General features: G+C 56.3%; 33 protein-coding genes and 7 non-coding genes across 40 annotated transcripts; 23 read left to right on the plus strand and 17 right to left on the minus strand.

Annotated features, from left to right (window-relative positions):
* Positions 1–1,950: 1,950 nt before the first annotated feature.
* On the minus strand, positions 1,951–2,023 carry BJ171DRAFT_t350. The gene has a single exon. It is a non-coding gene; the product is annotated as a tRNA-Arg (tRNA).
* Positions 2,024–2,754: 731 nt separating this feature from the next.
* Positions 2,755–2,825, minus strand: BJ171DRAFT_t349. Its single transcript has one exon. It is a non-coding gene; the product is annotated as a tRNA-Gly (tRNA).
* Positions 2,826–4,142: 1,317 nt separating this feature from the next.
* On the plus strand, positions 4,143–4,589 carry BJ171DRAFT_481462 (uncharacterized protein; the record flags this gene model as incomplete). Its single annotated transcript, XM_053108941.1, has 2 exons — positions 4,143–4,227; positions 4,363–4,589. 2 exons carry the CDS (start codon positions 4,143–4,145, stop codon positions 4,587–4,589), a joined length of 312 nt encoding a protein of 103 aa, XP_052961846.1.
* Positions 4,590–10,091: 5,502 nt separating this feature from the next.
* On the plus strand, positions 10,092–10,162 carry BJ171DRAFT_t344. The gene has a single exon. It is a non-coding gene; the product is annotated as a tRNA-Gly (tRNA).
* A 917-nt stretch (positions 10,163–11,079) lies between these two features.
* Positions 11,080–11,152, plus strand: BJ171DRAFT_t345. Its single transcript has one exon. It is a non-coding gene; the product is annotated as a tRNA-Met (tRNA).
* A 392-nt stretch (positions 11,153–11,544) lies between these two features.
* BJ171DRAFT_538002 (regulator of Vps4 activity in the MVB pathway-domain-containing protein) lies at positions 11,545–14,145 on the plus strand. The gene is made up of 8 exons (XM_053112875.1): positions 11,545–11,680; positions 12,059–12,187; positions 12,303–12,406; positions 12,517–12,682; positions 12,840–12,952; positions 13,108–13,420; positions 13,697–13,805; positions 13,912–14,145. The coding sequence occupies exons 1-8, from the start codon at positions 11,645–11,647 to the stop codon at positions 13,932–13,934; spliced, it is 993 nt and encodes a 330-aa protein (XP_052961847.1). The 5' UTR covers positions 11,545–11,644; the 3' UTR covers positions 13,935–14,145.
* Positions 14,146–14,386: 241 nt separating this feature from the next.
* BJ171DRAFT_538007 (Fms-interacting protein-domain-containing protein) lies at positions 14,387–17,882 on the plus strand. Its single transcript, XM_053112876.1, has 8 exons — positions 14,387–15,042; positions 15,417–15,548; positions 15,643–15,757; positions 15,879–16,011; positions 16,145–16,399; positions 16,667–17,218; positions 17,320–17,435; positions 17,584–17,882. Exons 1-8 carry the CDS (start codon positions 14,666–14,668, stop codon positions 17,713–17,715), a joined length of 1,812 nt encoding a protein of 603 aa, XP_052961848.1. The 5' UTR covers positions 14,387–14,665; the 3' UTR covers positions 17,716–17,882.
* A 332-nt stretch (positions 17,883–18,214) lies between these two features.
* On the plus strand, positions 18,215–19,243 carry BJ171DRAFT_605840 (uncharacterized protein; the record flags this gene model as incomplete). Its single annotated transcript, XM_053115205.1, has 3 exons — positions 18,215–18,332; positions 18,605–18,705; positions 19,013–19,243. The coding sequence occupies 3 exons, from the start codon at positions 18,215–18,217 to the stop codon at positions 19,241–19,243; spliced, it is 450 nt and encodes a 149-aa protein (XP_052961849.1).
* Positions 19,244–19,881: 638 nt separating this feature from the next.
* On the minus strand, positions 19,882–21,885 carry BJ171DRAFT_590272 (uncharacterized protein; the record flags this gene model as incomplete). The annotated part of the gene is made up of 5 exons (XM_053114474.1): positions 19,882–20,361; positions 20,500–21,101; positions 21,334–21,410; positions 21,523–21,674; positions 21,787–21,885. 5 exons carry the CDS (start codon positions 21,883–21,885, stop codon positions 19,882–19,884), a joined length of 1,410 nt encoding a protein of 469 aa, XP_052961850.1.
* A 696-nt stretch (positions 21,886–22,581) lies between these two features.
* Positions 22,582–24,208, minus strand: BJ171DRAFT_538013 (uncharacterized protein). The gene has a single exon (XM_053112877.1). The coding sequence runs from the start codon at positions 24,138–24,140 to the stop codon at positions 22,629–22,631; it is 1,512 nt and encodes a 503-aa protein (XP_052961851.1). The 5' UTR covers positions 24,141–24,208; the 3' UTR covers positions 22,582–22,628.
* A 160-nt stretch (positions 24,209–24,368) lies between these two features.
* On the plus strand, positions 24,369–26,330 carry BJ171DRAFT_538014 (uncharacterized protein). Its single transcript, XM_053112878.1, has 5 exons — positions 24,369–24,775; positions 25,214–25,419; positions 25,605–25,917; positions 26,005–26,125; positions 26,257–26,330. The coding sequence occupies exons 1-5, from the start codon at positions 24,487–24,489 to the stop codon at positions 26,318–26,320; spliced, it is 993 nt and encodes a 330-aa protein (XP_052961852.1). The 5' UTR covers positions 24,369–24,486; the 3' UTR covers positions 26,321–26,330.
* A 1,237-nt stretch (positions 26,331–27,567) lies between these two features.
* Positions 27,568–29,156, plus strand: BJ171DRAFT_34992 (uncharacterized protein). The gene is made up of 4 exons (XM_053107145.1): positions 27,568–27,652; positions 27,789–28,362; positions 28,454–28,739; positions 28,954–29,156. Exons 2-4 carry the CDS (start codon positions 27,859–27,861, stop codon positions 29,034–29,036), a joined length of 873 nt encoding a protein of 290 aa, XP_052961853.1. The 5' UTR covers positions 27,568–27,652; positions 27,789–27,858; the 3' UTR covers positions 29,037–29,156.
* Positions 29,157–31,221: 2,065 nt separating this feature from the next.
* On the minus strand, positions 31,222–32,046 carry BJ171DRAFT_433084 (flag-tagged protein kinase; the record flags this gene model as incomplete). Its single annotated transcript, XM_053107924.1, has 1 exon — positions 31,222–32,046. A coding segment is annotated over one exon (825 nt), but the record flags the coding sequence as incomplete, so codon positions are not given.
* Positions 32,047–37,903: 5,857 nt separating this feature from the next.
* Positions 37,904–40,307, plus strand: BJ171DRAFT_481470 (uncharacterized protein; the record flags this gene model as incomplete). Its single annotated transcript, XM_053108942.1, has 2 exons — positions 37,904–38,828; positions 39,091–40,307. 2 exons carry the CDS (start codon positions 37,904–37,906, stop codon positions 40,305–40,307), a joined length of 2,142 nt encoding a protein of 713 aa, XP_052961855.1.
* Positions 40,308–40,990: 683 nt separating this feature from the next.
* On the minus strand, positions 40,991–47,418 carry BJ171DRAFT_611867 (periplasmic binding protein-like I; the record flags this gene model as incomplete). The annotated part of the gene is made up of 23 exons (XM_053115285.1): positions 40,991–41,575; positions 41,711–42,036; positions 42,165–42,213; positions 42,311–42,473; positions 42,604–42,823; positions 42,919–42,967; positions 43,284–43,388; positions 43,547–43,644; positions 43,796–43,864; positions 44,035–44,305; positions 44,513–44,543; positions 44,707–44,766; positions 45,044–45,235; positions 45,411–45,516; positions 45,786–45,828; positions 45,972–46,031; positions 46,210–46,297; positions 46,428–46,472; positions 46,620–46,645; positions 46,719–46,774; positions 46,887–46,947; positions 47,055–47,164; positions 47,304–47,418. The coding sequence occupies 23 exons, from the start codon at positions 47,416–47,418 to the stop codon at positions 41,369–41,371; spliced, it is 2,550 nt and encodes an 849-aa protein (XP_052961856.1). The 3' UTR covers positions 40,991–41,368.
* Positions 47,419–47,809: 391 nt separating this feature from the next.
* Positions 47,810–49,601, plus strand: BJ171DRAFT_538048 (uncharacterized protein). The gene is made up of 4 exons (XM_053112879.1): positions 47,810–48,113; positions 48,262–48,469; positions 48,562–48,766; positions 48,914–49,601. The coding sequence occupies exons 1-4, from the start codon at positions 48,026–48,028 to the stop codon at positions 49,538–49,540; spliced, it is 1,128 nt and encodes a 375-aa protein (XP_052961857.1). The 5' UTR covers positions 47,810–48,025; the 3' UTR covers positions 49,541–49,601.
* Positions 49,602–52,126, plus strand: BJ171DRAFT_538055 (uncharacterized protein). The gene is made up of 8 exons (XM_053112880.1): positions 49,602–49,803; positions 49,902–49,953; positions 50,223–50,257; positions 50,482–50,489; positions 50,690–51,133; positions 51,314–51,374; positions 51,549–51,617; positions 51,873–52,126. The coding sequence occupies exons 1-8, from the start codon at positions 49,801–49,803 to the stop codon at positions 51,903–51,905; spliced, it is 705 nt and encodes a 234-aa protein (XP_052961858.1). The 5' UTR covers positions 49,602–49,800; the 3' UTR covers positions 51,906–52,126.
* Positions 52,127–52,506: 380 nt separating this feature from the next.
* BJ171DRAFT_538058 (uncharacterized protein) lies at positions 52,507–53,856 on the minus strand. The gene is made up of 3 exons (XM_053112881.1): positions 53,424–53,856; positions 53,098–53,279; positions 52,507–52,867 (listed from the first exon to the last, which is right to left on the minus strand). The coding sequence occupies exons 1-3, from the start codon at positions 53,640–53,642 to the stop codon at positions 52,789–52,791; spliced, it is 480 nt and encodes a 159-aa protein (XP_052961859.1). The 5' UTR covers positions 53,643–53,856; the 3' UTR covers positions 52,507–52,788.
* Positions 53,857–54,140: 284 nt separating this feature from the next.
* Positions 54,141–59,020, minus strand: BJ171DRAFT_611883 (7 transmembrane sweet-taste receptor of 3 GCPR-domain-containing protein; the record flags this gene model as incomplete). The annotated part of the gene is made up of 18 exons (XM_053115286.1): positions 54,141–54,344; positions 54,432–54,478; positions 54,521–54,727; positions 54,799–54,847; positions 54,928–55,090; positions 55,159–55,378; positions 55,474–55,522; positions 55,792–55,896; positions 56,070–56,101; positions 56,316–56,384; positions 56,555–56,825; positions 57,033–57,063; positions 57,227–57,286; positions 57,572–57,763; positions 57,939–58,014; positions 58,313–58,484; positions 58,737–58,824; positions 58,929–59,020. 18 exons carry the CDS (start codon positions 59,018–59,020, stop codon positions 54,141–54,143), a joined length of 2,127 nt encoding a protein of 708 aa, XP_052961860.1.
* A 1,316-nt stretch (positions 59,021–60,336) lies between these two features.
* BJ171DRAFT_t348 lies at positions 60,337–60,410 on the minus strand. The gene has a single exon. It is a non-coding gene; the product is annotated as a tRNA-Arg (tRNA).
* A 384-nt stretch (positions 60,411–60,794) lies between these two features.
* On the minus strand, positions 60,795–66,453 carry BJ171DRAFT_538061 (uncharacterized protein). Its single transcript, XM_053112882.1, has 17 exons — positions 65,923–66,453; positions 65,434–65,811; positions 65,154–65,315; positions 65,007–65,077; positions 64,804–64,875; positions 64,557–64,721; positions 64,248–64,460; positions 64,071–64,163; positions 63,825–63,986; positions 63,640–63,735; positions 63,347–63,526; positions 63,173–63,269; positions 62,949–63,109; positions 62,547–62,819; positions 62,240–62,387; positions 62,116–62,173; positions 60,795–62,040 (listed from the first exon to the last, which is right to left on the minus strand). Exons 1-17 carry the CDS (start codon positions 66,398–66,400, stop codon positions 60,909–60,911), a joined length of 3,939 nt encoding a protein of 1,312 aa, XP_052961861.1. The 5' UTR covers positions 66,401–66,453; the 3' UTR covers positions 60,795–60,908.
* Positions 66,454–67,082: 629 nt separating this feature from the next.
* On the minus strand, positions 67,083–69,126 carry BJ171DRAFT_433068 (cytochrome P450; the record flags this gene model as incomplete). Its single annotated transcript, XM_053107923.1, has 5 exons — positions 67,083–67,243; positions 67,398–67,848; positions 67,950–68,153; positions 68,340–68,463; positions 68,555–69,126. The coding sequence occupies 5 exons, from the start codon at positions 69,124–69,126 to the stop codon at positions 67,083–67,085; spliced, it is 1,512 nt and encodes a 503-aa protein (XP_052961862.1).
* Positions 69,127–69,705: 579 nt separating this feature from the next.
* Positions 69,706–70,533, plus strand: BJ171DRAFT_538068 (uncharacterized protein). The gene has a single exon (XM_053112883.1). It carries the CDS (start codon positions 69,836–69,838, stop codon positions 70,340–70,342), a length of 507 nt encoding a protein of 168 aa, XP_052961863.1. The 5' UTR covers positions 69,706–69,835; the 3' UTR covers positions 70,343–70,533.
* A 202-nt stretch (positions 70,534–70,735) lies between these two features.
* On the plus strand, positions 70,736–70,808 carry BJ171DRAFT_t346. The gene has a single exon. It is a non-coding gene; the product is annotated as a tRNA-Arg (tRNA).
* A 166-nt stretch (positions 70,809–70,974) lies between these two features.
* BJ171DRAFT_t347 lies at positions 70,975–71,048 on the plus strand. The gene has a single exon. It is a non-coding gene; the product is annotated as a tRNA-Arg (tRNA).
* Positions 71,049–73,026: 1,978 nt separating this feature from the next.
* Positions 73,027–74,585, minus strand: BJ171DRAFT_450496 (cleavage and polyadenylation specific factor 4). The gene is made up of 5 exons (XM_053108207.1): positions 74,189–74,585; positions 73,839–73,987; positions 73,560–73,653; positions 73,329–73,443; positions 73,027–73,222 (listed from the first exon to the last, which is right to left on the minus strand). The coding sequence occupies exons 1-5, from the start codon at positions 74,452–74,454 to the stop codon at positions 73,124–73,126; spliced, it is 723 nt and encodes a 240-aa protein (XP_052961864.1). The 5' UTR covers positions 74,455–74,585; the 3' UTR covers positions 73,027–73,123.
* Positions 74,586–75,122: 537 nt separating this feature from the next.
* Positions 75,123–76,504, minus strand: BJ171DRAFT_538072 (uncharacterized protein). The gene has a single exon (XM_053112884.1). The coding sequence runs from the start codon at positions 76,373–76,375 to the stop codon at positions 75,152–75,154; it is 1,224 nt and encodes a 407-aa protein (XP_052961865.1). The 5' UTR covers positions 76,376–76,504; the 3' UTR covers positions 75,123–75,151.
* A 1,621-nt stretch (positions 76,505–78,125) lies between these two features.
* Positions 78,126–79,408, plus strand: BJ171DRAFT_590287 (uncharacterized protein; the record flags this gene model as incomplete). The annotated part of the gene is made up of 3 exons (XM_053114475.1): positions 78,126–78,440; positions 78,616–79,078; positions 79,170–79,408. 3 exons carry the CDS (start codon positions 78,126–78,128, stop codon positions 79,406–79,408), a joined length of 1,017 nt encoding a protein of 338 aa, XP_052961866.1.
* A 674-nt stretch (positions 79,409–80,082) lies between these two features.
* Positions 80,083–83,717, minus strand: BJ171DRAFT_538075 (nucleolar protein,Nop52-domain-containing protein). The gene is made up of 10 exons (XM_053112885.1): positions 83,508–83,717; positions 83,182–83,289; positions 82,523–82,676; positions 82,205–82,330; positions 81,991–82,078; positions 81,732–81,855; positions 81,051–81,632; positions 80,640–80,756; positions 80,419–80,478; positions 80,083–80,273 (listed from the first exon to the last, which is right to left on the minus strand). Exons 1-10 carry the CDS (start codon positions 83,575–83,577, stop codon positions 80,125–80,127), a joined length of 1,578 nt encoding a protein of 525 aa, XP_052961867.1. The 5' UTR covers positions 83,578–83,717; the 3' UTR covers positions 80,083–80,124.
* A 148-nt stretch (positions 83,718–83,865) lies between these two features.
* Positions 83,866–85,387, plus strand: BJ171DRAFT_467351 (U4/U6.U5 tri-snRNP component). Its single transcript, XM_053108561.1, has 4 exons — positions 83,866–84,349; positions 84,456–84,560; positions 84,682–84,829; positions 84,974–85,387. The coding sequence occupies exons 1-4, from the start codon at positions 83,965–83,967 to the stop codon at positions 84,996–84,998; spliced, it is 663 nt and encodes a 220-aa protein (XP_052961868.1). The 5' UTR covers positions 83,866–83,964; the 3' UTR covers positions 84,999–85,387.
* A 302-nt stretch (positions 85,388–85,689) lies between these two features.
* BJ171DRAFT_538078 (autophagy-related protein 22-like protein) lies at positions 85,690–88,553 on the plus strand. Its single transcript, XM_053112886.1, has 6 exons — positions 85,690–85,894; positions 86,135–86,148; positions 86,294–86,532; positions 86,794–86,874; positions 87,053–87,910; positions 88,094–88,553. The coding sequence occupies exons 1-6, from the start codon at positions 85,808–85,810 to the stop codon at positions 88,279–88,281; spliced, it is 1,467 nt and encodes a 488-aa protein (XP_052961869.1). The 5' UTR covers positions 85,690–85,807; the 3' UTR covers positions 88,282–88,553.
* An 80-nt stretch (positions 88,554–88,633) lies between these two features.
* Positions 88,634–90,065, plus strand: BJ171DRAFT_538082 (uncharacterized protein). Its single transcript, XM_053112887.1, has 4 exons — positions 88,634–88,897; positions 89,258–89,322; positions 89,640–89,722; positions 89,878–90,065. Exons 1-4 carry the CDS (start codon positions 88,866–88,868, stop codon positions 89,929–89,931), a joined length of 234 nt encoding a protein of 77 aa, XP_052961870.1. The 5' UTR covers positions 88,634–88,865; the 3' UTR covers positions 89,932–90,065.
* Positions 90,066–90,286: 221 nt separating this feature from the next.
* Positions 90,287–92,152, plus strand: BJ171DRAFT_538087 (translation protein SH3-like domain-containing protein; the record flags this gene model as incomplete). Its single annotated transcript, XM_053112888.1, has 4 exons — positions 90,287–90,355; positions 91,222–91,331; positions 91,480–91,621; positions 91,740–92,152. Coding segments are annotated over exons 1-4 (379 nt in total), but the record flags the coding sequence as incomplete, so codon positions are not given.
* Positions 92,153–92,336: 184 nt separating this feature from the next.
* On the minus strand, positions 92,337–95,101 carry BJ171DRAFT_538091 (uncharacterized protein). Its single transcript, XM_053112889.1, has 4 exons — positions 94,637–95,101; positions 94,287–94,460; positions 93,223–93,837; positions 92,337–92,969 (listed from the first exon to the last, which is right to left on the minus strand). Exons 1-4 carry the CDS (start codon positions 94,671–94,673, stop codon positions 92,725–92,727), a joined length of 1,071 nt encoding a protein of 356 aa, XP_052961872.1. The 5' UTR covers positions 94,674–95,101; the 3' UTR covers positions 92,337–92,724.
* Positions 95,102–95,254: 153 nt separating this feature from the next.
* On the minus strand, positions 95,255–96,311 carry BJ171DRAFT_538096 (uncharacterized protein). Its single transcript, XM_053112890.1, has 2 exons — positions 96,234–96,311; positions 95,255–96,096 (listed from the first exon to the last, which is right to left on the minus strand). The coding sequence occupies exons 1-2, from the start codon at positions 96,236–96,238 to the stop codon at positions 95,568–95,570; spliced, it is 534 nt and encodes a 177-aa protein (XP_052961873.1). The 5' UTR covers positions 96,239–96,311; the 3' UTR covers positions 95,255–95,567.
* Positions 96,312–96,500: 189 nt separating this feature from the next.
* Positions 96,501–99,383, plus strand: BJ171DRAFT_450507 (ras-induced vulval development antagonist-domain-containing protein). The gene is made up of 6 exons (XM_053108208.1): positions 96,501–97,244; positions 97,409–97,560; positions 97,909–98,187; positions 98,333–98,623; positions 98,788–98,858; positions 98,981–99,383. The coding sequence occupies exons 1-6, from the start codon at positions 96,646–96,648 to the stop codon at positions 99,020–99,022; spliced, it is 1,434 nt and encodes a 477-aa protein (XP_052961874.1). The 5' UTR covers positions 96,501–96,645; the 3' UTR covers positions 99,023–99,383.
* A 448-nt stretch (positions 99,384–99,831) lies between these two features.
* BJ171DRAFT_35436 (uncharacterized protein) lies at positions 99,832–101,978 on the plus strand. Its single transcript, XM_053107146.1, has 4 exons — positions 99,832–99,866; positions 100,079–100,129; positions 100,235–101,566; positions 101,887–101,978. The coding sequence occupies exon 3, from the start codon at positions 100,254–100,256 to the stop codon at positions 101,556–101,558; it is 1,305 nt and encodes a 434-aa protein (XP_052961875.1). The 5' UTR covers positions 99,832–99,866; positions 100,079–100,129; positions 100,235–100,253; the 3' UTR covers positions 101,559–101,566; positions 101,887–101,978.
* A 1,253-nt stretch (positions 101,979–103,231) lies between these two features.
* Positions 103,232–106,817, plus strand: BJ171DRAFT_538106 (putative amidase). The gene is made up of 14 exons (XM_053112891.1): positions 103,232–103,544; positions 103,631–103,726; positions 103,798–103,872; positions 103,944–104,015; positions 104,103–104,228; positions 104,327–104,407; positions 104,533–104,746; positions 104,850–105,136; positions 105,239–105,335; positions 105,404–105,459; positions 105,558–105,656; positions 105,867–105,946; positions 106,161–106,302; positions 106,393–106,817. The coding sequence occupies exons 1-14, from the start codon at positions 103,461–103,463 to the stop codon at positions 106,471–106,473; spliced, it is 1,590 nt and encodes a 529-aa protein (XP_052961876.1). The 5' UTR covers positions 103,232–103,460; the 3' UTR covers positions 106,474–106,817.
* A 6-nt stretch (positions 106,818–106,823) lies between these two features.
* On the minus strand, positions 106,824–111,863 carry BJ171DRAFT_538108 (uncharacterized protein). Its single transcript, XM_053112892.1, has 3 exons — positions 110,846–111,863; positions 110,454–110,616; positions 106,824–110,273 (listed from the first exon to the last, which is right to left on the minus strand). The coding sequence occupies exons 1-3, from the start codon at positions 111,776–111,778 to the stop codon at positions 107,041–107,043; spliced, it is 4,329 nt and encodes a 1,442-aa protein (XP_052961877.1). The 5' UTR covers positions 111,779–111,863; the 3' UTR covers positions 106,824–107,040.
* A 2,336-nt stretch (positions 111,864–114,199) lies between these two features.
* On the plus strand, positions 114,200–114,961 carry BJ171DRAFT_404767 (kinase-like domain-containing protein; the record flags this gene model as incomplete). Its single annotated transcript, XM_053107228.1, has 1 exon — positions 114,200–114,961. A coding segment is annotated over one exon (762 nt), but the record flags the coding sequence as incomplete, so codon positions are not given.
* Between the last annotated feature and the right edge of the window lie 12,357 nt (positions 114,962–127,318).

The following is a 127,318-nucleotide window of genomic DNA, read 5'->3' on the forward strand; positions in this document are numbered from 1 at the left end:
TGCGTTTCCTTGGTCTGCTTGAGCAACGAGCCAGGATCGGTCGGCTGCAGCCTGATCCTCGAAGTGTAGCGAGAGGGCGATCTGGTCGCTCGGTGTGAGACCGATTCGCAGGTGTCCTTCCAGATTGAGTAGCTCCATGCTCTGACACCAGCGGTGGAAGCGAGGCATCTTGGAGCTCAGGAGGGGTCGGGCTCGTTTGCATACTCTGAGCAGGATCTTGATGGTGTTGTGGTCGAGGGCAAGCTGGAAACCGTCGTTGCAGCATATGATGGTGAATCTATCTGGGTAGTGTTCATCGATGGCCGGGTGAGCCATGTTGGCTGAATGATGCAACAGACTAGGATGTGAGGAGAGTGCAGTGATGATGTCCAGGCGAGATGGGTGGAATGGAATGAGAGTGGCACAGTCACGAAACCAGGATCGCATTGGATCCATGGATCGAGTGCCAGTCAACCAATGCTTGTCACCCGCATTCCCACACATCCAGCATCTGTCATTACCACCAGCGTTAGATATCGATTGGTTTGGCGGCAACTCACACTCAGACATGCAACGCCGTCCTCCATCGACAACTGTCATGATGATCACCATCAGGGCCCACAGATCCAATGCCGAGACAGAGATGGGGTTGGGAATCGAGACAGCGACACAGAGGAGATACACAGATCTTCCGATGTGCCCAACTGGACTCAGCTGGTCTGGACGTGGTGAGTAGTGAGCGAGTGGTGAGTGAGTGGTTGTCGATGGACGACATCATTGCCTTGATGTGCGAACCAAGCACAAATACAATGCACACAGCCGCATGTCAGCTTTGGGGAAGCTACTGCCCGAATGATCCACAAAGTACTCTGCCCATATCATATGCATGATCACACCGAGTCCGTATGCTCACCCACAATCAAGACTGCATCAAAACCCGTCGCGCAACCTCCAGAGAAGAACATCAAGGTGTGCTTGTGTTGGCAGGGAAATACGGATGGCAGGGAAATACTGATGGTAGAGAAACACTGATGGCAGGGAAACCTGATGGCATGGAAATGTGAATGGCCAAAGAGTTCCGGTGCCTCGAGGCCATCAGACAAGACTCTAACGAGGACCATCAAGACGCTCATCCGACCTACGATGGAGAATGGGACTGATCCTCGAGATCCTCAGCAAGCGGCAGGCGGTAAGCACTGTGGGTCGAGCGAGGATCAAAAGTGGAGAGGTGCTACTGCAGCATGATAGCGAGTTGAGTACAGGCACCGCTCTGACCATCCATAGGGAATGTACAGACCCTGCAAGCAGTGCACCAAGGTCGAGGAGAATCTTTGCAATCGCTGAGCCTCGACCACTCCCCGAGCTGTGTTGATGGGGATGATTGAATGCAACAGGTGAATGTTTTCCGTCGAAGATCCGAAACTCGGATATCCCGGCTGGAACAAGAGCAATCACGAAAGCGTTCGGGACAGTCGACAAGCTGCTCGAACCTGACGACTGCGACTGGCTGCGCGATCGGTACAACGAACGACGTGAGATGCAGATATCCGATCGACAACACCGAATGTCAAAACATTGTTGAGGACACTTGGAAGAGTGTTCGGGTTACTCGTCATCATCAATGGTGGACGGAAACGTCCGAGACGACAGGAGCAGAGTCAAGCCGAGCACGATGGAAAGCGACAGCTTGTACTTGTGTGGCTGATTGACATTTATCATACCTTCACGACTGTGATTTGCAAGCACAGACGAGGTATAGATGTCCCTCAGCCTTTGAATAGAGAAAATTACAAGCAAGCTAAAATAAAACTATCCCCCCCCCAGTTCGAGGTTCGGTTGCCACGCCCCATTCCCCATGCCAGTCATAATCATAGCCGAAAAATCACACGTCCCGGGCGGGCTCCTCAAAAGTCAACAGGAGCCATGACCTGAGCCACGGAACAGCAGATGTCCAAAAACAAGAGCAAATAACGACCACACCAGGGGTCGAACCTGGAATCTCTTGATTCGTAGTCAAGCGCCTTATCCATTTGGCCATGCGGCCGATTTCTTGGAAAGGTTCGAAAAAAATTGAGATCATAATGGCAAAATTTATCAACCTCAACCGCCATGCCGCTCCATCACCGCCGCATCATACTGCCCCAGCGCTAATCTCCACCCTCGACATTTTGAATTGCTGTTTATATATATATTGTAATTCTATTCGTGCCACGCTGCGAAACACAATGGCGGCACCTGGTCGTCAAAATGGAGTATTTACTTGGCCTAGCGCCGAGTCATCCAGGGATAGCGGTTCCAAGGAGCCTCATATGGTCCGGCTGTTCCATGCTCCAATATTTGCGCCGCAAGTTGTGAGCGAGTCAGATCATGCCGATAAATTTCCCAGCAACCACAGCCGGATTTATCCGTAGCTCTGCCGAGCAAATCATGCGCGCTGAAAGTGTGAGACAAGCTTTACCGTCATCGCTTGTTCCAAAAGAATCTATTTGAACGCCGTATTCGTGTTGGAGGAGTGGTCATTCTCGTTCATAGGACTATTGAAACACGCTGACAAGCCCAATCAGGTGACGATATCAACAGGCCCTCCGTATTGCCTCGGGCAGTATCGATGGGTACGACGGCCGAGCGACATCACAGCCTTCCAAATAAAAGAAATAATGCGCACGGACGAGTGAGGAACAGGTGTGATGGAGGACACACACTTAAATGTTGGTATGACATGACAAGACCGACAATCGGAATCAGAGTCAGAATCACAATACGGCGAGACAAAAGTGCATGGTCCGGGAATCGAACCCGGGTCTGCCGCGTGGCAGGCGGCAATTCTACCACTGGACCAACCATGCTTGAATGATAAGGTTATTCCAATATGCTATATGAATACAGTAATGCTTGACGCCGCAAACGCAGCCACCAGCTATTCTTTCGACACCACAACCACTGCCATCAGCATTTCATTCGACACCGCAACCACTGAAACCACGGCAACCACTGCTACCACTGCTACCACTGCTACCACTGCTACCACTGCTACCACGGCAATCATTGCAACCACTGCAACCACTGCAACCACTGCTACCATTGCTACCATTGCAACCACTGCAACCACTGCTATCCACCAAAGGCCGAAATTTGCGGCATGTTGCCCAATTCAACATGGTCACAGTGCCAGATGGGTAGCGATCGTTTCAACTTATGGCTCTGGATCCATTTATTCTTCGCATGATAATAATGCATCCCTGTCAACGCTGGCCTCCAAAAACCGAACTTTGGATAATATAAGGGATTTGCTCTCGACATTCGCGTCTGTATATCAACGACTCACTTGCCTCTGAGTCACTGGTGTTGGCTTTTGGAGGCTCCAAATGTGATATCTTATTGTCTTCACCACGGTTGCCATTTCGAAAGATCCGTTTGCAAAGGAGCGACCATGTCAAGTATCTCATGTCCAGTCAAGTACTACAAGACCTGAGAAATCATATCTTTAGATGTGATTTCGGAATTGAATATCCACCGCAGCTCATTCGAGGCGTGGCCGCTATTCGTTTGAGGTGTCTCTGTTCAAAGTTATCCCTCAAACAAAGCACCATACGGTCAACAAGATATCGGGACATTGCGGGAGATCTGTTAGGGAAGATTAGGGAGAAACAGCAAGCCTGTATACGTGAAGAGATATATTATGATGAAGGAACAAGAATATCCTCGAACAAGGAGTAATACTGGTTTGGGGTGAGCATGGGCTTTATAGGAAGATATCCTGTCGTGGCGCGCGCGGTTCAGGGCGCGCCGGATATGTTCCCGCCAACGTTGGTTCATAACAAGATCGCCCTTGTACGATTGTATGATTGATATGGAGTGCTGACCTGGGTGATCATACGTGCATGGTTGATATCGATCGGCTCCATCACATCTCGCGTCTGGGGACAGGTAACGGATGATCAAGCGGATGGCCAAGCGGATGGTCAAGCGGATGGCCAAACGGATGGACAAACGAAGTACATGCGATTTTACACTCTGGATGTCCTTTCCCAGATATTGACCATGTATAATCTTCAATCGAAGTTGTACAATTTACTACGTGGCTGAAGCGGGCGCGGAAATATGTGTCTGTGTAATGCGCAGTATTCTCGTCGGATTTACGGATCAATGTTCAGCTTCGAAAAATGGCAGCTTGTGCCTGCGGCCGAAGAGTGGTCGCAAAGCTGTGTCGGCTCGGCCGCTCCCTGTGGGCAAGTGGAGAAGGCATCCGTGAGCAGAAATGGGGTGTTTATTTATTCGGTATATACTGATGTCGCATTGTAGACAGAGTTGATCACTTGCGCGGGAGAATGGGTTAAAGTACACAGCGCATTTTGGCTTTGAGCGGACAGCAATGAATTGCAGTGGTTGCCGTAGTTGCCGTAGTTGCCGTAGTTGCCGTAGTTGCCGTAGTTGCCGTAGTTGCCGTAGTTGCCGTGGTTGCCGTGGTTGCCGTGGTTGCCGTGGTAACAGTGGTAGCAATGATTGCCGTGGTTGCGGTGTCGAATGAAATGCTGATGGCAGTGGTTGTGGTGTCGAATGAGTGGCTCATGGCTGCGTTTGCGGCGTCAAGCATTGCTGTATTCATATAGCATATTGGAATAACCTTATCATCCAAGCATGGTTGGTCCAGTCAATAGGTGGGTCTTTATTAAAGACTTTGCCTTAGCGTCCCTTTTGGGCTCTGGCACTGGGTGTTGGCTTTGCCAACCGGGACATTTGGGTCGTCGGTGTACAGCTCTCTATCCCATGGGGCCTGTTTGCGGAGGGACGGCGATGTCAAGTTTTGCCGAACTCATCCATTCAGTGACAGTTTGGGACTCTAGCTCCGGCTTCCCTGTCCAAGTGTCTGCTCATGCGTCTGGGAGGGTTTCTTTCTCAGGTACTTGTTTGCTGCGATTGGTCAGCCCGAGGGGCCGCTGTCCACGACAGACATTTGGTTGCGATGTCATCCAGCACCGCCACGACATCCAGCCAGATCGCTGGTCTGTTGTTCAGTACTCGGCTGCGCTTGGCACGCCATCTTCTCTGTTTTTCAGGATCGGTGGTGAGTGGTCTTGTTGGCACTCGAGCCAACTTGGGGAGTGCGTCGATTGCAAGGTCGATGTAGGTGATGCCTTCGGGGATCGATGTGGGGTGAACATATTTCTCGAGTCGGTCCTTGGCTCGGACACATTCTGCTGCATGTTTTCTGTTGACATACACCTTGGGGCCGTTGGGTCCGGTCTTTTTGCACTCCTTGTCGGGTTTAGGTGGGAAACACCCGACTCGCCACAGGAGCATTCTCCTTGCTTGGGCAACTGTTGCTACTGGCATCCGCGCTGTCAGGATGGGGTCGCCTTCCCACTTGTAGGTGCCTGCGATCGACATTACTTTCTCGGGCTTCCGCTCTTTTTCAAAACTGTGAACGATCACCGCCTTCTTGATGGGTGTGCCGGTGCCAGTTCCAGATTCAAACAGGTCCAGTCTTGTTCTGTCTGGGGAGTCTCGGTGCTGTCTCTCGAGCTCCTTCCATGCGGCGCTTCCGGTCAGCTTGGAGAGTATCTTCTTGTTTGGGTTTCTTGGGGGCAACTCGGTGATGTACTTGAGCACGTGGGATCCAAGATATCCTGGGTCGTCTTTCCTGTCGAACCACCGTCCGAAGCACTTGATCATCAGTATCTGTTTTCTGGTCGCCATGGTGTAGATTCCTGTGGCTGTCATGACAGCCGGACCAGACGCGTTCTGGCGGATGTTGAGTGCCGATCGCAGTGTGTCCAGCATGCACCCCTGTAGAGTGTTCATTATCGGGCCCTTCATGTTGACGATGGCAAGGCCGTACTCCAGACGGGGCCGGATGAAAGCCTTGTAGATTTTGACGATCAGTCCAGGGTAGACTGACTTGCTGAAGATGCCGTGTTCCTTGAGCTCTTTGGTTCGGAACTGGGCTTTGTGCTTTAGTTGAGTGACGTGGGCCTCTGCGTCGATGCCATCAGGGCCGAACTGCACCCCGAGGTACTTGTAGGTGCTGGTGACGAAGCTAAGAGGTGTTCCCTTGAGTGTGATTGGGGTCGGGTTTGCTTCCGCGGTAAGCACTTCGCATTTGGTCGGAGAGAAAGCGTAATTGTTTTCGTCTGCGTGTGCTTCGGAGATGTCAACAAGTCTTTGGAGGTCTTCTTGGTTTTTTGCTACCAACGCCATGTCGTCCGCGTACATGACATTGTTGATGATGAGGTTCCCTATTCTGGGTGATGTGACTGCTCGTAGGTTCTGTGCGAGGTCATCCATGAAGAGGCTGTAGAGGGTGGGTGAAAGAACCGACCCTTGCAGCAGCCCGATCTCCAGCCAGTACGGCCGGGATTTGGTGCCGCTCACGAGAACAGCGGTGGTCACGTTGTCGAAGAGCGCGCGTAGGATGCGGATGGTATGCGGGGGGATGTCTCGTTGCTCGAGTTTGTGCCAGAGCCGATCCCGGTCAACTGAGTCGTACGCGGCTTTGATGTCCATGAACGCGATCCACGGGGTGTGGCCGTCGTTCTGTAGGAACTTGACGATTGAATCGAGTGCGAATACCTGGTCCAGGGTTCCCCTGTTGCTGCGGAAGCCTCCTTGGGAGATGTCGATGGGGCCCATCTCCTGGAGGAGTCGGCTATGTAAGATCCTTTCGAATACCTTTCGGACAACTTGTAGCAGAGAGATCGGGCGATAGTTCTTGATGTCCTCTTCTTCGCCCTTCTTCTTCCAGATGGGGTGGCTGATGGCGACATTCCATTCTTGAGGGACGATGCCGGTCCACATGCACCAGTTGAAGAGCTGACGCAGCCAATCCGAGACTTGGTCGGTTACTGGGTGTAGGAGCTCGGCACTGATCCCGTCGGACCCAGGGGCCTTGTGTTTCCCCATGCGTCGGATGGCTGTTTTTACTTCTTCTGCTGTGATTTCGCGGCCCAAGAGGCGACTGAATAGTATTTCCTGAGGACGCGGTGTATCGTTGGCTTCTTGAACACCGAGACGACTTGAGATGTTCCCAAAGTGGGCCCGGTACTGGTCCATGCTGTCTTGGTCGTTCGGAAGAATCGACCGGTTGAAGAAGCCGCTTTTGACCTTGTCTCGCTTGCTGATTTCCTTGAGGAGCTCAGAGTCCGATTTGGTGGAGAGAGACTGGGCCCAGGTGTTGTAGAAGGCGCGTTTCTGTCGTCGTATGAGGTCCTTGAGTTTGTTGTTCATGTTTTCGTAGTCGGCCATGGCCTGCAGTTGGATTCTCGAGCCTTGTGGCGACCGGTTCACGATTCGATAAGCCGTGTTTCGTCGTTTCTTGATGTCAGCCATTTCCGGTGTCCAAAAGCCGTTGCGGGGAGCCGGGCCATCCTTCTTTCGCTTCCCAATGACGATTTGTGCCACCGCTGTGACGTGGTTCTTGATGATATTCCACCCAGATTCAACGAGGGCTTCGGCGTCTTCGCGTGCCATAGGTCCATCCTCTTGTGGTAGCCGGGTTCCCAGCTGTGTGATCTGCTCTACGACTACTGGGTGGTGGACTCTAAAGGCTTCCGTGTATTGCTGGAGGGTTTCGGGATCTTCGAGCTTGTTGGTTCGCCACACGAGGATTGGTGGGCGGGCAGGCTCTCTGGCGGCGTTCCATTCAAGTTCCATCGACACCATGCGGTGGTCTGAGTTACAGGTATCGTTGGAGTGGACCGTCACCGTCTTGGCGTTGTGTCTCAGTGCCGTCGAGACAAAGAAGAGGTCCAGTACTGAGTGTTGTGGTTTCTTCCCGTTGACGACGTGGGTCCAGTGTTGCCCCGTGGGGTTGGTCGAATCCACGAATTCCAGGAAGCCGCCCGCTACAGCTGTCCGCAGTGGTTGTAAACGGTTGGCGGTTTCATGGGTGTCTCTGCTTGTCTGGCCCATGCGGGTGTTGAAGTCGCCCATGATCACAGATGGGATAGGTTTGTTCATTTCTGTGGTGTTGGTCTTGATGGCCGACAGGGCTTCTCGGAACTTTTGCAGGGCTGCCGCATTGGCTGATAGAGCAGGCTTGAGGTAGAAAGATCCAAAGACGATGCCTCGGAACTTGAACCAGATGCTCGTGTGATGAGGTCCAACGCGGAAGTTGCTAAAGTCTTCGAGGTTGGTGGTTTTCGGGTTCCGAATGAGGGCGATTCCTCCGGTGCCTCTTGCGAGGCCGTCGACAGAGACATATGGCTCTCGGGTTTCGAAAACTATGAGGTTCTTGTAAGGTCCGATGGATTGCTGTGGTTTGAGCCACGTTTCTTGGACTGTTATAAAGTCGAGGTCTTTTGCTTTTACCATTTCGATAACCTCGTGTATATAGGTTTCAAGTCCGCAGACATTCAGGGTCGCGAACCTAATAGTGGGCGTAGGTTGGGGCTGCATCATTTGCGGGGAGGAGTGGTTCCTTCGCGTCCGCCTTTTTCTTGGCGGCCTGGTTTGTTGCGAGCCAGTTCCTTCGCCTTAGCAGTGATCTGCTCGGCGACGGCTGGGTCGTTCATCTTCCGTTGGTACAAGGTCGCCGTGAGGAGGTCATTGGATTCCGCACATATCCTGGCAGCGCGTTCAATGAAGCTCTTGATTTGGAGCTTCTTGGACTCCTTCTCGGCCTCGGTGATCTTCGACACGTCCATGTGTGCGACTTCAGTGAATTTCATGTCCGTAATGTGCTTCAAGAATTCTTCTCTCGAGCTCTTGTCTCTGAGAACAAACTCACAGACGCTGTTGTTGACAAAGCTGATATTGAGAATCTGGTTGGTGGCAAAGCCCTTCTCCTTGAAAGCTTGTCTGATCGTGCGGTAGCTACCCCGAGGGATACCCTTGACGTAAACCCAAGCGGCGTTGTCCATCCTATCCTTTAAGGGTCCTTCCTCGACAGGGACCGAGGATCTGATCATCCTGAATGGCGTGGCAGTCTTGGGCACCAGCCACTTGCCGTCGGTGGGGTCACGGCCGCGGAGGATGGCGCCGATGGCCTCGTTCTTCTTGCCGGCATCGGCCTCCTGGTGGACTTTTTCGAGGGCCGCCAGCTTGCGCGCGTCGATTGTCTTGTTGTCGGGCTGCTTCTTGGCACCCCGCTGGGCGGCTGCTGCGTAGGATGTCGGAGCTGGGCGTTCCGAGATGGCCCGGGACGCATGCTCCAGCTCGGAGGCGAGCGTCTGCATGCACTCGGTGGCGCTCTGGGTCAGGGCCTTGATTCTAGCAGCTTCCTCGGGCTTGCTGAGGTCCAGCTTGGCGAGTTCTTCGTTAATCTTCTGAGCTTTCTTGAGAAGCTCACTCTGGATGTGCTGAAGCTGCTGTTGGGGACTCTGCTTCTTGCGCATGTCGGTGGCGCAGACGCGCTTCCCGACAGCCCTGGCATCGGCGAGGGAGGCCCGTTGTTCGAAAAGCTTCCATCCGGCTTCGTCATGGCGGGTCATCAGGCCCCAGAATACGAGGATGGAAAAATGCTTCCCGCATTCTTCCACCTTGGTGGCGGCGTCCGGGCTCATCAGCATGTTCTTGCAGACGACCGAGTGCTGGGCGTCGTCGATACGCCAGGCGGGGGGCTTGCTCCCTCTGCAACGGGAGCATTGAACTTGGTCTGCCTTCAGAGCGAAGACAAACCTAAAGCGGCGGTAGGTGATGTCTTTGAAATCGACCGGGATGAAGTCCTGGTCGGTGAGAGTGTTGTTCTTGGCCTTCTCGAGGATCGAGAGGGCCCACTTCTTTTCTTCAACCACGTCGGGCGGGTTGGGAAAGATTGCCGAATCTGCATAGAGCTCTTCGATAATTTCTTCGACGGTCTTCTTGCGACCGACGTGCAGCTGGATGGGCTCACCATCCCTGCGGTGCTTTTTGGTGGGTGCTGATTCGGTGGCCTCGGTGATATTGGCGCTACTGACCTGATGGCCGTTGCTTCCTAGGCTGCGATTTTCGTCCGGTTGGCCTGGTTCTTGGGCAGCAGGGCTGCCCGAGGTGTCTATGGCCATCTCGTTGATGGCCGTTTGGGTCGGGGGCATGTGGAGGGGGTCGTTGGTTGAGAGTGTTGAGCGGTTTGTTAATAAAAGAGCGACGGAGAGCCTGTGCCTGTGGATCCAAAAGTTGAGATCAAGGTCAAGCTCGCATGGTTGGTCCAGTGGTAGAATTGCCGCCTGCCACGCGGCAGACCCGGGTTCGATTCCCGGACCATGCACTTTTGCTTGGCGTTTTTTTGGGCCATTCTTTTTTTCCATACCACCCTCCTCTTCCGCGGCTGGGTTGGCTGGCTTCGGATGGTATCGTGCATTCCCATGGCCCTTTTCATTCTATCCATTCATTCGGTTGATTGCCGACGGAACCAGTGGCGATTTTGCTGTTCTGTATCTTGTTGCCCGGTTGGACGCCGCAATACCGTGACGCCATCGGCGGCAGTGCCCGCAATCAACCGAGACCCTCTGGTATCTGTATCAGCAAATTCGCTCCAACAATGGGGTGGGTGCTTGGTGTTTTGCAAGTACCACTTCACTCTTGAAACAATCAAGACACGGCCGAGGAAAAATGCACTTACCAGGAAAGGTATCGATGGCAACAGCCCCAGAATAGGGCATAATTGGCGTCGTGTATTGGTCTGGCAGAAGACACGAAGGGCATCGAGAATCGAGACGAGGCACGCAGGGGCCGGAAGCGCGATAGGAGGCGGTATGAGCTGAGCAACGAGACAAGTTGGGTGGGCAGAGCTCGGTCGCTCACAGGCGGCGCAATCGGAGCCCAAGATTCATGATTCAAGATTCAAGACTCAAGGAACAAGATTCAAGGGACAAAACCCCAGTCGCCGAACAACCAGCTATGGCAAAATCCTGTTCATGGTGTGCGGTGTGCGGTGTGTGGTGTGTATGGTGTGCGATGTGCGATGTGCGATGTGCGATGTGCGATGTGCGATGTGCGATGTGCGATGTGCGATGTGTTGTATAGATAGGTGACGGTATGACGATGCATGTTTGATCAGCATACGGAGATAAGATTTTGGTATCGCGGGACTGCGATGGTGGTGTGGTGGGTGGCTCTGGGAGAATAGTTCGTCGATATTGATACAGTAACATAGGATATGAAATTAATGACGGCACAACCAACGGATGGGTAGCGCAGTCGGCAGCGCGTGGGTCTCATAATCCCAAGGCCGCGAGTTCGATTCTCGCCTCGTCCATTCTCTTTTGGTCTGCAACCAACCTGTGTTGGCTCTGCCGTGTGTTTTTCACTCTTGCCGTCTGGCCTGTTTCCCATCGCCATCTCTCAGCCACATGCAGAAGCGCCTTGGTGTCTCTGCCTTTGCGCTTTCAATTTTCAATTTTCACAGACCCCTGCAGCAGCCACGGCTCGGACTGGTCGTGGCCATCGATGTGTGCTGCTGGCTGTTGCTGGCTGTTGCTGCTGGCTGTTGCTGGCTGTTGCTGCTGGCTGTTGCTGGCTGTTGCTGCTGGCTGTTGCTGGCTGTTGCTGGCTGTTGCTGGCTGTTGCTGCTGGCTGTTGCTGGCTGTTGCTGCTGGCTGTTGCTGCTGGCTGTTGCTGCTGGCTGTTGCTGCTGGCTGTTGCTGCTGGCTGTTGCTGCTGGCTGTTGCTGCGCACAGGCCTTCTTGGCCTGCCGCTGTTCCTTTGCCTCGGACATTCCCGCTCCTCCCCGTCGCCAACTCCATCCGCCATGAGCACCGGAAGCTTCAATGCAAACAAAACCAAGGTGTGTCGCGGCGTCCCTCCCCCGGCTCAGTCGCCATGGCTCTCGCCTGTTTTCTGCATGACTTGTGCTTGACTGTTGCAGGGCATCCGCAAGGCATCTGCGTGGGTTTTACAGCGTTTCTGTGTGGGCTTCTGCATGAGCTTTGCTGGGCCTCTGTGTGGGTTCTGCACCATCCCGCCACCGTTCCCGCTGGCCGCCATTCTTCTCGACCCACATATCACATATCACATATCACATATCCACATATCCGCATATCCGCATACCCACACGACCAGCACCATCGCCGCTCGTGTGTGCGTCTCGATCATGTTCAACCCCTTGCTCAACCTCCATTTGATTCCCTTGGCCCATTTCGGCATCTCCCGTTTCCTCGCCCAGGTGCTCCTCAAGCTGTCACTCAATCGCTTGAAGCTCCTCCAACAAAAGAAGGCCCAGATGGCCCAGCAGGCCCGGCGCGAAATCGCAGTCCTTTTAGAAAAGGGCAAGATTGAGTCGGCCCGAGTCCGGGTAGGCACACCATGCAAATCTCAGATCGGTGCACTCCTCGACAACCACCTGCAGGCGTTCGTCTCTTCAACTCCAGACTTCCTCACACTCTTTATTGCTCATATCTCTTCGCCAGGTGGAATACATTATTCGCGAAGACTATAATGTCGAGGCCATGGAGATTCTCGAGCTGTATTGCGATTTAGTTTTGGCTCGCTTCGGCCTCGTCGAGCAGATGAGGTCAGCACCCTCCACGACGGCTTCTTCCCCATCTGGCATTTGCTCTCGTCCTGCTGCGTGAGCTCCAGAATCCGGTGTGTCCTTCTGGTAACCAGACTTTCCCGAGGCAGACACTGCGATCCCGGCATTGCTGAGGCAGTCAACACCATCATCTATGCCGCACCGAGAATGGAGGTCAAGGAGCTCTCCCAGGTCCGGGATCAGTTCATGCTCAAATACGGACGCGACTTTGCGTCTGCAGCCATCGAGAACATTGGCGATATCGTCAATCCCAGGGTATGATCCATGCTCTGGCACGCAACGTGTTGTTGGATTTGAGACTCGTCGATTTCTTCAGTATCTGTCAAGGATGCCAATACTTCGATGCTATGATCCTCTGGTGTGCGTGTGTTTCCTGCTCGTTTCCTGACCCTCACATCGTTGTCGCTCTTAGGTTGTGAACAAGCTTAGGGTATGCACACCGGAGAAATTGCTGGTCAATCAATATCTCAATGCCATCGCCGCGGCCTACAAAGTCGACTTTGTGTGTCCCGAGGAGGACCTCGAGTAAGTTCGGCGTTGTTACTGCCCTCGCCTTGCTGGTGATCCCTGTCGCCTTGGCTCGTCCGTGCTCGGTGGCCCGAGCCGATGCAGTTTTGAGCCGTGTCGTAACGCCAGGGACTTTCTCTGATGCTTGCTACAACATTCCAACATGTCCATAGACCCATCCCGGATCTTCCAACTGGACCTGACGCTGGACTTGTGCAATATGCGTCCACACCGATGTCACAACCGTTTGAGCTCTACCATCCGCCGAGTGCAGCGACAACTGTGGCTGCAACGCCTGGAGTCCCAAGGCTCAACTTTCCCTCCCCCGAGGACGCCCTTGCCAGTGCACCGATTTCACCGTACGCCCCTGGATATGCACCACCCACCGTCTCTCTCCTCCCAAGCCAGCTGAACTTTCCGGGGCCATCGGATGTCCGATCAGTTCGATCTGCTGTTATTCCTGGGCCTGATTCGTTGCCGCAAACGGTAAGTGATGGCCTGACACCCACAGTGTCCAGGTTGGCCGTCCTGGCACTTGCATCTCGGCGGCCCCCACTTGCTCATGGCTTGTAAAGGGGGGTACGAGTTCTAGGATGAATGTCCCGATTTCTGGCATATGTATTCCTACGCTCACGATCACGGGCGAGGCTCTCCTGTCAAAGAGCAGATCGATGGAGTGTCATGACATATCGTTTGACCGTCATCAAATATCGCTCCTTCCGTCTCACCTTTCATGTCGCTTTGTGTTCGATCGCTCATCAGGGTCCAACCTTTTCGATCCATTCGGCGCCATTGCCTGGAAGAGATGCCTTCCCTGGACCATCAGTGTCTCCTGATCCACTTGACTCCGTTCAGGATGACTTGGAGAAGCGTAAGTTGATGGACGACTCCTGATGATCGCACTCCTGCAGCCATTGTGAGGCGATTGTGGCCACTTCAAGTTCATGGCTGAACCATCTTTCGCTGGCCTCATCCAGGACTTGCAGCCCTCAAAAAGTAGACGATTGATTTCCACCTCTGAACCACTCGGCCTGATTCACTCGTTTGCTGCTGGATGTGGAGCTGTCGAGTCGGTCGCTCCCAACGTGTGTCATTACGTGCATACATACGTGCTGCCGATGCTGCGATCTCGCCCAGTGCACCACGCAGGCTGATGAATGCCAAATAGATCATTCGGCGGAAACAATTCATTTCCGTCGAGGCAGCGACGAGATGGCTTGTTCAAATCACATGTGCGGTTGACGGAGTGCGTGCTGGCCTTGACTTTTCGGCTTCATCCATTAATGGCCGTTTGTGCTGATACCTCGGGCAGGCCGGCGAGATAAAAGGCCACCGATGTACTCACTGTGTAAATCATGCACGCCGAGCGCTCTTTCGAGTGATGTATGCGTGAGTGCACGGCATATGCCTGAGCCTCTGTTGTTCCGTCGGATGACCAGGCAGATGAAGGCCACCCAGACCCGCCCATCAAATGTCATTCGTCACGGACGCGGACGCAAATGCAAATCACATCCCTCACTCCATCTGATCGCCTGGGATTCTCGCTGGCCGTCCCATACACATTTCCTGCCGCAGACACCTGCATCCAGCGCTGCTCCGAGCTGGATCTCCAGTGGCCACTGCCGCTGCGCCTTGCCAAAAACACACAGCCTCTAGATCCATCTTGCTTCAGCAGTCACAGCCTTCACCTGCTCGACCTATCCCGCCAGCATACAACCTCGTCGATTGACAATGGACGGCCACTCGAAACGCAAGGCCGAAGATGATGGGCGAGAGCTCTTGCCTCACCTGGAGGACTTCCAAGCGATTGTCGAAACGCTCAAGGCCGAAATGTCGTCGCTGAGCCATTGCTATGAGCAGCACCCGATCGGACTGCCCGTTCCCCCGGCCGGTCTCCACAACAACACCGTCAACCTGCTCAATAAGATCAGCCTGAGCTTTGCCGATCTCTTGCAGATCTCCCGAGCAACAGTGGTGCACACCAAGTCCACCAAGGACCAAACCAGCAAAATCAAGCAGAACCTCGACCGCTCCCAGATCTCGCTCCAGAACCTGAATTATGAGCGGCTCCATCTGAAGCGACAGATCGAGCTCTGCCAGGATGGGAGGTGAGCCTCTCTGCGCCCGATTTGACTCGACGAGCGGGGGGTGCTGATCGACCGCCGGGCCATTTTCAATCGGCTGCTCCTTTTGTCTCGGTATTTTTGTGCGGCTGTTGAAGACCTGGCAGCAGATACCCGTCATTCATCGCTGCTCGACCAGCGTGGCGGATCGACGGACACTCGACTTGCATTTATCGGAGCGAAACAGACGCCCCATGGTTCGGATGGGCATGTCCACTCAGTATCTTATGGTGCTGGTTCTGCATAACCCCCTGCCCCTCGTCATCGAAGACAGCTGCTCGGTGCTGAGCCGCGTCATTTGATTGAGTCTTATGGTTGGACCACAATGATCTCTGACGGTTCGCTCTTCGTTTCACCAGCAACATCTATCAGGACATCGACTTGATTTCGGAGAGCGAGTTCCAGTCGCTCTCAAAGGACAGCGACGCTGGCCTCGATCCTCACGCGAGGATGCTGGCGCGGCTACAGATGGAGCTCGCTGAGCGGATCAGGTAAGGCGAAAGGGGGATGTGTTGTCTTGCTTGGTTGCTGGATCGGTGCCTGGAGTAGGGACTGGCGGTACTAAGCGAGTCGATCATTCATCAGACTGTCGGAGGAAGAGAAGCGACTGATCGAGGTCCGCGATGCCCTTGCCAAAGAGAGTGCCGCCAAGGCTACCGAACTGGACCAGATCGACCGGGATCTCGAAAGCGTGGTCAAGGTACTTCCTCCTCGGTCCAGCAAGCGAGGGATTGTGCTTGACTGCGCTAGTTTCTCGTGCGATATCATCGACTGCCTCTCGGAGGATAGCCTCCTGACTTACCGACACCTGCGCCGTACAGTCGACTCTGCCCCTCCAGGAGAAGCTGGGCGTGGAAGTGTCCACGGCCCGCAAGAACAACCAAACGGCACGCTGTCTGCCGAGCCCGCTCTTGTCGCTCTACAAGCATTTGATTGGATACAGCGAGTCATATCGTATGTCTGCGTGCACATCTCTCTTGGATCGACGGGTTCATACGTGCTTGTTCGCCAAACGCTTACTGAGTCTTATCTCCTCGCTGGCTTTACCACCGTCTCTGTATTCTCGTGCATTTGTCGGATGCCCTAGCCAACACAGTCGAGATCCTGGTTGTCGGGGACGAGGCCAGTGCATTGGAATTGATCAACGGTCACTCGACGAGCGAATCCCCCGCGCTGCCCACACCCTCGAAATCTTCGAATGACATGGACACGGACGGGCCCGGGGCGGGTGACGACGTTGGTGGCGACGAGGTTGTGGGCGTCAAGCGTGTAGCTGCCGAACAGGAGCGATTCTACGAGGCGCATCCGATGTCGGTTCAGGTGGCGGTACTATCGGCGCATGGTAAGTTGAAGGGAGGGGGGCGCTTGGCCGGAGGGTATCTGCGGCAGCATAAAAGTGCCCGTTGTTGTCGTTGATATGGGAGGCACTCGGCAATGCATGGCACACAGTCGCTGGTAGATGGCTGGTAGATGGCTAGGTCTCATTCCAGGGCCGATCTGAGTGTGCTTGAGGTTTTGGAGTTTCCTGACACATTCTGTGCCGGACGGTATCGTCTCTGTGGTTGTGTGCTGCGTGTCTGCACCCCCACATTCATGTGCTCCCCTCTAGAGCCCAAATCGATCCTCACGACCTTGGAGTTTGTCTACCTGATGCATTTGGATCTTGTCGTTGTTCGATCCGGCTGCCCCGAAACGCACGGATCTGCCTCGCACTTGCTTCCGATCGACCAATGTCTTCTCAGCGGACTCCTCGACCAGGACGATGGTGAATTCGTCATCAAGACTTCACACCGGCTGATCGAAGCTGGGGTCCGATTTGACTCCGTGAAGGCGCGTGGACATGCCTACGAATGGTGCCAGAGCCTGTGCGGTTACTCACATCACGCCAGGCGACCAATATACTTCCGAAGGATCCTCGAGCTCATCCTGGCTCGATGGACCGATCTCCGGCAGCTGGAGGAGCAGCTCGCCGAGTTTGTCGGGCACGACGGATACGAAACGAGCGGCAATCAAGGCTCTGCAGGCCCCATTCATCGGTTTGAACTTGGGGATCTCGACATGCGGAAGTGGCAGGAGGCCGAGCCCAACAGCCGCCGATGCGCCAAGAGCTTCACGTTCCTGATCGCACGCCGATCCAAGGGAAGCAACGGCTCCCAAGGAGGTATGGGATTGCGATTAGCGATGGCGCATGATTTGGGCGTTCTTTGGAACTCAGAGATTCGCTCCTTTAGCTGACGGACGGCGCGCATATCCCTCAATCAGGGCGCACTGTGCAGTGCCGAATCGATATCCCCCGGAGTTATCCGGTCAGTTCGCCGGTATTCCAGCTGAGCGACGATGACCAAGATGCAAGCCCAGATAGAACCGAGCGGCTCAAGGTGAGCACTCGCTGACCATTGAGGGGACCAGCGACAGGGGGGGGGCACCATGGCCTATTGACGCAAGCGATACTCTTAGTGCCATTCTCCCCGGCCTGAAATGTCGCAAATACCACCGAACTGTGCTAATAGGTCAATGTTCTTGTAGGATATCGAGGCTCAAGTCAACCAAGAGACAAAGGAGACTCATGGCGAGTCGCTGACGAACGCGAGCACCTTGTGGGCACAGCTGAGCCGGCTGGAGCGCTGCCTGGAGGAGCACTATTTTGGCACGGCATGATCAGCCTTCCGCAACCATCACCGACACCTGCGATCGCGCTGCATGGCGACACGGGTTCTGGACGGATAGGACGTTTCAGCGCATCCAAATCGAAACAGGACGCCCTGTTTTGAACCGAGTGCGACCCCCCCTCTCTGGGTCCTGAATACATCTCAACTGCGATGCCACAATGCGGGGCGATGTTGGGGACTCGGGTGCTCTCACTCGAAGGTTGCCGAGGCGGTCGCTTGTTATTGCAAATGGCTGGCTATCGCAGACGCCCATCCAGCCCCGGAGGGAAGTACTGCCCTCGCTTGGACTTGGCGTCTGTTCCCACGACCGAGGACAGAGCGAGACCGCACGGTCCTCTCGCCGGGACCGCCTGTGCCGGCCGCGCGCAGCCTGTGTGTCCTCGCTGGTGTCTCGCTGGGCAGTGCAAACAGATTCAAAGCCATCGGCTCCAGGCAACGTTCGCCAACCTTCACCATCTCTCGCCATCTGCATCGGTCTCCTGCCTGCCATGCGTCCCGGCAGCATCTCCACCGCTCTCATTGTCTCGCTCTCGGCCGTCTCGGTCTCGGCCTCGGCTCCCGTCTTCATGGAGGGATCTCTGCTGCAGCGATGGCGGGATCTGAGATGTGAGTCTCGCTTTCTCCAGCGTCGCAACTGCTTCGGCTTCACCTGGGCCGCAACAGGTCCCTCTCCCCCTTCCGACGGCCCGGGTTGTTATCGGTCTGACAGCATGGGCACGGCTTGCTTGTCGTGCTTTGGTCGTGCCTAGACTCATGCAGCCAGACTCTGGCAGCTGGGGCCGGGCCTCAAACACAGCTGCTGTCTCTGTTCCGACTTGCGTCTGTGTGCATGGCTTCCGTTTGTCTGATCCGTTGTTGCATCGATTTTGCTGCATCAGCCCTGGCGTCCGAGGTCGACCTCAACCACTGCATGCTCGAGCTGGTGACCACCTACGATGAAGCAGATTCCATCTACAACAAGACCGGCATCACCAGCGACGTGAGTGTTTGCCTGTGTCTTGCTTGGTTTGTTGGTCGTCCTGGGGATGAGAGCAGCGGCCCGGCCAAGGAGGAAGGATGGGGCTCTTTCGTGTGCCGTCGTTCTGTTGCTTTATCAAGTACCATGGCCCAGACATGCAAGACAGCCTCTCAATCGGCCACGCCTCTTGGCATCAGCCGTTCATGCGTCTTCTTATTGGCACGGATCGATGCCTGAGCCGAATCGCCTGTCAGCCGCTCCGTCTATCTTGGCCCACTTCGTGCTCTAACCGGCAACAATGTCCCGGCTTCCCCCCGTCTGCTCCCAGTTTGTCAACTATCTCAGCGCTTTGGTCACTGTTTCTGGCGATGTGCCCGACACGGCCGACTTCCGGGGCGAGCTGAACGATATTTCGGGCGAGATTCAGATGCTCAACAGCCTCTCTGCACAGGACCCATCCGGCCGCAGCATGTTCGGCGTCCGCTCCTGGGGCTGGGCTGCTGGATCGGCAGTCGGTGGTCTCGTTGTCATGGGTGCCGTGCTTGCGGCTTTTTACTGAGCCATCGAACTCGTTACTCCTCTGGATCTCCCACACATGGAGAGCGCAGAGGCTCGCTTTGGCCGATTCCTCTCTACACTCCATGTGCTCAACTCGTTAGCCCTCCTTTCTTTGTTGCTTTCTTCTATCCGTCCAGCTCGTTTTCCTCGGCTGTCTCCCCGATCGTCCTTCTTTTTCTGGCAGCGCTCGTAAAGAACCAACGTGGTAGTCGACTGTCTTCTCTAATTTGAACACGACTTTGAATTTGTTTTGTCGATTTTACAAAGCGCAACTCTGGTGTGAGGTATAGCGGGTTTGGATGTGGGGGGTGCTTGCTTGGCCGTGTCCTGAGCCATTTTCGATGGCTGTTTGGATATGTGTCTCTGGCAGCGCTGTCATCCGAGTTCCATTCGTACATGGTCCAAGACCCGTTGGCTCCTGGTTCAAGCTCTACATGCACGCAGCATCGCATTTCATCCACACATGGCAGTCGCACTGGCGAAGGGGGCTGTGCTTGTATTTTGACGCTGAAGAAATGACATTGACATTGGCATTGCGCCGTCTCACACCAATACCGATCCATCCCACACCGAGATGGGACCAACCGTCAGCAGCTTGGACGTTCCCCACCCCTCGAACACTCGCTGGCTTTGGGCCGCTCAGATAGCGCGGGCGAGCTGCTTCTCGCTCAGGTACAGGACCCGCGAGGGAGATCGGCCGGGCTCTTTGTACATGACGAGTTTCTGGGCCAACTCCTTCCGCGCAAGGCAGTAGCCATACTTGAGGGCCTTGGCCTCGCCACCGGCCCAGTGGCGGCCGGAGCTCGTTCGGATGCCGCAGTGCTTGATGATGCCCTCATCCGACCATGTCACCCCCGGGATGCGGCAAGGGATCTTGTGGGTCGTGAGGTTGAAGAGACCCGACTTGAACTGCACAAAGTGGACACCCTCGAGGATGTCGGTGATGAAATCACCCGAGCTGCTGGGCGACGGGTGGTGGTCGTTGCCGGAGGCGCCCCAGAGATAGCGCAGAGTGTACTGCACGATGCACTCGCCAAAGAGCCTGCAGCTGGGCAGAGGGAGGGCGCGGATCTGCTCCTCGTACTTGAAGGTGAAGCCACGGGCTATGCCTTCGGAGAGCTGTCGTTGGTCGTGCGGCGGCGGGTGAAAGTGGTAATGGGTTAGGTAGGCCAGGATCCATCACAGTCTGCGCCCGCTGTCGCCTCGCAGGTTCTCCACCGTACACAAGCAGTCGAGCGTCTCGCCTCCAGCATCTACCTGGTCGATCTCGCCCGTGGTAGTGGTCAAGGACGAAACGGTTGCGATGCGATCGCCCTCGACCTTGTCGGCATAGAACTGGGCACCCTTGGCAATCCATCCCACGACGGCGCTAGCGCCAGGCAGGGGAATGTGGTCGCCGGCGAGAGCAATGTACTTGGCGACCTTGTCGGCCTGGCTGTAGTTGTCACGGACGACCATGCCCGAGTTGAGCGACTTGCAGGCCACAAAGACCTCGACGAGCTTGGAGATCACCGTCCGGTAAAACTCGCACAGGCCCTCGTCCACCTCGATGTACTTTTTCTCGTTCAGGTCGCGCTGCTTGCGGTGGTACTCCTCCATGAGGAGCTGCTGGTCGCTCTTGAGGGAATAGAACTGGCCGTAGAGGTCCTCGGTCCACTGCTGCTGTTGGGCGACGGTGTGCTCGATCGCTTGCAGCTTGGCATTGATCTCGGCTCGGTGCTCGGCCAGGGCATTGTCCAGCTGGCTCTGTTGCTTCTGGAACTGGGCCGCCACCGCATCAAAGTTGGCTGCGGTCTCGAGACGAAAGTGGCTGAGGTCCTTGGAAACGGTCTCGACGGTGGCCTCGATGGCACGCTGGTCTGTACCCGAGGAGACAACGAAAGATGAACAGGAATCAGAGTCAGATTCAGAGTCAGATTCAGAGTCAGAGTCAGAGTCAGAGTCAGAGTGGGGTGAGGATCGGCGAATGGTTGTTTGAGAGCGGGGCTTGGACCAGGCGCACGTTTGTGTGTTATACGACCCAAGCGCAACACCAGGTCGGCTGGCTGGCTGGCTGGGGGAAGGGAAATGAGGGGAGAAACTGCGCCGTACCAGCAACTTTCTTTTCTTCCAGCAGCTGGTTGATGAATCGGATCTTTTCGTCGAATTCGGCGGTGCTGCGACGGAACCTAGCCGCGGGAGTGTCAGGATGGGACGCTCGTCAACATGGCAAGCCAGTAGAAAGGCAGACACTGCTGCAGGAGGGAGACGAAGGAGGAGGGAGGGAACAAACAATCTTACTGGTCTCTGGCGGTGTTGACCCTGAACTGGTGGAGATTGATCTGGCTCCTCCAGTTCTGTTCTCCCGGCTTGCCCTTGTCACGCTGGAGATACTTTTCAAAGTTGGAGAGCTGGAAGGCGTTGAACTTTTCGGACTGGTGGTACTTGTCGGCCTGCAGGAGGGACACCAGAGTGGAAGGAATGAGCCGGCATGTGCAATATGCGATATCGGCCGAGGCCGCTCGATGCAGCCAAGGGGACACTCTGTCGTCACCAGCACCGTACCAGCTCAATCTTGCTCTGCTCGAGCTGGGAGAGGACTTCCCAGAGCTCTTCGGAAGTCGATTCGATCGAGTACTTGGACTGCAGGTCTTCTCCGAGCATGGCGAATTTTGTTGTCAGCGGGATGGGAGGAGGGGGAGGGCCAGATGGAGGGAGAGATGGGATGGCAAGTGCAGTCGAGGCGGCAGCAGCCCAGAGCAGCGCCCAAAGCAGCGCCATGTCCCAGAAGAGGGATACATCCGGGTCCGTTGTCCCCTCTGTGCTCACCTTGTCGCCAGGGGCACGAGGACAGGCTCGCGTTCTGTTGTTGCCATGTGGGCGAATTCGGTGTTTGTGGGTGGGTTGAGGTCGAGACCTGTGGCAACGCATGGCGATATCATTTGCGAATGGCGAGACGCACTGAGATGTGCATGTCGAGACAACAGCTTGGTCGGCTGTGTTCCTCGCATCCCTCTGTCCTGGTTGCAGCCCACGCACGCCCCTCATCGACTCCAACCCGAGAACATCCTCTGCTCTGCACTGCATTGCCCTGCCCTGCATTGCACTGCGCTGCTGGATTGGCTTCTGACTTGTTCGGAGTGGACACGCCCAAGAGACAGGCTCCTGCCCGTTCTGACCCGGCGAGTCAATCAGTGAATGCCGCGAAACCGCATCGCTGTGGATACTGAGATGTATTGAGGAACAGGCACAGCCTCGATCGACCTTGCCACTCGATCGGAAAGGAGATGAAACGGAATAGAGTCGATGCTGCTCGCTTGGATGGCTTGCCTGGATGCTCTGCCTCTCTGTCGATCGCCCGCTGCGACACAGATGCTGCGAGTTGGCTTTTGGGAGAAACTCGTGCATCAGGGCCACTTGCCGAGCTCCTTGAGACTCTCGATGGCCCTTTCGAAGCCTTGGTCCGCGGCCTTGCGGAGCCAGAAGACAGCAGCATCGATGTCCTTGGCCACACCATCGCCTTTCTGGTAGCAACTGCCGAGCAAGAACTGTCCGTACCGATTGTCCTGTTCGACCGACAACCGACACCACTCGACAGTCTTGGTCAAGTCCTCGGCGACATCATTTTGCCAGTAGTAACACCGAGCAACTCCCCATTTCCCATACGAATTGCCTTGCTCGGCAGACTTGCTGCACCACTCGATTGCCTTTGGGAGTTCTCGTGACACTCCCCAGCCGTAGAACCAGCACCGCCCGAGCCAATGCTGGCTGTCGCTGTGACCTTCGTTGACGAGTTGCTCAAAGATACTTGTGGCTCTCTGCATTCCCCTTACGGTTCCGAATCCAATAGCCAGAAACACGGCCATAAGATGCTTGCAGAGCCAGTCTCGCTCGGATCCCAGTTGACAGAGTTGATAGATCTTGGTGGCTGCGGGAAACATTGACTTGACACATCTGTACCCAGCCAGACATTCGCCCTCGCCGAACCGGAAGTCGTCCGATCTGTTCTCGCGAATAATCTTGATACCTCTTTGTTGGTCTTGTTGGATGCCCCGGCCAAGGTAGTACATCCATCCCACCATGTGGGTGGCAATGGGCTTGAGGACTGAGTCAGAGGATTTTGCGCTGACTTCCTGCCAGTCGTTCAAAGCGCCAACGTCGCTCTGTTCGAGGCCATAGCCAATGAGCGAGAACCAGCCGCGGAGGAACACGACATGGAGACGGCCATCTTCGCTTCCTTGGTCTGCAGCGTTGATGTACCACTCAATGGCTTTGGTAAAGTCTTGCACGACACCCTCGCCATTCTCATAGCATCGACCGAGACCGACTTGGGCTGCTGCACATCCGCGCTTGGCGAGATTGAGATACAACTCGGCGGCCTTGGTGTGGTCTTGACTGAGTCCGATTCCGTCGCGATAAAACTTGGCCAAGCGAAGCTGGGCGATTGCGCTGTTTCCGTTCGTGGCCTTAGTCAGATACTTGGTAATTCTCCGACGGACACCCCTTCGTTTCACTCGGTCTGTCACCAAACGCTTGTCGATATCGGATTGGAGTGTCTGAGCCAGGAGAAACGTGGCTGCGGCGCTGCCTCGGTTGACCTGGGCAACTACCCAGGATTGGTAGGCTGCGGTTTGATCATTCCAGCGAAGCGAGAGGGCAATCTTTTCACTGGCTGTGAGGCCGATTTGCAGCTGTCCGTCGGGATCACGGAACCCTTCCCTCAGGAACCAGGCGCAGAAGCGAGCCACCTTGGAGCCCAGGAGAAGCCGGGTACGTTTGCACACGAGGAGCAGGGCCCTGATGGTGGGAAGATCGAGTGCCAGCCGAAAGTCGTCGTTGAAGCAGACGATACTGAAGGCGTCTGGATACAAGAGGGCCGGCTCAGTTGTGTTGAAGGAGAAGCGCAAACGACCAGCCATGTCGATAGATACGGAAATCAGAGGTGTGCGAGGTTGATCCGGGCAGACGATGGTGTGAAGGACAGGGGTGCGGACGGAGGTCAAGCCAAGACCCAACATCCGCAACCCATGCCCCGCAACATCGCATTCGATCCGGATGCATTTCCGCCCAGGGTGTGTGCGCAGCAGTCCGCCTGTGTTGTCTTGTCCTGTCCTGTTCTGCGATATCGAACGGCTCGTTGCTCTGCCCGTCATCTGGAGACCTGCACCCGCCCGATTGACTGCACCCGCCCGATCGACTGCATCTGCTGGATCGACTACTGCAGTACTGGCGCACCCGGTCGTCCTCTATCTCTGCGGATTCCCCATGAGCCATACCCGACACAACACCCATCTCGGCACTGGAGCGGCCTCATCGCATCCACATCGCACACCAGCGGATCCTCCGCCGAGCTCCTCTGCTGCAAGGGCAGGTCCTCACGAGCCCCGCTTTGTGGCCCATCCTCCATCCAACCACTCAGGACAAGTCTCCTATCGCTATATTCCCTACAGCAACCCTCGCTCGCCCGTGACGGTCGCTGCGCAAGATCCAGATCCAAAGCTCCATTCGGGCCAGAGTACACGGTCGACGGATGACTATTCAGATCTGCACTACTGTGCGTAATCCCTGACCCCTCTCCAGCCTCGAGCTTCAAGGACTCCAGCGAGGGCAACCGAGGGAGTGTGGAGTTGGCGTATCGTGGTTTATTAACGATCTCGCTTTATTTTCTTCTTTTTATCTCGGAACCATATTCGAATCGATGCGTCATCTGAATTGCTCGCTTCGCTCGTCGACTCCGGACTCGTTCCTCGGCTGTGATACGATACGATACGATACGATACGATACGATACGATACGATACGATACGATACGATACGATACGATACGATACGATACGATACGATACGATACGATACGATACGATACGATACGATACGATACGATACGATACGATACGATACGATACGATACGATACGATACGATACGATACGATACGGTTCGATACGGTTCGATACGGTTCGACTTGCTTCCCCTCATTCTCTGGGCTCGCAGCATCCGTCGTCTCAAGTTCGACGCCTTTGATGGACGCTTACTCGATAGCTAGTGACTACCGTTCTGGCTCACGCCAACCAACACGAACGACAGCGGCGGCAGGAATGTCAACATCAACATCGACGACAACCCTCACCAAAGCAGAATCTGCTTCAGAAGGCGATTCAGCAACAACGCCAACTATGAGGCCAACCCCTGTAGGCAATGTAAGATTCCCCGTCGTTGGTGCGCAGTGGATTGCTGGCCACGGGCCAGATCGACTTCCACACTCATATCTGATTCAGCTGGATCGCACATGCCCGCGGTTTGCTCGATCGCGATATTTTACTCGACTCTGATGCTTGTTCGATTTCGGCCTTTGCCCTCGCCGATATCAACGGTATTCGCTCAGGCAAGACCCTCTCCTTTGGCTCCAAGTCACGATCGCCCAGTCCAGCGATACGAGTCCGTTGAGCTTACCCAGTGGCTCAAGAACCCCGCCACCCTGGCCGAAAAGATTCACTATTTCGAGGAGCTCAGGTCCCTGGCCGACAGGTCGGGTGACCGGCTCAGTACCGGGCCTGAACCAGCGTCGAGGCCAAGCCGTGCGGAGACATCCGGATCCACAGTGTGCTATCCAATCACCCCCCAGCTGCAGTCGTTGCTCCAAAATCCAGACAAGGTAGAGGAGATGCGCTATCGAGTGAATCGGCCCCGTAATGATGGTAAGTATTGATTGCGACCTGTTTCTGCGCCGTTTTCCTGGTCTATCCCGCCTGATCCTATTGTCGAACCGATGCCATGGCCATCAGCTTCCCTTCAGGATATCTTTGATGGAAACTACTACAAAGTACTTCAGAAGAAGCGCTATTTTTATCAAGATACAGATATTGAGCTCGCTCTCAACGTCAGCTTGACTCAATCCAACGGACTGTGAGTTTCGGCAATCGCCTACCAATGGCCTGTCAATGACCTGTCAATGACCTGCCAATGACCCTCGACCCCCGCTCGTTTCCACCCTCCTGTTGTCGACTCGTATTCGGACAAAATCCGCATCCGCCTAGCAATGGTTTCCAGCATTATGCGGCACGCCTAGTCCTTTGGAATGCTCAATGCTGTGGCTTTTGATTCCTGATGCAGGCTCCCCCAAGACTCCTGGCTCGTGACCCTGATCAACCTTAACCTGAGCCCTGCGCTCCGAACACTGGACGAAAATGTGATTCCTGCCGCCCTGATCCCTGGAGGAGTGCTTCCCAGCAATGTCAACGAGCTTCTGACGCCGCTGTTGGAGGAACTGGCCGAACTTGAGCAAGGTGAGGTAACTCTGCTGCCTCTGATCCACCCATCTGAGCCCACATTCCCGAGCCAAGCCAGCATAATTCTGTGATCGGATGCGGGGGGGGGTGCTTGTGGCATCAATATGCGGAAACGGTAGTGGGTGTGAATATTCAATCGCCTGCTTTACGTCACTGTGACGCTTCCGTCAATGTTGTCCTCTCCTTCCAGGCATCTCGACTCAGATCGAGCACCAAGATGGGTCCGCGATGCGACTCACCGTGTGCGCTTACCTGGTTGTTTGCACCGGAAGCGCACCTTTCCTCTCTGGTCTCTCCAGTATCCAAGGATGCCACCCGGGCCACGGCTGCTTCTTTTGCCTCGCAAAGGCCCCTCTTCCAAGAGAACATAGTGTTTCTGATTCAGAGACTGGAGGTATTGTGAGGGCAGCGGCGGGGATAAGCAGCTGATGCTCCTAAATCTCTCGGCTGCGAGTAGCCATGTCGATGGCTGTTGTCGTTGGGGTCAGCATCGTAGTGCATCGGCATCTGATGCGAGGTATGTCTCTTCCTCAACCCTGCAGCCGACAACGGGGCAGCTTTGACTACTTTTGCAATCCCAGCACTCGAGTTCGGAGTTCCTCGCCTCATCAACATCTTGAAGCTAGCCTCCGACATCGGCTCGCTCATGTTTTCCATTTGGATCGGAGAAACGTCTGTCCCCCAAGGCTCGATGCTTGCCGAGCCTCTGGGTGCAGGTACCCTGGCAGAAATTGGGGATATAATGGAAGCAAGTCGGGATTTTGTGCCATCGTCGTTTGAGGTGCGGCCTCGCAACATCTCAAGACACTGGAAGTCCTTTTCACCAATCGAATGGATCTACTGGATCACCATGTACTCACTGCCGCTGCTCCGAAAGGCAGGGCTGCCCCAGAAGCACCTGTGAGTCTTGTGGTTGCATTCAAGAGCATGACGCTGGAACCCAAATCGCCACGATTTGCCCCCATGCTGGCCAACTGATACGCCGGTGCTCGTGTTTGCTATTGCAATCCAACGTCTCGGCTTGTAGGAGCGGATGGAGTCAGTTTGTGCAAGTCTTGAGGATAGCGCTCCTCAAGGAGATCACAGTGCCACAGCTGTCCCAGCTCGTGGAGCACACCAACAACTTTATCGAATATTACAGCCGGTACGAGCGGTGGGGGTAGAGCAACATGTCTTGTGCAGTCGTGGCCTGTCCTGGCTGCAACTCTCATAGCCAATACGGGGGGAGGGGCGGTTCTCGCTTCTCACCCATCCATAACCCCTTCCTCGACTTGCTCCAGCTCTGTTACTGCCCTCCCGTGGCCCCAGAGTGTCATCGACGTTGGTTCGTCGCAGCCAAGCGACCTCCATATGGACTGTATGCATCTTCTGAGCCACGTTCCCGAATGCGTCAGCAACTTTGGACCCATGTATATCTATCAGGAACTCAGCGCCCCCAGCACCAGCGCAGCAACGGATCCTTCAGAATCGCACTCTGGGTCGTCATTCTCGGTTGCCTCCGAAAGATCAAACCGAGTCTACAGCCTCACCCAGCCCATCCTGAAGCTGCTTGGACCTCGCATCCACGACGACGCTGGGAAGCAAACGCTCATGGGGCACGGTCGGTCCATCACTCTCGATGCATCCAGCGTCCAGCTGCTCCAAGAGGCCTATGCGCAGCTCTATCTTGCACACAACCCGGTCCACAGCGACAACCACGCAATCGTGATGGAGAGCATCCGCGCTTTCTGGAACGAGGATGCACTCTGCGCCGTTTGCTATGCAGGATTGGCCACTGACGACGGGGAGCTATTTGTTCAGGGCCAGCTGTTCAGCCACGAATTTGCCAACACCCGCATGGACGCCTTTGTAAAGGTATGGTTCTCTGTTGCTCCATCGGTCCGGCTCAGATGCTTCCTGACCGACTCAGCCTCCACTCTTGTCTTTGCTTCTTCAACACCACCAGGCTGTCTCAGGAAGGCATGATCGAAATACCCCCCTGAACTTTCATCCGCCCCTGCGACACTATCGGGTGGAGTACCTTCTGAGCCACACTCTGCGCGAGACGACAACCTACTGGGCCTATTGCAGCATCCCTGAGATTGATGCCATCTATGGCAACTTTGAAATCGGATACCAGCCCTGTCCCTTTACTCGCACGGTTTGCTTCAAAACTGTCGAGACCGAGCGCAAGATCTTCATCCCTGCCGCGACAATTCTGTCGACAGTGGGTGTGCTCCGGGTCGGCGAGGGTGAGTTGCTCTGAATATCAGAGCTTTTGGATCTAGCAGTTGTGGTCGCAGTTGAGGCCGGCAGAATTGGGAAGAGGGCAGACGTGGTTTGCTCCTCGTCTCAAGACGACAGAACAGCTCGGCCAAGTCAACGTCGCCCGCACCCATATCGATCCTTATGGCTGCTCATTTCTCCTCCATCTGACTTCTCGAATACGCTGTGTCTGACAGACAGTTGCTATGTGCTCGACAAATACGACCCAACATACTGAGGAAACTCGGCTGTGCCGGGACCTCTTGGGTGGTGAAGCCGAGTAACCAAGACCTTGGAAGGCCGGTGACCCCGCCCCCGAGGAAGCCGGTCCACGGAATCAATCCCGGCAGTGACACTATCGGATTTGAATCGTCGGCGCTGCTCGTGGATACCCTGGCCTGACACCGACCTGATACCATCGACCGCGACCGCCGCAGGCATCACCCTCCCCGGTCCACAATTAGACATGGCCGCTTTGGTCACCTGGAGATCAGCCACCGCTTTGTGCTCTGAAACAATGCTGTCACCAAGGCATCCCCACCCAATAATCCATCTCTAGTCTTGAACGGCAGATCCTCACCAAGGCCTTGTCTGTGGAGTGTTGCGAATCTGTAGCATCTATCAGCGTACCGAATGGGGCGAGGAGGGCGAGGTGCATTTCAGGTGCGAACAGCACCGTTGATGCCCCAAAGATCGGGGGAAGGCGACCTCCGATGATAAGCCCTGACGCCGGCAGTGCGATTGATGTCAGAGATACCAGAGATACCAGAGATATCATCGATTCCCTCGATCTCGTTGTCGTGGTGGCAACGCTGTGAGATGGCAATGTGGCGATGAGAGCAGAGTGGCTGGGATGGGATAGCCGTGCGTCCCATCCCTCGCCGCATTTGGCTTTGGCTTTGGCTTTGGTCGTCGCCATGAAAGTATCATTCAGCAAAGTGCGCTCCGCTGCCTCCCTCCCCGGCCCGTCGCAATTCGGCTCTATGTATGGTGCATATTGTTTCATTGATGCGACAGAGGCTGTTAAATCGGCGTATGTTGCAGGTTCCCAGTTCCACCATTCTCAATGCGCTGCAGCTGCTGCATGGCCAAATCGACGACACCGCCCTTGATTTGCCGATACCAAAAGATGGCCTGTCTCACGTTCCGGGGGGTGCCCTTGGCGTAGTCGTAGCAGAGTGCAAGGTTCCACTGCGACCGCCAGTAGCCCTGTTCCGCAGCCCGGGTGTAAAGCTGCAAGGCAAGCGTGCCGTCTTGCTTGACGGCCCTCCCAGTTTCGTAGCAGATTCCCAAGAAGTTGAGGCTGCGGATGTTGCCTTGCTGGGCCGACTTTTGGTACCACTCGATTGCTTCGGCGCTGCTCTGGGCGGTGCCCTGGCCACTCCAGTAGCAATCTCCGAGGCTGTTTTGGCCATACGAATTGCCTTGCTCGGCCGATTTGCGGTACCATTCGACGGCGATGGCATGGTCCTGGGAAACGCCACAGCCTTCTTGATAGCAACGGCCGACCATGTTTTGTCCGTACGAGTCGCCACGGCGGGCCACGGCGAGATACCACCGGTAAGCGGTGCTGCGGCTCTGCGGCAGTCCCCAGCCCCAGTCGTAGCAGCGGCCGAGCCAGTACTCGCCGATTCCGTGTCCCTGCGCGGCCACTTGGTCGAAGATCTGTGCGGCGCGCTGGCGATCCATGGGTGTTCCAAAGCCGTTCAGGGCACAGACCGCCACCATGGTCTTGCAGAGCCAGTCGTGCTCCGATCCGGCCTGACACAGCTCGAAAAACTTGCGGGCTATGGCCGTGTCCAACGGGATCACACATTCGGTGTGGATGCTGCCTTCTCCAAGGGTAAACTCGCTCGTCTTGCTCTGCTTGATCAGCTCGAGGCCCAGCCTTGGGTCGGCGGAAGTACCTCGACCGAGATAGTGGCACCAGCCCAGCATAAACGTGGCAATCGGCTTCGTGATGACATCGCGGGATCGGTCGTGGACCTGCTTCCAGTACCACAGCGCGCTTCGATCATTCTTGCTGATGCCCATGCCAGTGAAACAGAGCCAGCCCATCTGGAAGCTCGCCTCGAGATTGCCCTGGTCGGCGCTGATCTTGAAGAGCTGGGCGGCAGAGCTCCAATTGGCTCGCCCGGAAGTGACCTCCTCGGCGACGATTCGCGCAACTTCGAGGCAGGCCGCAGGATCGCCTTGGCGGGTCTGGGCGAGGATCGGGCCAGGAACGGAATCCAAGGACTCGAGATCGGAGAGCAGGCGCTCCAATGATTGCGATCGACTGGCGTCGCTGGTGGACAGCCGCGAGCTTCGAGTATCTGCCGGACTGTAAGCATATCCAGAGCCAACGCCGGCGACGTTGCTGGTGCTGCTTGGTCTTGACGACAGCACCGACTCAAGGCGGATGCCGATTCCGCTTTGAGGGGCCGCACTCAGATCGCTTGACGCGGACTTGTAGGGTTGGAGGTGGTCGAGGATACGTGTGAAAGCAGGCCGCTGGACGGCATTTTGGTGCCAACACAGCTCGATAAGGGCCCAGATGTCGTCCGGTATGTTGGCGAGCCGCTTGGGCCGATTTCCGCGACAGACCTGCCGCTCGATGACGCTGTCTCGCATGGGGCTGCCATCGATGGCGGTCCAGATGTGATTGCAGCTGTTGAATACCTCAAAGAGCATGATGCCAAAGGCATACACGTCCGTTGCCTTGGTCGAGCCTGTGGGGCTTTCGTCATCCAGCATCTCGGGCGCCATGTAATCGAGCGTGCCTCCAGCGGTCTCTCGCGACGCCATGCGCCTGGAGACAGAGGCGCTGGCTTTGGTGCGGGACATGCCAAAGTCCGATATGACGGCGTTGAAGCTCTTATCGAGGAGGACGTTCATTGACTTGAGATCGCCGTGAATGACGTTTTTGCCATGGAGATAGGCCATTCCGGACGCGGCCTGGTACATGAGCTGCAGCCTGTCGCGAATGCTGCAGTTGGTTTGGGGATTGGAGAGGTACCGATAGAGCGAGCCATTTTGCATCAAGGGCGAAACCATGTAGTGTTTGTCATCGGCGTCGCAGGCCCCTAGAAGGGGAAGGATATTCGGGTGGTTTAATCGAAACCAAATGCTGATTTCGCGGTTAAAGTTGGCCAGCTCTTGTTCGTTGTGTGAGCGGAAGAGCACCTTGACGGCGACGTCCGATCCATAATACGAGGCTGTGTAGACTTCGCCGAATCCTCCGCGAGCAATGGGAAGAGACGACAAGTTGGTGATGGCCTCAGGGCAGATATGCCAGTGATTGTCGCTGTTCATTTTTGGGGTGGTCAAGATGGGGACAGGCGAAAGGCGAGTGCAGGATGGTTCTGGGAGGGGGGGGGCGCACGAGTGTCTATTCGTTTACGCACTCTTTTTTTGTTCCGCTCGTGAGAAACAATGTGCGAAGAAAATAGCAGTATGTGAACAGCAGCGTATGGGCAGCAAATGCAGCGCCGGGGGTACGCACGGCGAGAGCTTTATAGCCGGCTTTCTTGGATACCGAGCTGGTGGCGGGATGATCTCCACCGCACGACAGCGAGGGCGGGGCGGAGTGGGGCAGTTTTGGACAGGGGCAAGTGGATACCCATGAGATGGCTGACGCATCATCACGTTTGTTTGTTTGTTTCCAGACCGAGTGTTTGGGAGGTCCACACACCTCGCAGCAACGACACCGACACCAAAGCAGCCCGGCTGGCACTGTCCGAGAGAGCTCTGATATTTCAGCGATCGCCCCTCCTGAAAACGAACGAATGCGGACTACACTCGGGCTGTATCGACGGCGCTGAGTTCAGGATAGATTGCGAGTCCCAGTGCAGTCGCCGCATCTCTCGTGCCGGTGTGTGGTGGGTGAATGGAAGCAATCAATGACATGGAGGCGGTGGGTGGTATGGATGGTATGGGTGATATGGATGGTATGGGTGATATGAATGGAAGGGATGGAGTGAAGGGAAGGGATGGATACCTGAGGCTTGGTGCACTCGGAGGCGCTGCTGGTGAGTGAACGGAGCAGCAGCGGCACTGCATCTCCATACCATTTGGACGCTGCAACACAGCGCATCGCTCTCTGCCCCTCTTGTTTCGTTGCCTCGTTGATCAAAGGGTTGTATTGAAACAGCCGCAGCCGACAGGAAATCAAGGCATCATAGACGTTGTCAACCACTGTCGAGTGCACCGTACTCACGAGCGATTCGTGTGGATAACGACCGGTCGTCGATGTGCCATCACAAGAGCCCCCGATGCCGTTGTCTGGCGATTCGACCAGTCAAAGAGAGAGAGTGGAATCTGCACAATGCATCGCCCATGCCGGATCCACTGCGAATGCCGATCCTGCACGATCCATTCGGCCTGCTCCTGCTCCACACGGCTCCAGCCCGAAGCAGTGCGATGATTCCCAGGTGGCTCTGATGGGACAAACAGATCATCGGCGAGATGCCAGAATAGCTGCTGGCCGCACCTCTGGGTGACCGCGATAAACTGTCGGCCGGCAGCAAACTCGACAGACTCCAACGAGTCGGCACAGCTCTCGATCACCTGCACTTGCTGCCACCGGGCTGTGTCCCAGATGGTGACGGTGCCGTCGTGAGACGCCGTCGCGAGCATGCTGCTGTCAGGCGAGAAAGCAACGGACGCCAGATTCGCTCCGTGGGCCTCAAGGATGTGGGTTTGTTGGCCAGCTTCGGCGTCCCATATTCGGACGGTCATGTCGTTGGACGCAGAAGCAATCAGAGAGCCGCTGGGTGAGGCAGCGATGGTCACGATGCGATCAGCGTGCCCTTGGAGCTTCCACTTCAGCCGACCCGAGCTGAAATCCCAAATCCATAGGGAACTGCCCTCGGCGTTTGCTGCAATCCACCGGCCATCGGAGGTGACAGAGATGCTGGTGACGCCTTCGGATTGGCCCTCCAGTTTGCGCTTGAGATTGCCGGTAGCCGCATCCCAGAGCTCGATAGGATTGTCGTCAGATCCAGTGACGATGGTGTTGCCATCAGGAGTCAGAGCAACGGCTCGAACGCAGCGGCTCTGTTGGTTGGGCACAAAATTGAACGGAAAGGATGTACCGTACACCTTGATGGTTTGATCAGCCGAGCCCGAGACAATCGACTCGCCATCAGGCGAGATCGCCACGGAGATGACACTTTCTGTATGTCCTTCGAGAGTGCGTCGCAATTGGCCAGTGGCGACATCCCACATCTTGATGGTCTTGTCGTCAGAACCAGAGACAATCCACCAGCCATCGGGTGAGATCGCCACAGAGGTCACACGCTCTGTGTGTCCGGCGAGGATGTGTTGCTCTTGGCCCGTGGACGCATACCATATCTTGATGGTCTTGTCGGTTGAGCCTGAGACAATCAACCTGCCATTAGGAGAGATGGCCACCGAGTTGACATCGCCTGTGTGTCCCTTGAGGGTGCGCTTTACATGGCCATTGATGGCATCCCATACTTTGATGGTCCGATCAGTTGAGCCAGATACAATCCACTTGCCATCGAGTGCGATTGCCACAGAGGTAACGGTGCCTGTGTGTCCCTCGAGACTGTGCTTCAACCCGCCAGTGGAGGCATCCCACAACTTGATGGTCTTATCACCTGAGCCAGAGACAATCCATTTTCCATCGGGTGAGATCACGACAGAATTGACGCCGTCCGTGTGGCCTTCAAGAGTGCGCTTCAGCTGGCCCGTGGTGGCATCCCACACTTTGATGGTGCCATCTTGAGAGCCAGAGACAATCGACTTGCCATCAGGCGAGATTGCGACTGAGTTCACTTCGGCTGTGTGTTCTTCAAGAGCATGTTGATCTTGGCCTGTGGTGGCATCCCACAACTTGATGGTACCGTCATCAGAGCCCGAGACAACAATCTTGCCATCGGGTGAGATCGCAACGGAGTTCACTTGGCTCGAGTGACCAGTGAGTGTCACCTCACACGGATCCCAGGTGGGTGCTGGACCGCAGGTGACCAGGAACGGGATCTTGTCCTCGAGCTGGGTGGCATATGTCTTGTAGATCGCCGTCTCCTTCGGTGTGAATGCATACCCCGAGTTGTACACCTGTGGTGCACTCTTGATGACGGGATCGGCAAACTCGCGGATGAATCGATACGTGTCCTTGACCAGTTCCTTTGTGGTGTCGTCGACGATGGTGCTGGGTGCCTTGGCGATCACTCCTCGCAGCACAGCCAGTTGCTCGATGATCGGCTTGACCACATGTGTGAGCGACCCACACTCGAGCCAGAAGAACACATGCGTCTTGACGAACCGAGTGAGCACCGCTGCCACATCGACCATCTCGGTCGACTGCCACACCAGACTCGACTCGGCCACTCCGTCCACACACCACACAAAGTGTGTGATCCAGTGGGCGATGCTGTATCGCAGCGACGGTGTGATCGTGGCTGAGACCCTGTCCTCGAGGTCTGGGATATCGTCGTGAAAGTCGAAGATATCGCAGATGTTGATCACTGGCTCGTGCGAGAGGATCACACCGAGACATCCCTGGGCAAACACCGTGTGGAACGAGCTCGACACATGCCACAGATGGCCAGTCGATGCGTCGCCGAGGAGATAGTCCGCCACCGACTTGTGGTTGAACTTGACCTCGGTATTGGTGGACGGGCTGCCTCGGGGACCCAGTCCATTGGCGCCAGGATCGAGGACCAGACTGAGGCTCTTGAGACACTCGCGAACGACGCCGATCTCGAGTCCAAACACATCGGCGATGATCTGCGGGGTCAGGATCGACTGGGCCGTGGCGATCGCCGACACCACCGTGACCAGCTCGGCCGGGTGGCTCGACTGCGAGTGGATCTTGGCGAATGTCTTGTGGTACAGCTGGCCGACATCGGCGGCGCTGTCGCTGATGTCCTTGATTCTCTGGAGGATCATGCCCAGCATTGGTTCTCTGTTGCCAGCTGCCATGCTTCGATGTTGCTGATGGGGGAAGATGGAATCGAGATTGGGGCAGGGGGAGGACGCTGCTGGCTGGCCTCTCTTGGTGGCGGTGCGCTGCCGGATCCATCCAATGGCTGCTGCGCACCCGTGCTTGGTGTCCCCATGGCCCTCGGGCCGGGCAAGGCAATTCGTATGGGTCACTTCTGGCAAAACGATGTCGCCGAGGACTTGACCAAGACTGTCGAGTGGTGTCGGTTGTCGGCCGAACAGGGCCGTCGAGAGTCTCAAGGAACTCGGCAAGTGGCCCTGATGCACGAGTTTCTCCCAAAGGCCAACTCGCAGCATCTGTGTCGCAGCATCTGTGTCGCAGCGGGCGATCGACAGAGAGGCAGAGCATCCAGGCAAGCCATCCAAGCGAGCAGCATCGACTCTATTCCGTTTCATCTCCTTTCCGATCAAGTGGCAAGGTCGATCGAGGCTGTGCCTGTTCCTCAATACATCTCAGTATCCACAGCGATGCGGTTTCGCGGCATTCACCGATGTTGCCTTTGTGGCCAAGCAGCCGGTCCAGAGCCAAGGCACGCATGCATTTCAGCGTGCGCGACATGCCCGTCTCCCCGCGCTGTGCGTGCTCGGGCTTGGCCAATGGGAAAATCGGCGGCTCGGCTGGGCTGGTCCTCGGCAAGTCATGTCGGATGAGAACAGGACGAGAGCGGTGTTGGCAAACGGCGAGATATTCGCATCGGACGGGATGCGTACTGCAGGAACGAGAGCGGGTCAGAGGACGAGTCGACGGCGCCGAGTGTAGGATATCAACTGATCGACTGGATAGTCAATTGATCGACTGGATAGTCAATTGATCGACTGGATAGTCAATTGATCGACTAGATAGTTACGAGCAGAGCGTTGGGTCTGTGTTGGACGTCGACAATCCTCCCTAACAATGTCCATTCTATCGCAGTCCATACTCTGTACATTCAAATCCATGTTCTATCCATTAACTTATACTCCACAATCAACTTGTACTTCTCACGATATTCTTTCCATCCATACATCCATCCATCTATCTATCTATCTATTTATCTGTCCATCTTTCCATCCAATCCAATCCGCCGCTCTTGGCCGCCGCTCTCGCCCGCCCCTCGCCGCCGCCCTCGCCGCCCTCTCGCTCTTGGCCGCCCAGCCACGCTTGGATGTGTTGATCACACCGCATTCAGTCCGTCGCATTGAGTCCGTCGCATCATCTGTCGCATCATCCATCGCCCTGCTGCATCGATCGCATCCGATCCCTCCAAGGCTCTGTTGCACAGGGTGACTATTACCCGCACCATACTTTAACACATTAAAAATCTCTTTTAACACATCCTTCGACTCCATCCATCCCATCTCCCCCGATTGTATGTGGAACCCCCTCCGGGTCTTCTCTCCCCGCTTCTGGATCGCCGTCCCCTCGCTCCTGGTCCATCTGCTGGCCTCGTCGTACTCGCTGCTCTGCTCCGTCCGCATCTTGTCGCTGCCAGTCCCTCGCTCGCTCCGGTCCGCCATTTCGTCCTTCGCCCCCATCCCGTCTTCGGCCTCGCCTGCGCTCTCGACCGTGCGGTCTCCCAAAACCCCTGACTCTGGCGACTCTACGACGTCGTCTCTCCCGTCTTCGTTTCTGCCATCTTCGCCTTTGCCTTCTTCGTCTTTGCAGTCGCCGTCCGCCACCTCCCCCGTGACTGCTGACCCGCATCCCGGCGCCGTCGTCGAAGCCTCCTCCTCCTCATCCCCGTCGCCGCCTTCGTCGTCGTCGTCGTCTCGAGCTCCCCGTCCTCCGTTTTCGCTCTTAACTCCAAGGACCTTCACGGCCTTTATTGCCATCGTTCTTGCATCGTCGCTCTCATCGTCTCTTGCTGCCTGGCTACCCTCGCTTCTTTTCCCGACCTATACAAAGTTCCAGGTGAGTCACCGAAATGGCAGGTGGGCTGGTGGGTCAGTGGGCTGGTGAGTCGGCACTGGCGACAGACTGCAGGATAGGGAGGCGGAACAGGGCTTGGCTCTGAGTCGTCTGCCTGCACTGGCTCGTATGGCCATGTCTCGCATTGCCAAGTCGGACTCTTTCGATTGTAGTCCCCTTCAATATGTCTCCAGCACATCTACCAGCACATCTATCAGCACATCTATCAGCACATCTACCAGCACATCCCCATCAACCTAACTCCATTCCCACTTCCTCGCACCGCAGCGCCAGCAGATTGACGAGCGCACCATGAAGCCTCCCAACCCCGACAAAATCAAGCCTGCCATCCCCGACAATGGCCTCTCCATCATCGAGCGCATCTTTTACAACTCGGCCCCCGGCCGACCCCAGGTCATCATGGGCATCATCTTCCGCATGCGCTGTCCCAAGCAGGTCCCCGAGCTCCGTCTCCAGCGCGTCCTCGACATTGTCCGCCTCGCCGCCGCCCAGCACTACCGGCTCTGCGTCTCCATCAACCCAGAGACCATGACCACCTATTCGCTCGCCCAGACCGCCGACCAGCTCCCCATCATCTCCCGCGCCGTCGTCGACGATGGCAACGACAACTGGAAGGAGGTTGTCAAGGAAGAAATCAACACCAACTTTGACATCAACGATCCAAAGCTCCCTCTCTGGAAGTGCTGTATCGTCGGCAGCAAGGAGCTCGTCGAGACGGGCAAACAGCGCCACTCATCGCCCCTGGCCGATGCCAAAGGCAAGGGCGTCGATCGCTCTGGCGCCGGCGTCCCGCCCGCAAAGTCCGCCTCGGCCTTCGACCTCGAGGTCGTCCACGACTCGCTCGACAATCTGGTCGAGGCCGAGTCCCCGCCCTCGCCCACCTTCACCATGTCCCGCTGGTCGCTCGGTCGCTGGCGAAACCACTTCCGCAGCAAGAACGACTCCACCAAGGTTGTCGACGGCATCATCAAGCACGGCTCCTTCCACCATGACGCCATGGACGACGGTGCCCCGTCCTTCTACGTCATGTTTTCGTTCCACCACTGCCTTGGCGACGGCCTGTCCATGCTGGCCTACGCTCGCACCTTTTCCGAGTTTTGTGACGACGCCCACTTCAACCCCGACAACCTGCACCTCGAGAACATCCCCGTTGCCCAGAGCCCCCCGCCCATCCTCGACAACCTCTTTGACCCGAACGTCTTTGAGGTCCTGCCGGGTAAGGCGTGACCTCTGTGCACAGCACTTGCGCTGCATCATATCGCATTGCGCTTTATTGCACGGCGTTGCCTTGCACTGCATCCCATTCCATGACCTTGCATTGCATCCCATTCCATGACCGTGCATTGCCTTGCAGTGCATTGCGTTGTGTACAATCGTTATAATCGCTGCTCGGTTGGCAGTTCTTTGGCCAACCTGTGCACCAGAAGCACAGCAGACCGCGCTAACGCTGTCTCGCACCCTTTGCCTCGCCCCCACAGCGGCCACCGCCATGGCCTTCAACTTCTTGAAGAAGAAGCCAAAGGACAGAATCAAGGGCCGCACGCTCTCCATGCTCGTCAACGAGCAGGGCGATTTCGAGCTCGATCCCGATGACGACGATGACTTCAAACCCACCCCCAAGCAGATCGACTTTGCTCAATACCAACAGCAGCAGCAACAACAGCTTCAGCAACAGCAGCAGTCGCCGACCGAGATGGGCCCCTCCACCGTTGTCGTTGCCCCCACTGCCGTTGGACAGACAGTCACCTTTGCTGCGGCCACTGCCCAGCCCGCTCCGTCCTCGTCCGCATCCTCATCCGCGACCGCGGGCCAAGTCGTCGTTGCAGCGGCCTCTCACAGCCGCAACCGTAGCAACCCGCAAACCTTGATTGTGTCTCCCATGAAGCCCCTGCGCAACTACACCAATGTCCGCCAGATCTGGTTTGACTCGGACTTCACCTCGATCCTGCGCAAGCGCGCAAAGGCCGAGCGCACCACCATCGCCGCCGTCCTGATCGTCACCGCTCTGGGCGCCGTGCGCACGTCCTTCTCGAAGCTGCCCAAATATCGACACCGCCCGCTGCCCAACCACCAGGGCTGGGTCATCACCTCGTCGGTGCGTTTCCTGATTCCGGGATCCAACCTCATGAACGGTGGCGACCGTGCCTCCGACCCGGCCCTGCGGGTCTTTGGCGGCTACGGCGGCTCCATCATGAATGCCAACATGGCCTACGACGACTACCACGATTTCTGGGAACGCTGTCGGGCAGTCAGTCGCTCCATCCGCACCAGCTTCCGCGCCTCGATCTCGCGCATGAAGCTCGTCAACTACGCCTACCGCCACCCCAAGCTCTGGAAGTGGATCGAGTCCAAGGCCGACCTGGCCAAGCTCTCGCGTTCCTACAGTGTCGAGCTGGCCAACATTGGCGCCTGGGACTACCCCATGGCCCCGCCCAATGCCGACGATAGCGACAGCCGCCTGCGCTGCGATTACTTTGGTGGCGTCGTCAACTCCAGCTTCGATGGCGTCCGCGGCCTCTACACCCTTGGTGTCGTCACCCTTGGCGGCAACATGTCGGTCTCGTGCGCCTACGACGTCTCGGCTGTCCACGAAGTCGATGCCGACAACTTCCAGAAGAACTTTAGTGAGATTATGCGGGCTATTGCCGCCTGCGAGGGCAAGATCTCTGTCGGAAAGGCTCGCGAGCAGGCTTGACGCGCCAGACCTGCCCGCATTCGCATGTCCTCCTGCTCCTCCACCTCGTCAGCTCCATCGCCCACCCCCTCCCTCCTGTCCTCGCTGACATTGTCCTTGCCCTCGCCCTCCGTTCCTTCATACGTCGATCCCTTCGCGACCTGCCCTTAGAACCCGCCCATTTACGCGCTTTGCCTTCCCGCTTTCTCCGGCTGTATACATCCGCCTGTCTGTCTGTCCGTCCTGTCCGTCCGTTGCTTGCACTCTCGTTTCTTTGATCATCGCCTACCCGCTTCCGTCATCGTAAAGTCACAGACGAGAGTGCAAGCGAGGAGGAAGGGCCTTTTTGTTGCATGTGCTTGTGTGTGTCTGCCTGAAGAAGGAAGCAAGAAAGAAAGAGAAAAAACGATAGATTTACTCTGTGCCCTCATGAAGAATAGGTTTCGATTGTGTGTAGGCGCAGAGACGGGGAAAGGTGTGTACTTCGTGATGAGTCGCCCTGCAGTCTATCCCGGTGCACACCGCTTCATCGGGCTACCTCTGCTCGAGGAAGGGGAGAGTGATTTGGTTTATCAGGCTACCCGCCGCCTGAAGCAGAATGAAACAGAATGAGACATAAAATGAAACAAAAATGAAACACATGAATCTAATGATATGATATCAACTCGGCCTCATGGTTTTACTGTTATTTCGGGCAGCTGGACGTGACATCGGCAGCGTTGACGGATGGATTCAATGGGGCCATTGAAGATTGCCATCCCAACATCAAGCGACATTGTGTTTCGACCAACAGTTATCACGGGCACATGATCGCGGCATTCCCCTCCCTCCTCCCCATGTGACAAACGAAACCAAATAAACTTGTTGAAGAAATGAATGAAGCGATTGACAGTCTATGCTCAAAGATGCGTTGGAATGCCACACTAAACGAATTCAAAGGCGGGTGGGGGCTGGGCAGCAGCAAAACGCATTCCAGACAGCCAGTAAACAATACTGGTGGGAAATCGTGAGAGTGGGCAATGCGGGCAATGTGAGCAATGTGAGCAATGTGAGCAATGTGAGATGCACTGATGCTTGCGCTCTCAGGCTTCGGAGGTTCTGTGGATTTTGCTGGGGCCCTTGCTTCTCGTGGCGCACTGCTCGCAGATATCCTTGACCCTCTGCTTGTCTTCCTCATTCTTGGTCTGCATCAGGTACGTCTTGCCACCCTTGCCGGCCGAAAACACGATTGTGTCGGAGCCACCGCCATCGGCAAACGTGCAGTTGGGCAAATAGACGCAAATCCCGGGCTGGAGCGGCAACAACGATGAAAGTCATCCATCGTCAGCTTCAATACCACAGTGTCCATTCCAAGGACTTTGCCATCTTGGCGGCGGACACATATAAAAATTAGGAAATGAACCGTTGGCTCCGACAACGTTTACCTTGGTGATGACGGTGCGCATCTTCTTTTTGGAAAACTCCTCGAGGTTGCCGCCACCACCGCCGCCACCACCGCCAATTTTCTCCTCTGCGACGGCCACCGGAAACATGCAGAGGGCCATGTGCTCGGCAACAAAGATGAGGCGACGAGCCTCCCAGGTCGAGAACAAGTTGCCTTCCTCCTTCACCACGACATCAACGATGAAGGCGTAGTTGGTCTCGGACTGCTTCGTGGGCGACGCTGCCGTCGACGTCTGGCTGTCTCGAGGTCTACTGACGTGATTTGCGGAGGACTGAACTGCCAAGATCAGTCGGCCAAGGTGGCAGTCTGGGCGAGGTTGGTTCGGGGCGTGAGTGTCCGAGGATGAGAGCGGATAAGCAAAAAAAAAAGCAACAGATGCGCATAACACTGCTGGCCCGATAGATTTCACATCCAGAAGGGGCAATTCAACTTACAGAGCGTGACGAGGATGGCAATCAAGAGAACAATGACTCGGATGTAGTACTGCAGAGGGGAGGTGTACATGGGTGAGAATGGGTTCGGTGGGGACGGCCACGGGAGCCGCGAGTGGCAACTCCATCATCGATTTGTCGATGCGTACATTGCCAGAAGGCGTTCCGTTGCCGGTGGAAAGGATGATGATGACGATGGCTCCACAGAGGATGTTGAAGAGCGAGGTGTAGGTCATCCACTTGCTCTCACGGTAGACGCTGTCGACGTTTTGGGTCTTGTATGCAAAGAGCAGAACAGCGAGCTGAAGGACGCTATCGAAAGCAGAGATTGGATAAAATTAGAAACAGAGGCCAAGGCCAAGCACTTGAGGTCAACCAAGGAGAACCACGAGGCACAAGCGATTACAGCGATACAAAAACTGGACATGATGTTGCCGCTTACCCGTTGTACGCTATGAGGGTGTCCATGATGGCATGGCTCGCAGACGTAGAGCTGACGCAATCGTAATAAACGTACGAGCCATTGACGGTGATCAATGTCGGAACAGGCGGATCAATCGCCATCCACACCGCAAGGAGAATCACATTGACGGACACAACCAGAGCCGTGTATCCAAATAGAACGATGTTGGTCAGAGCAGATTTCTTGAGCTTCTGATTGTCTGGATGACAAGGATGTGTCAGTTCAACGCTTGGATGTGCTGCTCTTGCGCTGTTGATGCGATGCGCTCGCAGTATCCGTGTGGTGCTCGCATACCAAAGATCACCCAGATTCGATATGCCTTGACCAGCTGGCTGCCCGTGATCTGGCCGCATGGGCAGCAACGGGATTGAGGGATTGTGGGAGTGTGGGATTGTGGGATTGTGGGAGTGTGGGATTGTGGGATTGTGGGATTGTGGGAGTGTGGGATTGTGTGAGTGTGGGATTGATGGTGAGAGTACATCATTGGGAGAGTTGGTATTGTGAGAGTTGGTATTGTGAGAGTTGGTATTGTGAGAGTTGGTATTGTGAGGAACATCCGATGCTCGCCCAGGTCCAAGCACACGCTGTCGATCAGACTGGCTCGGTGTCCCGCCAATGCCTTGACTCTCATCCGACATTCCCTCATCGTCGACACTCACAATCGAGAAGCCGAGCCATCCGAACCAGTTCTGGAGCTGACAGCTGACAGCCGACATTTTTCCTGTGAAGCCAAAGACCGTCAGCCACAGCAGGACGAGTCCGAGCTGGAGGCAGCGAGATTGGGTGAAGTGAGATTGGGGGAAGTGAGATTGGGTCAGACGACGTTGGATCGGGAAGCAAGAACACAGATGTGGAGAGGTCAGAGACATGGCGAGAGTCGTGGCTGGCAAAGCAAGACACAGCGGGCCAGCGAGCCACTCACGCTGATGATCTGGAGGAACGGAGGTGACATGGCTTTGATGGCGGGTGTGTTTGACTTGATCAAGACGTATATCCAGCAGAAGAGGGTCGACAGCAGTCCTGAGTGGGTGCGAGTGTGGGTGTGGGTGTGAGTGTGAGTGTGGGTGTGAGTGTGGGTGTGAGTGTGGGTGATGGATTGTCGGCAGCGATGACGCTTTGCGATTCCCGCACCACCTCACACATTGCACATTGCACATTGCACATTGCTTACCAATCATGTAGATGATTATCAGGACGATCGGAGCCGGGTCGGTGTACGCAATATACACCTCAGGGAGGACTGTCGGGTGGCGACCCAATCGCGAGTCAGTCCAATGTCGCTCACCAAGATCACAACCAGTGAGTTCCCTGGCCTGGCCGATCCGGTCCCTGCAACATCACCTCGCCGCATCGGTTCCATCGCTCGGCTGTGGCTGCTCGTCGCCCAGGTGTTTCAAACCAGCACCTTACCGATGTGGTCGGTCGACGGCACGGTCAGTCCTGACGGATAGATCACCGGCTGGATGTCGGTCACACTGAGGTTCTGGCTGACCACAGACACAAGGCTCATCGCCGAAGCGTTGAAGATGTAGTTGCCGACAATGTAGTTTCCGATGCGCTCGCCTGCCGAGAATGTCACCTGGCCGGTTGAGCCAACGAACGGAGTCAGCACCGACGTGACGGCCATCGGGAAGCTTCGGCTTGCAATTGCTGCGACGGTGGTGTTTCCGTTTGCGAGGAGCTGGGGTGTTGTTGGGAGCCGGGGACAGCACCGAGGCAGCGACAACGGCGGCAGCACCGAGGCATCGATGGCATCGGTGACATGGACGACATGATATCGAACGAGAAGGCGATGGTGTCAGTGGAGCAAGATCGAAACCGAGAGCCTGATGCATCACCAAGCAGAGCCATTCTGACGGCAATATCATCGCCACAGAACAAGACACACCTGTTTGATGGCGTATGCCATCCCAAGGACACTGGTGAACGCAACACAAGTCAGCGACAAAGCAGCAGGACAGCAGGACAACAGGACAGCAGGACAGCAGCACGAGCAAAGGAACCCCGGCCCAGTGATCCACGGCCTGTGGAATGTCGCTGGCAACCAGCAAGAACTGGATTCCTCCACGCAGCCGCACATACCAGTCGTATGTGAAGAACATTCCCGGTCGAGGTGCAATGTTGCCGTGGGCCGCCACAAAACTGAGGGTCGAGGGATGTGTTGGAGTCGAGTTGACATGGCCGAGTCGGTGGACAGAGTCGAGTTGGTGGGGAGTCAAATGTGTTGTGGGAGGTCAGGAATGCAGCTGAGATGATCAAGTCACAGAGAGTTGCCAGTTCCTGGTCCAAGTGTCAACCAGACCACACCAGCACACCAGCACACCAGCACACCAGCACACCACCACACCACCACACCACCACACCAGCACACCAGCACACCAGCACACCAGCACGCCAGCGTCCATGCCATCGCACTCACCGGTTGTAGATTGACTGAGCGCGAGTGTTGAGAGTTGTTCCAACCTCTTGAGGCATGATCGAAACCAACCCCGAAGCCAGCTGCATGTTTGCGGTTGTGTTGTATGGGGTCACGCTGGTCAAGGTGTTGGAAATCGAGTAGGTCGCATCGGATCCAATATAGGTGTATCTCGGACCAACAAAGTCATAGATTCTGGTGGTGTGGTTGTGTTGTGGATGGCAGAAGGACGAGATGGCAGAAGGACAGAGTGGCAGAAGGACAGAGTGGCAGAAGGACAGAGTGGGTGAGACGAGAGAACAGCCGTTCAGGTTGCCGTGACCTGGTCCCATTGCCGTCGCATGGTTGGTGCGCCATCAGCATCACTCACGCTGCTCGCTCGAGATACAGAATCAGGTCAGTGTCGACCCCGACAAAGACAATGATCTGGTATCCCGTTGCCTTGAGCTTGATGATTTGGTCGTCGATGTCGGTTCCTGGCGGGACATGATTCAAGGCGGGTGGAGGAATGAAGCAGTGCAGCAGTGCAGCAGTGGGGCAGCGGGATAGAGTCAAGGTGAGAGACAAGCACGAAGGATGTGAGAAACAAGAGATATGTATCGACAAGAACAACAAGAGATGAGACCAGCACAAACAGGAACAGCATCGAGGTCATGGCGAATGTCCCGTGGCTCGTGATCGACCAAAGACTCGCTCGATGGCAAGTCGCTGGGATGGAACGACCCATCAAGCCACTGCAGCTGACCTGTGATCGGGGCGTTGTATGTTCCGATGGCCTGGACGGTGATCTGCATGTCGATGTATGTGAGTGTGCATCTGGCCATCACCACGAATGCAATGTGTCTGGCGGCTGCCATGTATCGCTGCCACTGGTCGCAGGCCCGTCGCAGGCTCGTCACAGGCTCGTCGCCGCAACCCTCGACAGACTCACCCCCATCCCAGGTGCGAGTTGCTGGATTGCCGCCTGGATACCAAAGCCATATTGGTTTGCCTGGGTTGGGCGAGGTGTGTTGAGCGATTTGGATGGTGAGTGTGAGTTGTGTGCAAAGCGAGGTGAACAGCGTCAGTTGGTGAGGTGAACAGTGTCAGTCGATCCAAGTGGTCCGCCACCATCAAGCAACAGCGGTATCAAGTAGATAGTGTCGCAACGGTGCCAGCCGGCCACTCACGGCAATCATCAACAGGATGTTGGACCATCCGCGGGACCGCACAAAGGCCAAGATGGCCGGTGCCTGGAGATTGTCGTTCGGGATGGTTCTGAGTGGCGACGGAGAGGCAAGTTGGTCAGTAACCAGCACCCACCAACCAGCACCCACCAACCCAGCACCCACCCATTCACTCACCCATTCACTCACCCATTCACTCACTCACTCACTCACTCACTCACCTGAAAAATGTCGAGTACGAGGACTTGTCCGTCAAGGTGGTTGTGCTGAAGGGGCCGATCGATTCAGGACCGCAGAGTGAGTATATCGTCATTGGCAATCTCGGGGAACCAGAGGGCAGAGCGCACACCAATGCTGTGCTGATTCGCGGTGTTCGGCCCGGCTGTCCCTGTTCGTCACTCGTGTGTCCTTACGTGCTGGATCCGCTGCATTGAAGAATCTGTGGCGATGGAATATTGTCATTCCTTTGCCATAGTGTTGTCCTGACCCATGTATACACTGAGCATACTTACATTGAACACTTTGCTCACGGGCGCCATTGGCACGGTTATAGTAGAGTAGCTTTGCCCTGTCGCAGCACGCGTTAGCAAATCCTGTGCTCGTTCCTCCATACCCTCCATACCTCCAAATCCTCAAATCCTCCAGGCCACGTCGCCGTTCCGGCGTCGATTGATCATCACCTATGATTCCAACAAGCCCTGAGACGCCTGAGAAGCTGACCACGTTTTGAACCGCCGTCCCCTGGATTTCCAAAATTGAGACGCGTGAATTTTCCATCTGGACTGGTTCATCAACCCATCCTGCACCTATACTGCCAATATACTCCCGCTACCTTGACCAGTACTTACCACCGACCAAGAGTAGCCCATCCTCGTGAGAAGCGTGATATTGGGCAGAAGTGTCGGATCGCTGTTGACGTCGTTCACTGCCATGAGGGCAGCCTCGGTCATGGCCGAAACTGTTCAAGCATTCTGCATCAGAACAGTGTCTGTCCACCCTCTCCTCCCATCATCGCTGCTTGGACACGTCTCTGGCTTCGGACTGCTGATACGGGGGCATTCTTATCGCCTTCGCATTCGAGCCCCGACATTACTTACTCGAGCCGACTTCGGCCAAGGCAATGCCAATGGTGAGGTTGGTGCGCTGGGCATCTCCATGACCAACACAGCAGAGGAGCCAAAGGAGGAGTAGTCGCAAGCTGAGCAGCTTCATTTCAAGCCAAGCCCGCGGGAAATTCGAGGTTGGAAAAAGATACAGGGCGAGACGAGGAGTGTTCGGGGAAGGCAGGCGATCCTGCTTGATATAGGTTGCCGGAACTTATCTCAACTACGGGCGCCTTGATTGACACCCCGGGTCGACCGCGGGCAGTGTTGGCTCGATTGGCATCGTCCATGCATGACGGCACCAGAGGGACATTGCATCCATCGACCCCTGTCCCGCTGGGCTGAATCATCCCGTCCGGAGCAGCCGCACGATAGGAATCATCCGCTGGCGCTGCGGCTCTGATTCTGCTGATATGGCAATTGCTGACTGCGGCATCAATGCGCGGATCGTCGATCGGTATCGTCGCCCAAGAACGATATTGCGAATACTTCCCGACCCTCACCACCCTCACCACCCTCTTGCTGCCTCCCACTCCCATCGTCCCACGGGTGCATTTCGCCGGCACATCCGATTGGGTTGCCTCTGATCGCTGCGGCGTCTGCGCAGCATTGTCATTTGCCGGCCAATCACCAGATATCAACTCGCTGCTCACGACATCAGGGCTGCTGTCGAGGCTGCTGCTCTCGCCCTCATCCTCCAGCAACATCCCGCCACCATGAGTGGCATTACCGTCGTTTCGCTGTTTATCTACCCCGTCAAGTCCTGCAAGGCCGTCCCGCTCCAGGAGGCCACGCTGAATGAGTGTTAGTGACGACGTCGATGGCCGCAGTCTTGAACGATCTGAGCCTGCAAACGGCGCTGCTGCACCAACTTGAAGAGGCGCTGCCGCCCCGACTGACTCTCCTGTCTGGCTCTCTATCTGCCTCGATGGCCACGATTGCCTCTATCCAGTTGGGTTTGAGTTTGACCGTTTCTGGATGATCGTCAAGGCTGACAACAGTCGAGAAATGGTCACCCAGCGGACCGAGCCAACCCTGGCCCTGGTTGCTCCTCGGCTCGAGGTCAACCCCGGACCTGCAGAAGTGGGTGCATATCAGCGAGGTGGCCAGCTCATCCTCTCAGCCCCCGGCAAGCCCGAAATCTCGGTCCCGTTCCGAAAGTAACGTACTGCATCCGCCGCATCCAGTCTCGCGCTGCCCCGACGCTGACCTTTTCCCATCGACTGCCGCTCGTCGTCACAACGGCCACCAGGTCCTTTGACGGCGTTGCCACTTTCAAGACCTCTGTCTGGAAGCCCGACAACGTGGAGTGTGTCGACGAAGGAGATGACGTCGCCCAGTGGCTCTCGGATTATCTTGGAAAGCCCGTTCGCTTGGTCGTCAAGTACCCGCATTCGGTCCGGCCCACATCCCTGCGACACACTCCCGAGCCTTCTCACTTTGAGCACACCGTTCAGGTATCCTGTCGTTCGACCAAGGGGAATAGCACACACCCCGCGTCTTGGCTGCGGATCAACCGTCACGGCGGCGCAGACCCAGAACATGCCTGGTGACAGCTGTCGTGCCATACCCCGCCAAGACTAAAAGCGCATTGCCCTTCCCAGACGGCCTTCGCAGACGGATACCCGCTACTGCTTTGCACGACGTCCTCGTTGGAGGCCCTGAACGTCCGGCTCAAGGAAAAGGAGCTCGATCCCGTAACGATCGTACGGTTCCGGCCCAACGTGGTGGTGCAGGGCCCTCCCGCCCACGACGAAGACGAGTGGAAACGCATCGAAATTGCATCGCATCCGTTCTTCGTATCGAGCCGATGCACACGCTGCATTATGCCCTCGAACGACCCCGAGACGGGCCGTCTGGGCAGCGAGCCCACCAAGACGTTGATGGGTTATCGACGAGTGGACCCAGGGGCCAAGTACGAAGCCTGTTTCGGAATGAACTTGATTCACGGCAAAACAGGCGTGGCTGTCCGGGTCGGTGACTCCCTCTTGGTCACCGAGCGAACGACACAGCACAACCGGGCAACGGGGTTGTGGCAGAAGGACCCAGTGGCCGAGAAGAAGGCGGCCGACAAGGCGAGAGGGCCGGCCAAGAAAAGGGACCACTCGGAGAACCCCCGGAAGCCCCGGAAGCGCTCGGCCATGGACCTGATTGCCATCGGTGTCAGCGGCGCCGCTCTGGTGGCCGCCGTGGGTGTTGTTCTTGCCGTTGCTTTCGCCCGGGCCAAGTAGTATGACGGGCTGTCCCGATGGCCGATGGAGCGCCTGAATATACTCATTTTGTTTCGGCAATCGACATCGTGCCCATGCCACTGCAGCGACGATGGCCCCGATCAATGCATTGCCCAGAGCAGCCATCAGGGCCACGGACCCTGGTGTTTCGTTCGCCAAGGGCAGCCGCTTCGGCCGCTTCGCCACTCTGCCCCCAATCTCGCTCGCTCTGTCCCTGAAACCACCACCGACCGTCTCCAGCCTGCCAAGGATCGGAAGCCATGGTGTGTGAACAAATAATCCACAGCACCCTCTCGCACCGTTCACCGAGCTTCCCGTCCTGACCCAATTCCGGTCTGCCACAACACTGCTGCATCTGTAGGAGCTGCCCCATCTGGGAGAGCACTGCGATGAAGCCTCCTGCCATCGACTGGGTGAGTCGTGTGGATGGCGCTGTCTCAAATTTGACAGACATACATTGCTCCGATGCGGAGATCGGGCCTCTATCGAGACTCTAGCAGACATCGACGCTGCTTGGAGCAATCGCCAACCCGGCCTGGTTGCGATGAGCATCATGGCCAGAGGCTTGAGCTTCCGGCTGGCTGTGCGGCTGACTGTCTGGACTCTGTTAATTCTCTTGACACTGCTACTCTCGCCCGTCTCCACTCGGCATTCACTCGCCGAATCGATCGCATCGTTCCAGACTTTCTTCCGTACCGCTGCCAATTCTGCACAAAGGTATGGGGCCGATTCTTCTAACGACAGTGACTTGAGCAAAGCAATGATCGACTGCTGTGTCGTTTCCCTGCGATTGAGTTGGCGTTTGGTATCGTGCCTGCGACTCGGAGCCGATGAGGAATCTCCGAGCGATGAGGAGAGTGTGTTAACCATGGCTCTGCTCCTCGTCTCCTCCGGTGAATGCTTGCGCTCTCACTTGCGCTCGCACCGGCCTCGTCATGCAGACTTTCTGGTGAGGCACTGTTGATAGTATCTGGAGCCGTGCTCACTCGATGCTCCAGCCCTGCTGCGATATCGCCGACGCACTCGCATCTTTGATGAAATGAATCGGATAGCGCATATGAAGGACCCATCGGCGATCCAACTGACTCGATGACGGCCAGGAGCATCCACTCACCGGATTGATCCCTTTCGCTGCCTTTGCTTCCGCAGCCAGGACCACTATCGGCCCAAAGAGCATTCGTGTCCCAATGTCCCCGAGACCCTGGATCGGCAGGCAACCGTCTGTCCGGTCTGCTCGAGGGTTGTGCCCGTGAACCGAGACGAAGACCCCAACATCCGGGTCGAGCGACACATTGCCGAGGGCTGTCCCGACCCAGGAACATCAACGCTCTCGGCGCCATCAACGAGAACCAGCTCGCCGGCTGCAAAGCGACCCGGAACCTGCAGCATGAAAAGGTGCACCAAGAAAGAGCTCGTTCCGATTCAGTGCCCAAGCTGTGGCCGGACGTTTTGCATCCGACATCGCCTGGACGTAGACCACCACTGCGAAGGGATTGGATCCGGTGCGAATGGATCCGGGAGGTCGCCGCTGCCTCGAAACACACCACCTTCGAATCGCAAAGGGCCAGCCAGCAGTGGGGCCCAGTCGAATCGGTAGGCTCATTGTTCCTCGTCTCATGGAGTCGAATAGAGCGATGTCGGCGGGACCAAATCGAGAGTTCGAATCAGGGGCGTTCTTGCTGGCACTATTAGCCGACATTCGTCGGCGATGATGTGGCTCGACCATCGGAACGAAAGCTAAGACAGATTCAAACATCCCCTCGCGGCCATCAGTGGATCCCAGCCATCGCAGCAGCGACAGCCTACTTCAGGCAGCAACCGGAGCGCCGGAACGGTATGGACCCATGCTTTGTCATTTCGATCCATCGCCGTGTGAATGTGATGGCAAGGCAGGATGCGAAGCTACCAAATAGCCATTGCGTATCCAAGCAGATTGCATCGTCGCCTTCGTGAGTACCATCCACATGACCCCTGATTACTTTGACAATCGATCCGTGCTCGCACCCAGAATCTCACCGAGGAAGAGCAAATCGCCCTTGCGATACAAATGTCATTGGAAGAGTCTAAGCAAAAAAATGTGAGATGATCGTCCAAGTGGCATCCTGGAGGGGGGGGGAATCAAAGGAAACCGCCGATACCAACCGAGCCAAAGTATGAAGCAGGCGCTGCATAGGGCCAGTGACTTGGCTATTCGACAGCCAACGGATGTGATCAGATTGAGCTGCTTGTTGTTTGGCCATGTATCGAGAGTCCACCACACTAACAAAGCGCTATACCGCATTCCTCGGTGTTCTCTGTGGCCATCCTCATACTGTCCTCTCTCCGCCATAAGCCGCCGTCGGATGCTGGATGCTCGATTTGCTGACGGCATCCCAAAGCTGGTACTCCAGGGTCAGGATGCCGTGGATGGCCGCTGACTTGAATGGCCAAGAGATCGTGCCTTTCAAAGGAGCTGCTACTCATGCGGCAGCAATATGGGACACTCTATATATTGGGGAGAGCCACAGCGGGCGCCTCCACTCCATGGATCCGTAGTGGCTATCGCTATGATGCCGAATTGCAAATAACAAGTTGGATTCAACCAACAGACAACCTGCTGTGCGAGGCGAAATAATGAGCTGCCGCAAGTTGATCGTATACCCTGCCGTGGAAGGGAGGAGGGCACAAACCGGCATCGATTTCTCAGACACCGTCGCTCGAGCTCGTCGCACTCGGCTCAGGAGTGAATGAGGCAGTGTCCTCGCTCGTGCACAATCGGCCTGTACACCGATATCATGCCCAGGACCGGACCGGACGGGACCGGCGTGCCGTCAATCGATGACTGGTGTTCGTCCTGGCCGAATCGATGGGTGTCTTGTGGCAGCTGTTGCCTGGGAATGGATATAGGAGGCATGGCAGCCACGGATATCAAAGTAGCCCGCCACATTTCTTGTTGCCTCGGCTGTTGTTTGCAAATCAACCCTGAGTGTGAATAAAGCATCCAACACATCGTGGATGGTATGTATTCAAACTGGTATGCACATGCTCAAAACAGCCGGAAACCCAAGCAATCCAGCCATATGCCTGCAGGACCACACCGAGCTTGCCCGTTTAGCCTAAAGTCGAAAGCCGAAACAAAAACAACGATATGCTCTGTCGGGGCCGAAAGGTGCGTAATCAACGTCCGAGAGATGTCGGGATGGCGGGTTACAGGCTGCGATACACGGTACGATTGCTGATTCTTTCCATCACAATAGGCGCTGTGTGTTTTAGTCGTCGGTCTTGACAATGATGACGCTGGTGCTGGAGTTGTGAGCGAGGTGGTCGGAGACGCTGCCCTGGAGGGCTCTGTCGGAGATCATGTCCAGAGCATAAGCCGGCCGCCACGGTAATAAAGTGCGAGGGCGTATCAGCAGGAGAAACGACATACGGTGGTTGTGACAGGGCGCAAAGCGATAACGACCCAGTCGGCGATGGGCAGCAAATCGGGCCACCCTCTCGCCCAGAAACTCGATCAACCAAGCAACCAGCCAACCAGCCAGCCAGCCAGCACAATCTCGAGACGAAAGCAGACCCACCTCTGGAACGCGCCGATTCCTCGCGATCCGACAACGATGGCGACGACACTGGCGCTCTCGGAGAGTCGAAGGAGCGCATCCCGGGGATCGCCCTTCTGGATGGTAACACGCAACTGGATGGACTTTGCCACTTCGGCGGAAAGGTACAGCGGGAGTGCCTGGTGGACAACGTCCTCGACGGTCTTGAGACGGGAGGTGAGAGATTGAGAGACCATTGCAGTTCGCATATTAGCCCGGAGCACGCCAACAGAGTGCATCGAGTTGGGCATCCTTCAGGATAGATCCGTGCCGCCCTCGAAGCGATGGCGCTGGGCAAGGCAACTTACGCGCTCCATATCTCGGAGAACATCGCTGCTCATGTTGTCGGTGACGTGCCCGCCGGCGAGTGCCGGAGTGGCCAGTGACTTGGATGCGTGGACCAGGTGAATGGTGTCTCCGGGACGGACAAACTGGCGGAGCGTCCAGAGCAGAACAGGCGAGTTTTTGATGCCGTCCTTGGAGATAGTGTCGATGCCAAGAAGGATTTCGCGTTGAGGGGCGCTCATGGTGCAGGCTGGGTGGTGTTGGAAGCGGGGGGGGGAGACTCGAGAGCTCTGCAAGAAGAAACGACGGTGTGCCGGTCGATCGATTTGGAATGGTCTGACTTGGGCGGATGGCGGTCTCTGGGGAGCGGCGGGGAGGGCCGGCTTTTGAGAACGGCTGGCGGCCTGGATGACAGCGAGTCACGGTGACGTCGGTGGCGGTCAGGCGGCCCGGCGAATGAATGCGATCCGATGAACCTCGGGGCCATGCGGGAGGCGGTATCCAGCCAACCCATTCCCACCCGCAAGATCGGTCTGCTCTGCGGCGATTGATCCGAGCAAGCGCAGGGATGCGTGCCCATCGCGGCCGCTGTCAAGGACGTATATTCCGCACGCAGCACGGATACTTGTTCTGCGGATTCCACATGGGACTGGGGCGGGCAGCACCGCGACGCATCTGCGATACCCCGTTGGTCATCCACATCGGGCGAGAGCCTGTTTGGATCGCATGGTCGGTGTCCCTCATGCTTCCACTGTTCTCTTGATGCTCTTGGAGTTCTTGAGTCGATACGTCGCAAGTTCCTGCAAACACAGAAGCTTCTCCTTATCCTCGCTTGTTTGGAACTCAATGACATAGGTCCGTCCTCCGTGGCCGGTAGAGAATATCAGCTGGTCGCCCGGAGCATCCTCAATGCTGCAGTTCCTGATTCTGGCGCAAATGCCCGGCTGGATGAAGGAGGCAAGCAGGTAAGCTGTGCTGCGATCACATTGAGGCAAGAAGCGACTTTGATGCGGCCGATACCGGTCGCATACCCTTTCAATGGCCACCTTCTTTTTGGGAGATTCCGGATGGTCGATGGCTACGGTGTTGGTAGCTCTCACCAAGTGCGTTGGATACAAACAAACGTTGGTCTGGTCATTGGAAATGATCAAACGTCGCGCCTCCCAGGTGGAAAATAGGTTGCCTTCTTCCTTGACGACAACATCCACGAATGTGTCCGTGCGGGAGTGGGTGGTCTTGCCGGTCACTGCCGATCCTTCATGGTCGTTTTCCATGTGCTTTCCCCACACCGTGCTCGACGTGAGGATAAGCCGCCCAACATGGCAATCTGGAAGCGAGAGGACATGGTGAGACCGAGGAGGGCAGTCAGACCAGGCCGGGCCACCTCCTGTGACTTACAAAGATTCAAGAAAATAGCCAACAGCATGAGGATGGACTTGAGGAAGAACTGCGAACCAGATCAAGAGTCAATGAGGGGCCAATCGAGATGCACCCCAAGGCAAGGCGTGAGCGCCAGCTGATGCGTACATTGCTACTGAGCGTCCCGTTCCCAGTCCAGATCACTATAAAGGCGATGGCTCCACAGAGGATGTTGAAGAGCGAGGTGTAGGTCATCCACTTGCTCTCACGGTAGACGCTGTCGACGTTTTGGGTCTTGTATGCAAAGAGTAGGACAGCGAACTGGAGTGTACTGCAGAGGAACAGAGCGTCAGTCGAATGATTGCGATGCAAGAAAATACGAGCCAGGAGCGGACATACATGTTATAGGCAACGATTGCTCTTGAGAGTATGAATCCCGAGAATCTGGAGGATGAACAATCGTAATACTGATAGGCTTCATTGACGGTGATAAGGACGGGAACCGGGGGATCAAGGATGGCCCATACAATCAATAGAATCAGGTTAACAGCCACGATAACGGCTGTGTAGGTGAAGAGAGTGACGTTGCTGAGCAGAATCATCTTGAGCTTCTGATTGTCTGGATGACAAGGATGTGTCAGTTCAACGCTTGCATGTGCTGCTCTTGCGCTGTTGATGCGATGCGCTCGCAGTATCCGTGTGGTGCTCGCATACCAAAGATCACCCAGATTCGATATGCCTTGACCAGCTGGCTGCCCGTGATCTGGCCGCATGGGCAGCAACGGGATTGAGGGATTGTGGGAGTGTGGGATTGTGGGATTGTGGGAGTGTGGGATTGTGTGAGTGTGGGATTGATGGTGAGAATACATCATTGGGAGAGTTGGTATTGTGAGAGTTGGTATTGTGAGAGTTGGTATTGTGAGGAACATCCGATGCTCGCCCAGGTCCAAGCACACGCTGTCGATCAGACTGGCTCGGTGTCCCGCCAATGCCTTGACTCTCATCCGACATTCCCTCATCGTCGACACTCACAATCGAGAAGCCGAGCCATCCGAACCAGTTCTGGAGCTGACAGCTGACAGCCGACATTTTTCCTGTGAAGCCAAAGACCGTCAGCCACAGCAGGACGAGTCCGAGCTGGAGGCAGTGAGATTGGGTGAAGTGAGATTGGGGGAAGTGAGATTGGGTGAAGCGAGATTGGGTCAGACGACGTTGGATCGGGAAGCAGGAACACAGATGTGGAGAGATCAGAGACATGGCGAGAGTCGTGGCTGGCAAAGCAAGACACAGCGGGCCAGCGAGCCACTCACGCTGATGATCTGGAGGAACGGAGGCGACATGGCTTTGATGGCGGGTGTGTTTGACTTGATCAAGACGTATATCCAGCAGAAGAGGGTCGACAGCAGTCCTGAGTGAGTGTGAGTGAGTGTGAGTGTGAGTGTGAGTGTGAGTGTGGGTGTGAGTGTGGGTGTGAGTGTGGGTGATGGATTGTCGGCAGCGGTGACGCTTTGCGATTCCCGCACCACCTCACACATTGCACATTGCACATTGCTTACCAATCATGTAGATGATTATCAGGACGATCGGAGCCGGGTCGGTGTACGCAATATACACCTCAGGGAGGACTGTCGGGTGGCGACCCAATCGCGAGTCAGTCCAATGTCGCTCACCAAGATCACAACCAGTGAGTTCCCTGGCCTGGCCGATCCGGTCCCTGCAACATCACCTCGCCGCATCGGTTCCATCGCTCGGCTGTGGCTGCTCGTCGCCCAGGTGTTTCAAACCAGCACCTTACCGATGTGGTCGGTCGACGGCACGGTCAGTCCTGACGGATAGATCACCGGCTGGATGTCGGTCACACTGAGGTTCTGGCTGACCACAGACACAAGGCTCATCGCCGAAGCGTTGAAGATGTAGTTGCCGACAATGTAGTTTCCGATGCGCTCGCCTGCCGAGAATGTCACCTGGCCGGTTGAGCCAACGAACGGAGTCAGCACCGACGTGACGGCCATCGGGAAGCTTCGGCTTGCAATTGCTGCGACGGTGGTGTTTCCGTTTGCGAGGAGCTGGGGTGTTGTTGGGAGCCGGGGACAGCACCGAGGCAGCGACAACGGCGGCAGCACCGAGGCATCGATGGCATCGGTGACATGGACGACATGATATCGAACGAGAAGGCGATGGTGTCAGTGGAGCAAGATCGAAACCGAGAGCCTGATGCATCACCAAGCAGAGCCATTCTGACGGCAATATCATCGCCACAGAACAAGACACACCTGTTTGATGGCGTATGCCATCCCAAGGACACTGGTGAACGCAACACAAGTCAGCGACAAAGCAGCAGGACAGCAGGACAACAGGACAGCAGGACAGCAGCACGAGCAAAGGAACCCCGGCCCAGTGATCCACGGCCTGTGGAATGTCGCTGGCAACCAGCAAGAACTGGATTCCTCCACGCAGCCGCACATACCAGTCGTATGTGAAGAACATTCCCGGTCGAGGTGCAATGTTGCCGTGGGCCGCCACAAAACTGAGGGTCGAGGGATGTGTTGGAGTCGAGTTGACATGGCCGAGTCGGTGGACAGAGTCGAGTTGGTGGGGAGTCAAATGTGTTGTGGGAGGTCAGGAATGCAGCTGAGATGATCAAGTCACAGAGAGTTGCCAGTTCCTGGTCCAAGTGTCAACCAGACCACACCAGCACACCAGCACACCAGCACACCAGCACACCAGCACACCAGCACACCACCACACCAGCACACCAGCACACCAGCACACCAGCACACCAGCACGCCAGCGTCCATGCCATCGCACTCACCGGTTGTAGATTGACTGAGCGCGAGTGTTGAGAGTTGTTCCAACCTCTTGAGGCATGATCGAAACCAACCCCGAAGCCAGCTGCATGTTTGCGGTTGTGTTGTATGGGGTCACGCTGGTCAAGGTGTTGGAAATCGAGTAGGTCGCATCGGATCCAATATAGGTGTATCTCGGACCAACAAAGTCATAGATTCTGGTGGTGTGGTTGTGTTGTGGATGGCAGAAGGACGAGATGGCAGAAGGACAGAGTGGCAGAAGGACAGAGTGGCAGAAGGACAGAGTGAGTGAGACGAGAGAACAGCCGTTCAGGTTGCCGTGACCTGGTCCCATTGCCGTCGCATGGTTGGTGCGCCATCAGCATCACTCACGCTGCTCGCTCGAGATACAGAATCAGGTCAGTGTCGACCCGACAAAGACAATGATTTGATATCCCGTCGCCTTGAGCTTGATGATTTGGTCGTCGATGTCGGTTCCTGGCGGGACACGATTCAAGGCGGGTGGAGGAATGAAGCAGTGCAGCAGTGCAGCAGTGGGGCAGTGGGATAGAGTCAAGGTGAGAGACAAGCACGAAGGATGTGAGAAACAAGAGATATGTATCGACAAGAACAACAAGAGATGAGACCAGCACAAACAGGAACAGCATCGAGGTCCTGGCGAATGTCCCGTGGCTCGTGATCGACCAAAGACTCGCTCGATGGCAAGTCGCTGGGATGGAACGACCCATCAAGCCACTGCAGCTGACCTGTGATCGGGGCGTTGTATGTTCCGATGGCCTGGACGGTGATCTGCATGTCGATGTATGTGAGTGTGCATCTGGCCATCACCACGAATGCAATGTGTCTGGCGGCTGCCATGTATCGCTGCCACTGGTCGCAGGCCCGTCGCAGGCTCGTCACAGGCTCGTCGCCGCAACCCTCGACAGACTCACCCCCATCCCAGGTGCGAGTTGCTGGATTGCCGCCTGGATACCAAAGCCATATTGGTTTGCCTGGGTTGGGCGAGGTGTGTTGAGCGATTTGGATGGTGAGTGTGAGTTGTGTGCAAAGCGAGGTGAACAGCGTCAGTTGGTGAGGTGAACAGTGTCAGTCGATCCAAGTGGTCCGCCACCATCAAGCAACAGCGGTATCAAGTAGATAGTGTCGCAACGGTGCCAGCCGGCCACTCACGGCAATCATCAACAGGATGTTGGACCATCCGCGGGACCGCACAAAGGCCAAGATGGCCGGTGCCTGGAGATTGTCGTTCGGGATGGTTCTGAGTGGCGACGGAGAGGCAAGTTGGTCAGTAACCAGCACCCACCAACCCAGCACCCACCCATTCACTCACTCACTCACTCACTCACTCACTCACTCACTCACCTGAAAAATGTCGAGTACGAGGACTTGTCCGTCAAGGTGGTTGTGCTGAAGGGGCCGATCGATTCAGGACCGCAGAGTGAGTATATCGTCATTGGCAATCTCGGGGAACCCGAGGGCAGAGCGGACACCAATTCTGTGCTGATTCGCGGTGTTCGGCCCAGCTGTCCCTGTTCGTCGCCCGTGTGTCCTTACGTGCTGGATCCGCTGCATTGAAGAATCTGACGATTGTCATAATGGCATTAGACCCAAGTCGCTCACACGCCCACACCGTCACGTAGTCTTACATTAAACACGCTCGAAATCGGAGCCATCGGCACCGTGATAGCAGAATAACTTTGCCCTATCAACATAGATTATCATCAGCGTCAGTTTTGCGTTCGATCGTTCGCTTCAGAAAATCGTGGATGCTCCTTACCTATGATTCCAAACAGGCCTGGTATTTGTGCGAACGAAATCACGTTCCGCACCGCCGTTATCTGCCGATTATCAATCTCCGTGAGAACCACCGTGCGCCTCGACCCCTCTGACGGCCACAACCATGCGCGTCACATACAATCGACCAGGAATGAAGCGTCGTCGCGACAAGTGTGATGTTGGGCAGAAATGTCGGATCGCTGTTGATGTCGCTTATAGCCATCTGAGCAGCTTCATTCATCGCCAGAACTTGTCGTCCGCACGATTGGGATCCGGTGGCCAGTGTCGTTAACATTTGGTTGCTGCACATCACCACGAAATTCCCAGGACCAGCAATCACAAGAGCATCGATACTCACTCGAGCCGATCTCAGCCAGCGCTATTCCGATGGTCAGGTTCACATTCTGTGCCATTCCTGGCTGAGCGATCCTGGCTATTACCAGGAAAGCGAATAACTTGCCCCATAAACGCATCAGAACTCGAATAGCTGTAGGTGGTGATATGGATGAACTCGAATAGCTACTGTACCGCCTCGGCAAAAGCCAGACCCTCCCGTCGAAAGCAGCCAAGTTGCCAGCTCATCGCGATGGATGTGATTGGTATTGCCGGCGAATCCTCCGGGCCTCCCAACAATCGGGATTGATCATCCTTGCGCCGCACCACCCCCTTGACGCTTGCTGAATTGCGTGTCTGACAGCCGCCGATCGCCTCGAAAATGATCAACTCTACATCATTCTGGTGAGCACACCCCCGGGCTTGGTATAGCCGATCACCATTCCAAGCAGCTTCAGGTTCCCCACTTGTAGCATCGCGGCGAAGCAGGCGGCAGACTCAAACGATAGCCGATGCACACGGCAGCGTCCGCTGCATCCACTCTGCAAGAAATGAGCTATGACCAAATCGGCATGCATCGTGCAGCCCCTCGGAGCGAGGGATTTGGTCGTGCATGTCCTTTCGAGAGCGAAAGGATGGATGGAACCCAAAAAAAAACCAGTACCCACGGCGGGGGTCGAACCCGCAACCTTTGGATTAGAAGTCCAATGCGCTATCCAATTGCGCCACGCGGGCCTCGCCAATGTCGTACAAAGTCTATCCAGTTGAGCCAATCAAAGTCCCGATAATGTACATACAATGGCAATGTCGTGGATATTCCCAATCCAATAACCAACGGGACACCCCGGATTTTGGGCATTGGTGAATATTTTGATTCAAAACATCGCGCGCTGGGTATGACCATTCAGTGATGTGCTTCTGGATCTGAACCAAGGACGCTTTCTCGCACAGATGGCTCCCTGCAAGCGAAAGACACCACCCAGGCGACGGCGATTCAAGCGACTCGATCTCCAGGTGTGCTCACAGTGCCGGAAAGCCAAGCGACTCGAGAAAGCCGAGTATCTCGATATCGATACACCATGGAGCTGTCCAGAGAGTCGAGTGGATGCACCACACAAAGAGATTGCCAGCCAGGACGGGAAACAATCGCCGACTGGAGCCTATGGACCAGCAGACTTGTGTCGCTGATGCCAGAAAGTGAATATCCCGTTTCTCTTTGGATTGCCTGTCTATTCAGCGATTCAAACTCACGCGAGTCACTCCCAACTGCCGCAGGCGGCCAAGGCATTTGGAAAGTTCTCGGTCGAGGTCTTCTTCCGCCCGCTCGTGGTTGGACATGTTTTGTTGCGTCTTGCGCTGTAGATCCAGGAGCCCACCCAGCTCTTGGATCCGCATCCTTCCGTCGGCCCCAGGGCCATTGGGGTTCATGCCTGACATGTCCGTCAAGATGGTCGAGTTGATATGCTGAAGCAACTTTCGCAAGGTTTCTTGGTCGTCCTGGAGCTGAAGCTTGGCTTTCTGTATCTGCGTAACTCGCGTCTCCAGGAGGCGAGTCTCGCCGTCCGCAACCGAGGCAGCCTCGCCGAGTGTATTACTCGGATGGGTATCTGCCATTTCCCTTCTGGGGCTCACCCAACCCCAGCGGGGCTCGAGCTGCTCGCTAGAGGCACCTGCTTGGTTGTGCGATGCGGCAAGTTCCTCTTCCCCATGGGTTCTTGGCCCTTGGTTCTCCAAAGGAGCGGCGGTGGTGCATCTTGATGGATTGCCAAAGTGGAGCGACTTTGTCTGGGCTCCGATTTGAGTCGAACGTGAATTCGCTTGTGACCGAGACAAAGAAGTGCGAGCAAGCCTTTCTTCCGTCCCAATCGCGCGGCTATTTCCAAGCTCAACAGCGACGAGCGGCTCCGTAGCTTTCTCGGCGGTTCCTGGCGCCCCCGAAACCCGGTGGGTCGAGTGCAGAGCACCGCGAGCTGGCGATTCCCAGGATTCTCTTGTCTTCCCTTGATGCATTCCTGGCTGCTCTTGCGTGGTGCTGGGTTCGACGAGGGTCTGGCATGTATCACCCGAGCCATGATCAATGCGAACCGAGTCCTTGGTACCTGCGTCCACGGGCTTGCCAAACATACATCCGGGCTCCAGAAGAAATTTGGGCTTTCGGGGCTGTGGTCTCGTTGAGGCTGTTCGGGCCACAGCAGGCACGCCAACAAGCACAGACCCCACGCCTAGCTCTGAATGGTCTTGTGGATCCAGATGGGCCGAGCGTGGCGAATCGGTGTCAGGAGGATATATAGTCGTAAAGCGCGAACGATCCCCTCCGGTTTCGGGTTTGCTCTCTTGTGCCAAGCCCAGGTGTGTGCCCACGACCCTGTCGGCATCACGAAGCAGTTTAGCAAACAGTACACTGGCTTCATCAACCGTTGCGGTTGAACAAGGAACCAACCTGTTCAGGCCCGTGTCTTGTAGAGCAAGGCTGATTTTCTGGAAGAGCAGCTTGGTCCCTGCCAGGTGGAGTACAGTTTAGAACATGTACCCCTGCATTCTATGCATGTACCATCGACGCCTACCATCTGGAGCACGGCCGGATGCACGTAGACCAGTCTTGGCCTTCCAGAGCAGCGCATATTTCCGGGCAAGTTGCCACTCGGTCGGCCCGAGATCGTGCTGCTGCGAAATGAGCATCTTTTCGTACTGACAATCCCATCCCTCCACAGCCTGAAACATATCGTATCATGAGAAGCACGACCATACCCACGTGTGAGTGTGGCTGCATTGTGCCGCAGTACGCCCATCTATAAAATACCCATTCGATGGTCGACATCGCTTCTCCCGACCGCCGTAATCAGCTCGTCGATGTCACCCACGAGATCCTACCTCGATCCACAATGCACATCCATTCCTGAGCACGCGTTCGCTCCTCCACATCTCAACGTCAGCCTTTTGAGCTCGATATCGCTTCTTCTGCTGGATATATGCGGCCCATGAGCTGAAGCACTTGGACATCAGATGGAGGCTCCAGTGCTCGATTGGCATTGAATAGAGACGATCAACGACGCTGTGCCAGTCTGGCCTGGACTTTTTCCAGACGCCGTAGGCCCGCCGGGAGAGTGACTTCCGTCGGAACTCGTCCGCGCGTCCATTTGACATCTGGATACGATCGAACGCAGAGCTGGGCGGTCAGCACTCTATGGAATCGATCAAGCCCAATATACGAGCAAGGTCCATGGGCGTGATCTTGTGGCCGAGCACTCGGCATTCCGCCACCAAGCAACTTACCCGGACCCAGGCCGAGTGCAAATAGATCAACTTCCATCGGCCCCAATATGTGACCGCCAACTTGGATGAATAAAGGGAATCGGCCTCGAGTTTCATCATGTGAACTGTCTTTTGCGATTCGACGTATGCTCGCCAGGCTTCAAAGTGTCTCTGGAGTTTGGCTGGGCAGACAATCAGCTGGGGGCACATGATTCCAGGTGATAAAACAGCCGCATCATACTTACAGTATCCCAAGAGAATGCCGGCCTCACGCAGATTTTCGTTGACACGCCGCTTGTTCTCGGCCCTGTGCAGAGTATAGATTCTCCATCTGCGGAGAGTCTGCAGCGGCCTCAGTTTCAACGCTACAGCGAGCGCGTCGAGTTGCGGGAGAAAACGGGCAAGGTCCCAGCACCTACTTGTCGCAATAGCTCTGATTCGACCGAGGACTGAGCCGTGTCTATGATCGCTTGCATCTCGCGGTTTTGGCGGGCCCTGTGCATCCAAAGGCCAAAGGCCTGGCACTGAATGTGGCGATTGCGGTGCTCTGTCCAAGCCAAAACGATCCTCCGAAATGAGTTCTGGTCGCGCGTATAGTCCTGGCGTCGCATGGTTACCATAGATTGACCTCGCATGAGTAGGCATAAGCACAAGAGCCCTCCTCTGCCCTCCATCCATCACAAGTTCAACCGTGCATGTCGTCATAACGCACCACCCAGGCGTATAGGTTCTTTCGGAGCCGAATCTTGCTGTCTCGGGAAACGGCAACGTCCCATTTGAGACTGCTCTTCTGATGATCCAGTAGTCGCTGAGACCGAGATTGTCCGATTTCGGTCAAACAGGGGCTTGGTGCAGACAGAGAGCCGCAAGTCTTTGCGTACACTGATCCGAACAAACCTTGATCCATCCGCGAAACCAATATCGCAGAACAGTGGTTCGGCGATACACTGCAGCAGCGTGCTCCATAAGCTGCCACGTTCTCATATGTTGCGCACGCTGAGCCCATCGCCGTAGGACGTGCCTTGCGATGTTTTGGCTATGCTGGACTGCGACAAGATCCTATAGGCATCATATTGCGGAGCTGCAGTTACTTGAGGAAACGTCACGATCTACCCAGGCAGCAAAATGCGGGCCCCGTCCTACCTCAGCCTGTTGCAACTCGTGAATGAGCGCAAGGTTTCTCTGGAACACGAGAAGGCCACGATAGAGTAGCCGCTTTCTATCGTGACGCTGCGCCTGGATAAATCCATGAAGGCTATGAGCAAGCAGCCAGGATCCGGTGCTGTCTCCTCAGGCACTGTGAAGCGCATCAATGCTTACCGTCTCCATCTGCTGGCGCTCATAGGACTTCTCGATCCAGCATTCAATCCACCGCATCCAGCACTTGGAAATCAGATTTTGGCGAAGCCAGGTCTGAGCGATCAGGGCAGTTTTGTACTCTTGTCTTTGAAACTGAAGCTTGGCGTTCCACTGTCTCAGCGACCGTTGCAGCAGCCGATTTCGGTACAGGCCGACTGCCATTCCAAGCCGTTGCTAGAGACCCGTGATCGTGAGGACAGCTGCCGATCAGCATAGGCAACACAGATATGGTACTGATGCTTCCGTGTGAGGGAGAGGGAAGGGTCAAACCTTTTGCTGCCGCTGTGTGGCGAACTCTAGCTTCCATCGCTGAAGTGTACGAATGGCGAGCCGCGATTCATAGAAATGGATTGCCGGCAAGAGCCGTGCCTGTTCTCTACTTGCTGCTGCCTCCAGCACCTTATCCTGCCATCGCTTCCAAAACTTCGATACAAGCTATTTTGGACGATACGGAGGCTCTGTCAAGGGCATGTGCTGCGGTAAATCCAGGGCCATAGACGAGTCGATTCCACGCTACCTGCTGGGCATTCCACCTCTCGGCACCTTCTTGTCGGACCAGTGCTGCTCTCATTCGAAAAAGCACACATTTCTGTCCAAGGATCAGCACCAGTACCATGGAGCAGTCACGATCAGCACCAGTGCCATGAAGCGATCAGGATCACCATTAGTACCATGAAGCGATCAGCATCAGCACGGCTCAACTGATGGTAAGTCACATGCCTGGATATGTTGGTTGTAAAACTGGTCCGCCTGCGCCAGTTGTCGGTGCATATGTTGACGCTTAGATGTAGCTGGTAACAGGACCAGGTTACATGTCGGTTAGCGGCACAGAAATCCCGCGGGAATAGGGGCCGATGGCGGACTTACATTCCCTCCAAAGCTGAAATCCGTGACGCAGCGAGCTTTGGTGTCGACGCCGATCCGAGACAGCCATCTGATCCTGGATCGTCTGGCCCCTTTGTGCCTTGGAGTGCATCGAGTGGAATGTGGAGGCAAGGAGCCTACTTTCGTGGTGATGCACAGCGACGGCTTGTTTGGAGCATCATGCACCGGCGATGACAGGGAAAGGCTTCAGCGAACGAAACGGTGATCGGAATGCTCTGTCGTCAGCTTGCCGTGCTTGAGCCACAGGGAGGGGGGGACTTACAGACTCGAGCGTGCTTCTCTCTTTGATACTCCACATAGCTGACCCAGGCTGCCCACACCCGCCGCTTTGCGTTTGTGCTGATAAGGGCACGAAGCAGCTCGGCCTTGTGTGTGGTCTTCAGCTGAATCGTCCAACGAAGCTTCCAAGCTCGCAAATGCCGAGCGATGATGGCTTTTTGGTACGCCTGGTCGCCCATCCGAAGATCTCGCTGAAGCTTGATGTGCAGATGGTGCTCGGCCGCCCAGGTCTTGAACATGCGGCGACAAACTGCGGCTCTGTGGAAGTCACTCGCATTGCGATAGAGTTGCTGTTTGCGTTGTCGTTTGAGATGATATATGAGCCAGCCGGCATAGGCCGTGCGGATCAGCCGCTGCTCAGCTAGTGCAGCACGATGGCCGCATTGATGTGATGGGATGCATCAGAATCAGCCCGATCGCCGAAAGGCAGTCCTGGCAGAGCGATCGAACAGAGAGCATCGAGGCCACCCACCGAAACGGAGAGCCTTGCCGAGCTCCAGCTTCTCGGAGCGCTGCAAGAGCACATACGCTCTCCAAGCAGCCCAGGCTCGATCGCAAAGCACAAATCTGTGCCTGACATCTGCCCGCACCGCCAGCTTCCAAGATTCTCGGCTGCTTGAGGCGAATCGGGCTTTCCAGCAAGCAAAGCCATCGCGCTGGAGCGACCTTTGGCGGAATTCCTGGGCTCGGCGGGTCAGAACGAGCTGTCGCCACGACCTGTATGCTCGAGAGGCAAGCCAAAGCTCTCTCTTGGAGAGGGTGGAGACACTGTGGTCATCTTGCGATCCGTTTGTTGGCGGTTGGATTGGTATGGTTGAAGGAGCGGATGCTGCATGGGCCGCGAGCTCAGACGGTCGAGCAGGGCGAAAGACAGGGATGCGAGACTCTCGGGATGGCGCAGCCTTTGGTATGGATTGCAGATCCAGATCAGAGACCTCCGGTGGCAGCATGGAAGCGTCGTCAATCGCAGGCCGAGCAGAGGCCAAGCGGGCGGGGTGGATCATGAGGAGTGAGCGAGAAGACAGCACGCGGCAACGGCAAATCGACCAGGTTTGGCCGGCGAGCCCGCTCGAGCCACCAAACCAGCCATATCGATCGCCGAGCACCCCTGCTGCACGATGCCATGCTGCAAGGCTTGACATGCGAGAGATCATCTATCCTAAGAATCGGCAGCGAGCACCGACCCTTGGAATGAAAAGACTGCAGTCCGACCCATGGGTGGAGCGCTTCTCTCTGTCGCTGGCGCATTCGACTGGCTGCAATCCAATTCACACATCCTCCGGTTTCTCCTCTTGCCCCTCGCAACCTCTCGCAACCCCATCACCCGGCCTGTGCAGCACATGCAGAATCGGGTATTCAACACAGCACGGCTTTCATTCCATCAAACAAGGGTCGACACAAAGTGTTTCAAGGTGTAGTTCCCATGCCCGCTCATGACTACGAGGCTCTATCGTCCCCACAGTAGTCGGATTGATCAAGACCAGGACACTCTTGCAGGTCGCAACGGCATCATCGACTTGTGGGCCATCGTTCATGCGACTCTCTGCGCCGGATCAAACGCACAACATCCAAACGATGGCACTACTTGGCCATGGCCATTGCTCAGAGATGCTCAGAGATGCTCAGAGATGCTCAGAGATGCTCAAAGTCAATGAGCAGCCCGTTCTTCAGGCCATGAGTGACTGTCTGGATTGGCTCGATAACCTGGTTCGGTGTCATTGTGAAGTTGAAGTGTCGGAGAATGTTTGCCATGACGACCTTGATCTCGATCATTGCCATCTTTTGGCCGATACCTGCGTGAGGACAGCACAGGCGTTAATCGACCGTCGGCGACCAGTCGCTCGATCGGGCTGGGTGGCTCGATCGGGCTCTTATCCTCTGAGCAAAGGATGCAACGTCGACCGTCCGGCCCACCCGACAACACAGCCCTCGAGCAATGGTACTCACAATTGTGCTGGCCGTCACCAAAGGGCAAGAAGCTGCCAGGAACAATTTCGTCCTCAAGGAACCTCTCGGGGCGATACTCCTCAGGACTCTTCCAGTACAGTTCGCTGCGATGAAGAGCCTCGATCTCGACCACCAATCGGGCACCCGGAGGAAACGTGCGGCCCAGGACGGTCACCGGCTCCGTGGCGATCCGGCCAAGCATACAGACGATTGGGTGAAGGCGGAAGGTTTCCTTGACGCAGGCGTCCAGGTATATGAGGGACGAAATGTCCTCCCACGAAAGCGGCCGGTCATTGCCAAGGACCTCGCGGAGCTCCTGACGGATCCGGTCGCAGATGTGTGGCCTCTGGCAAAGATCGTATAGCATCCAGGTCAAAGTGTTGGTCGTGGTTTCGTGACCAGCAAAGTAGAAGCCAAAGACTTCGTCCATGATCTCGTCATCGCTGAATTTCTGCGTGGCAGAGTACGGATAAGCGCAAACGAACAGAGTGTGAGTATCATTGGCGCACCGCCGCCCCCTCCCCTCATAGCAGAGCCGGTTCATTAACCAACCTCCGACTTGGTGCCTTGGCCGACGAGAAGACGATCGAGGAGATCCATGTCCTTCTCGTCCTTGGTCTCGGAAGAGTCGATGGCCCGCTTCTTGGACTCGATGATCTCCCTCAGGAACTCCCGGATCGGGGAGGCGATTCTTTCGACGTCGGCATGGCCGTATCCTCTGAGGCTCCAGAGGGGTTTGATGGGGTCCTCGATCCTCTGATCAGGGCGCGGATGGAGGACAACGCAGTCATTGATTATTAGTAAAATGGGTCCAAAGAGCAAGGGAGAACACACCCACAAAGCAATCAGATGCTCGAGACTTGCTGGTCAAGCGGCGTGAGAAGAGACGTGAGAACGCGTATGCAGTCCGGTAATGAACAGGCTGCAACTACCGATGCTAACCTTGACGATGACAGTCTCCATTTCGTTGATCAATTGCCCGACACGGACAAGCTTTGGGTTCTTGGCCTTCTCGTCCACCATGGACAGCACCGAGTTGAAGTTCTCGGAGAAGGCCACCTTGCCGCTGCGTCGTCATGGAGCGAGTTTCACACAGATCAGGAAATGGATGCAGCAGCAGGATCTGTGTCGGCGGTCACTGATCAAGCGGGACTCACATCACATCGATGGTCAACATTTGGAAGATATCAAAGACGTTCAGCGACCGCTTGTCTTGGATACTGGATCGAACAGCGGCCTCTAGATGGACAACAATCTCGGCAGTGGCCTCAAAGACTCGCTTGAGATGCGTGGGACTGAAGGCCGGCTGCAAGCTTTTGCGATGTCGTTTCCACGCCGCGTCGCCTTGGGCAGTGGAAAGAAGAAAGAGGCTTTTGGCAGAGAAGCCCTCGAATATAGAGAGGACTCGCTCGTCTCGAACCAAAGCCGCAGGCGTATTGAGGATGCGCTTGGCCGACGGCGCATCGACAACGATCACCAAGGTCATGCCCATTATGGTGACCTCAAAGATCGAACCATATATCTGGCTCTGCTCGTAAAAGTAGGTGTGTGTCTGGAGCTTTTGGCGGTAGGGCCGAATGTCCAGCAACGAGCCGATAACGGGATATCCCTTGGGGCCGGGCAGGCCATATCGGGCGCCAGCGAACGAGCTGAGAACCAAAGCGGCCGAGGCAAGGGCCGCTCCGGTGAGCAGATACGAGGGCGGGATGCGAGGTAGCTCGAGCAACATCAAGCCGGTGATTCTTTTACTAGGTAGTAGTAGTAGCGAGGAAGGGAGAGTAGATGCTCGTAGATGAGGGAGAGGAAGGCGGGCGGACGGAAGGCCTGAAGGGACGGAAGTGCGGAGGGAGCAGTGGTGCTGCGGGCATGGGATTCTGGCGGCGAAAGGGATCATGCCCGGCCGGGATCTCGACCACCCGAACGAGCTCCGCGCCGATCGTCTCCCGGTCAACAGAACCGTTTAGGGGTTGTGGATCAACCTGGTCGAACTCCGAGACATGAAATCCACAGGAGTGCGGCTGGGATAGCAAGGTCGAGAGACAGGGAGGAGCTCTGGCGAACCGTGGGAGGAGTGCTGGGGAGGGATGGGGGTGGTGCGGATCGCAATTCTGGTGCATCGGATCCGTCAGGAAGAGGCCCGCAATAACGAAAAAGTGCGGTAGACACAGCCGATGTGATCGATACGACCGATGCGGCAAATGGAATCGAAATGCAGGTGCATGATTTGTGGGAACAACCCGATGAGGGCGATTCAAGGTATCGCTGCGGGGGACTTGGAACTCAGAGAACCACACGATGCAGTCGACTCCATTCGATCTACAAACAGTTTGGATACTACTTTCCGGTGACCATCGCGGGCAGTTCGCAGGGTGTCGGATCGATCCGGACGGACATATCCATCGTCATGTGCGTCTGCTGGAGCACGGAGTGTCCACGAGATGAATTGCATTCGACAAGGGGCTTGGATTGCTCGCGGGTGTGTGCCAGAGCCATTCGTGGGCGACATCAACGTCGAGCAGCCTGATTTCGGCGCTGGTATGATGCTGCGGATGAGCGAGTGTGAGCGATGCGGATGGGTAATGCGGTGGCCATACGATTCATGGTTGCGAACATTTCGCATATGCGGCCCAAAAGCCTCGTTTGGGCATGTCGCACTGGTGCAACAGCGGTGGGGTGTGGTCTTGCCAGGGTTGGATTGGCTTGGCTTGGCTTGGGTCGGTCTGGTCTGGTTGCTCTGCTCTGCTCTGGTCTGGTCTGGTCTGCTCTGGTCCGATGTCCTTCGGGGATCTGCCCTTCTGCCCATCAAGCAAGGGGCGTCGCTGTCTCAATCGCTCGCCGGTATGTTCGCCACACTGCTCGTTTGCTGGCAGAAGCATAGACGATATGGTGCAGGACAAGCGGGCCGCCTCGGGCGGAATCTGTCTCCTGTGCCAATGCCGGTTTGAAGTCTCACTCTGCATCTGCCGCTCGGCTTGGTCTCATGCAAGTCCAAGACTCTTGGGATCGAAGACTCTTGGGATCGAAGACTTGCAGTCGACTCGGTGCCCTCCTGGTACGCCTGCAAGCCAGTGGGTCCAGAACGGCCAACTGCAGGTGAGCGAAGGCAACGCCCATCGCCGAGCTGCGGCAGTGGATCATGCCTGACAGTGTCTAGTCCCCCGCCGGACTCCTGCTCGACTCCTGTTTGACTCCTGCTCGACTCCTGCTCGACTCCTGCTCGACTCCTGCTCGACTCCTGCTCGACTCTCGCTCGACTCGCAGTTCCGGGTGGCTTGGTGTCGAATGAGCAGCATATTAGGGGATATACTCCTGAGACGTGGCCTCCCACTCGACAAATCGGCCGCATGGCCAAATGGATAAGGCGCTTGACTACGAATCAAGAGATTCCAGGTTCGACCCCTGGTGTGGTCGCTTCTTTTTTCGACATGCGCTCTGTTTCCCGAAGCCAACGCATTCCGGCCTGGCATCTCGCAATTTTGTACGGGACAGATTCAGAGACTCGCGCATATTGTCGAGTGCTCGCCAGACTTTGCCACTCCATGATGCTGTGGTGCAATGGAAACGCCACTGCCATGCCGCCCGCGTGGCGCAATTGGATAGCGCATTGGACTTCTAATCCAAAGGCTGCGGGTTCGACCCCCGCCGTGGGTGTTTTTGCTTTTTTGCTCTCACTCTCTGCGTTTGTTCTCCCATGAATGTTCTCACGCCCCGGGCGGCAAACTGATCCGCACGCTGCTCTCAGAGCACCGGCGTGCATCTTCTGCGTTTACACCCCTGATTTGCGCCTCCGATTCAACGTAAGGTTTGTCTGCTCAGATCCGCCGCAACCCCCATTCGTATGTGAATCGGCTCCGCCAATCAGTCTCAGTCCCCGGAGCCTCATGCGCTCTGGTCCGCTCGTCTTCCTCCTTCCCTGCCACGTTTCTCCCGTATTCACGTCCAAACGAATTCTCTCGCCGCCAGAAATCGTTGCCGCTTGTCCACGTTGAGTTTGCAGCAAAGTCAATCCTCCCGACCACACATCCAATACGCTGTCGGCAGCTGCTTGCACATTCACACTCGCCTTTCAGGAAATTTCCCCACCTACTCCATCTCGTTAGAATCTTCTCGAACGATCCATCAAAAAAAAAGTGAGGGATGTAGGTTCAAGTGTGCTGCAGGGCCACAGAGAATGTACCTCCCGCCTATTCCCGCCCCATGCCTCAGATGCCGATATAAAAGAGCTCCTTGTCGCTGCACTTGAGCCCCGTGTGCTCCGAGTCTTACATCCGCTGTTCTGCACATTCACAAGCCACCTCAAAACACACGCCTATATCGCCAATATGACCAAAGTATGTTTCTTGTGAAGTGGTAGCACCTTCGCACGCCCCCCTTCCAACCCCGTTGCTGTCGTGCCGATGAACATTGAACCTCACCACCACGCGCATTTGACTATCGCAGGTTAAGGAGGCCGAGAACCAGCTCACCGCCATCATCGATCAGCTCAAGCAGCTCCAAGCCAAGGGCAACTTTTCTGGTGATGATGGTCCGTGAGCTCCGTCCCATCTTGCCGGACTATTGTTGCGAGAGAATGGAATGGAATGGAATGGATGGGAATGGGAGGGAAGGGACTGGTGAGAGGAGGCAGAGTGTCCATATGGACCGCTGTCATTCTCCAACCCGCCGTTCCCAGCAGCAAGTTTGCACCGCGCATTCACAGACACTCCCTGCATATTGCGCTTATCAAAGCGGACAAGGCCGAGCATTTGATGCTCAGTCACTTGCTACTCACATCATGCTCACGGTGCAATTCTGCCTCTCCGCCTCCGCCGAAACCACACAACCAGTCGCCAGGATCCAGGACCGTCTCCATGTCATCGACGAACAGGTGAGGGCACTTGGTGCAGGTTGGGTCGCCCGGATTCATGGCCTCGATTCTGGGCATGTGCATTTCATAGAGTATCTCGTATCTCGTATCGAATGGGTTACTGAGCTCACGGAGGACGCAGAGACTAATACGAATCTCGGTGCACTCGCATATCGGTTACAGTGGGACGATGGTGCCGTTCGCGGTAAGTCCGGGATGATGCACCCACTGAGGCTCTCATGAAACTACCCCAAGGCCATGCGCTGCAAGGAGGATCTTGATCGCGTCTGATGCCCCCGATTTTCTATCACAATCACTCTAGAAGACGACGGCGTTATTTCTGAAGGCCAAGCCCTTGTGTAAGTCTCTGCTAGAGCGTCCCCCCCACAGCCCCTGCTCCTGCACGCCCCTGCTCCTCCATGGCCGCAGACACTAACGACCGATTCATGTGTGCGTTCCTCTACCATCACACTTCCGCAGGAGCGATTTGATCTCCAACGCCCACGACCTCATTGCCGACCTCTTGGACTCTATTGAGGTCGAATAAGCCCCCCCCCGTCCCACAAGCCGGCATCGCGCCGATAAATCGTGCTTGAGGTCGGGGACGATCATGTGTGTGCACTTCTGACTCTGTTGTGTTTTATGCGAAAACCCCCCACCCGATTCAACCAAACCACACATGATGATTCTGTCTCGACCCAGCCATGCATGCATATCCTGGCGCGGTGCCTGCTGCCACGAGCGACGGACTGGCCAGGTCGTTTGGACGGAAATGGAAGAGGAATTTGGATATATTTCAAACAAAGGATACATGGATATGACATTTGTGCCCTCCGTGTCGGCTGCCTTCGCACAACGAAGAGGGCGTGGCCACTTTGAACTATGAGACAGTCGGAATGGGTCGACCGACGTTCGACTCGGTCCGTCGGTTGGCTTGCGGCTTCCGGCAGCTGTTGGCATAGTGGCCCTTTTCGCCACACTGCCGACGAGATGAAAATATGGCTGTTAGTCCACACGAATTGCGAACGAAGGAGGAGGATAGTGCGTGGTCGCGGTGCATGGCGTCCGCGCTGCCAGAAACATACCCGGAAGCAAACCAGATCCTCCCTCGATCGTCCTGGGGGGCGTCCAGGTCCTCCCTTGCCGTCGTGCCCGTCTTGATCCGGGCGATCGTTCATATTCGGCAGCTCGTACTTGGGACTGGGAATCAACATGAGGGTTCGTGAGCAAGAAATGCCATCAGCAGCAGGCCCGCGTACGGATGAAGGGCTGCGATCAGATTGATACACTATCGGAATTGATTGCTGGGCACTTACTGGCCGAGCGCGCAGTCGGGTCCCTTGGGGCAGAATCCAGTCAGATAGAGTGGGCAGATCGCCTTTCGGACGTGCTTGTGTCGACACTTGGCACCTGGCAGCGGCGAGAACGGGGCAGGATGAGGTGAGCACGACGGCCATCGTAGCTGCCCGCCTCGACCAGATCAACCGCATATATCACAAAGCACACGCACGGAGCCGGGCCGGAGGGAGAATGCGGCAATCCGGAACGAGCCCTGCGCGGGTTTCAAAGGGGACGGCGAGCGCACCACCACCTACCATGCTTGCAAAAGCCTCGATCGTACCACGGACAGTCCTTCATCTTGGAAGCGGGATCGACGTGGAGATACATGCACTCGGGATTCGAGCACTCGCCATACTTGGTGAAGAACCAGCACTCGGGCATCTTCTTGAGGTTGTACTCGTGCCTGGAGAAGCGCGATGACGGGATGGGATGGGATGGGATGGGATGAGAGCAGGCGAGGGTCAGTCCACATCGATCGACAAGCAATTCGCCGCCCTTATCGATATCGGCAGCGATTAAATACAAACACTATGGGATTTGATTTCAAGCGCTCGTGCAAGGCAGCTTGCCTTTGGACGGCCGCGGGCAAACACCAGCTACTTACAGGAACTCGCACATATCGCCCTTCTTGCACAGGCCACGCAGCCAGTGCTTGCAGACAACGGATCGGTCCGGCCTTGCATGCTTGAGCGGACAGGCGAGGCCTCTCGGGCAGTTGCCCCGCTGGAACGCTTTGCAGATCTCGGTTGGAACGGGGCGATCGATGAACGGCAGGATGTCGGGCGATCGGATGAACTCCTCAAACTCAAAGTGGCAGATGGCCGGGTCGACGGTTGTCAGGTATTCGTACGAGGTCTCGAGCAAGGTCATTGTGGATGCGGGCTCTGGCGTATCAACCACGGAGTGCGGTTGATGCGGTTGATGCGGTTGATACGATGGATGTGATGTCGATGATGCAAAGATGCGATGGATGCGATGGTGATCCAAAGCCGATGGAGTTGTGATGGATGTGGTTGACATTGAGCCGCGGCGATCTGATTTGTCAGTGCCCCGGATCGAGGGTGGATCGACCCGAGAACTTCTTGGCTCGAGCCGAGCCGCCCTGGTTTTTGGTCATGGACTTGATATGTTGTTACCCAATATCATCGCACTGGCCATGACTATTCTGTGATGGGGTGCTTCGCCCTCTTCCATAGCCTGAGAAGATTTGCCTCCATATTCAGTGTGCCCAAGAGCACCATTCGCCGCTGGCACTCCGAGACCAGTGCAGCCAGGAGACTCTCGGACCACTTGGATCGGGATCGACCCTGGTGTGGGATCGATCTTCACCGCTGTCGTTCGAGTACCCATCCGACCAAGTGCCGGTGATGAACTCCTTCGCGGGCGATCAGATCCGCTCTCTCAGGTACAACGCAGTCATAGCGGCGGTGGGCAAGCCATAATACTGACTCCCGCTCCCACCGTTGCCCATCGCATTGATGCCAGACTTGTACCAATACCAGGATCAGCCCCACCACCTGGACAGAATCGCGCCTGTATCCATAGAACCCGGTGTATTGCTTCTCGCTCAGGCCTCCTGGATGATGGCCTTGATCGACTCGACCAAGCGAGGATCGGTGTCGGGGCACTTTTGGTAAATCTCCAGGGCCTCGCGGTAGAGCGATGTGGCCTCGGCCTCGCCCTCGGAGCCGTGCTGATCCACGGCGGCGGCCATAAAGTAGAGGTCGTTCCCGACATCGAGGTGGTAGCGGGTGCCGTGGACGGCAATGTGGATGTCCCGGGCCTCCTTGTAGCAGCGGATGGCTTCATCAAACTCAAACAGGGCGTGATGGCATTGGCCGATGCGGTAGAGGTTCAGAGCAACATCCAGATTCTCGCGCGAGGCCAGCACCTCGGTATAGGTGTCCATCGACTCCTTGAAGTACTTCATGGCCTCCTGCGTCTCAAAGGCATACAGGCATGCGAGGCCCATGCTCCGAAGGGTCTCGGCAACGTCGGCGTGCGGTGCGGACTGGTGCGCCGCCTGGTAGTAGCCAAGAGCCTCCTTGTACTGCTTCAGTGCCTCGACGTGCTTCTGCTGCTGCAGATACAGATGGCCGATGCTTCGGGTGACTTGCGCAACATTGGTGTGGTTGCGAGTTCCATGGATCCGGACAAAGGTGTCCAGGGCCTCGCGGTGCAGAGCCAGGGCCTGCTCGAACTGGGTGTGGAGACGTTCGGCATGGATGGTCGCAGTGTTGGTCTGGGCCGTGGCGACGAAGAGCTCCAGGTCGTCCTTCTTGTCTTCCTCGATGGCCGCGAGAGAGCGGTTGATCTGAATTGATTCGTGATAGAACTGGATGGCCTGCTCGTAGCGTCCATCGGCGTCGGCAACGTTGCCGAGATTGATCAGGGTGGCCGAGACATCGGTGTGGCTCCGGGTGCCGTGTCGCTCGACATAGGCCGCCAGAGCCTCGTTGTAGCGAGCCGCCGCTTCGTCGTAGTTGCCCGAGTCCAGCGCCTGCTTTCCGAGTCGCTTCAGTTTGACGATCGGGTCTGCAGAGCCCTCTTCGGGCTGTCCAGCCCTGACGTGGGCGTCGTCGCCTGCTGGGACCGAGGCAAAGAGTCGATGGGACACCATCGGCAGCATTGGCAGCATTGGCAGCATCCGAGCCGGCTGAACGGCACTGGTCACTGCGAGACGACCGAGCTGATGCTGCCGATAAAACCAGCAGACACGGCCGGCAGCGCTGGTCGTGGTGCGCCCAAGTGGCTGGCGCAGGAGACTCGAGACGACGATCCGTGATGCCATTGGGATGCGGGGTTTGCGGGTAGGTGGGAGCTCGCTGGGATGGAAAGCGATACGACCGGAAGATCGGCAGACGCTTGGGGGAGATCGTAGAACGGGCACCCGAGATGATGGGCAGAGCAGATCTCCGCACGAGCGCAAATCGGATCTTGGTTTTGGGGACAGCGGACCTTGATGCCAGGCCACCGAGAGGCGCTCCGCGAGGGAATCGACCTCTGGCTGCCGCGAATACGGATTGCAAAGACAACACAAGTCAACCCGGCGGACTCATCAGATGCACAGACGAACAGGTATCGAGGAAGGCAGCAGCACCACGAAGGATGGTGGATATGTTCACATTGGCAAACCCGCGATGATGGATGCCGGGTCCGAGTGAGCGCTTGGTGTTGTAACTTCCCGCATTACATCCAAGTATTACATCCAAGTATTACATCCAAGTATTGCGTTCAGAGTATCAAGTCTAATGATATCAAGTTTAGCGTTATCAAGTTTAGCGATTTCACCCAATAACAGCACTCGAACATGTCGACTGGGGAGTCCCATCGCTGCGCTGACAGAGCAGCTTTCTCAGCCCGCCCCTTTCGCCCGCACAGCATCTCCGGCCCAGTCTACCAAAGCCAGCGCTGCTGTGGACGGCGCGGATATCGCATTACGATACGGATATCACCCTATAGTGCGGATATTACATTACGATACGGATATCACACTATGGTGCGGATATCGCATTACGGCAGCGGTGTGGCCCTTTCCGTTTCATCACCGACGCCACTTGTTTGCGGCCGCAGCGGGCTCGTTGCCGACGCCGGCCATTTCGTCGCCGTTGCTGGTTCGTCTTGCCCCCCGATGGTCATGCGCTGGTGCTCGCTCCACCGCAGCCATGGGCCGGGACCATCATGAGACCTGCCCCGGTCAGAGGGCTGGTGCCGTCTTTTCTCTGTTGCCCATGTGCTTGAGCCCTCCTTGCGCCGCTGTGCGGCACTCAGAATCGAAGGCGGTGGCATCTCGGCTGGCTCTGCGGGTGCTCGCAGTCCAACTGCAAGACGGCGCACCTCTGGGCTTCTCGGGTCACAGCCCGCGGCTTCTGAGCGCATGACCCTTGGCCCCGAATCCTTCCCTCTTCTCCCCTCGTGCGGGTCGGCACATTCCCCGGAAAGCATCGCATGTTCGTCGAGTATTGCTGCACTTTCGCTGCTGCAGACACGCCTGGCTGGGCAAAAGAAAGGCTTGGATCACCAGGCTCAGCCGCCCCGGGGAAAACATCCAGCGGCCGAGAGCACCTGGTCTGGAGGCGCTCTGGCCCACCCTTTCTCCCAGGATCGGGGCTGGCAGACAAGCATACAGGCACTCGCTTGCCATGCAGGTGGCAGTCGTCCGGCGTGAGCGCATGTCCATGCATTCCTGCTTACCGCTGCAAAACGGAAGCAAACAGGCAGATGTATTCGCTCAACCCCACACCCACTTCCATATCCACCATGTCCCACTCCCACGGCCCCATTCTCCTCATCGCCGTCGGTGCAGTTCCCACGCACGGCATCCCCACACTTGCTCTGGCTGTCTCTCACTTCCGGCTCGGAAGCACCGCCAACCTGCTGATGCCATCCGACCGATCTCTGGAATATAAAAGGGCCTCGTATCTCGCTACTTCTGGGCCTCACCACCGGCACACCCGACTCCCGCTCAGAACCAGCCTTCTAGCCTCCGACCTCTTCTCCCTCCCCTCCTTCTCTCGCTCATCTTGTTCTGCTCTACCACCATGCTCGTCAACCTCGGCTTTGCTCTGACCGCCCTCCTCGCCCTCTCCGGAGCCATCGAGGCTGCTTCCGTCTCCAAGGGCGGCAAGTGGGACAAGTACCGCAAGTCGCTCGACAAGGTCCTCGGCTCTGCCGAGAACACGGCCAGCATGTCCAAGGACGCCAAGACCATGTTCCAGGCCCATGTCACCCAGCGCAAGGACCCCGCCTTCAAGAAGCTCGTCAAGAAGGTCAAGAAGCACCCCAAGGCCAAGAAGAACAAGGCCGGCTTCACCATGACCGATGACAACATCGAGTCCCTGGCCACCGATGTCTTTGTAAGTGTCAAACAGTGTGCTGATCCGATCTGTCTGCATCCGGCAGCCGATGGCAGCTTGTAGTCGTTGCGGCTGGATTGCAGATCGTGCATCAAGGTACTCTGCACAAACGCCATCCATGTTCATCACACTCTGGTCATTGCCAGCACTGACTCTGATGCTTCTTGGCATACAGGGCAGCAACGCCTCTGATGTCCACACCGCTGCCGTCCGAGCTGCCATGCTCCCCGACTCGTGGGATTCCCGCGACAAGAACTGGGTCTCCTCAGTCAAGGACCAGGGCCAGTGCGGCAGCTGCGTTGCCTTCTCCTCGGCTGCCACCGTCGAGAGCACCTTCCTCAGCCAGACCGGCAACAGCATCGAGGTCTCGACCGCCGACATCTTTTTCTGCCTTGCTGCTGGCCAGGCTCAGTGCAGCACCGGCTGGCAGCCCAAATCGGCTGCCGATGCCATCTCCCAGAACGGCGTCGTTGGAGCCGACTGCTTCCCTTACACCGCGGGTAACGGCCAGGACCAACAGTGCAACGACAGCAGCTGCCAGCGCACTGGTGGTCTGTCTGAAGCCTCGTTCGGCAGCGTCGACGAGATCAAGCAGCACATCATGACCTACGGCGCCGTCTTTACTGGCTTCACTGTCTGTGAGTACTCGACCGACCGACCGAGCAGGATTCTGCATTCAACTGGATGGACATGGCACTAACTCACCACACTCTCCCTTGCCCCCAACAGACCAAGACTTTATGAACTGCTGCACCAACAACCAGATCTACATGCAGCAGTCCGACCAGCAGGAGGGCGGCCACGCCGTCTCGATTGTTGGCTGGGATGAGAGCAAGCAGGCCTGGCTCTGCAAGAACTCCTGGACCACCACCTGGGGCACTGACGGCTTCTTCTGGATCGGCTACGGCCAGGCCGGCATTGGCTCGACCGACCAGACCTATGGCTTCACCACCTCTGGCGGCAACTAAGCATCAGCTTCGTCTCTGGAAGACGTGCCCACTGCTTGTGTCTGTATGCTTCATTCCATCTTCCCTCGCTAACGGTCGGTCTGTCGCCGGTCACTCGACAACCTGACTCGTACCGCCCTCGATCCCATTCCCTCGATCCCACTTCCTCGATCCCATTCCCTCGATCCCATTCCCTCGATCCCCTTTCCTCGATCCCCTTTCCTCGATCCCGCTTTCTCTGTACTTTGTTCAACTCTTAGTCGTTTCCCCCTTCTCCAGCCCTATTCCCATCTTCCGCAACCCCCTAAACGGCTTTGGTGCCCTTCTAATGTACTATGGAAATAAAGCTATACTACCCCGTCAATAGTTTGGTTTGAGCTGACAGTCTCCGACAGAATGGCTGGCGAATTGGTTGGATCAGATATCCACAGAACGACGCAGGCGCTGGCTTGAATGTGATGTTCAAAGCATTCGGGTACGCGGCTGTAGCCGAGCAGCAGCACACCCGCAGCACCAACCGCGATTGCAGTATCAGTGATCCCTCATCCTCAGCATCCACACGAAGTCTACAATCGAGCGGCCGTGTGGTTCGTTCACAGGGCAGGTTCAGGTTCAGGTTCAGCCCTGCCCTCACCACTACGCTACGTTGATCCCTCCTCTCCCTATCTCTGTCTCTCCATCCACAATCACACAGCTCTAAAAAAAAATATGTAATTGTTCAGCATGCTTCATTCATTCTACATATAGTCTGATGCTACCGCCCTCTTGGCGGAAAGCTTTTTCGGCTGTGGGGAGGGGCTTGATATCTTGAGGGCGGCCTTTGCCGGAGGGGGAAGCAGATTGATGGGACTGGATCCAGAGAGGAGGGCCTTGGTCTTGTCAAAGACTGGCGGGGGTTGTTCCGAGATCGAGTGTCAGAAAGAGGCAAGCGTCTTGCCATTCACCCCGAGACGGGTCGATGCCCTGTGTTCCGGAGGCACAAATCACAGACTCGGGTCACCCCAGACTAAGCGACCGGCGCTGTTACATACACTGAACATGGTGCTTGCCACTCCAACGAACAGACTTTTTCTCCACGGGTGTGCTCGGGGCTGACAATGATGAGTTTCATTCAGGTCGGGTTGCGGCGACAGATCCGTCAGTATGTGCGGATTCTAATGCTCTACTCTCATGAGACTGGTGAGTCATCCATGTTCTCAGCCCCGACTCCACGTGATAGTGCTGCCATCATGAAGCCTTCGATTTGTCTCACCTTCTTCCGAAGAGGCAGACGTCGTTGCTGGGGTTGTGGAAACCTTGCTTCGGTCGCCACTTTGATGCTCATCGGCGCTGTGGCTGGCCTTGGTCTTCTTGGCGGGAACGCTCTTGGCTGGTCGTGTGGACGCATAGCCACACGGGTGGTGAGCGAGATGACATGGCGACATGAAGCCGGGGAGAGAAGCAAGACAGCACGAATCAGAATACGCTCTGCAGAACTCTTTCGGCGATATCGGCGTCAATATCAACGACGACAACAAGAGCAAGCGGGCTCTGGATACACCGCCATGTACACCGCCATGTACACCGCCATGTACACCGCAGCCATCAAGAGCGGATCCCCATGCATACGACCAGTCTGTTGGGTGTTGTGCACTGTGCATGGATGGCAACGACTTCTGCTTACGCGCCACAATGGAGCCAGCCTTTCGCTTGGCTGTTTGTCCGCTAGTGCCTTCATCCTGGACGTCGGAGTCGACTTCGGGCTTGGCTGGCTTCTTGGTTTTGTGAGGCTCGGGCTCGGTGTCGGGCTCGGGAGTGGTCTTGGCGTCGGCAGCTGCTTCCGCGGCGCGGCTTTGGCCATTCTTGTTCTTGTTCTTCTTCTTCTTTTTGCTCTTGGACGCCGATGTCGGCACCGCCGTCTCTGCAGGGGCGTCGTCGACCTGGGCCTCCGATCCGCTGGGCACATGGTCCGACTCGGGCACGGCCGTGCTAGGCGAGTCCGAGGCCGAGTCGTCGGCAGTGGTATCCGGCTCCTTGAGGGCATCCTCCGATTCCTCCGCAGCCGACTCTAGCAACCCGTCCGTGTCGACACCTGTGACTTTGGCGTACTGCTCAAAGAGCGCATACATGATCTGGCGATTGCCCGATGTCGTCGAGGGCTTGGCGGCGGTGAGGAAGAGGCGCTTGGTGATGGCAACCAGGTCGAAGGAGGATGTCTTTGAGGGCATTTCTTCGTCCTCGTAGCCGTTGAACTCAAAGTCGTCGTCTGAGACGGGGCGATAGCGTCAGCCGAGCACTCGAACTCATCGATAGCGCAGCCATCGAGTGGGAGACATGCTGAGTGTGCCGAAAATAAAGTCCTTACCGGCACGAGCCAAGATGGCCTCGAACACCTCCGATTTGACACGAGCCGCGACCGTCGGTTGGATCGTGGTCGCAATCAGGTCGAAGAATGGCGACAGCAGGGCCATTCCGTTTTGCAACGACAGCTGCAGCCAGTGAGCGACCGATCCAAACACCAAAGTGTCAATGCGCGATGATCTAGGGTGCTCCGTCTGGATGTGCCGCTCCGCGAATCATCGGCCACTCAGTCCCGATAGACGCATCGGCAGAGCGCGACATACCTCGCCCTGGAGCGACTTGTCGAGCTCGTTCACATAGACTTCGCAAGTATGGTATCGGATTCCGTCGGGAAACTTGGAGTTTCGTGGGCTGGAGGGGGAGAGGCGGTTATTCCGGTTCGATTCATCGTCCGCTTGCGATGCATCTGCGACACTGCTAGTTTTACTGCTTTTCGACCCGGTGTCGCCGGTTTCGTGGCCGTTGTTATGTTCGTACCTCAAGGGTCCCTCTTTCATGATGGCCACGAATGCGTCCACATAGTCCTTCCGGAAGTCGTTCTTTTCCAGCAATCGGAAGGCATAAAAGTGCATCTTTCTCATCAAGAGATAGAATTTGTCGAGTCTACAGCGCGATCAATAGTCAGTTTGGGAACGGACGCGGCCGCAACATTAGTCGGACGAAAGCAGCCACCCAGCTGAATCTATCTCACGGCTTGCTCGCTTGGTGGTGGAGACCAGCGAGTAGGGATGGGGTATCGGTGTTGCTCGAAGGGATTGCCACCACAGTGGATGTTGCGACGGCTTGGTATCATACCTGATGCGGTCGATGCCATTCCATTCGGCTGCGATGATATTCCAGAAAGCCTCGAGAAATCGAAGTCCCAGATCGCCAGGCAGAGACTCGACCATGCCCGCAAGTCGATCGGCCAGGTGCTGCTGGACAGGCGGCTTGTCCGACATCCAGAAGCCTAGTGAGTGAGTATATGGAGATCAAACGATGGGTTAGGCAGCGAAGGCGGAGGCGGAGGGATGGGGTGCGTGAAAATGCAGCGACAGGCAACTCGGCCGAGTCCTTCGACAGAGAGCACTGCTGTCCTGCGACACGAAGGGTCCCGGAAGCCAAACGGCAGAACGAGAGAGGGGACTCAAGGCAAAGCTGGTCCAAGTCGAATCCGCACGGAGCACAAGACGAATCGATATTTCACGGCCGCGAGACCGATGCCGACGCCTTGTCATGTTCATGGCGATGGAACTGTACAGCTTCTCACAGCCATAGAGCAGTGATTTGCATCCGTTCGTATGCTTGCAGTCCAGCGGCCCATCAAGATCAGCGACGACTGGGAGGCATCGACACAGCCGGGGGCGATGGGCGATCCACGACCGCGACCACCCTCGGCATCATCGACCTGATATCGAGCCCATGGATGCATGCATCTCTCCAACAGGGGAGAGAGATTCTTGGCTGTGGCTTACAATAGAACATGGCCTTCCAGAGCTTCATCATCTGCAGATCGGAGATATCAGGCCGCGACTCCATATACTTGGTCAGCGAGAGGACGGCGTCGTCACGAACTCGCTTCTCTGTTTGGTCAAATGAGAGGAGAGCATTGAGTCGAGTGAATCCTTGCGTCAGTGCCCAGAACGAATTTGCTTTGCTGCTCGATATCGGCGAGCATGGATTCGATGGACCATTGCCTTGCAAATCAAAAGGAGCCACACCAACGGATGTGTCTGTGGCGACCAAGGCGACTGAATCGATATCGCCATTCTGGCCGAGCTTGCAGCCCTTGGATACACACCAACATGGGCCAGCCTCTTGCCGAATCCGGGGCCGGGACTGGCGACAGGGACTTCTTCGGAGGTGCTCATGAGTGGATATGGGGGAGGGACGGGCTTCTCTCGTGCGTGTCGGTCGGGAAGCTCAATGGCGGAAGATGGAGACCAGGCAGTGCGGGTTTGCTGTTTCGCTCCGGCGGCCGTTTCGTCTGGTCGATTCGGTGTCGACAACTGCTGATCGCTGGACATCTGAGGCAGACGCCGATCAGAAAAAAAAAGTTGCTCCGACCGCACGTGATTTAATAGGGAGCCATCCGCCCCGGATGCGGCGATTGCCAGGGAAGCGACCCGATCCATCGGGCGATGCACCCAGCGACCATCCAGCGACCATCCAGCGACCATCCAGCGACCAGCCCAGCGATCAGCCCAGCGATCTCCCTGGGCCACTCACCCAACGATCGCCGCAGCAACGCCCGCGCCATGTCCGCATCCACATCCTCATCCACGAACAAGGGGTTTTACTCGTCCAGCGCCGGAGACACCGATTTCCGTCGGAAATGGGACAAGGATGAGTTTGCCGAAAAGGCTCGGCTTCGAGAACAGGGCGCCCTGGAACGGGACCAAGAGCTGGAGCGCAAGCGCAAGGGCCTGTCGGCAAAGGCGTCGGCCAAGACAGAGCCCGAGGAGGAAAAGGCGCTGCTGAAGGCCCGAGAGGAGCGCATCGACTTCACCGTCAACCTCAACAAGACTCAGGTGGTGCAGGTGGCCGTCGGCTCGTCCAAGCAGCCGGGATTCTACTGCGAGGTCTGCGACTGCACCGTCAAGGACAACGTCAGCTATCTGGACCACATCAATGGAAAGAAGCGTAGGTGGACTTTGGCGACAATCGGATGCTCTGGCAGGCCCGAAAGCGCCCTGGCCGGATGCGCAAACACAGCATGCATCTGATCCCATTGTTTGATGCATCACAGATCAGCAAAATCTCGGTATATCCATGAAGGTCGAGCGGTCGACCTTTGAGCAGGTCAAGGCTCGTCTTGAGGCTCTCAAACGCAAGACAGAGGTTGCATTCGAGGGTGAGTGTGCGCTGGCGGTCGAACCAAACAATGCAGAGCTGGGCGTTGGCGTTGATGTTGGTGTGGGCTGGTGCATGTATGCGGCATGTGTCTGACATTTCTCTGACTCCATTATCTGCAGATCTGGATACCCGCATTGAGAAGGCCAAGAAGATGGACGACGAAGAGAGGCGGTTGAAGAAGGAGCGGAAGCGCGAAAAGAAGCAGGCGGTGCTGAAACAGCAACAGGATCTGCAAGACAACGACGTTGCGGAGATGATGGGCTTTGGGTGAGTGACTGTGTGAGCTGCTTCGGGGCCGCTGTCGAGATTGATGCTTGAACGAGACTGTGAGCGGTGACATGAGTGGTTTGCAGTGGCAGGGCATCGGGGGACTGTGACGATCCCCGTTCTAACAAACCCGCGCCGATCTAGTGGCTTTGGATCGTCAAAAAAGTGAGATGGGTACCCAAGTTCCATCTGTTCTCGAACTGTCGCTCCGGAGTTATCACTTGGAAGTTATCACTTGGAAGTTGTCTCTGGAGTCGTTTGTCCTTGGCCTTTTGTTTCCCATGCTCAGGCACTGCTTTGGTCTGGGCCATCGCTCTGCATCGGCGACCTGCCAGGCGTTCCTCCGATGAACTCACCGCTCGGTACCAGGCACATCGGGCATAGATGCGTCCATGCGCATGTCTGCGGTCTGACCAGCGCCAAGCCCGGCTCCACAGCCAAGATCGAGATCGCCCGTGGTCGCCAAGCAGTCGCCGTTCTTGGCCGGCTTGCGCAGATGAGTCTTGGCCACGACCCGCAATACAGAGCCCAACGATTGTCCGCGGCGATTGACACTGAGGCTTTGTGGTTGTCCTTGGCGTTGGTGTGCCAAGATCTGCCCAGGGACATCATGGCAGCACCGCCAACCCCGGGGTGCACCTGTATCGACATGGTCTCGGGGCACAGCAACATCTACACCCATGACAACCCATGCGATGGCATGAACAACCGGCCGTGTTGTCTAGTCCAGTCCAGTCCAGTCCAGTCCAGTCCAGTCCAGTCCAGCCCAGTCCATCTCCCCACGACCCTTCCCTGCCCTGTGGGTGGTCGCCGCAGTCTGTGCGAGCCCAGTCAGTGGCCCTGACAAAGCGCCAGCCATGGTCTCTGGGCAACCAATTTCCAATCCGGCTGGATATTTTGACCCTCGGCTCGCCCGCACCAACCTGCGCATCCTTCGCTGCTGCCGTCCATCTGCCAACCCGTCGATCTATAGCCCGAATGTCACTCTCGTCGGCAGCCTTTACCCCAGACAACCAGCCTGTGTCGTCGCGGGAGCTCTGGGGCTACTATGCCTTTTCGTTCGCAGTGAGTTCTCCATCCCGATTCGCACCGCCGACATTTTGCCGACAAGCGCAAGTGCCATCAGCACGATTGCCCCAGCAGTGGGCCGGGTGCTTCGTCTTTGCCATAATCATATCTTGACTATCGCCGCCCCTTGACTCCATCGCTGTTTGATTCCATTGTCGGCATTTGGCTTCATGATCCCTTGGCCCTATCGCACTTTCCTAACGTTGTTTGCCTGCGCTTCGGCGATTCGCTTTCCAGAGTCAGGGATTCTCGTAAGTAGAATCCAGACCTGCCACCACGCCGCACCCTCAATGGCCGTTGTCTCGGCTCCATCGTCTGCGTGCCTGCTCCCTTTCCTGTCTCTGGCTCGCCATAACCACAGGCCTGACCCGTTACGATCTCACTTGTCCTCTGCAGAGGCGTCTCGGTCCTGTTGCTGATGCCCGTCATCGTGCGGGGTCTCGCTGCCGAGGCCGGCTGGGATCGACTGGATCTCTCCAAGCCCTGCGACTACACTGCCGCAAACTTTTCGTGCTGTGTCCAATTCGGCTCGAGCTGTGTCGACACAGGCTCCTTCCTGTTGTATCTCAGCTCCTTTGCAACGGTCTGCCAACTGCTGGTCCTGCTGGCCTTTGGGTCACTCTCGGACTATGGAGGTGGGTGTCTGCGCTGCTTGGGATATTCCTGTCTCGGCCTCTGTCCATCCGGCTGATGGACAAGAGTCTGTGGATGTTTATTCAGAGCTTGCCGAGCGCCTGTTCGAGCGCCTGTTCGAGCGCCTGTTCGAGCGCCTGTTCGAGCGCCTGTTCGAGCGCCTGTTCGAGAAGAACCAGGCCTTTGGTTGGCATCGCCTGTGAGCCATAAGGTGTCGAGCCCGGATACTGATACACTCGCTGTTTCGCATCGCCATCGCCCAGCCCACAAAAAGCGCTTCATGATCCTGTTTTCCTTCCTCGCGATTGCCTGCGGACTCGGCTTTCTCCTCGTTCTGAGCAGCTGTAAGTGCAGGCAACATGCCGCCTTGGCCGCCAAGCCCCTCTCGGTGGGCACGTCCTGCTCGTCGATGAACACGATGGCATGGCCTATCTGCGTCGTCATTCGTCACTCGCCATCTCATCGCGGCTCGTTTGCTGTTCGTCATGCTGACACCCTCCGCCTTCCATCGGCTGTGTCCAGCGGGATTCTTCATCGCCGGCATCCTCTATATCCTCTCCTCGGTGATCTTCACCGGCACTTTTCTGTTCTTCAACTCCTTCCTCCCGATCCTGGCACGGAACCACCCCGAATTCACGGCAAGGGCGTCCAAGGAGAGCACCGATACTGTCTTTGACCTCGTCGCCAACCGAATCAGCGCCAACACCATGGCCATCGGCTTTGCGGCCGATGTCATTCTCTTTGTCCTGGGGGTGCTGTGCGTGTATCTCCTGGGCCGGATCCCCCAGCTTCCGACGTCGACGTATCCATCGCAGGTGGCCGTGGCCCTGACCAGCGTTTGGTGGCTGGTGTTCATCTTCTTCACCATCGCCTGGCTGAAGCCGCGGCCGGGACCGCCGCTGCCCGCTGGAATCAATCCCTGGACCCATTGCGTCAAAAAGATTGGCCGCACGCTCAAGACCGTGGTCTTCGAGTCCAAGTCGGTTGCACGGTTCCTGATCTCGTGGATCATCTACTCGGACTGCTTCAACACCTGCGGCTCGCTCTCGATCCTGATTGCACAGGAAGAATTCGGGGCCAGTCAGATCGAGCTGGTTCTCATCGGCATCGTCGTCAACTTTTCAGCCATCGTGGGTCTCAAGCTCTTTCCTGTGATCCAAAACCTGACCGGCGCCAGCTCCAAGACCATCATCGTTGCTCAGGCGATTGCGTTCTGTCTCTTTGCCATCTACTGCATAGTCCTGCTCAAGAACAAGTGGGAACTGTGGCTCTGTGCAGTTTGGTATGGCATCCTCAGCGGGACGGCACAGAGCTTCTGCCGGGTGTTTTACTCGCGCATGATTCCGCCGGGACAAGAAGCCGAGTACTTCTCGCTGATGTGTAAGTGTCTCGATGCATCCCATCGTCGCAGAGTACGAGCGCACCGTATGCTGTGGAGCAGTGCTCCGTCGGCTCCAATCGTTGCCCCCCCCCCTTGCGCCGAGGCATCGACTCGTATGTGCGTGTCAATGTGCAGTATTTGCGCCATGCTGGAATGCTCATTGCATATTCAATCGCTCGCAGCGGTAACGGCCACGGGTTCCTCGGCTCTGGGTCCCCTGATCGTCGGTGCCATCATCGACTCGTCTGGATCACGGCGCCTGCCGCTGTGGTTCATCTTGGCTTCCTTTGCGGTCTCGGCCGTCCTGTTTGCCACCATCCAGCCGCCCCATGTCAAACTCGGCAAGGCAGAAGAGGCAGATGTCAACTAGACGCCTTCTCATCAAGGCGCTCCGTTTTTGTTTTTTCATGTTTTTGTATTATTTTTATTGTTTTGCTTCGATTCCATCACCAAACGTACATCCACTTGATTGTCCTCCCTTTCCCTGAAGGCTTGTTTCAATCATCTACAGTCCTGGGAGCTGCCGTCTCGCTCCATGCATCCAACCAGCAAATTCTCTATTTTTGCTGTTCATGGTCCCTCAAACAACAAAGGTAGTCTAATTTCAAAAGTCAGTGGGAATATTGAATGTTTCAGTGGTGGCCTTCAGCAGCCCGCAATCCATTCACCATCGTCTCCTGACGGCAGAATGCCGAGCACCACGGGCATGTGGACCGCAGGCCAGCCGTGGGAACTTGCCACCGCTACAGAAGCAGCCGGTTTGGTTGGCTGGTTCGAGTGCACCTTGAGCAGATCTCGCTTTTCTTGGCCGCCCTCCACCCGGCACTGTTCGGTCTTGGTCGGTGTTTTGCATCTGCGTCTGCATCTCGGAGCCATCCAAAGCGCTGGTCAGCCATCTCCGTTCGCCTGCCCGCACGTACCAAGTCACTCGCACGCAGTTGATCTTCAAGCACAATGAGCAAGCCCCCGGTTCCAGAGCTGAAAAAGTAAGGCGCCATCGCTGGCTTCCGTGGATCTCCTGGCCATCGTCACCGCCGAGCTCTCGCTGCCATGCTTCATGCTTCCGGGGCTGTGCTGCGGCAGTATGTCCGTGGTATTGCTGCTCGAACTATGGCTGATCTCCCAGCGTATGGTTTGACGGTTGGATGACGGCTGGATAGCGCCTTCGATCCCGATCTCGAGCGTCTCCAACACCTTGGATGATGGATATATACGTTTATAAGGGAGGCCGGCGATCGCTTCCGTTCGAATTCCAGATCAACCGTAATGTGCTACCCGAGTCGCTGGATGTCCTCGGCTAACCGGCCATGGACACCTTTCCTTGCTCCGCCGTTGCATCTGAGCAGATACCTCGATAAGCGCCTCCACATCGGACTGAACGGCAGCCGCAAGATCACTGGCATTTTGAGAGGTAAGACTGAGGCTGGTAGCCCGAGGTTTGGATCTGGCCATGGTGCCATACGGGACGCTGAAATTGCGGGGAGAGGACTTGGAAACATAGAAGCGGCTTGGGTACACTCGAGCAGCTGCACGATTTGGCGGTCGCATACGCAGAGCAAGGCCAGTGGTGCGGCTCTGCCGACGCAGTCGTATGCCTGCTGAGTGACGTGGTCCCAATCCAAATGCGGGCTCCGAACCGAGCCGTATCCCGAAACCGGTCCTGTATAATCCGAACTTTGCCCGTGTGCTGTGACTGATTTGTTGTTGGTGATATGTACGTCTTGCCAGGATTTGACACCTTCATGAACCTGGTCCTCGATGACGTCGTTGAGGAGGTTTCTGCAACCGAACGACACAACATCGGCATGGTGGTAAGTCTTTCGGACAGCAGGAGGGGGGTGCACGATCGAGCCAGGCTCGCGGTGTGCTTGTGTGGGGATGGCATGACCATGGGTTTGCTGCCTGAGCGGGAAACGTGTACACATCGACTCACCGATTCGACCTGCATTTGCGGCTGGTGATCTAGGTGGTCCGCGGAAACTCAGTGACCGTCATGGAGGCATTAGAGAAGATAAATTGAGGAGCCAAACTCATTTCTTTGCCGTGTCAGGGCAACTCCATTTTGGTTCCTGGACCAACACCTCACCCCTCCTTGTGTGTTCTCCATCCCGCCACAATACTCATAAGGGCGAAATACACATGCTGTGGCCAACATCTCATGAGTGCCATCGAGCGAAGGCGGCCGGCTGGATGCTGCGTGGGTGGACCGGGGAGGGGAAGCGACATCAGATTGCACCGCACCGACAACAGCCAGGGCGGATTCACACACACACACACACACACACACACACACTGGTGGCTTTGTCCACGTGACGCGCTGTCTCGCCGCGGCAAACGAAAGTCTTGTCGGTTGGGCAATTCTGTTTGGTCTCCCTCTCCACCGTCCCTCTGACTTTCGATTAGTGTAAGGGTTCAAACAGCCATGGCCTCCTTCTCTACAACTGGTAAAGATATCCGTCCGTCCATCCATCCATCCATCCGCCCATCCATCCATCCGCCCATCCATCCGTCCATCCATCTATCTATCTATCTATCTATTCGTCTGTTGCTCGTGTTGGCTGGCAAAATGGCATGTCTGGTCAGCGGTCAGGTCGGTCGGTCAGTCGGCCGGCGTCACATTACGTCAAGGCGATTCGCCCACTTCGATGTCTCAAGCCTCTCCTCCGCCGTATCTGGATTCGAGCCTCGATACACCGATACTGCGTCCACTGCGAACCATACCGGTGTCCCAATCTCTCAAGCATCAGCTTCGCTGGAGGAGAGGCCGATCCCCTCCCTTTTGCCCAATAGCTCCGCTGCGTGGTGTCAACGACCGCAGTAGACCAACCGGAGGCGCAGTGTTCGGCCGTGCAGTGTGTCTTGAAGTAGAGGATCGGGTCACTCTCGACCGGCAACTGGCAGATCACGGACACAGACTACTCGATCTCGAGCCAGAATCGTCATCAACCGACCAGCCAATCGACAAGCCGACCGACCAGCCGACCGACCAGAGCCTCAGCGGATGGTTTTGCCGCCTTGACCAGGATGAGCGTCGCCCGATTATTGGGCTTTCTCGGTGTGTTCTGAACCATCGCTAACCATGTTCCTGTGATGCTTGTTTTGTCTCTCGTTGGCCGGCCCCCGGATACTGCCCACTCGCAACATAACTGCTGGATCGAATGTGTTTGTGGATCAACGCTTGTTTTGAATCTATTTCGACCCTCGTCAATGCTTGCGGAATGTGGACGAAACCCTTCGACGGTGGCTGGATTGTTTATGGATGGACCATCGCCTCGGACTGTTTGATCTCGACGGATGCACGAACCCGCAGTTTCCTCCAGCAGACGCAAGAGCCGCAAGGCCCACTTCTCTGCCCCCTCCAGCGCCAGACGCGTCATCATGAGCGCTGGTCTGTCCAAGGAGCTCCGTGAGAAGTACCGTGTGCGTATACATGCTCTCGTAGCCCGACCTTCACTCTGCACTCAGCGGCACACAATCACTGGATGGTTTGCCCGACTGGGCTATCCTCCCACACTGGCGAAGGACGGGATGAAGATCGATGCTGACTTGTTTGTTTTCCTTTGATCAGGTCCGCTCCCTCCCCGTCCGCCAGGATGACGAGGTCCAGATTGTCCGCGGTACCCACAAGGGCCGTGAGGGCAAGGTCACTGCCGTCTACCGCAGAAAGTGGGTCATCTACATCGAGAAGATCAACAAGGAGAAGGTCAATGGTAAGACGGCTGGCGTTTTCCTTTCGGGTCCTGCAGGCGCTGGCTCGTAGAATTGGTTGGCTCGTTGGTGCATTGTCCGTCAGCGTACTGACATTGCGACTCTGCCCCGCGGTTGCAGGCCAATCCGTTCCCATCCCCATTAGCCCCTCCAACGTTGTCATCACCAAGCCCAGAATGGACAAGGATCGCAAGAACCTTATCGAGCGCAAGGCTGCCCCCAGAAAGGCTTAAGGTTCGTCCGCCGGATCCATCCCTCGATGGCCTTTGCCTGTCAAGCCGATCTGAGCCGCTTTGCCTGTCCCTCAGAGCATAGCACGAGTCTTTCAACGATGCTGACGCAACGGATACCGCTCTCCTCTTGGTGCTGCTCCGACCTGATCCTCTCCACGAATGACTCGATTGCAAACTTCAGCTGTCTGATGTAACGGCTAATAAAGGAACGGATTACATTGTCTTTGAGAGAAAGCGAGCTCCACACCAGACCAGACCAAACCAGACCCAGACCCCCGGGCGGATGAGGCAAACTGGGGCAGTGATCATCGTCGTCTGGCGATCTGGCAGTTGTGGTCACTGTTGCTCAACCGTGATCGATCCGGCTGCTGGGCGCCAGCCAGGGTTTTGTATCATCGTCAGTTTCCGAGCCAAACTCTCTGGTGCCAAGCTCCTCCGTCTAAATGAACAAAGCCCAGCCACACAGTTGATCTAGAGACCGAGCTAGCTTTGTATAATGATGTATTAGATTGGCAGGGTGGCTTGGATCGCGTCTGTATGATGTTGATCTGTGCGGGGAGCGACCGAGTTGAGGAGGTGGTGTGGCCTTTGGGCCCGGAAATGCTGGACGAGCCTCGACCGAGGGCAACTTTTGGCTTGCGGTCACCGACTTGCCATGGCGCCGTTGGCTGCTGCTGCTGCTGTTATGGCTGTTGTCGCTTGTGGTGGTTTATGGGTTGCTGTTGCGAAGGGGCCACTGTTCCGAATCGCTGACTGAGTTCTCTGCCTTTGGATCAATCGGAAGCCTCAAGAGTCGGCTCGGCAGCAAACGCAGGACACAAGCCCGTCTTCTCCCTGAAAACGAACACATCCTCGGCGCTGGGGCCCAGACTCTAAAAGGCCGACACCATCACGACTCCAACCAAGAGCACCAGCGCCCCAAAGACCCGGACGTACGAGGCGCGCTGGACCTTGAAGCCCATCCAGCCCAGGTGGTCCAGGACCATGGCGGCAATGATTTGGGCGACAATGTTGGTGCCCAGATTGGTGGCTGCCCCAAGAAGCGGAATCAGAAAGGTGATCGATAGCACATAGCCGGAGCCGATGAGACCGCCGATCCAGATCCACCATGGCGAGGCTGAGGATTGCATGGTAAGTCGATGCAAGAGTGCCAGCGTGGAGCATTTGATGCCACAAGTCGTTGATATAGACGGCAACGGCAATGGCAGCGGCAATGGCAAGGGCAATGGCAAGGGCAATGGCAAGGGCGACGACAAGAACAGCGATGCCATAGCCATGGTGAATGTGTTAGTGATGGTGCATATGGCCGGGGTCGCTGCTCATCCGGCCAGCTACCGGCATCAACGCAAGTGCATCAGCGGCCCGCTTACTTGTAATGAGCTCCTTCAGATTCAGTGCCTTGCGACCGTTCGGCTCAAAGAACCAGTATATGGGAATCAGAACGTCCCCAAACACAAAGTTGTATAGGGCCGAGAACCCGGGGGTCGTCATGGTTCCCATGTACCCGCTCACACCGGCCTGAAAAGCCAGGGCGGCCCCGGCCAGGAAGGCCCCGGTCAGCAGGGCGGCGGACCAAACCCAGTCGATCCTTTCGGCAAGCTCGGGAACGGGCGCATTGGTGTCTTGGACTTCAAGGTCGGCCTGGTTGGCCTGGTCGAGCTGACCGACCGGCTTTGCTTGCTCCAAGGCCGCCGATGCTTTGGATCGATGTCGGTGGGTGATGCGGTACACCATCGAGTCGCCATACATGACCAGAGTCACTCCGGCCACCGACAGGACGATGCCTACGATCCGCCCCGGGGCCGCCGTGTGCTGGGGAAGACCAATGAGGCCATAATGGTCCAGGATGACGGCAGTCGCCAGCTGGGCCGCCACGATGACGCCGAGGCAGGCGGCGGCACCGAGACGAGGAGCCAGGACGGTGATGGCGCCGACGTAGTAGAGACCGAGTGGGCCGCCGGCCCATGCCCACCAGGGAATTGCATCTGTGCGGGAACAGAGGCGGGCTTTTGGTGAGGAAGATTGTTGCAGAGGGGCAGCCTGGGTTGACGTGGAGGACCGCTTGCCCGAGGACCCATCGCACATCCAAGGGTCCACCAACGCCTTATCAGAGGCTCATCGATGGTCCGTTGATGGCTCATCGGCGTTCTCGAGGCGGCTGTCGATCGTCGCTGAACTGCGTCCCAGCCATCATCACAAATGTCCGAATGAGGGACACTGGGATCGCGCCGTGAATTGCTCCGCTCGGGCTGAGCAGCACCATCCCTGAAACCCGAGCACCCATCAGCACCGACAGGGACGAGGGATGCCATCGGGCCTTCGAAAATGCCACCAGAGTCTCGGGCATCCCATCGGAGCCCTCAAGGACTCCGCTGGAATCCAATGCGGACGCAGAGCCGAGCAGCACGGCGGCGGGTTTGGCAGCAGCGCTTACTTGCTCCAATCGAGTCCAGGGTATTGATGCGCTGGCCGCCCTGGATCTCCACGAGCCAGTAGATGATGCACGGCACTGTTCCAGAGAGAAAGCTCCACAGCACCGCCGAAGACGACGACTTTGATCGGTTGCCGAGCGAGCTGTTGGCTCCAGCCTGGAAGGCAAGCAAGGCGCCTGGGTCAAGGTTTGTCGGTCCGTTTCCAAAGGCATATGTCCAGTTTAGTGAGGGAGAGAGAGGGAGAACGAAAGGATGAGAATGAGAGCAAAGTCGCGGCCCATGTCGAGGCGGTCGTTACAGGCTAAAGTGCGATTCACCGGCCGGAGGCATCCCGAAGCGCTATGCATCTTACCAACTATGACAGAGATGCAAATCGTCCAGCTCACCATGCTGTCGATGATGCGGAGCTCGAAGCAGGGGGTGGGCGATCAGAGATGCTTGACTGAGAGAGATTCAGGGAAGTAGCCCGTGAAATGGAGGCTTGGGTAGAGCACTTGCGGGCTCGGATTGAACTGGGGTAAGGGCGTGGTTGGTGAATGGGTTGATCTGGCGGATGGGTTGATCGCCTGAGCAACAGAATCGGATGGCTGGATATACAGACGGATGGCGGGTTGCTTCCAGGACAGATGGATGGCGGGCGACGAGATGGATGGCGATGTGGACAAAGCCTGGATGGCAGAGATGGCAAGGATGGCTGAGGCGGTGGAGGGCGTTGGTCTGCTGGTGCCGCACATGAGCACCGACGGATCCTCTGGAACGAGCCGCCGATGGCAGCCGGGCGATGCGGAGGGCTGTCAGAGGGACTACTGGTCGGCCCAGCCAGGAGCGCAGAGCCCGAGCGCAGGGGTCGGGGATTTAATGCAGAGAGCGGAGCGAGATGTCAAACGGCCAGTCGTTAAACTCAGCGATAATCAGAGGTCGGATGGCCAACAACACTCGGCTTTCAGTCTCGACTGGACTGATATGGGTCTCTGACGACGGCTGGTTCTGCTCAAGGCCAGTGGGTGTTGGACGCCGGGCGACGACAGCCCCTCCGGACGACGACAGCCGCTCTCCAATCTCCATCGCTGCGGTGCTCTGCGAACGTCATTCCAAATGTTATTTCGGATGTTGCAGCACTTTCCCGGCTGAGGCGGTGTGTATGTCCATGGTCCATGTCTATCAGCGCTCTCGAAACACACGAGCGATATATTAGCTGCATCTGTCGCTGATCTGGAAAGCACGAACGAAGCCGAGCGGGTTTCCGCGGAGGCCGTCCGTCGTCAAGACAGAGTCGCATTCACTCATATCGATGGCGGGCTCGCACACTGCGCCATCATCATCATCATCATCATCATCATCATCATCATCATCATCGCCGTAGCGCTCAGGGCCGCCACTGCCCATTGATGAATATCCAAATGACGAGATCGTGGCGGACATAATAAGCTATCATCTCTATCAGCGCGATACGATCCCCCGGCAGCGACCATGGTACACCACGGTAGCAGGGGATAGTGGGTCGCTGAGACCAGGCCGAGATATTTGCTCTTCCCAAGTTTGCAAACGAACAGCCGAGATGAGGGCTCAGAGTCCGGATCGACAAGGGGTCGTATAGCGGGTGCGAAGAAAGCGGGAAAGGCAGAAGCAAGATATATCAAAGCAACAGCAGGATATATCAAAGCAAAAGCAGGATATATCAAAGCAAAAGCAGGATATATCAAAGCAGAGACAGAAGCAAGAGCCACAACGACAACGAGGCGGACAGGCTCGCTGAGATCCAGTCCGGGAGTGTTGCTGCTCAGACACCATCTTGTGGCCAGCGGCGCTCTGCTGATAAACCAGACGAGGGTGCGGCTCAGAAGTGGGTCTCGGCGACAGATGGTGTTATGGACAGAGATTTGCGGGTGTGAACGGGGTCGGTATGATGGGGAGGACTGCTACGACAACCGCCAGTCGAGAAGACCAACCCCATATCGATTGCGGATCAATATCAAAGATCAAAGCCAAGATCAAGTATCAAAGACAGATCAAAGATCAAAGCCAAGATCAAGTATCAAAGCTAATTTCCACCACAGACCAAAGCCAAGACGATTGAAAAAAACGGACCCCACGTGATGCCGAGCCAGCCAATCGGGGCCAGCGGCCTCATTCGATCCGGCTGCGTCCTGGATCCAGCCGAGTCGCCTCCTCCTTTCGCCACCCGACTCCATCTCGATCTGTCCCTTCGAACCACATCGATCAGCCAAAGCATCGATCAGCCAAAGCATCGATCGCAGCCGTCGGCATTCCCCTTTTTCCGGCTATCAGCACCGCCATTACCATCAACACCAGCAGAGCCAAACCACATATTCCAAGTTCTCTCAATCTCCTCGTGAAAACATGAGCTCTCCTGCACGCAGCGAGGACAGCTTTGGTCGAGCCCGTCGTCCAGACCGATCCCAGTCTCCCGTCTCCCGGTCGCATCCAAGGAGCCAGAGCCCCGATCGCAACCGTCCAGCATCTTACGAGAACGGAAGCAAGCCAGAGAATCCATCCGATGCATATCGACAGCAGCTCGATCGGTTCACCAACCGCGAACGCCAGCTCAACATTGGCCGAGAGTCTGGTCGTCCAGACCGCCCAGACCGTCCTTCGTATGGTTCGCGGCGACGCGACGACTCATGGGTTCGAGATCGTGATGGAGGCCGAGAGGCTCGCGATGGTGCACGCCAGGCTGATGACCGGCGAGACAGTCAAAGTCAAGACATGGGCCAGGATCGAGATCACAACCGTGACCGCGACCGGGGACGATACTACGATCGGGACTCTCGACAGTATAGGGGCCAAGATCGGGACCGAGACCGAGACCGAGACCGGGACCGAGACTGGGATCGGGACAAGAATCGAGAGAGTTATCAGGCCCGCGACCGAGACCAAAGCAGCCACTGGGACAGGGCCCCCAAGCTCGAGGGCCGGCCCGGCGAAAGCTATGTCGAAACGTAAGCTTTCAAATCGCAGAGTCGCATCTGTCGGCGCAGCTTTGCTAGCCAGAAGCTGATCGTACCTGAGGCTTTGACACTGTCGCCGTGCATGCCATAATACTGATAGACAGTGTACAGGGATTAGCCGCATCCCTTATTGACATCTACCGTGCCTCTGACAGTCGCAACAGATACCGCGAAGAGAGCAAGGTGTCGATATGGCCCACATCGCCTGAGCTTGCCCCCAAGCGCGATCCCTCGCCGGTCTCGCGCAAGTCCAAGTCCCGGACTGATCGCGACTCGGACGCAGGCTCAGACTCGGAGGCTTCTGAAAGTAAGCCCACTCTGGTTCCGTCGTTTGTGTGCGGCCGGGCAGGGGTTCGCAAGAGCCGATGATCGCTTGGATCCAAAACGATAGCAGCTTTTCCTCGGTATCATGCGGCTTGGATCTCACCTCTGGTCTCGATCCACTGCGCCAAAGCCCGGATGGCTGAATGTGTTGCTTTTCTTTGCATACTCTGGCGCTTGGTGTCCGCCATGCGGCTCCATGGCCTCGATGATCTGGTTCCCATTGCAGTAGAGTGAAAGCAATGATTCCCCCTATCCTTCCACACCACACCATATGGACCCACGATTGCTCCTATAGTTCTAACTCTTGTCCGCGCTTGTCCCGTGTCCACAGAGCATCACAAGTCAAAGAAGCGCTCCAAGTCATCGAAATCATCGTCCAAGAAACACAGCAAAAAGTCCGACAAGAAAAAGAAGCACTCCAAGAAGCGCGAGCGCACGCCGTCACCCACACCGTCCGCGTCGTCCGCTTCATCGCCATCGTTTTCGCGCTCGCCTTCGATCGAGCGATCGACACAGGATCAGCAACTGAGGGCCCCCGATTCGCAAAGCAGACCGGAGCTCAACAAGCTCGACGCTGCCGCGGTCGAAGATTACTGGAAGGAGCGCGAAGGTATGTTCTGTGCTCACGAAACCGTTGCCAGAGCCGCTAAGCTCGATTCTAAAGGCACGGAGCAGAGTTAGTCTGATTATCACCACTTACCACTCCACGGTCGTTCTTTCGATGGTCGCTCTCGTCCGGACCTTGGTTCCTCCAGTGCAATCCACCGGTGATGGTATCGTGGGACCCGTCCCGCTTCCTGAAACCGAAATCACTTTGACCGAGCGCGATTATGGTGGCGCTCTGCTTGCCGGCGAAGGTTCGGCCATGGCCGCCTATCTGCAGGCCGGAAAGCGTATCCCTCGTCGTGGTGAAATCGGGCTGACCTCGGATGAGATCCAGCAATACGAAGATGTTGGATTTGTTATGAGCGGTAGCCGCCACAAGCGAATGAACGCAGTTCGTATTCGCAAGGAAAACCAGGTCATCAGCGCCGAAGAAAAGCGAGGTGAGTCGCAGAGTCCTGTGCTCCGTATCCAACGTCACATGCGAGACTTTCGTCAGCAGTGCATACTGATTGTGGGGGGGGGAGGGAGGTTTTGGCCCTTGATGCTGTCGCTGCAAGCCACCATTTCGGAACCTAACGTCTCTGTTCTCGTCCCATCGTATCAGCTCTTTTGATCTTCAGCCAAGAACAGAAGCTCAAGAAAGACGCCGAGATCATAAGTAACTTCAAAGAGATGGTGGGTAGACCGACCATTATGCAGTGCAGCCCCTCCTCTGGCCGGTGACGATCGCCTCTCGCACACACGACCACCTCTCTTTGCTGATCCGTACATTTCTTCTCTGCCGCCACAACCTCCAGCTCGCGCAAAAGCTTCAAGGATCCCGGAAGGAAGAGAGCTAGTTCACCATCGTGTTGTCCAAGATACACGGAGAAGGGATTATCGAGCTTCCTATGGTCGCAACGACACCAAACACCTGTTCCGACGTCGAATTGCCGCACCACCACCAACACAGGCGCTGCGCTCTCTCGCATGCGTGTATGCACACGGCAACCCCATGTCAACGACGGTGGATTCGTATGCTTCGTGGCCATTTGACGGATTCTGCTCAAATCGAGACTGCATGGATATCTGGTGCCTGCTATTTTTGATGGGTCGCATTCACTTCGCGGTTGAACATTGTCAGCCGTAAGATCTCGGTGCAGCCATCTAGTGTCGTCGATGGCGATTGCGATAAACATGTATATTCGGACTCCCGCGAGTGTTCCACGATTGATGCTGGCAGATGTCCCGCGGTGGCTCTGCGGTGGCCATTGATGATCATCGGCCATCGTCAGTCGACACCCTATCTCCATGTGCTCCCCCCCCTTCCATCCACTGCGCTCGTTGCCGATCCGCCGCTGTGCAGTATTACCATCACTCCCACCCATGCCAGCACCCGTTGCCCCCTTGGCGATGGCCGCGCCCCAATTGGACGGCTGGCCACCCCCAAACACATCGCTTTGTCGACCCCACACGGCGCTCTCCAAGCTCGATCCTCATCTCGTTTTCGTCCGTGTGCCCTTCCACCAGTCCTTTGCGCTGCCTTCCCCACCGTCGTCTTGATCTGTATCCACTGCGATCTCTGTTGCAGTGTCTTCTTGCACGCTGCTCCCCCCCCCCAAGTTCCGTCTCAAGCCCAACCTTTGTTGCATCGCCTGTCTGCAGTCTCGTTCAAGAGCCAACTGCCCCAGCCCGGCCAAACCGGTACATTCGCCGTTTCATACTTATGCAGATTCGCTGGCTCTGCGGAATGCTATCGCCGTCAAGAGAGAGGGGGGGGGCATGTTCTTGCCCTCGTCCTTCCCGGCACTGCGGTCTATTCACACCCGTTGGTTGCTTCAAATGGATTCCCTCATCCCCATTTCCATTTGCGCTGCGATGCTCCGATTCACTCTCTTCGCATTCCGCTCGACTAGCTCGTACCGATTGTGCGCATGGCCTCTCCCTTGACCCCCATGTCTCTTCCTGTGCGTGCTCGTTTATTCCTGTATCGCCAACCCGTTAACCTCGCTTCCGTATCGCTGACAATATCGCCGCTTTCGCATTGACCGTCGGTCAATCCTCTCGCTTAGCGCATTTCCATCGGCATCCATGACTGAGCTCATATCCTCTGTCGTCATCAACGCTACCGAGGTGCGAGAGTCGCCCTCTCGCCATGTCGTCTATCAACTTTCCATCCGCACGCCCAGTCGGTCCTGGACGGTCTGGCGCCGCTACTCCGAGTTCGAAACCCTGCATTCGCTACTGCGAGAGCTCTCGCCGACACCCTTCGGCTTGCCCCCAAAGTCCTTTTCCATCTGGGGCAACACCCTCTCAGATCCATCCAAGGTCGAAGCCCGCCGCCTCGGCCTCGAGACTTACGTGCAGACCATCCTCAACCACGAGAACGATTTGTGGAAGACGTCCAAGGCGTGGTTTGACTTTATAGCCCTGCCCGAGTCCTCTCGCCGCCTCAGCATCCTCGGCAGGACCCCGTCCAACGGTGGTGGCAATCCCACCGACCCGGCCGGTGTCGTCGCCAGCGCCCCGGTCGACCGCCCGCTGTACACCACCGAGTCCTGGATGGACGAGCTCCGGGATATGCAGCAGTTCTGCAAAGAAATCCGCACCAAGATTGCTGCCCGCGACCGGTTTGCTCAGGCAGGCGACACTGCCTCGATGCAGTATGCGTCGATGCAGGGCAAGAAGGGCCTCGGCGTGGTCTCAACCCGCATTTCCGATCTTGAATATGCCCTGGCCCAGCACAAGCCCGCCCCGGGCCAGGGCCGTCCGTCCTCGGTTTCGTCCGGCGAGCCCGCTGCCCTGCAGCGTTTGCCCTCGGCCACCCGCTCGACTGTCCTGACTGCCGGCGAGTACAGCCGTCGTCAGGATTTGCTGGACAGCCTCAAGGAAGAGCGCGACGTCCTCTCCAAGTTGCTTTCCAGCAACCCATCCGTCTACCGGCAGCCCCGAGTCGATTCGGCCGAGCGAAACGCCCTCCTTGGGTTTGGGTCGATCGGAGCTGGTGGCTACTCGAGCTCCGTCTCCACTAGTCCAAATGAGTCATTTGGCACTGTTCCGACGGGTTCGTCAGCGGCCTCGTCGACCGCCCGGCCGAACAATACGACGCCGCCGCGGTCGACTCGACGATTCGGCCAGCCCAAAGAAACCGAGCAGACACGCGCGCTTGACCAACAGGGTCTCCTGCAGCTGCAGAAACAAACGATGAACCAGCAGGACCAGTCCGTCGATATGCTGTCTTCGATCCTTCAGCGGCAGAAGCAAATTGGCCTCGCCATCTCGGACGAGCTCGATACGCAAAACTCGCTTCTTGAAGATCTTGATGAGAACGTCGATCGGGTGGGTCGGAACTTGAAGAAGGCAGACAAGCGACTGGCCAATGTGCGAAAGGGCTAGTGATCACCGTAAGTGCTCTTATCGGAGATGGGGAGGGGCGTTAAAGGCCGCTCGCTGTACTGGACGCTCGGCTGGACGCCGTTTGTGAGCATTTCCTGATCCGCATGACTGGGATGGGTGAGCTGTTGAGTACCCAAGAGATCTTGATATCTGAGATGTACTGGATGGCTGACTGGCTTTGGTTCCTCGGTGCCATTTGATCCCTTGAGGGGTGGGCAGGTTCCTGTTGGTTCACTGCTGCAAGGGTTTGCTTCATGCATTTTAACCGAATGCCGTTCTTGGCTCCTCTCCGGTTCCGAATATGCTGGGCTGGAAATCACTTGTTCAGCAGCCTTGATCCTTTATCGGATCAATTCATCACTACCGGCCGACCTGCCGATCGACCAACCGACCAATTGCCCGCGTCGCATCGCTCAGTCATGACCACCCCTCCCCTCCAACTGTTTTGGCCCTTGACAGCCGTTGCTTTCGCCAGTGCGGCTGTGCGCTCTCTTCCTATCTTGCCCTCCTTTCACGTCTATGTACCTGTCGATCCCATTATCGACCGTCATGGTTCCCTTGACTCCACAACTAGCCGCCACACCGAGCCATCCGCTATGTTTGGGAGGAGATCGGTGTATACAGCCGGCCAAGCCTGCTCAACAAACTAAAATCCCAATAAATACATTTTTTTTTTATTGCTGCTGTCGTTGCTATCGTCGTTGCTATCGTCGTTGCTATCGTCGTTGCTATCGTCGTTGCTATCGTCATTGCTATCGTCGTTTCGCAACGCAGAGACGTCTATTTTTAAAGGAGCATGACGCTTGCTGCAGCTCCGGATTTCGATTCATACGCTTTCTCGACCTGGTGGGAGGGATGGGTCCGGGCTCGCTCGGCCAGGTCTCCATTTCGAACGAGACGATGTGCCCTATTGTTTATTCAACAGGTTGTACAGTCAATCCAGGGAGAAACTGGACAATCACTTTCTGGCATCAGAGGCCTGGAGCCTACTGACCTGCGATTGTTTGCCGTCCCGGTTGGCAATCTTTGTCTTGTTGATTTGGGAAGTATGGCCTTGAATACACTCGGTCGATATCCTGTGTCGATATGGGAGTGTGGTGCATTCACTCGATGTGTGCGGGTGGTGCATTCACTCGATTCTCTGGACAGCTCCATGGTGTATCGATATCAAGATACTCGGCCTTCTCGAGTCGCTTGGCTTCCCGACAATGTGAGAATACCTGGAGATCGAGTCGCTTGAATCGCCGTCGCCTGGGTGGTGTCTTTCGCTTGCAGGGAGCCATCTGTGCGAGAAAGCGTCCTTGGTTCAGATCCAGAAGCACATCACTGAATGGTCATACCCAGCGCGCGATGTTTGGGGCAAGAGAATACTTGTTCAACGACCAAAATCCGTTTTTTATTGGATTGGCTGTAAGCTACCTGTAATGAACAAGAGCGAGCATTTGGAGCGATTTGGGACCGCACAGCATCCAACTTTGACAATAAACAGCATTGGGTGCTTTGCGGATGTTCATTGTGCCGTATCATATATATTACAATTGAAAGCTATCAAAGTCCGGTCGGCCATAGTTCCGTGAACAATGCCCCCTGGTGATCTGAATTGTTTGTGATGGTCGAGGGCCACCAATGGGCGATGATCTGTCTCTGTCTCATCTCATCTCATCTCTGATTCGCACGTGGCCGGCCATCAGCAACAATTGGTTTCGAACGAAGTTTCCACTATCCGCACCGTATCGCTTTCCCCCCCCTTTTCTTCTTCCTCACAGACAAGCTATATATTCACCCTGCGATCCGGATGGATTTCTTCCGCCTACCACATCCCTCGGCGTCGAAACCTCAGCACTCTGCTGTCCTTCTGCTCCTGTCCTCTCCAGCACACTTTGCTCGACCGTCCCTATCGCGATGATGATCTTGAGTGCCGCCAGTGCAGTTCTTTGTGCCACTCTTGCAGTTGCTCAGGCAACTTCATCCCCATTTGTCATCGAGGTGAGCCAAGCAAGTTGTACATCTGCTTCATCGAATGTACGCCTTCGGTCCGGTGGCTCAGAGTCTCACGCTGCGTCCATGTTCAGGAAGCGTCCATTTTCAAGATACAGAACGCCTTCGCATCCGGGGCCCTTACCTCTGCCCAGTTGGTGCAGTACTACATCAACAAAGCCTCTGACCCAGTAAGTACCCGCTGCCTCGTCTGCATTTCGAGTGTTTGCCAGGCTAACGATAAACCCACCCTCGACCACAGAAATATCGTGCATTGAACTCTATTCTTGAGATCAATCCCGACGCCTTGGCCTTGGCTCAGGCGGCCGACAGCGTCGTATGTATTTTGCAATTGGTTTTTGTCGCTCTCTTGCTGGGTGACCTTGGCCTCACATCTCTGGTCTGTAGAGAGCAAACTGCCAGAAGCAGGGTGCGTACTGCAACCTCGGACCGCTCCACGGCATTCCGATCCTTCTCAAGGTAAGCATGCAATGCGAATTGGCCCGATCAATTGCTGCTCAGCCTCGAGCCGATTTCCAACTAATCTTTGAAGCTTGCCGGGAACAGGATAACATCGGAACGGGTGACAAGCTCAATACCACGGCAGCCTCTTATGCTTTGCTGGGATCAAAGACACAGGACTCGTTCATAGCCTCTCAGCTCAGAAAGTCGGGCGCAATCATCTATGGAAAGGTACATGGTCATCCCCGACTGCTCCCCGCTATGATCGTTTTGTATGTGACCTTGACTTGGGTAACTAACCACTCGTCTGCCGGTTGATGCCGATTTAGGCTGCAATGTCAGAGTGGGCTGGGTGGAGAAGTATGGCCCCCGATTTCAACGGCTGGAATCCCCGCGGTGGACATGTCATTGTAAGTTGGCTATCTGTTCACGTCCACGCCGAGATCACTCTTTGTCGCAATCGACAGGCAGCACTTTGCGGCAGTCTTCACCAACGAGGGGGCTAACAAAGATTCCCTGTCGCTGGTTCTTCAAGAATCCGTATGTTACGGATGCCACGCCATGCGGCTCCAGCGCCGGCTCTGCTGTGGCAACCACATCAAACTTGATTACTGTCTCTCTCGGAACCGAGACAGACGGGTCCATCATCTGCCCATCGGCCGTCAATGGTCTCGTGGGCTTGAAGCCAACCGTGGGACTGACTTCCAGAACGGGCGTCGTTCCGCTCTCCCATCATCAGGACTCTGTGGGTACGTGGCCCTTGCTCGCCTCCGTGTGGCATTTTGCTGGCCAGCGATCGCTGTTGTCATACTTTGGCGCAAGCGTCGGGCTGACAATTTGTGTCGCTTGCAGGACCGATTGCTCGAAGCGTCGCTGATATTGCCGCTGTCATGGATGCCATTGTCGAGACCGATCCATCCGACCCTGCCTCTAAGGGTACTCAGGGCCGTAAGCCTGTCAGCTACACCCTCAGCCTCATTTATGGAACCCGCGGACTGGGCGGGGCACGCATCGGCGTCGTCGATAACACCTTTGACCCCGTTGGCGATGCGTTCGAGTACGATGTCGGCCAGCAAACCATATCAGTTCTGACCAATCTTGGTGCCTTTGTCAAGCATGTCAATACCTCGAACATTGACGTAAGTTGTCTCGACCGAGCTCGCAGAGAACACTTGTCTACGCCCCTCGGACCCAAGATAATTGCCGTTTGCTCAATACACTACGTTGTCTTGTTGGTGTAGCTTTCGTTTGAATTCGAGAATCTGGCCACGGATTTCAAAATGGATCTGAACCAATACCTGACCACCATCACCAACTCGCCCATCAAAAACATTGACGGTGAGTGGAGATTGTGTGCATCGGCAGTACAGTCGCATCGACCCCTGCTCATCCGCCTGCTACTTCAGATCTTGTTCAGTTCACACAAAATAATCCTTTGGAGCAAATCAAGACATATGACCAAGTAAGCCGCTCTTTCGTTGAGATCCGCAATCGCCAATCTCCATTCGATTGAGGCCGATCTGACAGAGACGCTTTCTTATATACTCGGACATTATGCAGGAGCTTCTGCTCAAGTCCCAGAACAAAACCGGATACTCTGACCCGGTCTACATTAGCGGAGAGAACTCCCGCCAGCTTGCGAAGCAGCAAATTATAAATGTAAGTGGGCAACGATACGTAGATTTCCATTCTCTGGCCATCGATCTCGATGATTCTCGCGATGGGTCCCTTGATGGGTCTCTTGGTGATACTGTCATTGAGCTGCCGATGGTGCTGTCGATGTCATATCGTGGATGATGACTATAGTCCACATTGGCTGATGGCGGAACCCTTGCCTCAATTACTGGTCCGGATTATTGCCGCACTCAGCTCTTCACTCAGAATGGTCTCGATGTGCTCTACTCAGCCGGAGTCAGCACGTCGTTTATTTCGATTGCGGCTACTCTCGGGTAAGTCCATTCACCGCCAGTCTATGGCCTTTGGCGCTGCACTGACGCTGCACCGACGTCCTAGCGCTCGCCGGTATCCCGCTCTCGACCGGAACTGGGACAGGGTGTGTATATGACCATTGAGTAACACAATTTTTTATTTTATGTTCTTTTTTTTTTTATATTACTATCGTGGGACCGACCTCCTACTCTGGTTCTCACTACCTCCACCCAGTCTGCCTATCATCACTGTGCCAGTCACCACATCCAACCTTTACCTTACCACCATGTTCACCTCTGCCAAGCTCTCTCAAAAGGCGTTCCCGATTGGCATCTCACTCATCGGGTTGCCTTACTCTGAGGGCAAGCTGATTCAGGTTTGTGTTCTTATCGATCAGTGCATTTATTCTGCATTGCTCGAGACATAAGCTCACCATTATCCGCCTTGATCGGCGTTTCGGTATCAGTACGCTTATGCCATCGAGCAGCAGACCAAGGCTCGCTTCCAGCCTGGCTTTGTCAGCGAAGTCGGTGCTCCTTACCCTTGAAAAGGGCATCTCGGACCCGGCGCTCAGCTCCACGATGAATATTCGAGGATCTACCCCAAGGCCATTGCACACCTATCGCTATCGTCTTGGCAAACAGAGTCGCTGTTGAAATCACATATGCCCGCTCCTCTCGTAGAGTGGAAGGCGACGTCCTGTCTTCGCGATGGAACGACGTTCTCGTATCCAAATACAAATACAAATATTGGCAAACGATTCATCCATTCCGGCGGGTAGTTGCGGCGCAGATGGTGCGGCTCTGGGTCCCGATCGCAGTTTTGCGGCCAACAGCTGCGTGATTAGTGAATGATGCTTCAGGATATACTGCGAATCATGATCACCTTGTGATCACCTTGTGCGGACATTGGTCTGTGTATTGGTGTTCCAAAAAACAAAAGGACCATGGTACGATGCATCACATGGCAGAAGATCGCACTTTGCTCTGCGAGCTGCTTTGCCAAGATATACGACTTGGACAGCCGCTCGCTACAGCCTTGACGAGCATACCGCTCACGGATTCGGGATCGGCTCAACGGAGCGCCCACATCGCGTGGTCGAAGATGGCTTGTACTAGGCATAGTTCAACCTGACCGACTTTTTCGAAAAGTTGACTCGGACGAAAATTCGCGCGTCTCCCTCTGGCGATTCAGCCACCTCTCTCTCCCTTTGTGCCAGTCCGAGGGTCGAGTTTGGGCACCCTTCCGTAGTGGCCGTCGCATGGCCATTTTGGTGAGCAGCCTCGCCAGTCTTGCCCGAGCGTGTTCCTGATTGGCTCGTTCTCCGCGACGAGCGCCGCGTCTGTCTCTGCACATCATCTTTTCGGATGGCTGGGTCAGAGGTAGCCGCAGGCTCGTAGTCGACCATTGCTGATGGCTCCGTCGCTATGACGCTCTCGCGAGGCGACTCCGCCATAGGCTCGAGGTAGTCGAGTATATCGATCTGCAATCCAGGAAGGCTGGGTCCAGACGCAGAGTTGGATAGAATCTCTTTGCCATCATGGCGCTGGATATGTTCCGGCTTAGGGGCTTTAGGTGTGTTGCCATCGGTATCTTGGTCATCCTTGCAAGTTATTTGAGCAAGCGGTTGCGCTTTATGGGTCGAGACGCCACGCTCGCCGCTGGCCATGTGGATAAACGGCTGCTTCAGGAGGGAGTCAGTATCGATATCGGACGTTGAAGTTGTCGAGATCTTGTCAGCCTTGCTAGGTCTTTGCCGACTGCGTCGAATCTGTCTCACGTCAAGACGATGGGCCGATTCCGCCTCTTCCTCAGAGGTCGAGCGGGTATCCACGTTTCCATCCAAGTTGCTGACCAGATTGTCGTATATCTTCAAGTACGATTGCTTGGGCTCGTCGAGGTCAGACGAGGTGTCTGATGACACAGCGGACGCAGAAGTCATAGTGGACACAGCAGACACAGCAGACACAGCAGACACTGAGGACATTGAGGACTCTGGGTCAGAGCTTCGGTTGATTGCGCCATCCTTTGATCTGTTACGCTTCAGGCTTGTGGGCCGCGCTAGAGTTTGATCGTTTACAGCGTCGCCTGTGCTGGATTTGGAGTTGTCGCACAGCGATTGACGATCGGCACCCAATGCCCGCAATGAGTCATGGGTCAAAACAGAGTCTGAATTTGTCGCCGCAGGCGGGCACTTGGCGGCTGGGCGGAGGACGCAGCGAATATCCTTTGCTTTCGCCGGGACGGTTGTGGGGACGGTTGTGGGGATGGTTGTGGGGACGGCTGTGGGGACGGTTGTCTCACTTCCGCGAGATCTATGGACGCTGGTGATGCAGAGTGTATCAGATGGGTGCCCGGGATCTGCGGATATGGGCATGAGGTCCACGTTTCTGGTGAGATAGGCCTCCACACCAAAGGGAATTTCTACTGCCATCGTAGGCGAGTTTGAAGGCCATTTGTGGGGTTGAATGGCGGCTGTATCGATCTCCAGTCGAGCCGACCCAGACAGCATTGTGCCTGCGATCGAATCAGTAACCGATATCTTGCATTTATCGGCCGAATCGGGCGCTTCAAGAGACGATGTTCCGTAGTTTGGGAGGCGGTCGGTGTTGTCAGCGAGGCATGTTGAGGAGGAGGCGACGGCGCAGTTGCTTTCGAATGCTCCAACAGGACGCGAATGGCCCCGGGCGACCACCGTGGGGATTTTGAATGTCAGAGGCGGGGTTCTGCCCAATGCGGCAGAGAGTTGTGGATTACCACCAAACTTGGCGGCATGAGGGCTTCCAAGCGAGCGGGGCACATGTGCCGTTCGAGATAGCCTCAAGGTCGGAGAGCGTAGCATGTCTCTCCCAGAGAAGGAAGAGTCAGTCGAAGGTTCACCTAGCGGGGCAAAGGCGCGTTTGTGCAAATGATGAGTAGGCGACAACGAGTGGGGCAAGGTCGAGAGGACTTCTGTTGCAAGATGTGAGGGTGGAACAAAGATGTTCTCTTCAAGGCGGTTATCAGTCTCGCTGACAGTCTCGGCCTTATCTATTTGCATGCTTGCCAGGCCACGTCCGGGACTCAGGAGAGGCTCAGGCCGGACGAGCACACAACCACGGTCGTTAGTTGTGTCTGCTGGAGCGAGGTTTGGTTGCGGTGGTTGGAAAGGGAGATTAGCTGGCTGGGCGCTGGCGAGGTCATAATATGGCCTGGGTATTTGCTGGAAGGTGTGGTGTTGCTCTTGTAAGTGAGCCTCGATCGATTCTTGAGGATATAGGCGCGTTTCGGATATTCCCGTTTCTAGCTCGTTGTTGGCATCATCAATCGCATCCGCTCGTTTTGTCGAATCGTGCCACGGGTGATTTTCGTCGAGTTCGGGGCTTGACCTAGACGGAGACGGGAGTGGCACTCGGACGATTTTCTCGCAAAGTGCATCGAGATCCCGAAACTTCTGATCGCACGAGCGAACGAACGACTGGTGTGTTGGGGTCAAAATATGCTTCCGAAACTCGTCATATTTTTCGTTGCAGTTTTCGCAGTATCCCGGTCGTTTATAAAATGACTTTCCCGTGAATCGGGGCGTGGGCTTGGTGGGTTTCAGGGACTTTCGTCCCGTTCGTTCCTGTGATGAGTTGGTTGGCCCCACATCTTCTGTTGTGTGGATATCGACCGCTGATAACTTGCGTTTTTGACTTGTGCATGGCCTGGCCACTTGCGATGTTTTATCAAGGATGATGGTTCTATGTCCCAGTGAAGGAAGGGGAGCCCGGGTCTTGCCGCGAGAGTCTTTGCTCATGGTAAGCGTCCATGCGGATGTAGTGGCCATAGAAACGAGACCAGAAGCAGCCTGCGAGTTGCTAGCGCTTGCCATGCTTGTCATGAAGCGGTGCTTAGCATCTACATAGCTAGCGGAGGCATTTTCGTCTGCAATTGGGCCTTGCTCGTCCGCGCTTGTCCGGGATCCTTGCCGATGCTTCCCATCAATATCACCATGCAGGTTGATATCCTGTGACTTCAGCGGGGAGAGGTCCTTTCCAGTCGGTTGCTTGCGAGATCGAGCCTGGTCGTGAGGGACAAAGATCGAGAGGTGGCTGCGGGCATTTTCCCACCGTATGGTAGGCCATGTTGCCCTTGCATCATCTTTGGTTGTCAGGGGGAACTCCTTTGCGATAATAGGGCGATAGGCATACGTCGAATCTTCGACCAGAAGAAACGGTGATGAAAAAGAATGAAAGTAGGGAGCGGAGCGAGAGCCATGCTTGTGGGTCGATATACCATGCATCAATTCTTGCATGACAGCTCCCTGAAGACCATTTGAGGGTTGGAGCTGATCCCGAGAGAGGCTTCGGAGGAGCAGATCCAGCTCTGGCGACGGAGAAGAGTGAATGGGAGTGGGATACAGAGTCAGCGGAGCGTTGCGTGTTCAAGACAATTCACGGGTCGAAATGCGCAGGGTATACGATCGTGTGACGAAAGCAATCGACGGAAGTCGACCGGATCGGGCCACTTGCGCTCAAGACACTCGGCTCTACTGGCTATACCCACTCGGGAGCGGCCAAACTTTGATGCCGAGTCGCTTGCATATCGTAAAGTTGTCTTCTTCTCGAGTCATGTGATCGGGGTTGCGCATCATGGCGACTTTTTCCTTGACATTGGGGTGACCGCTGACCATGTGAGTAACTTCTGCTCCGAGGGCTATTGCCACTCTCTAAATCGACGAAAACAAAGGTTCCACAGCCGCTGTTAATCGAGGGCCTTGGAAAATGCGAGGAAAGCAAGCTTCCGGAAAACCCGTCGGCAAAACGGCAGAGATTCATTCAGATTCGAATGTATATGGGGCGTGAGCTTCTGGTAAGCTTGGGCGCATGTCCACGCACGCATACACATGTGCATGCATTGTTAACGGGGCAGAAAAGGGGACGGGGCGCCACACTCACCGCTCCGAGTTGCTTCACGGCCTTGGTGTACTGTTGTACTTTTTTGACGTCGACCGAGTCAAAGAAGAGAACCAATCGATTGAACCGGGCGCGCCACTGTTGGAGGGCTTCCAGAGGCGGTAATCCTGGCACCAACTGCCTGTCTCCGACCTGAAGAGCGTGGGCAGGTTGTGTTGGGCGGCCCTTCTTGGTTTGGGGTTGGGTTGGCAAACGTGGCCGCGGGGACACTAAACGAGCAACAGGCTCAGAAGCCGCAGGAGGCTGTATCAGTTGAGTGACAGAGCCGATACTGGATCGGGAGCCGTGTCCAGCAGTTCGTGTGAAGACCGCTGAGCTTTGAGCGAGATTCGAGTGAGCTGGGCTCAAAGCGGCGCTCTTATGAGGGTTTGGAGTTTTGAAGTGAATATCAGGTTTGGAGTTGCTGCTCCGGAGCTCTTTGGACCTGAAGGGGCGTCCACTCGGATCTGTTGTTGTTGTAGGTATGAGCTGAGGCTCGGTTATGTCAAGCTTCTTGGCGGATAGTGAGTTTGGTGAGACGGATAATGGAGTTGACCTGGCGTTCGATCCAGAGTGGAATTTGGGCAATGACGGAGGAGGATGTGTGGGGGTCGTGGGGGCCAAGGGAGATGACTCGATGAGATGCGATCGACTTATTGGGGTGCGAAGAGATGATCTCGAAAGGGCTGACGAGGGTAGCGACAAAAACGAACGGGCCAGAGGAGGAGTTGAGAGCACAGAGTCGACAGATGGGCGAATTGAGCTGGCATTGGGTGAGATTGCGAGTAGCGGCATTCGGTTGTTTTCCGAAGGATCAGCGGAGACGGAGACTGCTGGCTTGAGTGCCCTTTTGGCGTCTGGGATGAAGACAGTGGTTGTAGTGGTGGTGGTCTTGGTCACCTTTCGGGGGGGCTTGGGGCGGGGACTTTGATCCATTGAGGTGAGCTGGCAACAAGTGGTTGTGAAATGGAAGAGGAACCGGATGACAGATATGGATGAGAGCGTTGAATGAAGAGCGAAGCCAAGGACAATGCCCAGGCCCGGACAAGTGAGGCGGGCGCCCAGGAAACTTGGCTGTGGACCAGCAACAGCGCCCAAAAAGGCAATATGGCATTGGACGTGTCTGGTTGGTCCGGCGATCATGTGGACGCGACGAGCCCACGACCAGGACGGAGATCCGAACAAGATCAAGGCCATCAAGGGCATCTCGATCTGACAGCCGCTGCTCGTCGAGTGCAATACCACAATGGCGCGAGCCAGTTCAGCATGAACCCGCCCAAGACGCAGGAGACAGTGCAATCAGCCGGCCATCTGGCTTGTCGTCGAGCCAAAATCCTGGTCAACACGTACATCCATATCCCGTATGTTTTCCTGCACATTCGGTGAGCACCATGTTCAAGCGAGGCCGACCCAATCAGGGATGCTCTTGCTGTGTCCTCGAGCCATCGCTTGACTCTCCGAAATCCACGGCAGCTGGGCTGCCTCTGAAGCAAGCCTTGAACGCAGAATGCACCCCGGAGTCAACACGCAGCAGAGCGTCAAGTCAAAGTCGATATTCATGTCAAAGGGTGAGCAGCTTCTCTTGCAACTCGATTCCCGGTGAAGTCATGTCTGGCAATGACTGGCGCAAGTTCCATAAAGAAATCGAGCATGGGCAGGGCTTTCGCTAGACGGTGAGTGATAACAAGTACCCCTCGACTAGTTCGCCAATATGTGCTTCCAGGACAAATCCATCGATGCACTCACGGACCTGCGTGTCGGGGTCAAGCACTCCAAGGCGGGTCATGCTACACTCGGCGTAGATATGAATTCGTGCTTCCAAGCAGCATCAAACTAGCTTTCTCGCGGACAAGATATAACCGCTATCAAGGTGGCCGGCAACGACCTACTTGAGGAGTGTTGGCATGTGACGAAGCAAGCCACTTGCGCTCCAAAATACCCATCCCGAGAGGCGACGTACATTGGTGACATCTACAGTCAAGCCCACGACCCTGCGGACATTATCACTCGATCTTGCGAGAACCGATCTTCATAACTATGGTCAGTGACTGCGAAGCTTTAGCCCCTCATTCAGTTGTGAACAAACACCGAGGACCGGATTGCACTGTATTCAGGGGGAAATGGGACACCTGCCCACAACCCATTTGTCGGCGGAGTGTGCGATGGCATGCGCCCAACTATGCCATAAGAAATATGACAAATCACTTTGGCAGCCTCCGAGTGAAGACCACCGGTCGCTCTCCGGTCTCCACAATCGACCTGCACACAGGTCTCGGAGTGCCAGCGGTGAATGATGCTCTTGGACACACTGGCGAATGGTCATGGCCGGCGCGCGATTGTATTGGGTAACAAAATATTTGATCAATCGTCAAAATCAAGGGTGTCCCGCTATGTATTGGATTGACTGTTAATGTCTGGGCAACAAAGCCATGCTTTAAATTAAATTCATTATCGCTCTCACGTGTATCATACCTTACCAAATACATCGATACTCCGACCAAAGGATTGAATGGAGTCGCTCGCGCTCAATCTCTCTTTTCGAGAAAGGCGGTTATTGTGGTTTATCGTATTCATTTGATTTATGCATATGCTTGTCATTCCCATTCACTTTGCATTCGTCCATGTGCATGGAGGATGCCAGTGGTTGAAGTTGAGTGGTTCTTGCTGCGACCCCGAAAATGGCGGCCAGTTGTAGCTCGCTGCAGCGGCTCGTGAGAGCCACACATCCCAGCCCAACCCTGCTTATATTCGGATTTCTCAAGTATATGACTTCTCTGTGCTTGGGAATCCCCAGTTACCTCAGCTGCTACAAATCCTCCCTCCGTCCCATGGTATGGCTCCAACAGCATCCCGGACCACATGGACCCAAGACTTTTCCCGCCGCGCAACAGCACCCACCAGGCTGTTGTCGTGTTCATCCACGAAGCTCACTGTATCCACCAGGCTCATTATCATGGTCGGGAAGCGATGTGATGTTCTACTCTTGACTTTCCACTATGGAAGCGCTATCGACAGTACGAAGGCGTCATGAGGCAGCCGGAAGGATCTTGGCGATGATCCACAGAGAGGACCCGACAAGGGGTGAAACTGGAAAACAAGTACTGTTCGATCCGAAGACATTGGTTGGCCAAAGCAATCCCGAGGATACCCTTCTTTGACCGCTTGTTCTGTCGGGTGAAACAGCAGCCACTTGGGCAAAGATCGGGAGTGAAAGCGATAATTTCCCCCGTCCTCTGCGGTTCGTTCGTTACGCTTGTTTTCACCAGCAACTGGCCTCATCGCGTGCCCTATTTCACCATGATTGATAAGCCCTGGCACATCCCTGAGGATGCCATCACCGACTGGTCGGCCAATCCACTTGCAGCCGGCGGCTTTGGCGAGGTGTTCAAGGCCTCATATTATGGCGCCCCTGTCGCCGTCAAGCAGCTCTATCGAGGCTACAACCAGAATGAACTCGCCGACTTTGGCCGTGAGATTGGCATCTGGCACAGACTCAGTCACCCTCATGTCCTTCCCCTACTTGGTGCCTGCGACACTACCGCCAAGCCCTTCATGGTCTCGCCGTTCATGCCCAATGGCACCCTCCACAGCCACCTTGCCACCGCACCCAATCCCCGACCCCTTGGCGAGAAGATCCGCCTCCTCTACGAAATCTCCTCTGGCATGGCCTATCTCCACGGCAACAACATTGTCCACGGCGACCTCAAGTCCCTCAATGTGCTGCTGGATGAGTCGTATCATGCCGTTGTGACTGACTTTGGCATGGCCAGAACCAAGCACACTTCGGCCACCGCCAACCGAACTCGCCGCGACCAGCCGATGGGCGGCACCCTTGACTACATGGCTCCGGAGATGCTCGATTATGAAAATCCAGTTGGATCGTCAAAGGCTACTGATGTCTATGCCTTTGGCATCACCATGTACGAGGTCCTCAACAACTGCAGGCCCATCTGGGTCACCGCCGACGGTCAGCCAATGAGGGAGAGAGTGATTGAGTCTCAGGTCCTCCGAGGCAACCGACCCAAGCAGTTCGACGACATCCCCGACAGTATCCGAGCCCTCATCGAGCGCTGCTGGCACCAAGATCCCGCCATGCGACCCAGGTTTCCCGAGATCCTCGCCATCCTCCGCCAGTCCACAGTTCTCTTCCCCGCTCAGGACGGAGAACAGAGACCCATTATCGTCACCCATCGTCGCTTGGAGTCGTTCCAGCCAATGCAGCAGACGTCCACTCCCAGGGTGTCCTTTCCCGAACCATTGACTCCCCGGACACCTCCGGCTGCTGCAGTGCTCACGTCCAAGCCAATTCCTGTCAAGAGCCTGGCAGACGCACTGCAGCTGCTCCATGTCGATGCTGAGTTTGATTCAGACGAAGACGATGACGATGAGTTTGATCTCTGGTTCGCCGTCGCCAACGGGAACGATAGTGCCAGCTACCAACGAGCCTTCACCAACGTCTATGCCCAGTCCCGCCACCAGCAGCAGCTCCCCCTGTTCATCTCGGCCATCGCCGCATAGCAGTCTCCTCTGACCATCCGTATGATTGCTGACCTCTTTGGGGTTGACATCCGAATCGTCCGTCGATACGTCAAGGAACTTGGCCCCGTTCTCGATCCCGGCAAACTGAGCCGCGACAAGCAAGGCAGCTCAGCGGCCAAGGCCCAGAAACACAAGTCGATTGCTGCCTATCTGATTGGAGTGGAGTCTGTCGAGGAGCCTTTCCACGTTCGCCTCACAGTGCCTGTTGTCGATCCTCTCGCACGACCCAGTGGTCAACATCTGTGGGATCTACGACTTTCACGACAATGTCACAGACCTCGAGAGCCGAGTCAGGGCCAATATCACAAGAGAGGCAATGTGTGGGTCGATTATCATGATGACTGAAGCAATGCTGGCACCAATCAATAATGTATGCTCCGACATGAATTCAGCGATAGCTCTGCAAAATAACTTGAGTTCATGTGATGAGACCATCAAGTTGGCGTACTCCAAGGCAGGCCTTCTGGCGAATAGTCCATTGCCCGAAGGGACTAATGCGAAATGGAAAGGCAGGTAGAGCTTATTTCGGTCGAATCCATGAAGTTGAATCGTAGAGGGAGCGAGGAAAGCAAAGATCCGTTCAAGATAAGACTTGTCTCGAAATGAGACGTGAGGAACACTCAGAGAATAAAGTAGAAGGCACATTATTTAGTCCTATTTTGAACGCTGAGGTTCGACTACACATCGCGGGGGTCAGGCTATTTATAGACAAGTCCGGACTTGGCAGCGAAGGGCGGCCAAGGGAGGGAAAAGTGGGCGATCGAGAGGGGTGAACGGGGCGATGCACAAGCGAGGGCCGAGAAGGACCACCGAGTGAGGAGGCGGGTGAAACTGGACGGGGACTATGAATGGGTCAAGGTGGGAGTTTTGGAATCAACCAGGGACTCGGCGACTGGGTGAAGCCAAGGCCGATATTGTTCCAGATCCCCACCACCAGAGGAGAGCGATGGTGCGGGCTTATAGGTCCGGCACCCTGACGCGTTGACGCGCCCAGAGTCATACAGGAGCGCGCACCATTTCCTTTTCCGTTCCCCAAACACACACACACACACACACACACACACACACAGTAACCCAGGACGACTCCCTGTATACACTACATCTTTCTCCAGGGCTACAACAGTCAGTCCAGATCCTTTCAGGATGAATTCAGTATCGTAAGAAAGCTCCCGCTCATAGCTATAACATAATGATCTTCAATTGTGTCGCTGTCAGATCACGGGATCAAGGGGAAGTCAAAAGAAGAAGATAGAGAAGGGTTTTATTGATCTTAGCAAGGCTAGGATCTAGAGTCAAGTGTGTCTGGGGTCGAAGGTGATGACCAGAAACATGAGCGGGCGAAGGCGGGCTATTTATCTGTCTGGCGGTCCCGGAGGCGAAGCCTGCCGCAGCGGGGGCGAAGCAGCGGGGCGGCGGGACAGCAGCCAGGCAGCAGCGGCTAACCGGAGAAACATGTGAAAGTCTGTGAGGAGTGAACAAGCGCAAGGACGAAGACCAAGTGCTTGGTATGAGCTTTATTAGCTTTTAGCCCCGAACACCAAAGAACAAGTTTTGTTCGAACTGGTGTTCAACATAGGCTCAGACATGCAGAGCTATTTATAGACCGGGAGAAGGTCGAGGGGCAAATGTGGGCGAGAAGGGTGGAGCATCACAGAGAAGCGAGAAGGGGGTGCGAGAGTGGCTGGTGTGCAAGCGAGAGAGGCTTGGCACAGCCCGGGGACATGTGCCGAGCGGTGGGGGAGGCAGGAAACCAGTAGACGCGGGTGGCAACGGCGCGTGCTCATGCATGGGGGCAAACAAACACGTGGGGACTCATGATTGGTGCGGAGGGCGAGAGCATGCGGGACAATCTCATTGGTCCGTTGTGATGCTGGTCATCACACTATCTCCTCCTCAAACTACGGCGTGTTCCATCTTGAGTTCTCCTGGGGCCAGGCTTGTCTGGGTAGCGTCGGTGGTACTCCGCGGCCACCGTTGGGGCAAAGACAATGTCGGCGGGCTCCCAACTTCGATCGGTGACCGGGTAGCCTTTCCAATCGATGAGATAGTGCAGCTTTCCGCGCACGAACTTGGAGTCTAAGATCTCTTCGACCTCCCACTCCAAGTTCCCATCGATGACCACCGCAGGGGGCGGCGCTTGCACCCGACCCGGAAGCGAGTTCTTCTTGTAGGGCTCAAGAAGAGACACATGGAACACCGGGTGCACCTTTATGTCCTTTGGCAAGTCCAGGCGGAAAGCCAATGTCCCGACGGCCTCGAGGATGGTGAATGGTCCAATCCTCTGGTAATCCAGCTTCTTGCTTGGGCGAGTGGTGCTGATGTTACGAGTCAGCACCCAGACTTGATCGCCCGGACGCAAGTCGGGAGCCTGGGACCTCCGGAGATCTGAGAAGTGCTTGTAGTCAGACTTTGCCTTCTCAAGATTCTCCTTCAACAGTGCCAGGTTCCGCTGGAGATGTTCAACCCTCTCCGTGGCAGAGGGAACATCAGGGCCGCCAGCGACTACGGGGACTTCGAACCTTGGGTGGAACCCATAGGTTGCCAAGAATGGCGAGGCATGTGTTGACGAGTTCTCGAGGTTATTGTAAGAGAACTCGGCCAACGGCAGCAGCTCGGCCCAGTCATCTTGCTGATACGACGTGTAACAGCGCAGGTATTGGTTGATGACCTGGTTGACCCTCTCAGTCTGTCCATCGGTCTGGGGATGGAAGGCCGTGGACAGACTGGTTTGGATCCCGAGCTGCGTGCAGAGTGCCTTCTGTAACAGGACTGGGGACTGGACGAGAGCGGACGGACTGGAGTGAGCGGGTAACGACTGGTTTACTAGGCGAAGGACGGTGTTGTCGTCTCGCCGGTTTATTTTCGGCGGGCGACGCCTTGCATTTACATCCCTGGGGGGTAGCGGACCGGCTTGCCTGCGCTCCTTGGCGCGGGCTAAGCCCCCTCGGGATGCCTTCCGGGTCGTCCCGGAGCTCCCTGTCCGCGTGCCCATTACATCACCCTCTCCCTAAGCCCCCTTCCTATGTCTGGGGTGTCTTGCGGACTTGGTCTTGGTCGGCGTTCGAGGCTTCAAGGGGTACCGTTGATGGAATTCTTGGACTACTTGAGGTGCGCTCCTGCAATTCTCTTCGGATTCCCACGAGTCTTCGTCTGGTCCGTAGCCCCTCCATCGGATCAGGTATTCCAACTTATTACCCCTTACCCTCGAGTCCAGTATCTCCTGCACCTCATATTCTTCGTGGCCGTCAATTTCGATCGGCGGTGGAGGAGGTCCCTGTCGTCCTGGGAGCTCATTGGGCTTGACCGGTTCCAGCAGAGACGCATGGAACACCGGATGGATCCGGGCCATCGACTTCGGCAGCTTGAGTTCGAAGGCCACCTCGTTGATCGCCCTAACGACTTCGAAGGGTCCAAGGCGCTTCCAATCCAGCTTGTCGCTTGGGCGCTGCGTCCTTATGTTGCGACGAGACAACCAGACCTTGGATCCGACGGCAATGTCAAAAGACTTACGGTGCCTGTCGGCGTTGGCCTTCTGTCTGGACTGTGCGTCCGCGAGGTGAGTCTTGAGTTGTTCGAGGTGCTGCTTGATTTTTTCGATGCGCTCCTCGGCTGCAGGCACCTCGGACTGGGTCGACAGCTTGAAGTCACAGGCAGGGTGGAATCCGTAGTTCGCATAGAACGGTGTGCTCTTGGTGCTCGAGTGGGCCGAGTTATTATATGCGAACTCAGCTAACGGCAAAAGCGAGACCCAATCGTCCTGTTGGTAATCGCAGTAACATCGGATGAAGGTTTCGAGGACGCTGTTGACTCTTTCCGACTGCCCATCCGACTCGGGGTGGTAGGCGCTGGACAGGTCAGTCGAAGTGCCCAGAAGCTCATGGAATCGTCGCCAGAAGGTGGACTTGAACTGCGGACCCCTGTCCGTCACGATGGACTTGGGAGCCCCGTGGATCCTGAAGATGCTGTCCATGAACAGCGTTGCCGTTTCTTCGGCCGTGATGGAGGTACTGCAAGCCCGGAAGTGGGCCATCTTCGTGAGCCTGTCGACGAACACGGCAATTGCGTCGAAGCCTTCGGACTTGGGAAGTTCGACCACAAAGTCCATGGATACGGCCGACCAGGGTGACTCCGGGATCGGGAGTGGCTTAAGCAGTCCGTATGGTGCGTGGCGTGCTGGCTTGGCTCTGCAGCACGTCTCGCAGGACTGCACGTACTTGCGCACCGTGGCGGCCATCTTGGGAAACCAGTAGTTCCTGCTCAGGAGCTCCAGTGTTTTCTCCCTCCCAAAATGGCCCGCCGTCCTCGAGTCGTGGCTGTCCCACAGCACTTCAAGCTGCAGCTCGGTGGTCGGGACATACAGCAACCCGTCTCGGAAGAGGAGTCCATCTCGGAGGCGGAAGGCATGGAATCGCGGGTTGGTCAGGTTTGCGATTACTTCCTGGGCATAGGGGTCAGTCTGTTGAACTGCCTTGACCTTCTCCTCGAATGCCGACAGTGCTATCACCTGAAGGGCAGCGATTCTGAGGCGACTTGCATCCAGCAGCACTTGGCGCTGCTGTGTGTAAGCCGGCTCGTCCGGCTTGATCTCCAGCTGGGGCTTCCTGGAGAGGGCGTCGGGCACGACCATCTCTCTTCCAGGCTTGTACACGATCTCGTAGTCAAACTCGGACAGGAACATCGCCCATCGCGCTTGGCGACGGTTGAGCATGCGACTGGTGGTGAAGTACACCAGGTTCTTGTGGTCACTGTGGACCACCACCTTGTGCTTGGATCCGGAGAGGAAGTGCCTCCACTCCTTGAGTGCCGTGACAATGGCAAGCATCTCCTTGTCGTACACTTCGTAGTTGATCTCTGGTGCCGTCAGCTTGCGTGACATGTACGAGATCGGATGCATCGACTCGTCGGGTCCGAGCTGGCAGAGCACGGCTCCCAAAGCATAGTCGCTGGCGTCTGTCTCAACAACGAATGACTTATCCGGGTCTGGGTGTGCGAGCACAGGTGCCGTCGTGAAGGCTTGCTTCAGCAGATCGAATGCTTCCTGAGCCGTGGGAGACCACTCGAAACTCCCCGAGTTGCCCGTCAGGGCGTGCAGTGGGGTAGCTATCTTGCTGAAGTCGTGGATGAATGTCCTGTAGTAATTGGCAAGACCCAGGAACATCTGCAATTGCTTCACAGACTGGGGCGGGACCCAGTCGAGGACAGCTTGCACCTTGCGGGGATCCATCTTGATGCCCTCGGTGTTGACAATGTGTCCCAGGAACTCGACTTCGTCCGTGTCGAAATGGCACTTCTCGAGCTTGCAGTACAGTCCATTGCGGCGGAGCTGTTCCAGGACAGCACGCACATGGTCTTCGTGTTGCTCGGGGTCCTCGGAGTAAATGAGAATGTCATCCAAGTACACAGCCACACAGTGTCCCAGATCCTTCATGACATGATCCATGAACGCCTGGAATGTGGCCGGCGCACCTTGCAGCCCGAATGGCATCACCAAGTATTCGAACTGCCCCAAAGGGCAAGTGAAACTGGTGAGCCACTCGTGGCCCTCGGCGATCCTCACGAGGTTGTACGCCCCTCGGAGGTCCAGCTTGGTGAAGACTCGGGCGCTTCGGATCTTCCTGAACAGGTCTCGAATGTTTGGGAGTGGGTAGAACTGCTTCTTGCATGCTTGGTTCAAACGGCGGTAGTCGACGCACAGCCGTAGCTCGCCGGATTTCTTCTTCACGAACAGAATTGGAGCGGCAACCGGGGAGGTGCTCCGGCGAATGAATTCCTTGTCAAGGTTCTCCTTGACATAGTCTTGCAGTGCCTGCATCTCCAACTCTGTGAGGGGGTACACCGGGCCACGGACCGGGTGCTTGTCCGGGTCGACCAGCTCGACGCGGTGGTCCCACGGTCGGTGGTCGGGCAAGTGGTCAGCCTGTTGCTTGCTGAACACATCGTTGTAGTCTTCGTATTTGTCTGGGAGCGGGAGGTCTGTTTCCGGAGTTGCGGTGCTCAAGGCTCCAATCAGGACTGGCTGGCCCCGCTTGAGCATTCTCTTGAGGCCCGCGGCGCTGACGAACGACACATGAGGCAAGGTGGGCACGCTCGGAGCGTCTTGTGCGCTCTCGGTATCTGGCTCGGAGGGTGCAGAGTCCGGAGGCAACGACTGACTTGGCTCCGTTGGGAGCGATACGGTTTCGGACCGACACACCTCTTGGCAATGACTGGATGTGAATCGGATGATCTTCTTGCCCCAACGTATCCAAGGCTCGTGGGATTGCAGCCACGGGTAGCCCAGGATAACTTGGTGGTATGGGGACTTGATGATCTTGAAGGTGATGACTTCCTTGTGGCTATCGATGCCCATCACAAGGGGCAAGGTCTCGTGCGAGATGCCCCCGGATGTGAGTGGTTGGCCATCGATGGCCCGTCCATCAATGGGGCTGTCCAAGCATCGGAGTGGAACTTGGTGGCGTTGGGCAAAGTCAGCATCCATGCAGTTCAGCTGGGCCCCAGAGTCGATGAAGGCCTTGGCGGTAAACTGGGACTCTTGGGATTGGCAAGATACGGGAATCTCAAAGCACATTGGTGGAGTACCACTCGAGAGGCTGCTGATGAGTGCACGCTCTGCATGGGTAGGGTCAGGAGGTTTGTTGTTGGAGTCCGGCGGGGCTCCTGATGCAGCCGCCGGACTCAGCGAAAACCCTGCTGTTGCTTCTCAGGGCAGTGCTTTGCGATATGGCCTTTGCCTCCACAATAGAGGCAGAGGCCCAAGCGACGACGTCGGTCGCGCTCGTCGATGGCCAGCTTACCCTTCGCTGCGGGCTGCGGGCCAAGAGGTGCCTTTAAGGCGTCCACTTCCATTGGAGTGGGTTCGGCCGAGGCGTAGGCGTTGGTCGGGAATCTTGAGCTTGCGCGGGGGGCGGGCTGGTAGCGGCGCTCTGCACGTTGTTCTTGACGGCGCTCGTACAGGCGGTTGTCGATCGATATTATGTGTTCGACAAGGTCGTCGAGGTTGAACGGCTCTCGGGACTTGGCGAGCTCGTCCTTGACCTCTGGGTGCAGACCACGGCGGAGGGCAAAGCGGAGGGCCGCGTCGTTCCAGTCCGTGTCGACTGCGAGGCGACGGAACTCGGCGATGTAGCTGGCGGCCGATCGGGTTCCTTGGGTGAGCGTGTCGAGGGCTCTCTCGGCTGACTTGGTTCGATCGGGGTCACCGAACGAGGCGTCGAGGCGGCGGACAAACTCCTCGAAGTTGTCCAGCACCATGGCGTCGTTGCGCTCCAGCACCGGAGCGAACCATGCTGCTGCAGTTTCGCGAAGGAAACTGGCAGCGAACATGACCTTGAGGCGCTCGGTGCTGTAGCGGCGAGGTTGGACCGAGTAAATCAAGCGCAGGTGGTTCAAGAACGAACGAGTCTCCGAACGGCGACCAGAGAACATGGGTGGGTCAGCCATCCGTGGCTCGTTGGGAGCCTGGGGAAGTTGGGCGAGGAAGTTGCCCAGCGCGGCGTGCTGCTGGGCATTGGGAACTTGGGCTTGCTGGAGGGCAGCGTATGCGTGCTGCAACTGACCGAACTGCTCGTGCAGTTGCTGATAGGCAGCGAACAGTTGGTTGGCATCGGGGGGAGGAGGAGCTTCAGCCTCCATCGGCGGGACGTCGGGATTGTACATGGTTAACAGAGAGACAGGGCACAGGGCACAGGGCAAGGCAAGGCAAGGCAAGGCAAGGCAAGGCAAGGCAAGGCAAGGCAAGGCAAGGCAAGGCAAGGCAAGGCAAGGCAAGGCAAGGCAAGGCAAGGCAAGGCAAGGCAAGGCAAAAGGAGGGGAGACGACAAACTGTAACAGGACTGGGGACTGGACGAGAGCGGACGGACTGGAGTGAGCGGGTAACGACTGGTTTACTAGGCGAAGGACGGTGTTGTCGTCTCGCCGGTTTATTTTCGGCGGGCGACGCCTTGCATTTACATCCCTGGGGGGTAGCGGACCGGCTTGCCTGCGCTCCTTGGCGCGGGCTAAGCCCCCTCGGGATGCCTTCCGGGTCGTCCCGGAGCTCCCTGTCCGCGTGCCCATTACACCTTCCAGAACCGAGAGGTGAACTGGCTTCCTCGGTCTGAAACCACTGTGTCGGGGAGGCCATGGAGACGAAAGACATTGTCGAGGAACAGTGACGCAGTGTCATGAACACCCTCTGCCCTTGCCCACTTCCTTCCTTTACCCTTGCCCTTTCCTTTCTGTTTGCCTGCCTTAGTGCTTTCCCTTCCTTCTGTTTGTTTGTTTCGCGCGCTGTCTGTGTTCCGTTCCCGCTTCCTTGCTGTTGGTCATGGGTTACGCCCACGACGCCGCCTCGACGCCGCCTGACGCCTTGGCGCCGCCATGCCGCCGCCACTGACGCCCGCTGACTCACGGATCCCGAGTCACGGCCGCCACCTGCTTCGCTCGCTGCTTCGCCCTCCCCGCCGCTGGTTCGCTCCTGTCCCCTCGCTCTGCAACGTCGATCCTTGGCGCTCGCATAAATAGCCCTCCGACCAGCCTCTGTCTTTTGCCTTCGTCTTGCCACTTTGTATTTTTAGTATCCTAAGCCTTGGATCTAGAATAAAACTTTGGCTTCACACTTGACACTCTGTGTCCCAGTCCAGTTCCCGCTCCTCTCCCTACGTTCGAGTCTTGCATTAGGACTCTTGCGCACTTCCCTGCTTGCCCCGTTGTCCAGTCTTGACACTTGGCAAGACCTTCAACAACCCCCCCACTTGCCCTGCCTCTGCCCCCGTTCCCTTCGCTATATCTTTTACCAATGGCTTCCCCTTCGGGCCTTTCCGAGCCCGAGCTCCAGGCCATCCGTGCGGTCATTATCCAGTCCGCCGAGAACGCCCGTTCTCTCCAGGACTTTTCCAAGTTCCTCCACGATCAGGATGATGCGCTCAACCGCATCACCGATCGTATGGACCAGGTCCTGGCTCGCCGTGAAGAGGATGTCCGCCAAGTTGTCGCCGCCAGTGTCCAGGAGGCCCTCCGCAGCTACCAGGCCCAGCTCCCTCCTCCTGCTCCTGCTCCCGCTCCGATCCGTCGTGCAGGTCGCCCCTACTTCGGCGTACCTGACGACGTCGATGATCCTGCCCAAGACCCCGAGGACCACTCTGCGGGTCGCAACTCTGCCACCAGGCAGATAGGTCCTCCCGACCGCTTCTCTGGTAAGGACCCGAGCCGCTGCAATGCCTTCCTTTCGCATTGCAGACTGGCCTTCGTGTCCAACCCTCCCCTCTTCCAGACTGAAAGGGATAAGGTGTTTTACGCCTTATCCTATCTCGATGGTACTGCTGCAGACTACATGCAGCCGTACATCGATCAGTTGGAGAGAGACTGTCAGATCACGGGATCAAGAGGAGATCAAAAGAAAAAGATAGAGAAGGGTTTTATTGATCTTAGCGAGGCTAGGATCTAGAGTCAAGTGTGTCTGGGGTCGAAGGTGATGACCAGAAACATGAGCGGGTGAAGGCGGGCTATTTATCTGTCTGGCGGTCCCGGAGGCGAAGCCTGCCGCAGCGGGGGCGAAGCAGCGGAGGCGGCGGGACAGCAGCCAGGCAGCAACGGCTAACCGGAGAAACATGTGAAAGTCTGACAAATGCTCGGTGGCTGACAAATGCGGGTGACACAGCGTCTGACTAATGCATGGTCGATGACAAATGCAGGGAAAACAGAGCGGCGTGTGCAACATGAGAGCAAGGAAAAAGGAAAGGCGTCACAGGACAAAGGAAAAGGAAAGTGTGCGACGCAAACAGTGACACAAGTGCGACGGTGCAGCTAGGCGGGCAGAGCGATCTGTGACATCCCCCCCAGAAAAATTGTGCTCAAGTCAAACCATCAATTTTTCGATCCCGAGTTGCGTTGCACTTGTGCTTGGCAAAGGTCGATCAGTGTGTCCATTTCCGGAAGGTTGCGGTTGCGGCTGAGGAAGTCGTGGATATCTGCGAGTCCTCCATCCAAGAGTTCGGCCAGTGGTGCCCACGAGTCGTAAGATGGGTCGTATCCCTGCCAGCGGAGCAAGAACTCGTGTCGATATCCAGGAAGTCGACGTCGTCGGTTGATCCTGTGTCCAATGATCGCTTCGAACACTGATTCGTCGTTGTGGTTGGGTCCGGGTTCATCAAACACAAGTTGGTCGGTCGATGGTGTGTTGTAGGGGACGAGGGCGGAAGCGGGGAGTTCGGTTGTAAATCGGAGGGTCCTCGGGAGTCGAAGTCGATATCCAGTCGTTCCGATCTTCTCGATGATCTTGAAGGGTCCCAAGTACGGCATCCGCATCTTGGAGGGTGTGACGTCGTCCGTGCTGAAGTGATACGCGGTCGTGTCGATCAGGACTTGGTCGCCAATGTCGTAGCTGATATCGCGTCGATGTCGGTTGGCGTAGTACAGGGCCCGGTCCTGGGCCTTGCCGATGTTGTCCGAGACCAAGTCCAGAGTCGCTTGCATCTCCTCGATCGACTGTGCTGCAGGGTTGGACTCGGCGATGATGTCGGTGTTGGCAGGAGTGCGAGGATGCTGACCGTGCATCAGGAAGAAGGGCGAATGTCCAGTCGAAGCTGAGCTGTGTGAGTTGAGCGCGAACTGGATGTATGGCACTTGATCGATCCAGCGGGAGCCGAGGGCCAGAGTCGAACAGCGGATGGCCTCGGCGACGGTTGCCACAAAGCGTTCGACTTGTCCGGCGGCCTCGTGGTGGTGGGCAAAGGCGATCCGGAGTTCGGTCTTGAGCAGAGTGTTAAGTCCTGTCCAGAAGGCCGACCGGAAGCGTGTGTCGTGATCCGAGATGAAAGTGCCGGCGAGTCCAAAGTGCACAAAGACATCGCGGAAGTACTGGCGGGCGACGTCTTCGGCCGAGTCGGTCTTGTTGCCAGGAACCAGGACGACGTACTTGGTGAGGGAGTCGACAAAGATCGTGATCGAGTTGAAGGTGCGTCCCGAGAGTGAGTCCGTGACAGGCGGGAGTCCGAGGATGAAGTCGAGGGCGACAGTGTCCATCTTGCGGGTGGCCACAGGGATCCGGGAGAAGTGACCGTATGCTTGTTGTCGTCGGATCTTGGCTCGCTGGCAGATGTCGCAGTGCGAGACCCACTCGGCAATGTCCTTGGACATGGCGGGCCAGTAGTAGTGTGTCGAGATGGCCTTGTAGAGCGTGTTGGTGCCGGGGTGAGCTGCACAGACAGAGTCGTGGTGGTCCTTGATGATCGAGATGCGGAGGTCCTTGCCGGGGATGCAGATGCGGGTCGAGTCGAAGTAGAGAATCCCGTGTCGAAGTGAGAAGCGGTGCAGCTGTGCCTTCATCCACGGCTTGAGTCCGTCGGTCGAGTTGTCGCGGAGGACCGAGATCAGTGCTGACAGGATCGGGTCGGAGCTGTACTGAGTGCGGATGGTGTCCAAGAGATCGTCGGGCGGGGGTCCGAGGTTGACAATCGCGTTGATGATCGAGACTTGGACGGCCTTGGAGATGGCTGTCGGTGTGCGCGAGAGCACGTCGGCGACCTTGTTCCACGAGCCGGGGATCCACTGGATCTCGAGGTCAAAGTCCAGCATCGTGTCGATGGCTCGCTGTTGGCGCTTGTTGAGGGTCTTGGAGTCGAGGATGTGCTTGAGCGCCTTCTGGTCGGTGTGGAGGAAGACTTTGCGGCCGACGAGGTAGTTCTTGAACTTGTCGAGGTGGCGGGTGATCGACAGCAGCTCGCCGTTGTAGGGCGAGTAGTTGAGTTCGGATCCGTGCAGTTTCTGCGAGTTGAAAGCGATGGGGCGCACCGTGCCGGATCCGTCCATGTCCTGCCCGATCCATCCACCAATCGATGCGCTTGACTCGGACCAGTCGGTGAAGAGGTGAATGTCCTTGTCCGGGTTGACCATGTGCAGCGACTGAGGCGAGAGCAACTTGAGCTGCTCGAAGGCGGCGATGGCGTTGTCGTCCCAGAC

This window comes from Polychytrium aggregatum (assembly GCF_025602895.1).
Source record: "Polychytrium aggregatum strain JEL109 chromosome Unknown BJ171scaffold_114, whole genome shotgun sequence".
Lineage (NCBI taxonomy): Eukaryota > Fungi > Chytridiomycota > Chytridiomycetes > Polychytriales > Polychytrium > Polychytrium aggregatum.

What these genes read in the sequence shown, in the direction of transcription:
- BJ171DRAFT_538078 (XM_053112886.1), top strand. Translation starts at nt 85,808, where the DNA reads ATGTCACTCTCGTCGGCAGCCTTTACCCCAGACAACCAGCCTGTGTCG. An exon ending in GTCACTCTCGGACTATGGAG is followed by an intron (nt 86,533 to 86,793) that starts GTGGGTGTCTGC and finishes GCCATCGCCCAG; the next exon opens with CCCACAAAAAGCGCTTCATG. An exon ending in TCTCCTCGTTCTGAGCAGCT is followed by an intron (nt 86,875 to 87,052) that starts GTAAGTGCAGGC and finishes GGCTGTGTCCAG; the next exon opens with CGGGATTCTTCATCGCCGGC.
- BJ171DRAFT_538013 (XM_053112877.1), bottom strand. Translation starts at nt 24,140, where the DNA reads ATGGCTGGTCGTTTGCGCTTCTCCTTCAACACAACTGAGCCGGCCCTC.
- BJ171DRAFT_538082 (XM_053112887.1), top strand. Translation starts at nt 88,866, where the DNA reads ATGAGCAAGCCCCCGGTTCCAGAGCTGAAAAA. An exon ending in GATCACTGGCATTTTGAGAG is followed by an intron (nt 89,323 to 89,639) that starts GTAAGACTGAGG and finishes ACGTCTTGCCAG; the next exon opens with GATTTGACACCTTCATGAAC. An exon ending in GACACAACATCGGCATGGTG is followed by an intron (nt 89,723 to 89,877) that starts GTAAGTCTTTCG and finishes CTGGTGATCTAG; the next exon opens with GTGGTCCGCGGAAACTCAGT.
- BJ171DRAFT_538106 (XM_053112891.1), top strand. Translation starts at nt 103,461, where the DNA reads ATGATGATCTTGAGTGCCGCCAGTGCAGTTCTTTGTGCCACTCTTGCA. An exon ending in GCGCAATCATCTATGGAAAG is followed by an intron (nt 104,229 to 104,326) that starts GTACATGGTCAT and finishes ATGCCGATTTAG; the next exon opens with GCTGCAATGTCAGAGTGGGC. An exon ending in TCGATTGCGGCTACTCTCGG is followed by an intron (nt 105,947 to 106,160) that starts GTAAGTCCATTC and finishes ACCTCCACCCAG; the next exon opens with TCTGCCTATCATCACTGTGC.
- BJ171DRAFT_450496 (XM_053108207.1), bottom strand. Translation starts at nt 74,454, where the DNA reads ATGACCTTGCTCGAGACCTCGTACGAATACCTGACAACCGTCGACCCG. An exon ending in TCGAGGCTTTTGCAAGCATG is followed by an intron (nt 73,654 to 73,838) that starts GTAGGTGGTGGT and finishes CGCCGCTGCCAG; the next exon opens with GTGCCAAGTGTCGACACAAG. An exon ending in AGGATCTGGTTTGCTTCCGG is followed by an intron (nt 73,223 to 73,328) that starts GTATGTTTCTGG and finishes TCTCGTCGGCAG; the next exon opens with TGTGGCGAAAAGGGCCACTA.
- BJ171DRAFT_450507 (XM_053108208.1), top strand. Translation starts at nt 96,646, where the DNA reads ATGAGCTCTCCTGCACGCAGCGAGGACAGCTTTGGTCGAGCCCGTCGT. An exon ending in CAGCGCCGAAGAAAAGCGAG is followed by an intron (nt 98,624 to 98,787) that starts GTGAGTCGCAGA and finishes CCATCGTATCAG; the next exon opens with CTCTTTTGATCTTCAGCCAA. An exon ending in TAAGTAACTTCAAAGAGATG is followed by an intron (nt 98,859 to 98,980) that starts GTGGGTAGACCG and finishes CACAACCTCCAG; the next exon opens with CTCGCGCAAAAGCTTCAAGG.
- BJ171DRAFT_538072 (XM_053112884.1), bottom strand. Translation starts at nt 76,375, where the DNA reads ATGGCATCACGGATCGTCGTCTCGAGTCTCCTGCGCCAGCCACTTGGG.
- BJ171DRAFT_538075 (XM_053112885.1), bottom strand. Translation starts at nt 83,577, where the DNA reads ATGAGCACCTCCGAAGAAGTCCCTGTCGCCAGTCCCGGCCCCGGATTC. An exon ending in AATGGCATCGACCGCATCAG is followed by an intron (nt 82,331 to 82,522) that starts GTATGATACCAA and finishes ATCGCGCTGTAG; the next exon opens with ACTCGACAAATTCTATCTCT. An exon ending in TGGCAAGCACCATGTTCAGT is followed by an intron (nt 80,274 to 80,418) that starts GTATGTAACAGC and finishes AACCCCCGCCAG; the next exon opens with TCTTTGACAAGACCAAGGCC.
- BJ171DRAFT_538055 (XM_053112880.1), top strand. An exon ending in AGTGGGGCCCAGTCGAATCG is followed by an intron (nt 51,134 to 51,313) that starts GTAGGCTCATTG and finishes CGCGGCCATCAG; the next exon opens with TGGATCCCAGCCATCGCAGC. An exon ending in GCAACCGGAGCGCCGGAACG is followed by an intron (nt 51,375 to 51,548) that starts GTATGGACCCAT and finishes GCTCGCACCCAG; the next exon opens with AATCTCACCGAGGAAGAGCA.
- BJ171DRAFT_538058 (XM_053112881.1), bottom strand. Translation starts at nt 53,642, where the DNA reads ATGAGCGCCCCTCAACGCGAAATCCTTCTTGGCATCGACACTATCTCC. An exon ending in TTCTCCGAGATATGGAGCGC is followed by an intron (nt 53,280 to 53,423) that starts GTAAGTTGCCTT and finishes TCCCGTCTCAAG; the next exon opens with ACCGTCGAGGACGTTGTCCA. An exon ending in GGAATCGGCGCGTTCCAGAG is followed by an intron (nt 52,868 to 53,097) that starts GTGGGTCTGCTT and finishes GATCTCCGACAG; the next exon opens with AGCCCTCCAGGGCAGCGTCT.
- BJ171DRAFT_538068 (XM_053112883.1), top strand. Translation starts at nt 69,836, where the DNA reads ATGAATTGCATTCGACAAGGGGCTTGGATTGCTCGCGGGTGTGTGCCA.
- BJ171DRAFT_467351 (XM_053108561.1), top strand. Translation starts at nt 83,965, where the DNA reads ATGTCCGCATCCACATCCTCATCCACGAACAAGGGGTTTTACTCGTCC. An exon ending in GACAGAGGTTGCATTCGAGG is followed by an intron (nt 84,561 to 84,681) that starts GTGAGTGTGCGC and finishes CATTATCTGCAG; the next exon opens with ATCTGGATACCCGCATTGAG. An exon ending in GCGGAGATGATGGGCTTTGG is followed by an intron (nt 84,830 to 84,973) that starts GTGAGTGACTGT and finishes GCGCCGATCTAG; the next exon opens with TGGCTTTGGATCGTCAAAAA.
- BJ171DRAFT_538002 (XM_053112875.1), top strand. Translation starts at nt 11,645, where the DNA reads ATGAGCACCGGAAGCTTCAATGCAAACAAAACCAAG. An exon ending in TTGAGTCGGCCCGAGTCCGG is followed by an intron (nt 12,188 to 12,302) that starts GTAGGCACACCA and finishes TCTCTTCGCCAG; the next exon opens with GTGGAATACATTATTCGCGA. An exon ending in CTGATTCGTTGCCGCAAACG is followed by an intron (nt 13,421 to 13,696) that starts GTAAGTGATGGC and finishes ATCGCTCATCAG; the next exon opens with GGTCCAACCTTTTCGATCCA.
- BJ171DRAFT_35436 (XM_053107146.1), top strand. Translation starts at nt 100,254, where the DNA reads ATGACTGAGCTCATATCCTCTGTCGTCATCAACGCTACCGAGGTGCGA.
- BJ171DRAFT_538007 (XM_053112876.1), top strand. Translation starts at nt 14,666, where the DNA reads ATGGACGGCCACTCGAAACGCAAGGCCGAAGATGATGGGCGAGAGCTC. An exon ending in TGGATACAGCGAGTCATATC is followed by an intron (nt 16,012 to 16,144) that starts GTATGTCTGCGT and finishes CGGATGCCCTAG; the next exon opens with CCAACACAGTCGAGATCCTG. An exon ending in GGCGGTACTATCGGCGCATG is followed by an intron (nt 16,400 to 16,666) that starts GTAAGTTGAAGG and finishes GCTCCCCTCTAG; the next exon opens with AGCCCAAATCGATCCTCACG.
- BJ171DRAFT_538061 (XM_053112882.1), bottom strand. Translation starts at nt 66,400, where the DNA reads ATGCTGCCACCGGAGGTCTCTGATCTGGATCTGCAATCCATACCAAAG. An exon ending in ATTTCAGCTTTGGAGGGAAT is followed by an intron (nt 65,078 to 65,153) that starts GTAAGTCCGCCA and finishes TCCTGTTACCAG; the next exon opens with CTACATCTAAGCGTCAACAT. An exon ending in ATCCGGCCGTGCTCCAGATG is followed by an intron (nt 62,174 to 62,239) that starts GTAGGCGTCGAT and finishes TCCACCTGGCAG; the next exon opens with GGACCAAGCTGCTCTTCCAG.
- BJ171DRAFT_538048 (XM_053112879.1), top strand. Translation starts at nt 48,026, where the DNA reads ATGAGTGGCATTACCGTCGTTTCGCTGTTTATCTACCCCGTCAAGTCC. An exon ending in ATCTCGGTCCCGTTCCGAAA is followed by an intron (nt 48,470 to 48,561) that starts GTAACGTACTGC and finishes AACGGCCACCAG; the next exon opens with GTCCTTTGACGGCGTTGCCA. An exon ending in ACTTTGAGCACACCGTTCAG is followed by an intron (nt 48,767 to 48,913) that starts GTATCCTGTCGT and finishes TGCCCTTCCCAG; the next exon opens with ACGGCCTTCGCAGACGGATA.
- BJ171DRAFT_538091 (XM_053112889.1), bottom strand. Translation starts at nt 94,673, where the DNA reads ATGGTGAGCTGGACGATTTGCATCTCTGTCATAGTTG. An exon ending in CCTGGACTCGATTGGAGCAA is followed by an intron (nt 93,838 to 94,286) that starts GTAAGCGCTGCT and finishes GTTCCCGCACAG; the next exon opens with ATGCAATTCCCTGGTGGGCA. An exon ending in TCTGAAGGAGCTCATTACAA is followed by an intron (nt 92,970 to 93,222) that starts GTAAGCGGGCCG and finishes TGCAATCCTCAG; the next exon opens with CCTCGCCATGGTGGATCTGG.
- BJ171DRAFT_538108 (XM_053112892.1), bottom strand. Translation starts at nt 111,778, where the DNA reads ATGGATCAAAGTCCCCGCCCCAAGCCCCCCCGAAAGGTGACCAAGACC. An exon ending in CCGTGAAGCAACTCGGAGCG is followed by an intron (nt 110,617 to 110,845) that starts GTGAGTGTGGCG and finishes TCGTCGATTTAG; the next exon opens with AGAGTGGCAATAGCCCTCGG. An exon ending in CAAAGTTTGGCCGCTCCCGA is followed by an intron (nt 110,274 to 110,453) that starts GTGGGTATAGCC and finishes CTCCGTCGCCAG; the next exon opens with AGCTGGATCTGCTCCTCCGA.
- BJ171DRAFT_34992 (XM_053107145.1), top strand. Translation starts at nt 27,859, where the DNA reads ATGGACTGTATGCATCTTCTGAGCCACGTTCCCGAATGCGTCAGCAAC. An exon ending in GCATGGACGCCTTTGTAAAG is followed by an intron (nt 28,363 to 28,453) that starts GTATGGTTCTCT and finishes CAACACCACCAG; the next exon opens with GCTGTCTCAGGAAGGCATGA. An exon ending in TGTGCTCCGGGTCGGCGAGG is followed by an intron (nt 28,740 to 28,953) that starts GTGAGTTGCTCT and finishes TCTGACAGACAG; the next exon opens with TTGCTATGTGCTCGACAAAT.
- BJ171DRAFT_538014 (XM_053112878.1), top strand. Translation starts at nt 24,487, where the DNA reads ATGAGCCATACCCGACACAACACCCATCTCGGCACTGGAGCGGCCTCA. An exon ending in GGCCAACCCCTGTAGGCAAT is followed by an intron (nt 25,420 to 25,604) that starts GTAAGATTCCCC and finishes GTATTCGCTCAG; the next exon opens with GCAAGACCCTCTCCTTTGGC. An exon ending in GAATCGGCCCCGTAATGATG is followed by an intron (nt 25,918 to 26,004) that starts GTAAGTATTGAT and finishes CATGGCCATCAG; the next exon opens with CTTCCCTTCAGGATATCTTT.